Below are 133,249 nucleotides of genomic sequence, written 5' to 3'. Positions count from 1 at the left end.
CCGCCCGGGGCAGCCCGTGCCTCACCGCTCTGAGAATTAAAGTTCCCCAACGTCCGACACAAAGCTCTGGAAAAGAATTTGACAGCAAAAGGCTGACACAAGGGTTTCCCTGGCAGAGCGGCAAGCATAATCCCCAAAGTAGGATCGGTGTGCCTTGAGGAATGGGAAGGAGGGCACACAGAGCCCAGGGAAGGGGGGTTTTGTAACACGCAGGGCAGTTTCTCCCCTAACGAAACACATCTCCACAGGTTCCTTCTCTGCCCACCCCAACAGGGCCACAGCATCAGGCTGTACACACACTTCCAGAACTAAAAGCCTAGTATTGTGCATGAAGTCACATATAGCAAAGGACATCTAGACAATTAAGTGCTGAAACACCAGGAAAAGCTTGCCTCAGCCATAACTGCGCTGTCTTGCGTGTTAGTTTTTAATTGCATGAGCGGATGCCATTTGGTCCCAGAGGATCTCTGCCTCATTTAGCACACAGTTTGGGCCAAAATGCAGCTGCTCACAGATGTGGCATTGCCTAATTTTTGAGGGCTTGCTTTTACAGCTTAAGTAAAACCGTGTATTCGTTGCTTCTGAAGACCAGAATAAAGCATTACATACTTTGCAGTGAATCCCTCATGCACCACAGGCTGCTTCACTTTCACCCCTTTGTGATGATAACCAGTTCTTTAAAATCCTCTCATAATCATTTGGAACACGCAGGGTCGAACTGCCCATGGCTGGGAAGTCAGTAGTTGCAGCCTGAGTCAGAAATGCTGATTTGCTCCCTGCCCCTCTTCACTGGGCATGGTTTTAATTAAAGGCTCATTATAATTCTGCATTCTGGCTCAGATTCCATCCCAAACACCAGGAATGTGGTTGTTGTATCAGCCTGATAAGTTGTGTTTCATCAGATGAGATCAGAACATGAAACGCTGTGGAAGATGACATTCTTAACTGTTGAGATTTGAGCTGGAGTATCGCTCTAGGAATGCAACATTAAATAGGAAAGAACATAAAAATTTAAGGAGATACCTCCTTTCTGCAAAACACCAAGAGCAAATGAAAGAGGAAAGCTCAGCCCTTCCAGCTCCAAACAATTTTGCCACCAGGCCTCATCACTTAATACCACACTTTGCCATTTAATCTCTCATTGTGCTGATTTCTTCTCTAGACTCAAGAGACAGCTCAGTCACCTCATCCAGCTTCATAATTCCTGTGACTCTTCCCCCTTTTTCCCCAAAATATATCGATGTATATCGAACAAGTTTTATTTCCACTCCCCAGTTCCTGTCTTTTATTGCCATCTAGTGTTCATCTTTGGAAGTGATGTAACGGAATCCCTCCTCATCAGACCAATTTGCTGTAACTGACGGATTTTGGAAACTGACAGATGTCACAGGTAAAAAGTACCACTATGAAGAAACTATACCTATATATAAGACAGAGATATATCTACGCCTATTTCTATAGCGCTAAAATCTCTTACATTATTTAAAATCAGTAACACTTGTAACTCAGGTATAGATTATATATACTAGTTATTTAGTTCTATCCACACTGCTCTTGGTAACTAATCAAAGCACTTCAAAAAACACTGATTCAAAAGCAAACAAACAAACAACCCTTCCTGAAATAACCCTATTTTGATGTTCAGGTTCCCCTAAAAGGAGTAGCCCTGTCAAAACGTTACTTGCAAAGTAACCTTGCGAAGTTTGAATGGACAAATCATTCAATGCATCTGCAAAAGGCATTTTCTGAAAGAGACAAAAAAAGAGGGATTACCCAGAGATCATTTGTCTTCATTTTCTTATCTTTCCTTCTTTGTTCTATTCCTTTACAGTGACTTCCAGTTCTCATTCTCAGCTTCTATCCATGATCAGCACACCATTCGTAACCATTCAAAGCTGTTCTCTCTTTACTGTTAAATGCATAAACTTAAAAAGTTTGCCCATATTTCTATGAAGAGTTCACTGGCTAGTACAGATCATTACCTCTTGAAAATCAAAGATTCTAAATCGTTATAAATTCTAAGTGAAAAATACAATAAAAGGTGTATGTACAAAGAAGTTTGTACAATTTTTTATTATTTTTATTTTATTTTTATTTTTTGCATGCTCAGATTGTTACGTATGTTTAAGAAACCTACCATCCCACCTAGTCATGAAAGAGTCTGAAAGCTGCTATTATCTGAATTAGTCCAGTTAGGAAGGAGACAAAGCAAGGTGCTTAGCTACTTTCATTCCAGTGAAAATTTAATTTAATTAGAGCGATTTCAGATCACATTCCTGGCAGCTGTGTTTATCACACTTTCTTCAAAGGATAGGAATTAGCGTTGACTGACACTAACATCAAAGCTCATTTATTCACCCACCCACATCCTACCAGCCCTTCTGAGCTTGTCTGTTTATTTAGCACTTTAGTAATGCCACAGTAAATAAGATTTCATTTCAGAGCCTGCATGTTTTTTTGTCAAAGCACTTAGCATAGGCTTCTTATAATATCACATTAGAATACATTTTTGTAGGTTTGATAAAGGATCAGCTAGATGCTTTCCTAAATAGATGTTTTAAATGGTCAGCAAAAGAACAGATTTGTAGACTGGAACCCAAAGTTTGTTTTTCTTTCTGTTTGTCAGCAACTACAAAATCTGGAGGGGAAGGGGGGGATTCCATTAGTCCATCAGCAATGTGGAGGATGTCAGAAATGATTTGTCACCCTTTAAGCTGCTTAAGTCCCAAGCCAGCCAGGTCATCGTGCCTTTGGACACAAGGTCCAGGGGAAGCTGTGTGGCACCCAAGGCTCAGCTCTCTGTTGCACAGCTGTTGTGTCCTTTCCAGCTCAGCTGGAGGTGTTAGTGCCACCCCTTCACTCACAGTGCATACATAACCTGTTATCATCCCTTGTGAGCAACACGTAGCTTCCTGCTGGTGAATCATCTTTTATTTCATGTTTGTGCATCATCTGTCAAAACAGGACTTGATCGCCAATTAAAGCTGCTAGAGCACAGGAGAAAGGTAGATGCATCACAGCTCTGCTGCCTCTTTGGAGGCACATAGAGAAGTGCTGCCACATCAGACATGACACCTGACACATCAGCAACAGTGATCTGCTGCCTATGCTTCAACCTCGAGCCCCGAGGGTGACAAAAACAAGCAGTTAGACTAGGAGCCCATATTTTATTCTCCAGTCATCAGCAGTATGAGTTGCATATAGTCGTGATTGCTCACAGATGGCCAAGAAAATGATGCCACTGGAAAAGATCCTTTCAATTGCTTTCATAAAAATAAGTAATCAAACAACTCAATTTTCCAACAAGTGGAACCCAACTGGGTTGGTGTACCAGTTTCACAGCTAAGCAACCTTCCCCTAAAATTCCCTCCAGGCCTCGGCCACTTATTTCCTCTTTCTCACTCTTACACACAGCTTGCCAACAAGATACCATCAGGTACCAAACAGTAACAGCAAAAAGAGGCAATCTGCCAAAAAGCAAAGAAGGTGCAACAAAACCTCTCTTACCTAGGCAGAAAAGGCTGCCTGCAAGCATCATTATGCTTCCTTCACTCATGAAAAGCAGGACCAAGCTGGTATGAGTGACTCCCCAATCAAAGACACATTGCGATTGCGAAAATTCTGATGCCTACCTGTACTTCAGGGCTAGGTGGTGCAGACAGGAGTTACATCATATGTAGATTTCCTTGGAGATGCTGAAGAGGAAACTTGAATTCATAATCCACTTGATCCTTCCTTGGTTCTCCCCAAAAAAATACAGAGGGCACCTTTTAACCCATTCTACATTCAGTTATTCCCATATTTGTTCCCCTTGGTTTACAGAGAAGGTCTGAGCAGTACTGGAGACAAGTCACTTCAGGATGCCTGCCTGGATTTTCAATGCCAGTTGTATATCCCACCCTTCCTTCTGAAATTTCTACACTTGATACTAGAGTAATTTCAGCTGCTTTGTCACCATTGCAGGTCACAGTACAGTATATGCTGGTGTATTTTAAGAAGCCTGGGTGTCTTCATGGGTAACTTCTGCAGTGCAGCTGCTGGACCTCTGTGTAGCAAGGACAAGAGCGCCCAGAGAAAGGTATACCTACGCTGCTAGGAGCAGGAACTCTACCAGCCATAATGTTCTGCAGTCAGGCATTTCCACAAACCCAAGGATAATTCACAGGATACAGGGCTGAAGAGATACCCCCTGCTCTTGTATTGGGCTCAGTAAAGCCATGGGAATGGCTGAACTGCATTAGCACATTTGCTATCTGAAGCTTAGTATACAAGCAGAAAAAGAATTTGTTCCTCCAGCATTTTCAAGGCTCTGTATTAGAAACAAAAGCCACAACCCCTGCTAGGAGAAATAAAGAAGAAAAAAAAAAAGCAGAAAGAACAGATGAGAGAATGACTAATGGGACTGACAGGAATAAATTCCACCGGTTTGACTGACCACAGCCTTGCACTATAAAATCCTGGGACCTGATGCACAGTAAAGTTATCACAGGACCACAGGCCATGTAATGGAAATCATTTAAATTTCAATATTTCACCTGGTTGCGCAGACAAGGCCTGTGGAGTGTGTCATTTCAGCTGAAATATTTATTGAGGCTGCCCACTGGTTTATACAGCAGGAGTTTAAAGGTTAAGAATTCAACTCTCCAATTCTGAAACTGGGAAGAAACAAATGCTGGAGAAACGAGATACTCAACAGCCTATGAGAAAGTGATGGAAAATTCATTGCTTTCAGTCACTTACAGCACTTGTTATGCAGAAACAGACTGAACTCTTCAGTTTTGCTCGGAGGCTTATGTCATCTCCAATCTTCCCAGTGAGACTCAAGCATGGTTTATCACAGCAATTTGCATGCAGATGAACGACATCTCTGCTTTCAGTGATTGCATTTCTGAAATTTGGTTTTCACTAGCTCAAAGAAAACAGCTTCAAAGGGGGAAATATAACTTCCTTAAAAACCCTTGTGCTCTAAACAACTGCACTCAGTCTAACCTGTTTTAAAAAAGGAAAATTAAGGTGCCAGCAGATAAATCAGAGCACCACAAATCTGCATTTTCAACTGCCAATGAAGCAACTGGAGAATTTTGTTTACTGTGTCATCAGCTAGAAACAGCACAGGCCCATGCAGAACCAAGCTTTGAATGCAGGTTGTTTTTTTCTCAAATACCATGGGTCTGCCAGGGAGAAACTATTTAGAAATCCCTTCAAAGCGTTGTCCAGGAAACTCATCCTGCATAGCATTGTTCATAATCCACTCCTCCAGATGTTCTTCTCACTTTCCTAAACACATTGTTGAAAAAGCCCAAGGCCCAGTGGCTTAAGACAGTACTCTGCATCTCGTAAGGAGGTTACTGATGTGGTACATCAACCAAAAAAGATACATTCTTTTTTTATTCACTTGGTTCATCTAGAAAGCCAGCTCACCTTCCGATGAATACTGACTGTAGATTGCAAATAAAATACAGAAGCCAGAGAGCACGAATTCCTGAAGTAATGATCACCATTCTGCCGTTTGCTTCATTAAATATTTTAAAAGATAAGTTTTACGTGTTTTCAGCCAGCTAAAGGTTTCTTGCTTTTTTTCTTCTCTGTTCTGCTGCATTGACAAACAACAAAATATCCACAGCTGTCCAGAACCAAGCAGGACTTTGCAGGCTGATTTGATGTACCAGAATATTGAATTGCATCATGCTCTCCTGTGCAGCAAGTTTTCCATATTCAGAAGCATCAACTAATGACAGGTCCAAGATTAGTTAAATGGAACCAGATGGCAGAAACTCCAACCATAGCTTAAATAAAGCAGTCAGTGCCACAGGGGCCACCGATGCTCACTGAGCTCCTTTCTCTCTTCAGTGATTGTGTTGCTTTTTTCACCATCCAAACACTAAAACCATGCTGTGGTTATATTGTGACACTGGAGACATGCTATGCCATAGCCTGCTAATGACTCATTCATAGCCTACAGATTGCCTTACTCAGAGACATATCAGAATGGCAGCATTCAGTATTTAGTAATCAAGAGATTACATGGGTCACATTCTGAAATCCCATCAATATTTATAAAAGCACATTGAGCAAAACACACCATGTCCTTAACTGACCCATTCTCAACACCCTCTTTCCCAAAGTAGCTTTTTTCACCCAAATAGTCCACATAATTTCACTTGGAAGTTTATCCACCAACTCCGTATTCTAGAAGACAAAATAGAAGATATTAATTGTATAAAAGGTAAATAGCTGTGGTGCTGTCTGTTGAAAGCATAGGCAAACACTGTTCCAAGTGTTTCCAGTTACCATGAGAATTGAGGCTCTACTACACATAGCTGATTTATAGCTGTACTTCACATGATAAAGACAGACCAACATATTTACAATACCAGAAGCTGGAAAACACATTTAAAACAAAAGCTTGAAAAACAGCAGTGTAGAAACACCAGCTGCTGATCTGCTACTACACTCTAGAAGTGGAGCAGTTTTGCTTCAGCAACAACAAGCTACAAGAAGTTGGTGTCAGAGACAGCCTCTTCTGGAGCACTGGTTCTCCTCTGGCTCAGGGTTCTCATGGGGTTCCAGCCTCCTCTGTTACCCTGCTGCTCTCAAATTACTCCCTCCTCTATCTGAGCCTGATAAAATACAATTAAATGGGTTTGTCTGCCAAAGGCTCAGATTTAAGAAAATTACAGATAAACGAGAATAACAACATTTGATGTGTGAGAATTGAGCTCAAGTCAAGATTGCAGAAAACACGAGCAGAGCTGAGATCTAAAATTTTGTTAAAACGCACCTAAAATTTGGGAAAGCAAATTTAGGAAAACATGCTGACATTTTTAAAGATCCCTTTTTCAAAGTAGACATTCATTTTGAAGAAAAACTGGAGCGAGCTGGCATCTCAGGCCTCAGGGGAAGATGTGCCATGCTCAGATTGCAAGAGCTCACGCCTGATTCACCTCCAAAATTAAAATTCAGTTCTCAGAGGTGGAAAGTGAATGTAAAACGACAAAGTTCGTAAGCTTCTATTCCTCTATGTTAAAACAATCTTGTATTTTTATTTCTTTATTTATTTAAACAGAATTTTACTGCTACAAAATCTTGACTCCAACTCAACTTTCAGCAGCTTCCTCAAGAAACACTGGGACCTTGATCAACTAAATGCTGACCCATTATCATAGCAGTCGATTACCTCTCAGCATAACAAAGCAGAGCAGGTTATTGTGTTCCTGGCAGGACTTAGTAAAAGAGCTGTTGGAGTTGCATTACATTATTCAGCTGCGTTACCCAAGAGCCAACACCACTATTAAAAACAGGAGTGTTGCAACAGAGCTATATACTCAGAGACTTTCAGAGAGTTGGTGACAGCAAAAGAAAAGCATTCCATAATTTGGTTTTGGGGAATGGTTTTATATCAGTTGCATTCCCAAGAGTCTTTTCCACTTAGACAGTGTTTTCTAAGGTGCTTCTCTATTTCTAAAGATTTTTCTTTATTAGGTACTGCTAACATGATATCCTGACCCCTGTCCCCAGAACTGGGCCAGCATTCATCCCCAGGGCCCAGAATAATGTTGATTTCTGATTCTGCTATCAGAAAGCAGCTCTAAAACAAACAACCTGACTGCACACCTGCATCACCCCCCACCTCATCAGTCTGGGAAACAAACCCCTCAAGGCGGTATTAACTTCTTACCTGTTCAGTTTCATGAAGCATTTACAACAAAAATCCAGCTTAAACACAGTAACTGCAGAACGTGCCATACAGGACTGGAGCATGCAACAGCAAACTAATCACACTTCAGACTCTCCTGAAGCTTCCAAATAACTTTAATTGAAACTGCATTACAGAACCAAATTTACTCCAACAATAAATTGTTAAAAGCTGGTTTCAATCCTGAACATCTCTTGTGGCATAAAGCATAGGAGTAAAGTTAAATAAAGCACATCCTCTCCTGTATCCTCTATGGTACTCCTTTACTGCATATTTGTATTTAGGCTCATTCAGTCCATAAAGTACAGCACGTTTCCCTCCAGGGAGTTCAAAAGCTGAAAACCCACAAAAGAAAAATAACACCTAGAATGTCATCCTTCTACTCAGGGGCTTTTTGCAAAGGGCATTTTATCCGATAGCAGAAAATGGTACAGCTGTGTTCACACCCATGTGGACATTAAGGATCAGCAAACAAGATGACACAGGGAGCAGTCTATTATATTATTGAAAATGCACTTGGGATTCTCCTCTTTACTTACCTTCTTCATAACCCTGCCTTTAAATCTTTTTCCAGAAGGCTGGCCAGCATTTCTGGGGTAGTCAATCCCACTTACCACACTTGCTATCCACACTATGTTTCAATTGAATGAATTCATTTCGGTTTCATCCATTATAGGGCTCAACTGCATCTCATAAAAATGCAGTAGATTTAACTCCAACCCAACTTACTACCTACTAATTAATATACCTTTTAGGTCACACTGATTCTAAAACAGTAATGAAGGTCACAAACTTATCAGACAATATTTTTGTTAGTGCTGAGATATTTTGTGCCACATGGGGAAGAAAGGGACTTCCAAATGTTTGAAAACAGGGACAGGAGTAAAATAATGGATTTTCTCCAGTTCACATTAAAACAATTTAACAGTCATAAACCGTGGGGGAACTAGAGTGTCTCAGCACCTTGAGAACTGACAGAAGGGGTCACAGGTCCAGCTTTTGCTGTTCCTGGGAATGTCTGCCCATGCTCAAATACACAAGCTGTTGAGAAGATTCATGTGTGGAAGGCACATAGGGCAATCCTCAGAAATACTGTTGGGTTTTTTTGTTCCTTTTTTTTTTTTTTCCTGGAGTAGTTAAACTATTTGAAAAGACAATATTAGAGTGATTAGTTATAAGAAAGCTGAGTGGCAGAATTCAAACTTTGGACATGTTCCAGAGTGTTTCTCGCTGCATCTTTTCATTAAATCCCTTATTTATGTTGAATAATGGAAAAGAGACTGTATATCCTCTATTTCCCTATATGAGTCACACCTCATTATCAGTGGGACTGAGCGGGCACTGCCTTTGCTGTGGGTCAGGACATCAGGGTGAAGGATAATGCTGTGCATAGGAACCCCACCCAAGGCCATGGAGGGCCTGGAAGACGCAAATGAAGATAAGATGTTTGTATAGCAGAGGCAGCCTGAAGGTGATGGAGAAAGGTAGGTGCTACAGCAGCCTCTAACCTAGAACTCCCATATAATCCCCATGTGAATTTTGACTGTTTATAGGTAACTGATGTGTGCTTGCTGGGCTCTGGCTTGAAACACCCACAGCCCCTGGGCAGAAGCCTTGACCACACGTAGCTGCTACAGAAGTGCACAATAGGAACACTATCCCCAGTGTTCCATGCTGAGTGTCCCATGACCTTTATATATCTGGGCACTCTAAGTTAGCTGACTGCTGACAATTTTGACTCATCTTTGTATCATAAAAACATACACATGCAGAGCATTCAGATGCTTCCATGCCACCACTCTTTATAAACCCAAGAGGAGATGGTAAGGCCCCATTCTGTATTACATTTCAGCGTAGCACAGTAAATAGAATAAGTCTGCACAGATGTGTAAAAGACACTGAAAACAGCCCATGCTCCCTTGAATAAGCAATTATTCAATTATCTTAAGGCCGGGCAGGTGGTGCAGGATCTTGTAATTGGAGCCTATCAAGTTACATAAAGACAGAGGATGGAATTCACACTCCGTATAGCCGTAAGTACCTCTTTTACATAACTTATTTCACCATCTCGGATCCTTTTTGCTGTTTAACAATAATGATTTTAATTTACAATACATCATGCAGTAATAAACAATAACTAATCTAAGCAGCAGCCATAATGCAATGCATAGCGATGTGGTGCTCATTCAAAAATTCACTATAGGAAAAAGCGTAGTGAATGTAAGAGAAATGACAATAAGTAACATCGTGTTGCTTCAAATAAGAAGGGTCAGCCATGGGTTGGACTTTTCTTAGAAAAGTTGTTTTTTTAGTGCAAGAGCACGCAGGGATTGGCTACCAATAATTCACTGTCAGCACAAAGGGATACACAGAGCAAAGCTTTGGCTTGGACATCTATACTTGGTACTTTCACTAACAGATGGATTGATGCAATAGATGTACCTATGAATACATTTTTACAAACAGTTGCAAGGAGCATGAACAATGGGAATACAATTTAAAACATTATCTACAAAAGAAACATTCTGGGGGAAAAAAATCCTACCAGGATGTAAGAAAATTTCTGAAAATATCATTCTGTACACAGAGAAGATGGGAAACAGCTGCTTAGGTAGCAGTTATGCACTACTCTGTCTTGGTGAGCCCCAGCTGGAGGCTTCTGTTCTGTTTTGGGCATGACAACATTTGAAAAGCATGTGGACAAATGAGAGAAAGTCCAGAGGACAGCAGCAAGAATGAGTAAATATCTCAGGAAATAAGACCAAAGCAGAAAGATGCAGAGGCATGGTGTTTAGTCTACAGATAGAAAAGCTAAGGGAAGGCATGGTAACAGTCAAATACAGGAAAAGATCATGAAAGACAAGAGGATGATTTGTTGATAGGATAAGAGAGAACCTTGAAACGTAGAAGGCATGATCTACGTTAATAAAGAATTTTCAGTGGAAGCATTTCAAACCACCAGAATCAATTACTAAGTGAGCTGAGGCAGTAACAATAACCAGAAGTCTTTGAGAATAAAGTTAACAAACCTGTCAAGAATGATTTGACCTGTCCTGGGGCAGGAGTCAGACAAAATAGCCTATCCTTAATTATAATCACTCCATTCGGATTCTTCTGCAAGTGTATTCTGCCACACTGCTCTAAATGTGAAGGCAGCACACAATTAACCTAACATACCATATCCTGGTTGTTACCTGCCTGTGTCATAACCAGGTTTTTTCCTACTATTTTCTAATTGCTCTTTTGCTCACAAGTAAGGCACTAGGTACCCAGAGACAAGGAAAACATCTTTCAGGCTACTGTAAAAGACCAATAGGCTGATACCAAGCATCTTATTCTAGATTATTTGTTGATTGATTATATTATTTGGCCAGAAGAAAATGCTTACATTTTAAAATTTCTACAGCAGGTCAGAGGTCAATTAAGCAGCAAATGCATTCCAGTTAGTCCATTGGTAAAATAAGTCAAGAACAAAAAAGAACAAACCTGAACTTACAAAGCAATGAAGTGGTTGCAATTTAAACTGTCCAAAACTAGAGACGTGACCCCTGGGAGAGCAAAGACTACAGAGCAGAAAGCTTTAAAACCTAAAGAGAAGCTCATCCATGAAGTTGCACTAAACACAGTCCTGCATCACCCAGCTCATAATATGAAGTGATCTGAAACTTCACAAAGAAGCCTGTCATTGTGTAAACCCATCTCTCACAGATTGTTGCCCGTGGTTAGATTCAGTTAATATATTATTTATAGAATCCCACCACAAACAGTGTACTTTGGTAGGATAGTAAAGAAAGGCAACATCTGCACAGAAACCTGAAATTTGTGAAAAGATGTGTTTCAGAGATGCACCACCTGGAGGTGCTTGGGAGAGCAAAGCTGTTTTAATCTCTTCCAAGACTAGACCAAAATGAGATCAGCTTTAAGTATTTTTACAAAATACTTTTCCCCTCTCTATTTAGTAAGAACATGGTATTTCAGCTCAGCTCAGTAAAGTCTAGAAACTATGTTTCATTCCCCGTGGCACACAGTGCTGGCTCCTGGAGAAACTATAGGGAGCTCACCAGGTCAACAGGCTGCTGCTGCTCCTTCTCTCCCATGCTGTATGTCACAGTCTCACCATTTGCAAAACAATCCTTGGAGATTCTGCTCCATCAGAAACTTCACTGTCCTCCTCATTCTTCTGGAAAGTAGTATCCTCCTCCTGCTCAACAAACGGTATCTACTGGGAGCACGGTTGTAGTGCAGCAGATACTGAGGGTACAAGTCAAACAACAAAAAACTCTGCATCACAGAGAAAGGTCAGAATCTCAGGAAATGTAATTTCAGGACAGTGGAAGGGTGACACACAGTGGCTCGCAGATGTCACTCTCAAGACCTTACCATTTAAGAACATTACATATTAAATTCATTTATTTGTTTTCCTTTCTTGGTTGTCTAAGGGAGTTGAACAGGAGAAACCTCAGTAAGGACTGCTGAAGTTCTGCAGTTCCACCTTGGTTCATATCAAAACTGGGAGATGTTGTAAATTACTCATAAGGATTATTTTGTTCTCTTAAACACTTGGTGCACTTACTTTTGTGTCGTGTCGTTAATTCTTTATATTTCTCTTGCTGTAAGCCAGCTAGGGAGAAGTATATTTTTCAGTGTTTATACATGCAACTTGTTTACTGGATGAGAGCTGGAAGAATACAAAAAGTATAACAGCAAACAAATTAGTGAAGTTAACACTGCTGTGTTTTACAAGAGTAACGTCCCAAATCTCTTTATGGCAGAAGTTCAGTGTGGAGTTACCTTCTGAAGCTTCAAGAGCTGTAAAGGTTCCAGCAGACACATTTTGGAAAAATATTTGACACCAGTGAATCAAAAAGGAAGCTCACCTGTAGGAATTTACCGGGGACTTCTCATGACATGAAAACAGATGCAAAAGAGGAGTGTTATGCAGGATAAACAAACAACCAGCACTAGAATCTGTGTGTTTAGTGATTTTGCAGAGAATCCATTCCTTTCAGATAGACCTGCCTTGTAGCATTAGCAGCAACGCAGGGCCAGTGGGAAATCAGGAAACCCAACCCTAAAGCTACAGGATGCATGGACTGCTTGTATTTGAACTGTGGGTGGGTTCTGGCTATTTGCAAACTTTGTATTAGACTCAGAACAGCTAAAACAGAAACCAGAGCAAGAAGAGAGAAATAATAAAGCACAAAACACGTGCGTGTCAATTGCTACTGCTGAGGCAAGCATTAAAAAAGACAGTTGCAGGCTTTCTGCTTTACATAGCAGTCAGCATCTAATTCCCTTAAGCTACTTCTTTCTTATAGAAACCCAGCTAAACCCTCAGGGGCTGGAAGGCACCAGTACGTGTTTACAGAAAATTAAAACTCATTCATTTGCCACCTGCTGGCAATGTAGTGAAGTGTCCAGCAATCCGCATAGCACTGAAGTCCCTGACCAGAGGATAGAGAATGTCCTGCACTCTCACAGGACTGGGTAAGTACTAGGACTTCATACAGGCTCACAGAATCATGCTTAAATACTAAAAACAACCAAACAGCCATGAGGTGCTTCATTATAATTACAATTTCTCTATGCACTCAATTCATGTTACTCCCCTGTGGCCACACTACAGAACCAAAGTATTCTCTATATAATTATTACATTCATATCGAATTGAAGTGACATTCAAAATAGATGCTGCTTCTTGCTACTATACTTAGTATTCTGAGTGGTGAAACAGAACACATTCAGGTTGTTTAAATATTCTGAAACTTGAGGTTACATACAAATTTACAAACCATGAAGCTGAAGATGGCATGGTAATTGTCTTCATAAAATAATGCTGCTTGGTTCAGTCTCATCAGAACTGGTTCTGATGAACTGAGGTTTGATCACAGTACAGGTTTGTTTCCTATAGATTGAAATTCACAAGGGCCCAACCACCAAAGGAGGTAGGACTTCCTACATCAATAGCTGATCCAGGGGCTCCTCAGCTGCCAGGTAACATTTGTTCAACTTCAGAGCATTGCCAGAAGAAAAAGACTTGAGTAAATTAAACCACCACTGTGGAAAAACCTACATTTTACACACTCTAAATCTAGAAACAGATATCCACTATGAAGAGCATCTGACAACACCAGCTGCTACTGCTGCGATAACACAATGACCCTTAAATATGGGTTACAGTTTATTTTTTCAGGGATAAGTAATATACACAAACAGGAGTTAAGTTAATGTTGGAACCTCAAGGTAGATAGGAGTTAGATAGTAGGTGCAGGGGACAAGGTGTAATGATGTATCAGCCCTCAGCCAATATAGAGAAACTTTCAGCTACTCTGAATTCACATGGAACACAGAGGGATTACTGCCTCCTCTTGTGTTCCCTGAATACTGAAGACAGAGATAAGCTTCATGAGTTTATTTTACACATAGACAATTAAAAATACATTTTAGTAATGTTTCTCATAAAAATCGTATCAATAGCACAGTAGTGAAATCAGTGCAACCAAATCAAAAGGACAGGAAGGAATATTTACAATCATATGGTATTGTACTAAAATTGTAAGATCAGAAATGCTAAAGTGCAAAGGTGACTATATCCTACGCAGATACAGGTCTCTGTTTTCTTGCTTATACTATGAACCAGCATTATCATTACAGACACACCACTTATTCATGCTGAACCATCAGGTGATCAAATATTATCCCTAGGCTGACAGGCAAAACTTCTCTATTGAAGGGAGTTGGGCATCAGCATCCAAGGGCCAAATGCAGTCCTCTAGTTCTAGGAACCTCCACCCAGTATGTGAGACTAACTACTCTCAACCCAGAAACATGGAACATAGAAGAAGTGTATTAGAGATATTTAAATATAAATCTTACAAATAGTTCAATAGTTTGATTTATAGAATATTAAAGACAATCAATACATTTTAAAAGGATGAAGTAGAGGGCCCAGCACTCAGTATTTTATTCAGTTGCAGTTTTGTCCTATCTCAGACCGAGCACAAGTTTATAAAGACTATTTACACCAACACCATTTGAAGGTTTGATCAGCAGAGCTTCTAAACCAGAGAGAGGCCACACAAGCAGGCTCTTGCAGCAAAAGAATATCAAAAGGTCATCTTTCAAAATACCTCACTCTTAAAAATTACAAAAGGAAATCGTAATTGAAGGAACACAGCTGCTAAGTTTCTGAATTTCCTGAACTCTCAGTCAATTCACCTGTATTCTTGAGCACATTCAACAGGCAATCTATATATTATTTACAGTAATTCTTGCCACCATCCAACAAAACCAAAGGGAAAACTGCTCACCAGCTGGCCACACTCTATACTTTGCACACTAAGCAGTCTCCAGTTCCTTATTCTTGGGCAAAACTATCCAAAGTTCACCATAGGATTTTAACTACGAGTAAACAAAGTTTGTCTTGAAAAGCAACACATGTTAAGTGACTTAGTTTGTTCCATTAGTCTATTTTTAAGCTACTACATCATATTTACCGAAACAGCTATGGCATAAGAAGTTTCACAGCTAGGCTTAAGTAATGCCATCATCTGACACAACCCACTTGGTTATGCTCTGAACTATTTACAACGAGCTTGATTCAAACAAACCACTTGGTTGAAGAAAACGTCCAGGGAATTAAGAATTACAAGTCCTTAAAATAATCTTCCCTAAGCAGTTGTTTGGGAATGATTTAGTCATGATTTGTTCAAGATATTCATACACTGAAATGCACCCATGGTCAAAGCCTCACTGGAAACGAGTCCTGGCATCTACACGTGCATTAGCAGACAAAGGTAAGCCTGTGCCACAGAGCGTAGCAGATGGAGAGGGAGGGGAGAAGGAAAAAAATGGAATACAGTCTGTCTAAAAAGAAAACTGATTGGGCTGGGAGATATAAATATTGATACACAGAGACCTCTTAAGAACAATGAGCAACTACAAAAATTCACGATTTTGAAATGGAGTTTACTGCATCTTGATCCTTAAAGGGAGCAGGCTAAGCAAATGCAGATGACTACAGCTGTAATAAGCTTTGTAGAAGGATTAAAAATCCGTTCTGGCAAAATAGCTCCACACTCCATTTTGGCAAAATTTAAGCTGTTTTCTTTTTTTTAAACAATGCAGGACATCTAAAAAGTTAGCCAATCAAGTTACAAACAGATTACATTCTGTTACAAACAGATCTGAATAACTCTTCATAAAATATACCCCAACTAATTCTGCAGCATTAGAAGAAAATGGATCTATTTTGGACATAAATTCTTCTTGATGGTTACTATTCCTACCCACATAAGTCCTTAAAGATATGAAACTTCTTCCAAAGCAGCAACTCAGCTGATTTTATGATTATTTTTGTGTACGAACCTGGCCGAAAGAAAAATCCATCAACAGAAGGTGCAAGTTCTGCATTTGATTCACCACCATAGCCAGTATTAGATCCTCTTTGCCTTTACAGCAGTGAATTCTGCACTTTGGTCCATTACCATGAGAAGAGTCTTGGGGCTCATACTAACCTTATCAAAAGGTTTTAGATCCATAGGCCATCAAGGAGCTGTGCTCCAGCTCTACAAACTAAGCTACACTGGTCCAATGGAATGTTGAAAATTAAAAAAAAAAATACTGAATTACACCACAGTGGAAAGAGAACCAATCCAGACAGTGCGATGCAAAGAACATTTTTACAGCACACGTCATGTTAAGTGCACATGCCATCATGTTTTCCTGAAACGGGAACATTCTCAAGCTCAATTTCCTTCTCAGGTAGAGAGAAATGCAGTAACTAGTATCTAGAGACTGCAAGGCTCTCACTTCAATACATGCACTGTATTTTTTTTTTCCTCTTACAACAAACTGGAAAGTTTTGTTGACATGGGTGGTGTTGAGTGCTCAGTACTAAAGAATGCTATCACATTTTCCACAGTAGGCAGATACAGAAAAAGCAAGTTCTGCAAAATACTTTCTCAGTCTTGACTGAGCTTGGCTTTCAGCAAAATCTCTTCAAAAGGAGCTGATTTCAGTGCACTGCCACAAAAACTGACATACAGCACTGTCTTCACACAGCATAAAGGAAATCTAGAGCTTGGTTTCCCAGCTGTTCTTTCAGCAATTCACCTAATCTGACCTGTTATCTTAACAGCTTCTTTTAGATGGAAACACACCTTCTTAGTTACCATTCTACTACCTTATGCATTACAGCTTCATATATTCAAACTGAGCTTTTCTAGTGTCAGGAGATTTCAAATATCTGCAGCTTTCAAAGTTACCAGCACTTTAAAAATTCAAAAGTTACGAATGCATGATGTTGCAATGCATCACTTTCAAGTATTTACTTACTACTTGCTGCATTACTTTCACATACAATGTGATAATAAAGGATTTTAATTTAAGGACAGACAAGCTAAAGTGCCTCACCACAAATTCTTATACAAGAACCTTAATCTAGAAAGGAAAGAACAGAGGCTCGTAGTTTCAGAAGAATATACATTGTGCTCCAATTATGCAAAACTTAAGGTTTTCCAAGTCCTGTGAAATACCACCGGAGCGTTAAATACAAACCTGTATTTTCTTCACTCACTGCAATTAAGTAAATTATAACATGGCAAGATGCTAAGCCTGTGTGAAAAACCTGAATAAATATAACTGCTCTTGCAAACTTCTGTTTGCAGATAGTGACATTATACAGCATATACTTTAATGGAAAATCCTCAAGCATTACAATCGTGATATTTCCTTTGCTACTTGTGGATAGAAACCCACAAAAAGAAACTCTCTAGAGGCACAATAGGACCATTTAAGCCCATTCATTCTATGATACCCCACTAAAGCAAAAAAAAAAGTCAGATATAAATAAACTGCTAGAAATGCGTCACATTCTTAAGCAAGATAGATGCATACTAACAAAAGTAAACCATATTAGTCTTCTAAATTAAAAAAGAAGAACCAGAAAAAGGGAGATCAGGAATAAAAGCCCCAGAGTCCAATTAATACAGTTTTAAAGTGAATTCAAAGCACCTATGGCACTTAAGAAATCTGGCATCCACTGTCTTTTTGAGGCTTTATATCTGGTTCCTTCAGAGGCTTTACTTCTTCATCTGGTTTTGGTTTAGCCTGCAAACAAGAAAAAGAAAAACCACAAGTACAAACCGCTGGGTCTCCACAGCATTCAAGCAGCACCAACTTACACACCCTCATCTAACAGCTCTCCCCCTTTTTAAGGCTTAAGACTTTGAGCAAAGACAAGGGAAGAAAACCAAATACTGACTGTTTCAGCATCTTTCAATGAATCATTTTCTTAAAAGGATCACTCTATAGCATTCTCTAAGATATTATCTCAGCATCTTACATACATTAGAGAATTTCTTTTCATTCAGGACTTCAAAAAACATAACCCCTATTCTCCAGTAGCTGCTAGTGTGGCAGAGGGATTAACCGACTCCCCTCCTTGCACAGGGGAAACTCATAAGCTCAGATGGTAGCCATGCATCTAAGTCTTTTCCTACTGAGGTGGGAAACATTATACAAGACTAAAATAGTAATTTATTATAGACAGAATAAAGATAATGGGAAAAAATATATATATATAAGATTATCTTACAGTGTCATCCTTTGGTCTCTTGGTGAGATCAAATGCAGCAAGTGTTTCAGGAGTCCAGTGTGCATTCAAGGCAGGAAATTCAAAAGGAACAGGCTCTACTAAGCCATAGTTTGCTTTCAATTCCAGCTGGGGAGCCTCTGCAGGCACCTTCTGAAAATAGCTGTAATAGAATACAGCAACGTACTGAAAACAACACATTCTCTCTGAAAGTTTCATTTGCAATACTAAAGTAAAACAATTCAGGTTTTCACAGCACTACACTCATTCTGTTTCATGAAGGCATCATCCAGCATGCACTGTCAGCAAGATTTGCAACAAAAGCAATTCCTTCTTGGTATTGTTCATCCCCAAAGAGCCAGGTGGGTTCTTTCCTTCTTCGCACCCATCATTCCCAGCACTTCAATGAGAAGAGCATCTTTTGTCCAGAAAGATGTTAAAAAAAAAAATCTGAAAATATTTCCCAAGAAAAATGAAAGCAGCAGCTCTTTTTCTCCACTACTTCAAGACCAACCCTAATGTGCTACATTGCATATTAGCAGCAACACTGCAACACCCACAAAGACTTGACAGAATGCAAAGCCTGAATGAGGGTATAAAACTACCCATAGAAAACTAATAATAGCTGAAAACTGACCATCACTGCTACGTGCTACCTTAGTTCCTGTGCTGTGGCAGGGCTCTGTGGCTGGTATATCACAGAATCACAGAATCACAGAATTGTAGGGGTTGGAAGGGACCTCCAGAGATCATCGAGTCCAACCCCCCTGCCAAAGCACCCCCAACAGCTCCTGGGTATCTAGTTTCCTTTCCTATTTGCAGTTCAGTTTGGCACATTTGACAATCCTTTTTGGTTAGTCAATTCTCCTACCACAGTGGTGTTCAAATACTGTGAAAAGGGGAATGAGCCAACTGTAGAATACTGTATTTATAAGAGGAGAGAAAGGGAGAAAGAAGTCATCAAGATAATTCTAAAGCCAAACTAATCTTACTATTTTAAACCATTACCAAAATCTTTCTTGAAAGGAGCATGAGCTCACAGAGTTTTATTGATGGTATTAATTAGACTTCTCAAGCTCCTAATATCTGAAGTATACTCCTCATGGAAGGCAGGGCTGTTTCATCTTCCCACTAGCAAATCAGAATCAGACACCAGTCTCATCAACTTCCCCTCTGTTCTCTTCTGTCTACTAGATCCCATCACCAGGGAAAAGGGCACTAAAGCAACACAGCAACTGCACAGGACTTTCTCCTGTGCAGAAGGAAAAGGAACAAAGTGGCTGTGGAACAAAGGAAAGAAACAGCTTAACCTTGCCAGTATGTCAGTCCAACCTACACAGCCAGAGTGGTAGCACAGACCCACATAGTCTGGAAAGAGGAAAAAAAATAAATAAATCAAAGAAAACTGCAATTCTGCAAGTTACATCTTACACTCTATCACAGTGTAAGTATTGGGAAATAACATTTACTGTTGTATCCTGAAGAACATCAGCAAAAAACAGCAGATACGATATTAACAGGCCGTACAGAGTACTGCACCAATCCCAAATTACTTACATGAATCCATTCTCTCTCTGGCATTTTTCAAGTGTGTTCTTAATCAAAGTTCCTAACTTCCTGAAGAAGAGATGTCCAGAAGGTTTGGCAGTAGTCCCAGGTCCTTTGGTTTCTCCATACTCTTTGCACAGTGCCTCAGCCTTAGCAAAAACTGAGCAAGAAATATAATAAAAATCAGTTACACGAGTCTGTTAAATGACAGTTCTGATCTGCACTGCTTGAGCTTTAAGAAACATCAGACTCCATTCAGTCTTCTTGCTTCTCAGAAACAAAAATAAACTAAAAGGCAGCACTTCCAGCCAAGATTTACTGCATCCAAAAAATGACTAAGAACAGAAAAGAAAAAAAAAAAAAAAGAAGTTTTTTGAGTAAAGAGAAGCAGGGAAATATTCTTACTTTTGGGGCAAAATGCGACAGTAAGCTTGAAAACTGTGCAACATTGTAGAGAACAAGAATAGATAGGAAGGTATCCATGCAGAGCAGACATTAAAAAATAAACAATACTTAATATGGAGTTGGAAAAGAAGCACTCTTCTCTGAACAGCAGGCACAATAAAAAACTCAGTATCTGTTTTACCACAAGTAATCCAGTTTAGCTTGTTCTTACTCTACTTTTTTGACTATTTTTAAAAGTTTTTATTGGATTATTTGAGCATTTTTACACATTGTGGTAAAGTTAAGCAGTGCAGGCCACTGGGATACAAAAGAAAAAGCCACCTGCTCTACATGATACAGTACAAAAAGTATCTCTGAATTTGTATGCTGGATTTTAGCCAGGTAAAAGATACAAGCGTAAGTTTATAAGAAAGAAAATACCCCACAACATAGAAAAATAAAGGGGGCGTGCCATCAGATCCTATAATCCAGTCTCAGTCAACTTACATTTTTCTGATTCTTGAAGAGATCTAATTGCTTCCCCACACTTATCACTGGCCAGTAAAGTTTGACCATGGTAGCAGTAAGCCTAATGAGAGAGGACAAAATTATTATCAGCATCACCAGGCACCTCTCATATCAATTCACTTCTGTCCTTACTTACATCAAGTTGGCTGTCTTTGAAGCTGCCATTCCCTGCAGACAGCTGACAATTTGGGAATGTAAGGCAAAGCAGCACTCACTGATGAGTAAGTACATTTACTTTGACTAACTGTATAATCAAAGAATATTAGGATGCTATAATCACAAAATAAACAAGAGAATTAGGTAAAGTAGACTATGATAACAAAAGAGAATAAATGGAAGGCTTTTCCTATCCTGGGCTCACTCACAAAACACCAGCAGAGGCAAACTCCAAACAAGATCCTTCCCCACTGGTAGCCAGCTCTTAAATAGGACTAGGAGGGCTGGAGCCTGGCTCCACCCCTTCCTGCAGCACAGGAGAATTGCCTTCACCTGTGCTCCTCTGGCTGACTCATGGCTCGCCTCAGGTGATCAATCAGAGGTTCAGGCCGTGACTCAGCAGTTCCCATACAACTAACATAATTCAACACAAACTCTTGAGCTGGGTCTAAAGCAAGATGTCTCAAGTCTAGCCAGGAGAACCCTGGAGCTTCATAGAAGCTTTCAAACCACAAATAGTGTACAGTCTAGTTCAAATCTCCATTTCACTGTGTCAGTATGCAGCATTAAACCCCATCTACGAGGGAGAGGGAACTCCAGTAAGTTTACAAAGACTCTCAAAACTTTTGATTCCAACTCTGCAACCAGATCATGTTGCTGTGACATGCTACAGGAAATCACCAGCACATTGAGCAGCTGATGATCTCAGTGCTACTATACTAACAGATCAGGCATGTCAAAAAGGACAGTACTTGGAATGGCACTTCACATTTGATGCAGTTTCCCTCAGGACTTTCAGAAAAGATAAGCAGATCTGAAATATGCCTAGAATCAGATTTTGATACATATAATGGAAAACTAATACTACACTCAATCTGATCTGCTTCAAATGTCACAATAACTCCACAGTGAGGAAATTTCACCTGGCTCAGCAAAAATACTTTAAATGTGACCAACACTGCATAGTGTCTCTTCACAGCATGGAAATAAAGTCAAGGCAATATGCAAATCCCACTCTCAATCCAGCCCACAGACAACATTAAAAACATGAATTACATCAACAAAATACTTACGTAAGCCATATAGAAACAGGACTTCAAGTTTAAGTACTTCCTCCATTTACCTGCATAGGTTGGATCCAAACTGGATAATGTTTGATCTGAAAATACGCATGTAAAGTTGTAGTTTGAAACATTTTCAAAAAGGAAATACCCCCTAGCCCTACTCAAAGATCAGAGCTCATAAACTTAGCAACAGACCTTAACTACAAAGTGGCTGGAAATCAACGACATAAATTATTCCTGCAGAAGCACAGAGAAGCTATGAGAAAAACAGAAGCATGCAGTTTACTGAGCTATCATATAGTTATTCCTAGAATCCCTGAAAGAGCTGCCCACTGAGCTTGGAAAGTTAATTTTACCAAGAATCTTTAGGCAGCACTTCAAAGTTGGCTCCTAGGTCAATTTCACAGTGACCTACAGGTACCTACATACATGACAGTATTCTCCCTCGCATATCGACTCACAGATGTTTGCACTTTCGCAATTCGTCCTCACAAAGCCACAGATCAGCCTGCTCATCTGTGCAGATGTACACAATTAATTTTTGCCTGGTTTGCCTGCCTGCATCATGCTTCACTGCCCAAAGACTGCTCAACATAGTTTGCTTCCCCACCGCTAACTACAGAAAAAGATTATGCCAAAAACAAAAGGTCTTAACAGAACGCGTTTGTTACAGCACTACCTGAAGCCATAAAGGCACTAAATAGAAAACTAAATACACAAAGCATATCCACTGAGAAATAGCATTAATTTTGCAATTAACAAGCAGTTGAAGCACATCTGCTGGCAATAACACATACACTCAGTCACTAAAGATACAAAACAAGACACTTACCAGCTTTTTGGTAGAAGTTAGCCGTCTCATAAGCAAGGGCAGCTATTAGACCTGGATTGTGTTTCAGCTCAATAGCCCGAGCAATTGTCACTGAAAAAGAACCCCACACTATGGTATAAAGCCTAATTGAAAACATCACTCCAAGTCAGTGGAGGCATTTAGCATTTAGGAGTTTAAAACTCCTATATGAGCAGAAAACAAATATTATGTTCAAGCCATAGGATCTTGAACAGACCAACAGCAAGCTAATGGGAAAGCTGGAAAAACATAGTCTAAAGACTAAGCAATGAACTGCAAATATTTTAAAGAAAAAGGACAATTTATAAAAAAGGGAATTTATGTCAGGCAAGCACAGAGGAGACTGCATAAAAGATGAGGAAAAAAAAGAGAAGCAACGTTGCACATAAGTTCTTTCAAATTGAATTTGTAGTATCAGACTGATTTGGGACATTTCCTCTATGTTTGTAACTTATGCTTCATTAAAAGCAACCCACCTCACTAAGACAAAGAACTTCAGTAGAAGGAAAAAAAAAACAGCATTGCTGCAAAACAGACTTTGCACGACATCACAGAAACCCACAGACAAAGGTTGTCACTTCCCACCCCCAGTAAACAAGTATATTTGAAGATACCTTCTTGAGCTTCAGCTTGGCACTGGATGATGTAAGAATCTATAAGTCGAGGTTCCAAATCTCTTCCTTTTTCTACAGGTGTAATCAATTTTGGAATATGACATTCCTAAGTAGAAAGCAAGCTTCTAAGTCAGTTTAGGCTCAATAACACTGTTGTCAATGCAAAGCACACCCTCTATTCTTAAAATGATAGAACACGCAGTGAAGGCCCCAAACCACCTGGCTGCACTGTTGCAGGCACTGGTGGATAGACAGACTGACTACTCTTCCATTGGAAAAAAGGGACTGAGCGACAGCAAAATACATCAACACATTCTCTTCCCTGAATCATCCAGGCAGTCTGAGATATTTGCTTACTCTGTAGCCTCATCAGAAAAGCAAAGGTTTTTCTAAGACAAAAAGTACTCAAAGAACTGACAAAGACAGTTTTTCTACCTTCAAATGCTTAAAAATCCCAGCTGCTATCTTCAGGCTTCTGTGAACATCTTTTGCTTCATCTTCTGTTATACTAAGAAAGGACAAAACATAGAATGAATCACTGACATTTTAGTTGGAAAGGAACTAAGTGTCATTTAGTGTCACCTCCAGTTTTGGAGCAGGATTACAGCCAACAGCTGATCAGGCTTGCTATGGCTTTGTGTAGCTGAATCTTGAAACTTAAATAGAGTCCCCTGTAACTTGTAACTAAGTAACTTTCCCCAGTGCTGCACTACTCTCATACCAAAGGGCTTTGTATAGCGCTCAGACATTTAAAAAAAAAATATCAAATATAACTCACTTGAAAAAGGAACAGAAAGAAAAAGAAACATAGGATGTTTAATTAGAAGGGAGCCTTAGTGTTAAAAGACAAAGTGTTAAATAATCTGTGGGGCTGAGTCAGCAGAGCAGTGATTTTAAGAATCTGAACTTTGTAGCTAGGAATCTAGAGCAGGAAGGATGAGGGGTTTACACAAAACTGACACTTTCTCTATGCCATAGCCTAATGATATCAATGCTATTTGTCCATCAAAAGAAGGGACTGAAGAGCATTTTGATGTTAAAGGCACGCAAATGAAGATTAACAATCTCCTTGAACTCCTCCTGTCTCCACCGCACATGAACTATAGCAAAATTCTGAACCTACTGATTTTTGCTGGAATATTGCTGCAATACAACAACTAAGAAAAGAAAAACACTTACTCTTCTTTTCCAGCGAGTCTTGATGCATATTTTGTGTACCACAGAGCTACATTAAAAGCCATGGAAACCAGCTCAAATACTGCATCCTGCTGGGCACTAAAGAGAGAAAAATAAGAGAGAACAACACCCTCAAACAATTCAACGTTTCCCATTTTGTTCTGACAAACTCTCTCTGCTGATAGTTTCCAGCAGAGGAAGGCATTCCTCTCCACAAGCCAACAATTTCCCATTCAGACATTTCTACTTGCTGAACTGCCTAGAAGACATTTCAGTTTTTTACTTATTCCCTTTAAGAGTTCTTAATTTTAACTCCCCATGTTCAGATGCCTACCCGTACCACTCAGGAACTTTTATTTTAAAACAGTAACTTGAGATTTGTTTAGTTTTGGGTGTGGCTGACATTTTTTCTTTTTTTTTTTTTTCTTTCTTTTTTTCTTTTTTTAATTGCACATTTTGTGGAAAGCCTTGCTCTGGAATGTCTTCTTTAAAAGTTGTAGCTGCTAAGTCAGAATCTATTACATCTCTCTCCAGTGAATGTTATTGCAAGTATTTATATAACTGCAGTCAATTGGCATGCACAACTAGGAGGAAGTTTACAAAGCTAAAAACACAGAATGGTTTGGGACCTTTAAAACCATCTATTTCCAGACCCTGCTATAGGCAGGGATACCTCCCTCTAGATCAGGTTGCTCACAGCCCCCATCCAGCCTGGTCTTGAATGCCTCCAGGGAGGAAGCATTCAAAACCTCTCTGGGCAAGCTGTGCCAGTGTCTCACCACCCTCAACATGGCCTTTGAAAAGACTGCAACTTGCAATCCTAAATTCAATGCAGTTTAGGTACTAATCATTACAGAGAAAGGTGTGAAGGTGAGGAGAATAATGCTGGCACCAGAACAAATGTTTATATCCATGACAAAACTCTGACCAGCAGACAAGGTAATAGAAGCTTTGAGGAAGTGAAAAAAGCATGACAGATTTGTAAGCATAGTTACACAGCACAATTGCCTATGGTATCAAGAGATGATTGAGTAATCCAGAAGGTTCTCTCTAGACCTACATTCCTACTTAAAACAGCTGCTCTGTTTGCACTAGGAGTATATATACTAGGAGTTTCAGAAGAAAAGAACAAAAGTCAGGCCTTGCTCATCATCTGGACATCAATAAAAAAAATTTAGAAGACAGTGGTGCCAAATGAAAAAGTTTTAAATTGCAGTAAACCATACTTTCATACTCAGGTTCCTTTTTGCACTGCGTTAGTCAACTGCAGATTATAGTTTGTTTGCAAACTAAAAAACAGTGGGGTACTTTATCATTAACAAGCACTATCATGCCTCTACATAAAGCCAACAGATGCTTCAGAACATCTATCACAGTTTGGCAATTAGAAAAAATGCAAAACAACAAATTGTTGGAAACTACTTTGTGTCCAAAGTTCTGTTACATGTTCAAATTTTAATTCATCTGTGCTGTCATATGTACACACACGTAGTAGACCAAAAGAAAATAACTGCGTACCACGCAATCATAAAAGCATACGTACCATGGAACATGTCCCTGCAATGTGTCTGTCCACTTGAAATTCTGAATATATCGCAGTTTGCATTCTTGGGAAGAGTCATCCAGTGAAAGGATAAAACCTATACAATAAAATAAAATAATTTAAACAAAACACTGCTGACAGCCAATTTCAAAATAAAGAACGAAAAGTAGTAACGAAACAACAGGAATTGGTGAGAATATAGATAAAGGAATGTTTATTGCTGTACTGCTCAAAATGCAAACTACCTCCTGAGACTTCTATTCTTCAGTATCTGGAGAATAAGACTTGAAAAATAAAAACTGGCTACCAGAAGAAAATCTTTGCACACCAGGTTACCAGCTTACAGAATCAGGGAATGGTTTGGGTTGGAGATCTTTAAAATATCATCTATATTGTGGGCAAGGGCATCTTTCATTAGGTAAGATTGCAGGTCTTCAACCCAGCAAGTCTTCACAGCTCAAGAAAAAGCCCATACCATATGGTGACTAGCTGAAGTTTGACTGAGTTGAGTACTGGATGCTTATGGCTGCTCCCTGCTACTGTAACAATAAGTAAGGTCGAGGAAAAGCTGTCTGGTCAACAGGGAAAGAGAAAAGGACTTACAAGCATGGATTTACATAATCACCAGCTACCCTGTCTCCCGGGCTACAAGAAATTGCTTCTGTACATGCAACTGCCCAGAAAGCAGGCATCAGTGAGATTGACCTTGTAGCAATTGGACAGATCAATACAACAGGAAAGGGTTACAACAAAGATGTGATAACAAAAGGACTGGCACAACAGACAGGTGCTATAAAGGAAGGGAAGAACATTGCTCACCCGTATCACCCTACCCGCTTTACGTATTTCGTTGACTACATCTCTAACTTGCGTATTTTGTTAACTACAAAAGGTTCCAGGTTTGCAGGGGAAAGTTTAACCGAGGAGGGATCTCCAACCAGAGATCCTTCCCCAGGGGCAGTCAGCCCTTAAAGAGGGGTCTAAGAGAGGTGCAGCCAGGCTTCATCCCGTCCACTCACACAGCTGAATTGCCTTCACCTGTGCTCCCAGGGCTGACAGGATCCTTTCCCTGGTGCCCAATCAGTGGTTCAGGCCATGACTCAACAGTTACCATACAGAGCTCATCACGGATGTTCAGATGCTAGCAGGAAATCCCAGGCAGGAGAGACTAACTCAGCTCTGGTGAGGTCTTACAGATTTTAAGAACTCAAGAATTGCAACAGCAGCTATTTGGGCTACAATTAATTCTAGGTTCTGTCAGAGATTTATAGGGAAAGAAAATACTTTTTTTATATACAAGAAATTTTAGTGACAAAACATGTTTTCCTGAAGAAACTCTAAATTTTACATGCAGTAACTTTGTTATCTTGCTTTTATCTAGAATGTTTCGTTAACTTACACCACTCAAGAGACTGAGGAAACTACACCAACTTGAGCTGCTTCCCTTTCCACAGACTGAAGGATAACTGAGTTTTCATCAATCATCTGATTCCTATAAATTCAATCCTAAGTAACTTGTCTGAGAGTTTTCAAAAACCATTGCTAAGAGAGAGTTATTGAAATACTGACAGAAGGAGGGCTTCAAGGGAATGTAGCAACTCCTGAAAATAAGAACCCAGGGACATACCTAAGATAAAGAGCAGAAACATAAGTTTGGAACAAGTTCTACTACCTAGCATTAGATAAACCAGGAGTTTACACTGAAGAGTGACTTATTAACTAAACCGTAGATTCAATTTATACTTCAGAAGCAATTCACAGTGTAAGAAATGACACTTTCTCCTCCAACAGGAAGCATAATGAAGATAAAAGCAAGAGGATAAGACAACCAAAGCTTTCTACTCAGAGTGCAAAAGGACACTGAAACTTGCAGAGAGGGTCTAGCAAGTGTCTGTGACTGGCATCAAGCACAGAGCCCACGAAAATACCCTCCTTCCTGAGAAGGGCAGTTTCATATAAGACTAGTTCAACACGTGTTCAGAAAAGCATTATTAAAACTCAAACGACATACTTGATTTATTAGCAGTTCTGCACGTTCCTACCTTGCAAGAGCGAAAAGTACAAGTCAGTTGCATTCTTCATCATCTCTGGATTACAGCTCAAGTCTGTAAACAGCTCCAGCAGTCGTGTCCGAGATAACCTCAAATCACTACAGGAAAGGGAAAAAAGAAGAAAAGAAAACTAAGAAGCTCTACCAAAGAATGTGCTGTTGAACCCACCCACGTTACCACCACTCTTTTGGCTAAGGAAATTAAAATAAGCATTCGAGTCAGCTACCTTAACACAAGGAAAGGTACTCTGAAAGGAAGATGCCAATAAATTAAATTAAAAAAAATCTTCTTTTCACCTCTTGATATTTAATTTTCTTTTTAAAAGCACAATCCATTATGGACAGATAGCATCGAATAACAGCAAATAAATCAATGATTATCTGTAAGTTTTATCACAGACTAAAATGAATATTCCTTTATCTACCAACAGGCTAGGTGCAAATGGAAGAAAGAACAGTAACAAGTAGGAGCATTCATCACTATAAGAACGGGGTGAGCATATGAAGAGATAAGAATAAATCTGCAAAATAAAGTGTGATTTCTTTTCCTTATATTCCTAACTACAATAGTACATTTATGTCTTATTCACTTACAGAGTAATCTTTTGCAGAGGAATGCCCAGTCACCAGAAAGACAAAGAAACGTTTAGTCTTTTGCCTCTATATTATTACAATAGGTCTTGCTATACACTAAGAAACTTGAAAACTGGATAATTTGTTCTTTGTTCAGTGCTATCAGTATTTCATTGTCTCTCAGCCTACACACTACCTCTAGTTATCTTCAGAACAAAACTAGGAGAACAACCATTACTTTTAAAAACATCCTCCAAACAGAGGCAGGCTGAAGTTGATTATAAGCACACTTACTTGCAAATCTTAGATGAAGCTGGAGTGGTAGCTACCCCATAATAATTGAACTGAACAGGAGCTGTAGCCTTCAAAGGATTGCGATGAAACCAGTGTGTCATTTTCCTCCTGTAATGTTGTTCACACCAAATCTGAAGCATGGAAAGAAACAAGCAGCTATAAGAACACACACAGCTGAGGCATTTCTCGGTTCACAAAAATGCATTTCAAATGCAAACAATCAGAAAATAAAATAATTTGAAAACTTACATATACAATTATACTAAGTATTATTTTTTCCATTTGAAAGATTGAGCCTTTGCCACCCATACACTTAGTTTCAGAATTTCATTCTCTTGGAATACCTATTTTCTATGAGGTAACTATTTTCTATGAGAGCAAAAAAAGCTATACCTTTGTTCTATATTACTGCATACTTTCTTACTCAAAACAATTGTTACTGCCTGTGCAAGGTTAAATATCTCCCATATTTACAGGTTGTATAGAAACTGTTGAGTCATGGCCTAAGCTACTGATTGAGCACCTGGAAAAGGACAGCCCTGGAAGCACAGGTGAAGGCAATTCAGCTGGAAGGGTGGACCCCTCTTAGACCCCATTTAAGGGCTGACTGCCCCTGGGGAAGGATCTCTGGTTGGAGATCTCTCCCTTGTGGAGTTTTTTCCTGTAAGCCTGGATCTTTAGAGACCGCTGCATATCTTTCCTTTGTAACACTAGTTACCACCATTGCACTAGTCCCTTTGTCATCACATCTCATGTATCACCATTCCACTGTGTTGATCTAATTGTTATGCAGCTGTATCTCAATTCATTGACGTCATTATATTGGAGGTGTTAAAAATATGTGGATGCATGACATTAAAGGATGTGGGTTACAGGTTTTCAGGATGTAACAGGACGAAGCCCTGAGCATCCTGCTCTGACCCCACAGCCGCTGTTGGACTGCAAAGCCCCTTGGAACCTCTCTAGCCTGAACCACCCTATGATCCTTTTTGGGGCTGTAAACTCCCTATTCTAATACGCTGTGCAGCTTAGCCAAAACCCAAGAGGCCTGCTGAAAAAGAACATCCTGCCGCGTATCCTAGAGCCCAGGCCTTACGAGGGGACCAGAAAGTTCCTTGTCCGCGACCTCTTTGTGCCTGCCCAGCTGCTTGCTGCTTACCTCGCGGCTCACACAGCCGTTCCCAGCGCGGGCAGGCCGGGCTCGCTGCCCGGCCCCACACGAGATGCGTTCGGTCAGATAATGGAGTGCCCTGGGCACCGCCCCCCGGCAGCACGGCGGCCCGCCGGCAGAGCCCCGCTCATTGTTCACCGCCCCAACGACACTGGAGGCGTAGGGCCGGCCAGGCCGCACGTTCCGACAGCGGGCCCGCGCCGTAAAAGCCCCACCGCCGCTTTCGCTAGCGGCTGACGAAGGGAGGAAGACCTGCGGGAACCCCACTACTCACCCGGGACCCTTCTGCCGGGAGCGGCGGGGCCCAGAGGAGACGAGCGATTCTTGCCCGGACTACGGCCGGTTCTCGGCGGCGGCGCCCTGCGCGATCACGTGACCGCCGCCATGACACATAGCGAGGCGGAACCAGCTTCGCGCGTAGCGCCTCCGCCTCGGTAGCGATGGCGCGGGCGGGTGCGGCTGGCGCAGCCTCCCTCGCTGGGCGGCGCTGGCGGGAGGCGGCCGCCGCGTTTGGTTGTCGCGGCGGCTGGGCTGGGCCGGGCTGGGCCGGCGGCGGGCGTGGGGCTGGCGGGAGCGGCTGCCCGGCGCGGTGCCCCGGCCCGGGGTGAGCATGGTGCCCTAGTGCTGGGGCTATGTCGGAGGCGGCCCGGAGCCTCCTGCAGCGCTGGGGCGCCAGCTTCAGGAAAGGCACCGACTTCGACTCCTGGGGGCAGCTGGTGGAGGCGATCGACGAGTACCAGATGTGAGTGCGGCCCCGGGGAAGGCGCGGAGGAGCGAGAGGGCGGGCGGCTCCCCGCAGCGCTCCCCTGCAGCCCGGCACGGCCCCGCCGGGCAGTCCGGGGCGGGGCGGGGCGGGTGGCTGCAGGGCCTAGGCCGCAGCCCCCCCGGCCTCGCTGCCGGTGCCGTTATGTAACGCGGGGCCGCCCCGCGAGGCGAGGCGGGACGCGGGACCCCGGCTGAGGGGAACGGGGGCGGGCGGGACCCGCCCCGCCGGACCGAAGCCTCCCAGAGTGCGGGTGATTCAGAGCGCGGGGCAGCGTGGGGACCGTGGGGTCCGACTGGGCGGGTGGGCGCGCGCTGCGGAGTCCGCTGAGTGCCGGCGGGAACCTGAGCGAGCGGCTGGGAGCTGTGAGCTGAGCGCGATCCGTGCGAGCTGAGCGCTCCAGGCTCAGGTTCTTGCGGTGGGCGTCTGGAAGGAGTCCCGAGCGTTCTGCCCCGGTAGAATATCAGCCTAAGGGGCACCGTCCGAGAGGTCTTCTACGGCTGCTCGGGGCTGGCGCTGCGGCTGCCTTGGCTCCCAGCTGAGTGCCGTTCCCGGGTGGGTGCTGCATGGTGAGGTGCTCGTCTCCTCAGCACGGTCCCTTAGCGGGTAGGACGGTGCGCGCTCAGTTATCTGCCGCTTGCAGCTCAGGGGAAGCTGTTACTACATGCCTTGGCACGGCAATAGAAAGGCGTTTTAATAAGTGCCCTTACATACACATTCATGAGGAGTGCATTATGACCCCTAACGCTGCAACCCCCCTTGGCAGTATTAGGGGTCAGTTTCCTTCAAGGAATTTCCCTTAGAACAGAAAGTCCTCAGGCTTCTCCTTCAGAGCTTGCCTTGCTGAGAAGTAAGTTCACTTAATGATTGCAGCTGGACCACGGGAAGAGCCAAGGCGTGATTTTCATTCCTTTTCTGTTGTGTCTGATAAGGACTGAGGTGATCTTGGTGCCCGTGCTTTATTCCAACTTTGTAGCAGTATAATATAGTTGTAAGAACGCTCCTCTGGGTAGCAGCGTTGTGAGCTGCCTTTGGAAGCTTTACCACTGAGCTCCTGAGGAGCAGTCAGCAGATGAACTCTGTGGCCCCAGGAGGAAGAAGAACAAAGATTGACAGGGATTTCCTGGAGAGGAGCAGAACCTTTTCAGTCTGTGCATCCACTTCTTTTCAGTGTAGCAGGTAGACCAACAGCAGCTTCGATCCCTAGGATAAAGGCTACAGTTAAGAAGCGTAGGGTGAGATAGCAGCCTCTAGCTCTGGAGAAACATCCCGTTGTGGCTTCATGCTACTTGCTGCTTTTTTAAATGGGAATTTGATTACGCTGGTACAGCTGGCTGGATGCTTTTAGCAATTGGCCAGCTCTGTACAGATCAGTGTAGGAAGAATCATGATAAACTATGTTGAGCTTGCTTACAATGAGAAAGATTTTTCTAGGCTGATTTCAAATCAGGGCTTGAATGGCTCTTGGCACAACTGCTTGCCTCCCTTGTCCAGGGAGCCTAAGTCTGCTCAGGTCTTTGCGTTGCTCCTGGAAGTTTGGTGCCGAGATTGACCCTTGCTCATTCAGGTGCATGCTCGTGTGCAAGCCTCAGCCACCAGCAGTACCAGCCACCAGCAGTACCTCCCACCACCTGTAGGACTTGGCCTGGTCCTACCTTGCGCAAGCATCGGGTGGGACACCAGAGGCACTTATTTGAATTAGAGTGCTTTTTGTTGGTGGTTTTGTATTAGCAACAAATGCAAAGATCATTGTTGCTGATGCTCACAGAGGTGTTATTGCTAAGATGTTGTCTGTTGTGGGTGGTGTGTTGCTGCTATGATTACTTGTTTTCTGAAATTGTTTTTTAAATGCCCAAGTGATGTATGTACATAGCTTTCTGTATCACTTGTGCTGTACCACTGAGGAAGGGGTGACCGTATGTTCAGGTTCAAGTGCCTGTGCTTTCTGACTTTTCTCTGCCACCATTTTCTTCCATTCCAAGGGAGGATGTTGTAACTAATCTGTGTCATTATCCCATTCTGCTGGTTCTTTGCTGCTTATAGCAGATAGCTACAGTGGCTGCAATCCTTGTGTCTTTTTAATAGCGCTTATTTCAGGAGGAGCAAAGGAACATTTGAGCTCTGCAGTTTATTCCTTTCACAGGCTTTGACTGTGATTGTGTCTATTTTCACTCCCTCAGAAAAAAGCAGGTTAGTGCCTGTACACCCGTGGCAAGAAGCCGAATTTCTTTAAGAGCACAACATTACAAAGAGATTCCCAGTGGGAGTGTGTTGAGATGTCCACAGTGCTGTTGTTGTCTTAGGTTTTTCCCTCAACCCCTCTCTCCAGTGCCACTAAATGTATGTATATATTCACAGAGAATGGCAACAATTGCAGTTTCCAATTGCACGGTCTGGCTTGTTTAATTTTCTCCTTCCTCCCTAGAAGGAAACTGTAACTCTTCCCATAGATTCCCTCTAGCTTCCTTTCGCTTTCGTGAGCTGTTTGCTTGCTGTTACTTCCCAAACCCCTTGACACTGGTCTCTGTGGTGGTAATGAGTGGAGCTGCAGCTCTGCGTATGATGCTGACAGGCCCAAATAGGAACTGCAGCACCCTGAGAGGCTCAGCCACAATGTCCCCATCTCCCTCATTGGGAGAGCGTGTGGCCATTGCCCACGCTACCTACTGCTGCTCTGCCTGCACCCACTCCTCCTGGCAATCAGATTCTCCATGAGAAACATAGCACTTGTATCTCAGTGGGTCCTTTTCACAGGCAGTATAATTTATGATAGTTTGATTTAAAAAAATGGATGGGGAAAGAAAAAAGGTCAGTGCTCATAGAAGGGGCTGTTGGCTAGAAGGACCTTCATACCTATTTTGACACACTGTAAGTAGTTTTTCCTGCATAATACTTTGTCTTCTGTTTGTTTTTATTTGGTGTAGCCTACTGTGGCTATCGAAATCTTTGTGAAAAAGAAACTGCTTGGAGCAGTAGCCTGTGGCACATTTTCTGTAGGTTGTGACAATGATGATGGGCTTCTGTGTTGTCCTCTCACTGTACAGTTTTCTCCCCTTCTCCTCTAGATTAGCAAGACATCTTCAAAAAGAAGCACAGTCTCAGCACAACAGCTCAGAATTTACAGAAGATCAAAAGGTAAGCGTTGCTGTTGGTGTAGTCAAGGAACTTGCCTCACAGATGTTGTTTTTGTGTCTGGCAGACCTGAGCTTTATGATACCTGTTTTCCACTCTTAATATGCAATAACAGAAGCAGAGCCCAGTGTGGCTGAAACTGCTACTGTCATTAGATGTGACAGATGCTCCGCTGTGTAATGTTGAATGTCTAATGTCTCACATGCTGGTCAGTGTCTCTCATAATCTGGGTGTTGTGTTTTCTTTTTTTCTGGTGACCTTTTGATAACTTGCTTATACAAAATTAACAGGATTTATGTTATGAAGACTGAATACAAAATGTCTTGAGCTGTAGATGTCGAGGGTGTGTGTGGAGGATCTTAGCCTAACGTGTAATGCCTGACTGGGAAGGATCCTAGCTGCATACTCCTGACTAGTCTCAATGTTATTTATTTGTAATCTTTCAAAATATTGAGCTGTCTACTCTTTCTCCCCTTCTCTCAGCTGAAAAGGCTGGTTTTTGTCTCAGTATCACATAGTTGTCATTCTATGACAGGTTTTAGGAGGAATGTGCTAGTTGAGGTCCAACATGCAAGTAACTTCAGCAGAATACAAGGAAATCTGGGATATGAGGCCTTGCCAATCTTTAGTACCTTGCATAAAGCCACATTTTTCGTAGGAATACTATATTAGAGAAAATATGTATTTCCAGGTTGTAAATCATGAGATCCCTTGTTTGAGCAGCAGCATTGCCTGAGCAGTGACATTTCCTAGCCTAGAATCCCATGTATGCTAAAAGGGTGCTAGAGTGATGGGGTCTGTGTTTGTTAATGTCACTCCTGAAAACAAGCTCTGGCTACAGAAATTGGAGATGAACTTGATCATTTATCACTAGGAAATACACCTTTATGTGCAGTCTGACAGTGGTCTGTAAATGTTTTCTTGACGTATACCATCAAAAAGAGCCAAGAAGTGGCCTTCCCTTTTCTATTGCCCTTCTGTGAAGAACAGGGTAAGGCTCGTAATAGTCTTAAGCTGAGTCAGAATCTTGGAGGAGGGTTGGGGCCACCTTTCCTGAACTGGAGGATCCTCGTGAACATTGGGCAGATGTTCACTCATTCATTGCTTTTGCTCTCTATCCCTTTCTAAAATCTTTGTCCATATTTCTCAGCTATTATCATCTTTACTGCATGTTTCTCCTCTGTGGAGACTTTTGGAAAATATGGTTTGTATGGGAACTGCTGAGTCACAGCCTGAACCTCTGATTGATCACCTGAGGCGAGCCATGAGTCAGCCAGAGGAGCACAGCTGAAGGCAATTCTCCTGTGCTGCAGGAAGGGGTGGAGCCAGGCCCCAGCCCTCCTAGACCTATTTAAGAGCTGGCTGGCAGCAGGGAAGGATCTCATCTGGAGATTGCCTCCACTGGTGTTTTGTGAGTGAGCCCAGGATAGGGGTGAGCCTTCCATTTATTCTCTTTTGTTATCATAGTCTACTTTGCCTAAACTCTCTTGTTTATTTTGTGATTATAACATCCTAATATTCTTTCATTATACAGTGGTTATTTTAGCAAAGAGAAGCTGTTAGTGCCACTTTAGAGGCACCATCTCCTGAGAGCATAAGAACCATAATGACATAGGGTTTTGCTTACAGATGTTTCCTGAGTTTTGGGGAAAGTACTTCTGTCCTGATGGGGGAAGTAAGTGAGGTCAGACATGAGGAAAGGCCTGGGAGGTTCAGCAAGTCATGATAACTGACCTCAGTTGCAACTGCATTCATATACTAAGGGAACATCCTCTTAGCCCCATTTCTCACAAATCATGCTAGTCACAGCAAAAATGATAGTCCTGTCACTTTCTACAGAATTTAAGCTTCGGTGCTGCTAAGATCTTTTAGTCTGACAGCTGTTTACTCCTCTGGTGTTCCCTATTTCTGCAGAAGCTTGGCAATTATAATTCAGTGATCATGACAAATTACTATCATCTCTACTATTGTTCATCAGCATATAGGAATAGAGTTAAGCACAATTCTGGGTTTTCAGTCAATTTAGTTAACTAGGAGTATGTCTTCTCTCTTTCTACCTCTCAAAAATGTCCACAGTTGACCAGCTGGTCTTACTGAAATAAGTTCCTGTCAAGGCACTGGCCCTGCTCTTTGATCTCAGGTCTGGAAAGTTACTCATTCCCTAATTTCTTGTCTTTTCTAGTTACTATTTGCTATGTACTATTTGTTTATCTGAATTGATATTTGTTTTCTTCAGTTTACATATGTGATGTCATGGGCCAGGCTGTGCATAGAATTTCGCTGTCTGGAGAAGGCAAGCTTGTGAAACTAATGATGATTTCCAGTTGCTCAGTCTGCCCTTGTTCCAGTCTTTGCCTGGATTTCCACCTAGCTGTTTTCTAAAGGACCATAAGTAGTACTAAGAATTACAGTGAGATTGTCACTGTTTTTTACTTGACATACCATGTAGAGTAGATGGATTTCAGCAGTGATTCCTCTGTACCACGGAAGAACTACTGGAACTCCTGGCTTTGCAACTACAAGGAAGAGACACTGCTAAGTTAAAATTCTTGGCCCTGTCTGTATGTATAAACTTAACATTTTTGGGTTTATTTCATGCATCACAGGTACTGTTACTCTCCAGACGTGGCCACATCATATAATTGATGGTGTGTCACTTGCTATTATAACTGTGCAATCCTGTAATCTAGCAGCACTTCATAGATACTACCAATTTGTTTCACATAGATGTAGTGTGAGCAGTTATCATTTACCTTCTAATAAAGATATACATTTAGATAAGAACTCAGATATTTCAGTATTCACACATCTTCCTTTTTGCTAGAGATCTGGAGCGTGTTTTGAAGGATTTCATGCATCTTCATTTGATAGGAAAAACCAGTCTCCATAATTTGCAGTTCCCTGGGTTTTCTGTCTTCCATCTACTTCTACATGCCATTCTGGAGTTTCAGTACTTAGAAAAGGCTCTGTCTTGTCTTGCAAAACTGATGGTGCTGGAATCCTCATTCATGATTATGAGTTTTGTTGCAAACTCAAAAGTTTAAATCTAATTGCTCTGTAACAGCCTTAAGGAGGCTGTGCAGCAGTTTTGTCACTTAGAAGCTGTGAATGTTGGATATTATCAGCTATTGTCTGGTGGGCTGACCTCACTCTTAACATCTGCTTTCTGCTGTAATCTTTTACCTTCGTTCTCTAAAATTCTGTCTTCATTTATGATCAACCGCTACGTTTTGCTGAGTTGATCCAGTTGGGTTTGGCTGTAACTGTCAGTTTTTCTCCAGCTATGGCTCAGTTCTCTACGCAGTAAATTTGACCTTTAAAACCCTCTGCTGACCTCAGTTGTTGTTTCTCATGTGCCTTTTTTACTGCAGTTTTGGAAAATCATGCTTTTTGCACAGTGCTAATTTGCTGCAGTAAGAGCACTGTTGCACAGTCATAGCATGATTCATTAAACTAGTGGTCTCCTAACAGCCTAGGCTTCTCTTTAAAGCCAAACTCTGCTCTGGCTCTGTATTTATGCAAACATCTTTGACTGCTTTACAGTTAGCACAGTCATTACTCACACAACTGCACCAAAGAAACCTTGACTACGAGATCAACTGACTTTATTCCCTTTCTAATCGCTAGTTTACATAAAACTGAATCTTCAAGACTTTAAACAAGCAAAATTAATAATGATTTCAGTCTTTTTAATGAGATGCAGAATGTTTTCCCTGCTGCAAAAATGAGTCTTTGCATGGGATAGCTGCAGCTGAAAATGATAGCAGTGTTTAGCTGCATTTTTAACTTTTGGGTTGGGTGTGGTCCCTTAAAAAAATAGTTATGAATAATGCCTGCTGGGAGCTTGCCATATTTCAATAGATTCCATATAAAACCTATTCTTTACTATTTTAAGAATCCCAAACTCTCTTCAATTAATCTGTTCCTAGGGGCTCTATTGCCCTTCAGCCCCCAGGTGCCAGAGGGCATGCATTTTATAGCTGTTTGTCCTGTCACGAGATCTCCAATTCAGGCAATGTTAGGAATACAGAGTGAAGTATCTGCAGGATTGGGAGCGGTGGTGTTGCTGAGCTTCTCAGTGAGTTAACGTAGGAGACGGGAGATGAGCCGTGTTTCTTGAGACCTGATTTATGGTGTGAGCTTCATGCTCTGTGCACGAGACAGTGAGAAGAGCCACGTGAAAACCCATTTACAAGTTTTGATTCCATAGTGGAGACCATGAGCTGGCACCCTGCAAACACACTTGTAGCTGTTTTTCTGGTGCAGTTGAAGGATGTTTGATCTAACGTGGAACTGGCATGCTCTTTGCTCAGAGATTTCCTTTCCTTGGGGAATCTGTGCATTCCTCTCTTTTATCCTTTATTTCACACCTTTCTCTTCTTTGAGATTCTGCCCATGCAAACATATCTTTCCAGATGTTCTCTTATAAAAAGGAATTCCGTATGTTATGCAGTAGCTGTAGTGTGTTCTTTCCCCAGGGAGCAGAATCTGCTTCAGTAGCACTACCTGATCTCCTCCCACCCAGTCTGACTGTATGTACATCTGTAGAACCTGAATGTGGGACTGAATGTGTTAAAATTTACCTGGGATTGCGTGTGTTCCTTTACAATTCAGAAATGTCTCTCCCCAGTCTATGCTGGAGAAGCAGCTGTGAATCTCTGTTAAGTAACATAATTTAATAATATAGAAGTTTGTTGATTGAACCAAGATTGTGACACGGATCTTCATAGAAATGATAATATTTTGATTCTGCCATGTTGTGTGCAAATGTACTGTTGAGTTTGGGAATTATAATACAGGACAGCAAGGTACTGCTGCGTGTGCTGCATGTCCAAGAGAGCTGAGAACTGAGCGGGTAAAATTTGAGTTTTTTTGCACTGAAACGTTTTGGTTAATTAACCAACACATGATGGTCAAAAGCAATAAGAATAAACCACACAGATACATCCACTTGACATCCTACACAATTCTGAATCCCTCTTGATGTTTTTCAGCTGGTTGTAATAGAAACAGCTGCAACTGCTTCCCCAGCTTCTTATTTTGAGAGGTATAAAAGCTTTAGTAGCACTATCCTAAAAAGTACCACTGTTAGCAGTGGGCTGTTTTGAAGCCCTTCCCTTCTATGTTTTAAAATCAGAATGGCAAATTACTTAGCAGTTTTGCTTGGGGATATTTTAGGCATCTGGCAGGTTTGAATCAAATAAAATCTGTTTCACACTTCTCTCAGACTTTAATTGAGTTAGCGAGTTGCAGAGGTTATAGTAAAAAAAAAAAAAAAAAGTAATCCACCTTTGTACCTCATCTCCCTTCAAAACCCTCAGAAGAGGATGGACCACAGTTCTTCTGTGCTGATGTTCTAGGCATTGATGTCTGAGGAGGGCTGACTCGGTCTGTTGAGACTTGTAAGCTAAAGCAACTGTAAGCATGGCTCCTTAAAGGGGCAAATTGCAGCAAACTGCTCGTTCTCAGAAGGTGCAAATGTTGGTTTGTTTGGATTTCTTTTTTTTTTTTTGGCTCTCTCCTATCACTTCAGAATAGTTGAGTTTATAAACAGTTTATGATGCGGTAGGCATTATGACAGTTTCTGCTAAGTGAATGACCCCCATCTGTGCTGATAAGCTGTGGAAGAAAAGCTAAATGGCAGATGTTTCATTTTCATCTATTACACTTTGAGAAAATCTTGCTTGTGTATTGAAGAGCTTTTGATGCTGGATGATCTGATACTGAGGAATAGATCTGAAGTCTTTGTAACTATTATTCACATGTTTTTTAATATAAATAAAAACATGGATTGATGCAGTTTCAATACTTATTTACGCTTTTATTTTCAGAAAACCATAGCTAAAATTGCAACATGCTTGGAACTGAGAAGTGCAGCTTTACAGGTACAGTTCTCTTTCCCATGTGATTTCATACTTGGTGGTAGGCAACCCTAATGCTGTCTTCAGACAAAGCCAAAACTTCTGGAAGCAGAATGAACAGCTCCTTGAATGCTTGGACTTTCCAGGTTGTCAATGTGATGCCCCAGGCAGCTCCCTAAGAGCTTATATATGAGTATGTATACGTTGCTTGTATGTGAATATATTATGATTTTTACTGGAATTTGGCTTCAGGTTTTGTATCTCTGGTTGCTCGCCTCAATTGCAACCCACAGAGCTTGTCTGCCTAATCTGTGCGTGAGAGTAAAGGGACCCTTAGAGTCACCCTTGCACTGAGCTGCCTACTTCATAGATCATAATGGAGTGCAAGGAGGATTGTGTCTTGAGTAAAAAGAGTGCAGGTAGGGAGGGATGAAGAGGTAAGTTAGGTAATTTGAGTTATTTGATTAACTCTTTCCCAATCAAGAGTGGTGACAGGGAATTTTTGCATCAAGTTACTAATAACAGCACTTCTGAATGCTTCATGATGGTGTAAATAGTGCAACAGTGCCGTTGTGCTGCCTTCAGCTCTCTGAGAGCTTTCAATTTTCAATTGAAAATTCAGTCATTGTGGCATTCTGGAGCTGAGAATGAGAGTGAGGTTTGAGCAGGTTTGAGTCTAGATGCTAGGCAGCAGTCAGAATTATTTGATTAGCTCTCCTGTCTTTCTGTTTTGATCCTACCTGGACTGTTTGAACAGCATTGCATTTGTTATGAGTCACAGTGATTTTTGTGATAAGGGCAGGTTTGTTCCTTTGTAGGATGGTTTCATAGATCAAATCACTTTCCAGAACAGAAGATACAGAAATGTGATAGGCTGCTGAACTGAAGGGAGGATGTCTTGCAAGAATAGTCTTCCTTGCTGTTGGTTCTTCAGCAGTAATTCCAGAATTTCAGAACTCAGTGAGAGGGTACTACAACTTCTCACCTACACACAGAGAGTGTTTCACATGTGCAGTTTTGTCATGATTTCTTAGCAGAGAATAGAGCAGTTAATGAGTACGGTCCTCACCTCTTCTCCAGACCGTGTGGTTATAGCAGCTTTACTGTCCTGCGGTCTTCTCAGGTCCCTACTGACACTTGAGCGAGAAAACCAAGACAGTAATTAGGCCTTAAGGAAATGTTGAAATGATGGGCAATCTTAGCAGATACCATGAGTGCAGTGGCACAGTAGTTAAGACCTGATCCTCTACCTAAAAGGGGATGTCCAATGTCAATCCCCTTACTTGCACTTTTCTTACACTAACTTTGCCAGTTATCTCAGAAGTCGCTGGTTCAGCTTGCCAAACTGTGAACTAACTTGGAATAAAGAATAAAAAAGCTCTCTGAGTTAGTAAGTCAGTAGGCTTAGTGAGAGAAGCAGATGTGCTACAGGCTAGATGAGGAAGCTGTATCATCAGAGTTGGAGAAGGAGATGAGAATCCCTGTGGCGAGCTCTTAGATCAGCTGAGTTGTTTAGTCAAGCCCATTCTGTTTCTGCCAGTGTTATAATGCTCCAAGTATGTCTTGAGCTGTGTGGGCTCCTTTGGGAGCGTTGCTTTGTAGTTTTAGAGGTGATCTCGCTTCGGTATGACTTGGCTGGGGGAGAATGGAAACAAGTCTCTCTGTCCTAATGTACCTGTTTGTGATGGGAATGAAAGCTCAATGAGGTACTTGAAATGTCTTTATCTTATGGTGGGTACATTTTCTGTCAATAAATGATAAGAGACATACTTTCTGCCTCATCTATGAACCTAGCCTCCCGTCAAGGAGATTTGTGGAGTTTCTTGTTTGTTTTAAGGCATAGCTTTGAAGTAGCAGTGTGCTTGAACAGAGGGAACAGCTTGCATGCTTACTTTGAAATGTATTAGCTTTGAGGGGGAAGATGCATCCAAGATTAATTCTTTCTTTATTTCCTAGTCCACTCAATCACAGGATGAATTTAAGCTTGAGGATCTGAAGAAGTTGGAACCAAGTAAGTAATATCTTTGTATTTTAAGTGACATTCATAATTGCAGTGAAAAATATAACAGCAACACGAATACTTACTGATCACAGTGTGGTTTGCCAGTACTATTAACTACTAGTTCTTCCAAATATCTGTTACCACGTAGACAAAAGTTGATATGTACTGAGGAATGTAATGTGGGTAATTTCAAAGTGTACTGTGGGAATACAAGAAAAGCTGTTCAGAGCAGCAGCTGTGGAGCAAGATAAGCATGAGAACCAAGGACACCTCTAGAAGGAGAAAGAACGTCTCACAGCTCTGATGGGATAAGAGCCTGCATGAATGGTTGAAGAGTGTTTTGTAGAATGCTCTGTTGACGTGTAAAGGTGGATGGGAAAGTTGTAGGGGTGGGTGGATGGCAAAGCTAGAAAAAGAAAGCTTGTGAAAATATCTAAGTGATGTGAGAACTTGTAATAAATGATTTGGATCATTCACATCTGAGTCCATGCATCAGACTGCAGTGTAGTAGCCCTATAACATTTCAGATGATGCATTAAGCTTTTTATTCTCAAATAATGCTTTGGATACTGCTGACTTTGCACAGAATAGTGACTTAAGCTATCAGCAGTGCAGTATATATTCAGTTGGAAAATTTACCTGCATATAACTTATTTGAACACAATTCCAGTGCTTCCTGCCTGTAGTATTGAATGTGTTTTTCTTCTGAAAATGTTTAACTTGTGCTGATGGTAGCCAATCACTCACCACTTAGCCACAGTGATGTTGTGAGGCTAACAAAGTTACGAGTAGAAGTGAAGGACGTGAGTCAGTTTTTGAATGGTTCTGTGTGCTGTTGTTTTTTCCCAGCTGATCCTGGGTCAGTTTTTGATAGGTCTATCCAGAAAAAAAACCCTCTGTTTTTCATGTAGGAATTACCTGCTTATCTGCTGCATATTCCTTTTGGTTACACTGGCTGACTTATTCTCAAAGCATCTTTCTGATCAGAGCTTCCATATCTAAGCAATATCATCATCAGTGCTAACATTTCTGTTACTCTTAGGGAACAGGAGGTGTGGAAGATCTGTTTTCATGATGAGGGAGGGGGGAAGGATTTATTTTGCTCTTTCCACGCATGTATCTTTAGGGAGATATTGGGGATAACTGATGGGCAGGCAGTGTTGTTACCACTTTATGAGTAGTTGAATTTCTCTGCATTATGGCTCTCTAAGTAACTAGCACAGCATCCTACAGAAAAGGTTGTGGGGAAGCAGGATGTGGAACTGGGGTTCCTAATGTCAGTACCAAAATAGAGCATCCAAGTGCTTTTAATGGAGCTGCGTTACAGGACTGCTAGGTCTGTGAAGTCCATACACTCAGGAAAGGCTTTAACTCTGTGTTAAAACTATTAGGTCTGTCTTGCTCTGGGTGCTGCATGTGTGGCCTCTGCATCCTCTGGCTTGGATTTATTTCATACAAATACTCCTGCTGTCTATTTACAAAGTATATAAAGTGCTGTGGTAGTTTAGTGATTGCAGACCTTAGGCTCCATTAGGTAACGACCAGAGAGGAGCTGTGTTTTAATTGATCACTCTGTTCTATAAATCAAAGGAAGTGAACACTGAAGGTTCCTTTTAGATGCCTGCTTTTCTGAAAAGCCCAAATTTCAATTGCACTGTTGTTGCTTATTTTGCCCTTCCTCTGAGAATTGATTTCTAGCTGTCAAAACACTGTTCAGCAGCATGAAGCCCATTCAACCCACACTTCATACAAATTACTGTATTGAAGCTGAGGGGTGAGTGTGTGACCATCAGTCTTCAAAGACACTGAGTTATTTTCCTTGGAGGAGAATGAGTGCTTCTGCAGCAACAATTGAACATTGATGTTCTCGATGTTGCTGCCTGATTCAGATTGTTCTGGTCTCTTTCTATCTGAATTGTGTCTTTGTTGTGGTTTTTGAGTGTATCTTGAATAGGGTAAATATTAATCAGGCCAACACTGGCAATTTCATAAAATACACAATGATGTGGTATAATTTGTCTGTTGTCAATTTTCTCTTATTTCCCACTAGGAAAGGCTAAAAAAAAAAAAATAATAAAAAATAAAAATGGACAGGCGATGCAAATAAGCATTTCCTTTGTTAGGCCAAGTGATGCTAGGGTGAAATGAAAATAGCTGTTAAGAAAATTTAACAGCTATTTAATTCTTTTTGCACCTGAAGCTGTGGAAATGGATGGGAAATTTTGAATGTTGTTGTAAATAACCAGAGCCCTAAGATTCAGGCTTTTTTTTCCCTCCCCTGTGCTGTCAATTTCCCACTCCTTTTACTTGTTATGCTTGCATTTCACACTGAGGAACTTCACTGGTTTTGTTTGTTTATAGGATTTGTCACTGAATCTCTTGTGCTGGGATAATGCTGCAGGAGGGTCCGTGCATACAGATGGTGGTTTTGAGTCTATACTGTGTGAAATCATTGCTCACTGAAATGTGGAAATACTTTCCCTGTGAGAGTTTATACCAGTGTTATAATGCATTGTAGAAGTGGGTGGGCTGTGTGCGTGTGCTGGCATTTGTGCATAGATGAGATGAAGTGGATCAGGAAATGTTCTAGCTGAAAACCAGTGAGTTTTGGTGGGTGGGTTTGGTGACCTCCTGAGGTGTGAGAGTTACCTGATGGAGTGGGGTCAATCAATCTGATATTATAACTGTGAAATTATTTACTGTTGATGATTAGACAGAATTGAATGCATTTTAAAAACTTGGTTTAAAAACTGCTCTGCTGTGGAAGATTTTGGGTGATGTTTCTAGAAACAGTTCTGATTTTAGCATTCTGCGTTTCATTTTTGTTGCTAACACTGCCAGGAATAAACTGTCATAAGCAGGGCTGATACCAACCTGTACTTGTGGAGATGCAGCTGATGTGGCAGAAATGTGTATCCTTAACTCTGCATTCAGGCTGTGTCAAGGTTTCAGATGCTGTAAAGCTGTTCACGTCTTTCTCACAGTGCTGGTATCACTGTAGTACTTCATGCCCTCTAGTGATAACTGAGATTATTTGCAAGAAGGCTTTTTTCTTAGGGGATCTTCATTCACGCGGAGGAGAAACCGATATTACTGGGAAGAGGGAGGAATCTCATGCATACCAAACTTTGGAAGAAGGGAGGAGAACAACTGCAGTTTTTTTGCTTCTGTTTAATGTGCACGTGATCACTGTGAGATTCTACTTCATTGAGGTTTTTCTGTTAGGGGCAGTTTTGCTTTCTATGATGCATCTCTCCGAGGGTAAGAGGATTCTATTCCTCAACCTCAGCTGTGCTGGAAGGCTGCCCAGCCTGGGTTCTTCATTCCCCACTTCTGAAAGCTTTCTTCTCTTTTTAGGTCTTTTAGCCATCATGAAATGCTTGTTTATATGTTTCTGGAAATATCTACCCTTAGTAGTTAAGGTACCATTACCCCGGGGGCTTGTCACTATTCCTTATGATGCTTTTAATTGTTGCTGTGTTTATCACCCCCACCTATATAAATATGTGGTGATGAAGTTCTGCAGTCACAGTTTCAGATCTGAAAGTTGTAGTGATATGCATTTCATCATGTTTATGCCTTTATTCATGTTTAAGGTGTGAGTGTGGCAGGTTTTTTTCCTTATTTTTTTCACTATAATCACTATAAAACATGTTAGATGCTTCATTACAGGTATGGATTCTTACTGTGCTTTTTATTTTTATTTTTCCTTCTTTGCAGTCTTAAAGAATATCCTCACTTACAATAAGGAGTTCCCCTTTGATGTTCAACCTGTCCCACTCAGGTAAGAAGAGAACTGCATCACTGTATGGTGTGCATCTGAGACATGAGAATTTCTTAGAACAGCCCACTTGCTGCCTTGCATTGGGTAAGCAGGTGAGAAAAAGTTTTGAAATCTAGCTTTCCAGTTACCACTAAAATTAAAGTACAATGTTAGTAAAATCAGTAGTTGGTAGATCCTACATCTCTGTAGATCTCCTAGTTTTTGACTCTGCTATATGTAATAGGAGGCTTTCTACAGTAGTAGTTGATCAGAAAAGTGAAATGGCACTGAAAAATGTTGCTCCTGCTTTTATACTCAGATGCTGCTGTGCGAGTTGAAAATCAGAGGATGAATGATCTTTGGTCACAGTCATCTTTTTTTGTACTTACAGGAAGATATTAGCACCAGGAGAAGAGGAGCACTTGGAGTTTGAGGAGGATGATGAGGAAGGAGGAGCTGGAGCAGGGTCTCCAGACTCTTTTCCTGCTAGAGTTCCAGGTAGGAATACCACCTTTCCATCACCTGTGTGTAAATTCTGTCTCAGAGAAGCCCTTTTCTCCATCTTGATTTTAAAAGTTTGGATGAAGAGCAGCAAGCTGTATTGGAAACTCTAGTGTTGTACTGGAAAACCATGAGGGTGTTCAGTGGACTTTTTTTCTCAGCAAACTGTTTCCTGTTGCAAAACAGTTGTACCCGTAATCTGCAAGATGGTGCTGTCTACCTCAGTTAATTTGCTCTTTCTTCAAACTCAATAATGTCATTCCATGTATTTTCTTAATGATATTATGTGAAGCATTCTGAACACGTTCAGATGTGACCTGCGGCAGCATTTGCTCCTTCAAGGAGTATCACATCTTGCTAGAGATGTGAGAAGCTATTGCTGGTTAGTCCTCCATTGTATTGTCTAGTAAGACAATAGCTTGAACTAAAGCCAAGCTCAAGGAGAAGAGGGGTAGCTTTGGCTGGAATGGATATACCTGCAGATTTTAGAGGTGTTCCTCCAACCTCAATTTTGGGAGGTTAGCAATAAAGGAATAAAATGTTCCAACAGAGGGCTTTGAGGTTTTTTTTTCTTTCCTTCTTGATGTAGTTTCTTTGAAGAAGAAACAAGTTTCTAGTTTTGGAGCAGACTGGAAAACTTCCTATTTCAAGAAGGTGATAACAAATAGGGGAACTAGAACTGGAATTATGTCTGAAAGACCTGAGTAATTTCAGTATTTCGGCAACAGTAGTTGTATGAGTAATAATTAGCTGCTGTTGATCTTTGCTATCCACTAGGATAAATCTGTTTATTAAGGTACATTCTATCTGTTCTAAGTACAACATCTATCAGAAGATTCATTTAAGCTTCCTCTGGGTATGTGTGTATGGTGCACATCGATCTCAAATTTCTTTTGGATTGTGTAAGTCTACTCAGTTCTAGATTTTCCTGAGTGTTCTTTGACGTCTCCATGTAACTAGATAAATGTCAAGTTTAAGGAAGAGGGATACTTCTGGGTTTATTTTGTTTATACCTTTCAGCACACTGTTTATTCAAGGTTTAAGCTGGGGAAAGAAGTGAGAGACATTTGGAGTGAGTAACTCTTGGTGTGCTGGCAAACCAATGAGGCCATAACTGTTGTTGTAGTTCTCTGTGCAAGCCGTTGGAGCTGTCTGCTGACGATGGACAGAGAGACTGTTCATGTATTTAAGAAAGAATCTAAGATGAGGGTAAGAAGGTTGTGTTTACAGCTAGATTATTCTCTAAGAATAATTCAGAAACAAGAGAGCTGTGGGGTCTGTACTTTCTTACAGAATTACTTCTTTGTAAAACGGTGCTTTTAGAGAAGTTGCTCACACCTCCTCCTCTTATTTACATTTTCTACTGTCATCTACTTCATGGTCTATCTGACTTTCTGGAAACTTCTGCGTGAAGTTAAACCTATTTTGATCTGAACCTCTAAGATGGTTCAGTATGATTGGAACACAGATCTTGTTTTCCCGTTGAATTTGTGTGGTGTTTCTTACCTTTGGATGTGAATTGGTAGCTCTCTCTGTGGGCAGAGAGGCTTAAGCAAATGCAGTTTGCAGCCTTTTGAGGTGAGCTTCTTCAGTGTACTTTCCATGTTGAATTAAGAGTATTTCATGTCCATTTCTGGGCTTCTCAGTTCAAGAAAGACAGGGACTTCTAGAGAGAGTCCAGCAGAGAGCCACAAACTTGATGAGGGCCTGGAGCATCTCCTGCATGAGGAAAGGCTGAAAGACCTGGGGCTGTTCAACCTGGAGGAGAAGAGACTGAGTGGGCATTGTAGAAGAGCTTCTAAATATCTAATGGGTAGGAGTCAAATGGATAGGGCCAGGCTCTGTTTGGTGCTGGTGCCCAATGACAGATCAAGGGGCAATGGGCATAAACTGGAACACCAGAAGTTCCATACAAACACGACAAAAAACTTCTCTAGTTTGAGAGTGACAGAGCCCTGGATCAGGCTTCTCAGAGGGGCTGTCTCCTCCAAAGATACTTGCAACCTGCCATAAGGAACCTGCTTTAGCTGCAGGGTAGGACCAGATGATCTCCAAGGTCCCTTCCAACCACTATGATTCTTTGATTCTGTGACTGTGTTGCACTCTGCTTCAGTATGCCTTTAATCCATCGTGCATAATTGTATTGTCTAACTGTCTTGTCTTCTACATGCATGGCTTCATCGTTACCACATTGCACCATTCATCTAACCCAGGAGTCAATGAAGGTACATTACTGTTATTTCTCTGATCATGGTCCTGTAACTGTGATGTTTGTCATTTGGCTCTTAATTTCAAAGCTCAAAGTACAATCTGAAGGGTAAAGATCACATTACTAGGTGTCAGTGTGTTAATCTTCATTTCCCTTCAGGGCCAGAAAAAGAGAAAGTCCTATTTGGTGTTGCATATAGCTCTCTAGAAGTCTTAATGTGCTGCTAAAGATATGCTGACTTGCAGTGTAGCCATATGTAGGAGTAGGTAGATTTTCTTTTGCAGAATGCACATTTGAAGGGGAAATCTTGCATTAACAGTATATACATAGTTACAATTGTGTGAAGATGATCTGACCAGTGACTTGCAGCCACTTAACAGCAAAGGTTTCCTATCTGCCTTTCTCCTGGTTATACTGCCTTTACTAGACTGCTGTGTTGGCAGTAGATCCTTCTGTGACCTGTTTCTGTTGTGAACCCTGCAGGAGACCTGTTGTCTTCTCTCTGAATTGGGAACTGGGGCTGGAGAGACTGGGCACCCCTGTCCTGGTGTCAGCGAGCCTTCAGGTTGCTTCACTTCTGTATATCTGACACATAGCTGTGGGAGAACACTAAGAACACATTTGTGGGTGCTCTCCTTCAGTTCTGAGAATGACTGCTTTCAGTTGTGTTGGAAGCAGTTGATGTTTTCCCATGAAAAGCCATGAAAAGTATGAGGCTGAGAAAGGATCATGGGCCCAAACTATAGCACTGCAATGGCCAGCCCTAGTAATGTTATCCCTTAAGCTACTGTCAGGTAATGGCCCCGATGTGAAGTGACTGCAGCAAAAGAGCTGCCTGGATGATTGTGGCTTGTATGGGACAGGATGGCCAGCTGCTTTAGCCAATGCCTGGTGTGACTAGTCCTTCTGCTGAGGCAGTAGTGAAACCCTGCTCCTTAGGGACCATCTGTCTACTATCTTCCTACCCACTGGAAGTGAGCCCAACTTTCCTGTTCGTTGTAACTCCATGACTTTGTACATTCTGGAAAGCATTTTTCAAGAGCAGAAAAGCATTTCTAAAGCCAGAATGTTTATACTAAGTACTGGAGTCTGATAGATCTCATAGGTGATTTTTGTGTGCTGGTTATACTGTCATTTAGAGAGGGATGGGGAAAACCAAGCTACAGTTGTTCTTAGCTCTTGGCAAGGCGTACTGCTTTTAGGAGGCAACTGAAAGATGGCAGACCAGAGTTTTGTGTCCAAGAGAGGAAAGGTTTTGATCTACATTCCTCTATATTGAAATAAAAAGTGGTTTCAAACATCTCTCCAGGAGGTAGCAGCAAGATGAACTAGAGTGTGTGTGCTTCTTGATGGATGCTCTCTAATAAATTCAATTTAAGCATTCTTCATGTTACGATCAGAAGCCCATCCCCTTACTTCAGAAGTGTGAGTCGGATACTGCCACGATCCCTTGTCAGGTGTACTGTATGTCTGGGACATGGCTCTGCCAAGACAGGAAGGTACAGATGTGCTGTCACAGAGATGTGAATTCAGGCCTTGCTGTTCCTTGCCTTGAAAGAAGGACTGGGTGTGGGAATGCCTGTGAAATCTCGCTGTAGCTCTGCAGCAGAACACACTGCCCCTCTTTTAAAGCTAGTCCCTCCAATATAACAACAACGCCTCAGTTTTCCAACTCTTCAAGTGGATCAAAGGAAAAAAGGGATGAAGGAAAACCCAGCTGGAACTTGCCAAAGGAAATTATTACTTTATTTAGATCTCAAGCCTTGGAATAACATTTCTTTTTAATTAGAAAACCAGAACTTTAATTTAAACTTGCTCATGACTCTAAGCATTTTCTGTCTTCGTGCTTATTCATCTAATACTAGAGACAGACTTGAAGCCTGTCAATTCTCTTTAAAATCAGCATGAAGAAACCTACCCTGTTATTGGTTATGGAATCTCACAGATGCTACCAAGTTCGGACAGTTTGGGTTTCCTGTCAGATGTGTTGTCTTCCTTCACTCTACAGGGATTTACCTACATTGTGGCCACACACTGTGGACAAGAATTACCTGGTTCTGAACTTTCTTGATGCAGTGCTAGGAACTCCTTCTTTAATGCTTTGATATATAGGTACAGACCCATAGAACTCAGAAAGTTAAGAATCTCTCTTCTGGTTCCCTTGCATCCAGCAGGATTTGCAACAATGCCATTTTCTTCCTTGTTTTCCCAGCTTAAGTGTTCAGCATGAAGCCAAGTCATGTTCAGTGGGGTGGGTGCTCCTGATTAAGTGTCTGAACTTCCTGCAGCTGCAGATTGAATCCAGCTTCCCAAATTTAATCCTTACAAACTATATAAATGGAATTCCATGCATGAGTTACTCTGCATGAGAGCAAGAAAGAATGCTTTAAACAAAGCTCTTCTCTGTTCTTAGGACATCCGTGTTTTTTTTATGAATTCATTTGACTTGAAGCAACCCTGGATCTCTTGGTGTGGACTTAGAAATCTGTCAAATTGTGCGTGGCTGTGCGTGCATTCCTGTAGTGCTGTGTGCTCTTGGGTTAAGATCTGTGGGTTTGGAGCTCCCATTGGAGAGCATTCTCTTCCATGAGAGGTGGTGGGATGCGCGTGGCCTCTGTTATAAGGTGACTCAAAGGGTTAACAGTGTGCTTTACTCTTTTCAGGTACTTTATTACCCAGATTGCCATCTGAACCCGGGATGACATTACTCACCATCAACATAGAGAAAATTGGTCTGAAAGATGCTGGGCAGTGCATTGATCCTTACATCACAGTCAGTGTAAAGGGTAATGATTTCTGTTCCTGGCTCCTTGTTCCCAGTTTGGAGGAAGTGTGCATTTCCTGAAAGCAGTGTGGATTTTTATTTTTATTTTCTGTCTGCAGGGAGCAGCGTTTGTTCTTACGTGTATTTGTTGTGGTGTTAAGGCTGAGTCAGGGGTGGGGAAAATCTGTATGTAGGAGATAGTGGGAGGCAGATCGCTGCACTGAGGGGCGCTGCCCCGAGAAACAGCGACTTGGCAGGCTGCTCTTATCTGTTTCAGCTTTTGTGGCTGACTTTTAAGTGCAAGTGCTTGGATTCCTTGTTTTCCCCAACACTTACTGGTCTCTGGGCTTCCTGGAGACAGCAAACCACAGTTCAGTGGCTGTCGTGCCCTGTCATTAAACCAATTAATTCTGTAAAACAAAGATCTTCTTACCAAGGTTTGAGATTTTAGATGAATGGATACGAAGTTGGGAAGGAGTGGTTGAAAGTGAAACAAAATATAAAATACATTTAGTCTTGGCACTAAAATATTTCAGCTGGTCTGGTGGGCTTACTGCCCCTTCATGGAGAGTTTTTGTGAATCTGAAGGAATCAATGCCTCTGTCAGCTGCAGATAAGCAGTTTCATATGACAACATGGTTGATGGCTTGTGCTTGAGAGTGAGATTTTTGGTATTCAGAGTCTCATGATGCTCACAGTGGGAGCATCTGCCCCTTCCCCATCTGTTAGCAGGAATCCACTATAGTCAGAATTGCTTATCTTTAACTCACCCTGTTTGACTTCTGCTTGTCTTTACAATCACTGGAAGCAAATGATTTCCCTTTATCAGACAAAAGCCTCTGCTCAGCTGTGGTGGTGACTTTGTGCTTGTCCTTTAGATGCACTATTAGATTCCAAAGGCAGTGCTGAAGTACTTATTAGATGTATGATCAGGCTGCTTCATCTCCTGGCTGAGTTCTTTGGCAGGCACAAGGGGCACAGTACTGAACGTCAGTCGAGTCCCAGGATGTTCTCAAATGTTACTTATCAGAACATACAGGCAGAAAGCTTCATCTGACCCTGCTTTGTCTGATGGTTTTTCAGTAGTGAAGTTAAAACATGACCGACAAGGAAGGCAAGTCTTGAAAACATGCAGTACTTGTGTTTACAGCATTGCAGCATTATTTTTAGCTTATGTAACTATTCCCAAACATGCATTTCTCTAGTCATTTTGGATCTTTCTTTGCCTCCAGAATGCCAGAAAGCGGAGGGATGGGCACCTTCATTGGTGTGGCTAGTGGATGGATGTGGTTTAATCAGACTTCATTCTTTCCTGCTGAGTTTCTGCTGGCCAACAGGAAAACACCAGCACTAACAGGGTTCTCACATCAAATCCTGGAAAAGAATTTGTAAAGCAAAGATTTGTTGTTCCTTTCCCTCAGTGTTTGTCTTTCTTAAATTATTGCATATTGTTAAAACTTGCTTGCCTTCAGAGCTAGCTTTCACTTCCTTTCTGGAACTGAGAAAGACTGCATATTTCTAGGCTCACATTTCCAGCAAGGCTTTGTGTTAACATGGTGCTCTGCTTGCAAGCTGAGAGGTTGTGATGTAGAATAAAGTCAGAAAGTGTGTGTGGGAGGAGCCTATCACCTGCTCTGCTGATTGCGAATTCATTCTTTGTTTCTCAAATGTTTTGGGAGCAGAAGCTTTGTGAGAAATGTTGTCTGTGGTGGCTGGTGCTGGCAGCTGGAGTCCAGCCCACGGCCGTCTGAAGATCCAGCAGAGATGAACATGCTGCATGTGGGCAGCAAAGCAGGGACTGCAGGCAGTGCCTCTCCCATTCTCATTCTGTTTCTTTGTCACAGATTTGAATGGAATAGACCTGACTCCTGTACAAGATACTCCTGTGGCTTTGAGGAAAGAGGACACGTATGTCCATTTTAATGTGGACATCGAGATTCAGAAACATGTTGAAAAGCTAACAAAAGGTATGTAGTAGCAGAAAGCAGAAGTGGGGTTGGGGAGCTTGGAAAACATAGACACTGAGTTGCTCCTGATCTAATAAACAGGCTGAGCCCGAGCTGTGGCAGGGCTGAAGTTCCAGATGAAGATTAAAAAAAACAAACAAACAACACCTTTGCATTGTGTTGTTTTCCAATGGGTCATTGTGATGATTTGAAGGCAGGGGAGGAATGAATGAAACCAAACAAAATGCAGCAGCCTGCTCTGCTACGAGGGGTATTGTGTTTGGACAGATCCCTGGGTATGAATCATGGAGTGTGGAATGCAAACTCCTGTGAGTGTGATGAGCACTGTAAGAACACGGTGTCTCTTTGAAATGCTGGAGATGACTCCATCCAATGTGCACAGAGCATCTTAATGGCAGATAAGTTTTCTGATAAGTATTGGCCATAATTGCTAACATTTCTACGATTTTCCACTCTAGGTGCAGCTATTTTCTTTGAATTCAAACACTACAAGCCTAAGAAAAGGTTTACTAGCACCAAGTGCTTTGCTTTCATGGAGATGGATGAAATTAAACCTGGGGCAATTGTTATAGAACTGTAAGTTATTGATGATTACAGAGGAAATGAGCTATGCTTCAGTTCCAATGTGTAGATTGTTGTATCATGGAAGGTTTTATTAACTCATTGCACTGAGTTACATAAGGAATATTCTAATTTTAATAAAGAAGGGAAGATAACAGCCTTTAGACAAATAAAATGGCTAGAGACCTTTCTCAAAAACGAGACTATTTCTAGTGGAAATGCTGGTGTTTGTAACTGAATTTTATGTGAAGTTAGCAAGATCTGCAGGGAAGGCTTTTGTTTTGCCATCAGCTTGAATGTGAGATCAGCTGTATTTAAAAAATGAGTGTGAACTCCCATGATCTCCTGGTGCAGGACTTCTGTAAAAATATATATATATATATATATATTAATAATCTGAGACTGATTTGAAATATTTTTATGAGCATTTCAAAGCTTTGTTAGGTGATTAGTAGTGCTCCTTGTTTGTTTGTCTACTTTGGATAGATCAGGCTGTTACTCTGCAGTGCTTATGGTGTGAGTTTTAATGCTGTTGTGTAGGTGAAAGTCCACTGAGCGAGGGATTTTGAGGTTTTCTTTCAGGAAGAAAGTGAGCCTTGCAGTTCTCTGCTCTTCTGTAGGAAGAGTGCTGAAGTGAATCTGTGCTAGCTGGGGTGCTTTCTTGAGTTTCTTTCTGTAAATCCATTTTTTTTTTTTTTTGTTGTTGTTCCAGTCAATCTTATCTGTTATATTTAAAAGATTATGGTAATGGATCTGGACAGGACAAGCTTTCTGGCATGCTTTCACCTTCCTCATGGCTGTTAGCACTTGCATTAACTCACTTTCTTGTGGTTACAGGTACAAAAAGCCCACTGACTTTAAAAGGAAGAAATTGCAACTGTTGACCAAGAAACCACTTTACCTTCACCTCCATCAAACATTGCACAAGGAATGACCCTATTTGTGAGACTTCTGTGAACTGAACCACAAGTCATGGTAGCTGTGTGTAGTAGCCTTAGGCTTCGAAGGGCAGGAAAATGACTGTACTCATGCCAGTAGGTCAAACGGGACCATCACATACTGCACAGCACTACTTCAGGGTCAGAGGCAAACCTACCACCCAAGTGCAAAGTTTTTCAGTACCTTCCAGATGCAGGTTTTTCTGAGAGCCCTGAAATATTTTTGACTGCTTTTCCCAGTTTTGCTGTTCGTCACCTTTATCTTAACCATTATTATCCTTTTGCCTCAAACTCCACCATAGGTCGGAGACTGCCCTTTTGCCAGACCTGTAGCAATAAAGATGTGGCAGGCCTACTAACCTGTTTACACTTGCTGTGCTATTGTAGTTCCTCTCATCTGCATTTCAGAGTCCTGGGTAGCAGGCTGGGTGGCAGGAGAGCAGGAGAGAGAGAAGGTGGGGAGGGAAGAGCTTGAGCTGCTGGAAGTGACGGTGAGGTGAGTGGGAGGAGGATGGGTCAAGTGAGGTGGCCGCAGAAGAGCTCCTCGGCCGGCTGGTGTGCTTTGCTTGGGCCAGGAAGAGGACGACTGCAGATGAGAAAACTGAGCTATGATTTGAACAGCTGAATCCTAGTTCTTAGCCTTGCCTGATCCACTCTTCCCAAGTTTTGGACGCACTACGTATCGCAGTCCTTTAAATCGCAGTTATTCCCTAGAGCCGATTTTTCTATATCTTGTCACAGAATGATTTGTGAAGATGGGTGGGGAAGGAGAAAGGCTTTCTTCGAGGCTTCATCCTCACAGCAGTGGGTATTTCTCCGTTCCAGAGGTAGCAGGATGGGCCCCTCAGTGTTCAACAGTCAATTTTCCAGAGCTTTTGTTGAAGTAGATCTGGCTAGCGGGTTGGAACCCCACTCCCCCCCTTTTACAAGAAACTGCTGTTCTTATGGAAACTGATTGTATGCAGTTTTCTGCATATGCTGTGCGAGTCTGGAAACTTACTCCAAAAATCACCTTTTTATGTAAGTAGATAGGATTATCATTTATTTTCTATATTTTTTGATGCAGTGTGTGATTAAGCTGCAGGACATTGGCTTATTATGACACACTTGCATTCACCTTTTGACCTAATAAATGGACAGAAGTAGGCCCCAGTCAAATCTTTCATATATTTAATACAATACTTTAATGTTTGATATACTTCTTACGTACCTAACTAGTGCCTAACTACTCTGCTATGCTAACAGAAGACCCAGCTCCCCAGCTGGTGCCAAACACGAGGTTTATTTCAGGCAGTCTGGATGCAGGTGTCTCACCAGTTCTTTTTCTCTGTCCTGTAGCCCCGAGATGTTGTGGTATGCTTTACAGGGACAGGATGTTACTTTTCCTTGTCTGTGTAGACAGCTCTTCAACATATTATGAGGATAAGAAGCTATTTTTGAATGTGCTGATTTCTTTTTTCCTCACCTTCCTTCCATTCTGGCTTAGGTAGGGATAAATTTTCCTAACTTCTCACTGAGTAACTGATCGGCTATTATTACAAAAGCCAGCAGCGCTTCTTCAAGTACTACCAGTAGTTGGAGGTGGTTGTTTTTCTCTTAAAGGAAGAAAAAGTGCAATTGAATTTTCCTGTTTACGGGTCTTCACAATGCCCCAGTGGTGTTACGCCGTGATAACATCTGGATATCAAGCCCTGGAAAAGATCTCCCTGTGAGTTGCAGAATACCTCTGAATGAAGCATTCTAAATACCACACAAAAGGAGGATGCCTAAGTTTTCTTTTCTTTTTTAAATCCTTCAAATTCTGCTAAAGGATAGAGCAGAGGCATTAGTTAGCTTCTATGGCTGCAAATAAATCTGGGTTAGGGCAATAGCTGGGTTAATTGCCAACTCTCCTTGGCTGGCTCAGGTCTCTTTCTGATTAGGAAATGAGAGTGCCAAGCCTTCGAGTCTCACGCTGCAGGCCCCAGCTCTGGCTCTGTCCCTGCCATCCTCTTGCTTCTTCTGGCGCCATTCAATGCCCAGTGAAAGCACTGAAGTAAGTTATATGTGATTGCCTGTGACTGACAGCACGGCCTCCTGGTGCTCCCAGAGGATGATTCCTTCCGGCTTTGTCTTAACTCACTGGGTGAGGAAGGGAAGAGACATTAAGCATCACAAAGCTTGGTGTTGGGAAGATCCTGACTCTTACATATTGCTCACATGTATGTAATTACCCGCTATTCAAATTGAATGTTCTCACTTAACGTTTCAAACCCATTGTTTCAGCTGCTTACCTTGACTCCTCTCCAGCTTGTACGTGTCTGTATTAACTCCAGTTATAGGAAATGTCAACTTTGAAGTGTTTTTGTTAAATACACAAGTAGAGCTTTGTATTTAACTAATTGTGAATTAATGGCTGTAGAGTGTGAGATGCCATTTTTGAAGTTGCTTTTTTTCCTCCTGTGAACTGTCTTTCATGGAAAGGACTACTACCCCTCACACCACGAGCTCCTACTTGTATTATTTTATGCGTTAGTGATGTTCTACCTATCTTGTCCTTCATCTTAAACCTGAAGCTTATTACTTGTACTGTAAGACTGTGTAACACCTACATGGCAAGTTTAATGGCTGCTTGTACTCTGGCAGTAAAGCTGTAATGGCCTTCATTAGATTTTTATTATTCCTAGTTTTTTCTTCCCTTTTTTTTTTCCTACCTTGCTAAGAGGTACTTCTGCACAGAGCGCTGTTGAAATCCCAGAACGTGGGCCCACTGTGCCACCTACTGCACCATCCTTGTGTTGTTCAAGTTTTACATTCATGGACTTCTTTGAACGTCTGTAAATGTAAGGTGTGTTTTTATACACACAGAACACTGGACAGCTTTAAACTGATTGAAAACAAAACAGCTTAATACGGTTTACATAAAACCACTTTGCTTTAGTGAAAGGTAGATTTTATTATTATATAAATATGAAATACAGACTTAGTGCCAAGGAAGCTAAATTACTCTTTTATATTGAGGTGCAAACTGACTTCCCAGCCCTTGCTTAGAGTGCTGCAAGTCAGTATTGGAGGTGGTTGTTACATCTTAAGTTCTGGAGCCCTATCCTTTAATTTCTGTACTGGCTGTGTGACCACAGAGCCCAAGAGCTCAGGGCCTCCATATAGCTTCCAGCTCCCTCCTGCCCTCAGCATCCCTTGGTGCAGGAAGCAGGTCAGCCTTATGCTGGATAGTCTGGCACGTTACTCGTTCAATCCTAAACCTTGTGACATCTGCAGTTACTCAGCTTTGACTCGGTTCTTCAACTTGGTCGTAGCTGCAGCATTCTCTGGTTAAATTACTAAACCAACGTTCTTTCTGAACAAAAAAATGGCACTGAACCAAAGCCTTCAGGGTTTAGCAAAAGGAATTTTGCTTTTTATTATAACTTTCCTTTGAATACAGTGTCATTTGTGCTTCTGATCTCTGACCAGACAGTTTGGTTTTTTTTAAAAAGAAAAATAAAACCACACCTCACAGTCCTCATGTAAACTCCTGGCCTACAACAACTGCAGCTTAATGATGTGATGGAGAAGGCAGGTAAGATGGCATTTTACTTAAAAATTATTTCCACAGGAAATGATTTGATTTACATTTTTCAAGAAATTAATTCATTCACCAACTGGTAACAAAGGCTACATTTAATTAAAACTAGCCACACAGGTATTTCCGTTCTATTGCACGTTTCGAGTAGATTCAAGTCCATCACAAAAAGGTTCTTGCAGCCCAAGAGGATGGATGAGCTTAAGGTGATCGTAAATGTTTGCAGCGACCGGATAAAAATTACTCCTGAAAAAACTGAGATATACTGAAATGAAACAAATGGCTTCACCTAGAGAACCAGCCACCGTTTCTGCAGCGCGCAGGAAGCGCACGGGAGGCCGTTCCACTGAGCTGCTGACCAACCGGAGGCTGCAGTTAGGGCTTCTGCACAGGAGGCTGTGTGTAGTCCTTCGAGGCCGCCGGCGGCGGTGCAGGGCAGTCCCTGGGCCCTGCTGCAGGCAAGTCTCTGCTCCGAGAAGGTGCGTAGTCCCTGGAGGCAGGCGGGGGTAGCGGCGGGCCTGGTGGAAAATCGCGTGGGCCAGGAGGAGCCGGCGGTCGGAAATGAGGGGGCCCACGCCTGTAGCTTCTGGGATCCGGAAAGGGCGGCAGGGGGCCGGGAGGCAGATCTCTTATTCCTAAGGGTGGGCCAGGTAAGAAATCTCTTGCAGCTGGCGGTGGTAAGGGAGCACCACAAACTGGAAGGAAAGGAGAAGGCGGAGTTAAATTTTACTTGAACCTGACTCTCTTCATCTCTGCATTCGTTGGAGCGGCTCTGGGGTAGGTCACTGCCACATGCAAGACTGCAGCAGTCATTAGTTCTATCCTAGTGCCTGTTGGCTGCTGGTTTCTGTTACAGCCTAATCAAGGAAGAGCACCTTGGTGGGACGGAGACTTGGGGAGAAACTCACTCATCCAAACATTTGGAGCAAGACAGCTAAACCTCACGAAGCATGAGGAAACTGGTGCTACCTGATGGCATTCCCAGTTCTACAGTACGCTTCTGAGGAGCTCAGTGGGAAAAGTTCCGTTTGAGCACAAGGCAAAGCAACTGTACCTAGGGGCACAGGGAGAGGCCGAGGCCCAGGCCCGTAGTGTCCAGGAAAAGGAGCTGGTGGTGGACCATAGTTAACAGGTGGTGGAGGCAGAGGTCCCATCACTGGAGAGGTCATGACGGGCGTCCCAGGGAAAGAAGGTGGGCCTTTGGGACCAACGTTAACCTGTGTGAGATGAGGTTAATATTCCAGCATGTTAGTCACTGCCTGAGGAATACCGACACCGCTGAGCGCCGCAACCACTCACCACAGGCCAAGAGACGGAGCGGGGGTGGGGGGGGAAAGACATCCCAAAACTCATTAACTGAGTAGAACATAAGGAGGTGTGTTGCATCATCATCCCCTCAACCAGAACACTGTGTGCACTACCTAGGAGTGAACAGTTTGTGCATCTTCTCAGATGACAAATTTTCCAAGTACAGCTTTAGCTGGAGAGTGATCACTCTTGTGAAGCATCCTCAGGTGGATACCCCTGTGGTGTAGGGCCTGGCACCCAACGTTAAATATGGAATGCAGTTAAACACACAAGTAAGAGTGCTTAAGGTTATCATTGTCACGCTGACATGAAGTGTTTCCCTGCAGCCCTTAGAAGAAAGGTCTAATTTCATTAACTCCATTTAAAACAAACCACAGACAGGAGGTGCTCATCATTAGAGAAACCTTTGAGACAGAAGTGTCAGCCTTTAGTTAGTTTTGCAGTGTTTTGTTATTGAGCAGTTCAGAACACCAAGCCTGTTATTCTCCATGAAAGCAGTGCACCACCATGTTCAGCCTCTGAATACTCACTGTAGCTGGTTCAATAGATGAAGGTGAATCAGTAGTTACACAGGGGGCTTCAGGCTCTTTGGGAGAGGGCTGCTTTTTTTGGGGAAAGGGGCAGACATCAAATAAAGTAGTGACAGGACATAGACAAGACAGAACATGACACAGTTAAAGCAGCAGCAGAAGTACAGTGAATCGTGTATTAGAAATGTTTCCTGAAGGTTGTTTCTTTTGCAGCTTACCGCCCTGTCCTTTGCTGTGGCAGGAGAGGAGGTTCTCGGCCCACTGCTGATCAGGGATGCTACAGCAGGCCCAAGATCTGCAGAGAGAGCCACAAAGGCAAGTCTCAGTCACGCTTTTGGAAAAGCAATGTGGTTCTTCAGGTTCCATTTCTGAACTGAAAGATTGAGTACACTGTGCACCTGGGGGCAGGCCACATAACTTACCAGGAACGGACATCCTTCCAGGGAGCTCTGGTGGCCTCCGTGGAGCAGGGGGGCCGTCTACCACTGTACCTTAAGAGAAACAACACCAGAGATTCTAATCAACACGTGCCCGAGCTACTTTAAATTAAAATAAATCCATTTGTGTGTTAACAAAGCAGGTATCAATACTTACATGACCCCTAGAATCAAAATCAGACCTTAGCATTCTTTGCAGCACGTAAGGTAGGCGTGACAGAAAGGAACCCTCTCTCCTTACCAAATTCAGCTCTTGATCCTTCCCTCTGAGGAGCAGAAAGGGGCCTACTGGGAACTTCCATCATCTGTGTGGGTGATGGATTTCCTCCACTCACAGGAGATGGACCAAAAGAACCATCTCTACTTAAGGGCACTACATCAAGTAAGAAAAATCAACAAAGAAAAGTAAATCACACCAATTTTATTACTATATCATGGCTGTTTTTTGTGTTGTTTTTTTTTTTAAAGAATAAGGTGATTCTAAGCCCAGAGTTTTGGGAGAAACAGGAGCACTTACTTCGTCGTGGTGGGACCTGGCGATCAGGTCTGCCTGGGGTTGGCTTTACAATTAGAGGTCTTTGAAGCATGATGGTTTTTTGGTTCACTTCCATTAATCTAAATTTAACAAACAGTTTTTTAACTTATAATGTATAATGACTCTCAAATATTTTATATATATATATATATATATATATATATATATATATATAGTAAAATGTTCGAGCTTTTACCAAGTAATCCTATTTCTAACCATCAAAACAAGTTAAAACCTTGAAGTTCTTATTCATATGTGCACCATACAGTATTCAAGGAGGTCAAACCGACCTCTCCTTCTCGCACGTTGCACAGAAACCAGCTGGCCATGCACCTTGCAGAATGTTAGCTCCTCCTTGCCTAAGAAACGATCCCAGAGCAATAAAACCAGCCTGTACTGTACTCACTTCTGTCTCAGGTTGGCCGCTTCTCTTTTCTCTTCAGCCAGAGCTCTCTCAGCAGAGCGGGCAATAAGCTGCCAGGGAAAATTTTGCCAGCTGCATTAACTGCACCAGCCCAAAGCCAAATACCAAATGTTCATATCAAAAAGGGAAGAACACTCTTACCCAGTTGTCGTGTGCTTTCTTCTCATGAGCAGCAATCTTGAGAAGAAAATAAGTATATTAATTTTTTTCTTCCACCAACTTGGTTTCCAAGAACTCATTACAGAGCATTAGAAATGATGCAGTAATTGGCAGCTAATGTACCTGGTTTTTATAAGATCTCTCTGTTTTTAGCAATTCCTCTTCCATATCTTGAATCCTCTGCCTTTATAAAAAGAAAAGGAGGGGAAAGAGGAAAATTAAATGAGTTTTCTTCAGTAGCTGAAATAAAGAAAAACAACACCTTTCAGAAACCAAAGTTACTTGTAAACTTTCACTTCCTCGATAGCCAGCACGGCCTTTTCATCTGCAGCAGACAACTTCTGCTCCTTCTCCTGGCGCTCATACTCTTCTTGAGTTAGTTTTCTACACAGGGAAAAACAAAACCAAACAGATTAAAAAACAGAGTATTTCACCATCCTACATCTACTATGCAATAATTTTTCACACCCTTTTTAACCTTATACTTCACTAACTGTATGGTTTTTGACATTTCTCTACAAGTACTGAGGAAGTTCCTAATGTCTTCCTCTCTTACAAGAGCTATCCCACAGCACAGAACTACTCACAAGTGAACTATTCCTAATGCACAGTTCAACTCACATGTGCAAACAGCTTCCCAGAAAAAAAATCAATCAACACAGTAACAGACAGTCTCACTTCCTACAAGTTTTGGAAGGAGTATAAATCCCTCAGTTAGAGAGGACGTCTTCTCTTCTCAAAAGCTGGGCTCTCCTTTTCCTCTCCAGTATGTGTTCATTACATCTGGATCCTGAGGTTATAAGATCAGAAGCTTTGGCGCTGAGGTACTGCAGAACCTCAACTATTGAGATTCTCCCAGTGCTGTTTCCTCCAACCCCACACACCTGAGCCTTACATCTTTCGATTGCTTTGCCATCAGAACCTCAGTCTTACAGCATCTAGCTGAAAACATCCCTGAACGTTTTCCCCACTGAACTGAGGTTGTATTACAGATATCTCAGTAAGAAAACAAAGCAATACATGAATGACAAATGAATACGGATACACAAGTAGTTCTTCAGTGCTAGTGATTCATTCACCTCAGCTATCAACATGAACTCAAACAGTTTAGTTATCTCCTGGAAGAGTGATTGAAGGCTTACTTCTGAAGGGCCATTTCTTTCTGCTGGTAAAGTTCACCAAGAATCTCCACTTTCTGCTGTAGTGTTTTACATTCATTTTCCAGTCGAGCTTTGGCTGACTGCAGTGAGGAGGAGTCGTGTTCTAATTTTTTTATTTGCTCTGTTGGAGAAGCAAAGGTAAGTGAGGAATTTGCAACTGGAACTGTTATGCACCTTAAGCGATCTGTTCCTTTTAAAATCACAAACAGAATTTCATTCTAAACAATTTTTTACTAAGTCTACCCACCCTCCAGCTCATGTCTTGCTGCCACTTCATCACTCAGCTTGGACTGCAGAGAATTTCTGTCTTCTTCAACTAGGGATAACATAGTTTTTACCTGAAAAAAAAAAAAAAAAATCAGAAAGTTTACAATCTCAGGCACAGCAGTAATGTAACTGTATTTATTCATCCTCTCGTGTAGCATACCCTGGAGGCATCCATCATCTGCTTAATCTGAGTCTTCATCTTCTCATTATCTAGAAGAGAAAAATACATTTGTTTTTGGTGCTTCTTAATCCCAATTCCCTGGACTCTACAGCTGTTAAAAGTAACATTCCCCAGCTTTCAATGGCAGATAGGTCCAAAGAAAAAAGGCAGGGAGTTGTGTAGGAAACAAGACACAATAGTAATTCACCCCCCAGCATAAGGGAACTTGTAGAATTACTCCAAAAAGCATTCCAGAAGATTGCTCCGTGCAGCTTTTCTTTCTAGCCACCAGTATAACATCAGTGTGAACAGTGTCCGTTACTGGACACAGTTTGTGAAATTCAAACCATGAGAATTTTCATCCTAATTAGGTTGTAGGACTAGAAGAACTCAGGAGGCTGGAAGGAGGGAATCAGAGACACAACAGAGTGCCCCAGAATCACAGACATTGTGCACATGTCCAACATCACGGAAGATATACTTCCTAAATAGTTTTGCCAACTTCTGTTTCAGTCTTTCAGATTAAAAGACACCATTACCTAAGTGGATCCTGAGATAACCAGGATTCTTGACTAAAAACTTGTATTAACATAAATGTAGCACAACAAGGCAGAGATTTTAGCTTTCAGAATGGTCTTAATTGCTAGCTTCTATACAGTTATCTTTAGAACCGTCATTACATCTACAACACACCTGAACAGCAAACTAAAAACAATTATGGACCTTTTAAGCATTTGGCCATTCAGTACTTTGTGCTGTCTGAAGATCAACTCTTGCAGCACAAGCAGCTACACGCACTGTTCTCCTCGTTCCCCCCATGAGATGTATAAATCACCTGATGTGCTTTAGCTGCTGTGTGCCCCAGCCAGCAGGTCGGACTACTGTACCTGGCAACTCTCCGTTGGCCAGATCGTCTCTTGTGCTCCATTCAAGCCCTTCACTGTCCTTCTTGGCTTCAGATGCTGAATCTGTGTCAAGTTGCTTCAGCTGCATAATGCAGTTAGTTAAAACCTAGTACAGAAATCAAAGGATCACTGAAGGAGGGTTGCTCTGCGTTTTGTAAAGTATACTGAAGTATTTTACAACGCGCAATGTTTACAGCTTGTTACAAAGAACCTACTTCAATTTCGTTTTCTTTGTAGGCAAGTGCTTCTTCTATGTCCTTCTGAGACTTCCGATACAGTTTGATCTGCTCAGTGAGCTCAGTGTGCCTCTCACTCCAACCTTCAGCTTCTTTTAGCAGCTGTATGAAACACAGAAGCAAGACAGTTTTTTGGTTTATTTTTAGAGTGTGTAACAGAAGTCTGTTTCACTACCACCTCCTCAGAGATCTGATCATCACAGGCCACAGATGAAGTGCAAACTTAATGCTTATGACACACGCTGCCTGTCTGCTGGCAGAGCTGGATGCTTAAAATCTTTCTGCAAGTTACACGATGAGGTGATTTTACAAACTCGACGCCTTCTCTAGTATTTCAACATGAGAAACACTCCTACACGTCAGAATATCAGGAGTTAACTGCAGCTCAGAGATAACTGTATCACCACATTTCTTAGATCAGCATTTGTGTCACATACGGAGAATGAAAACAGAGATACTGTCAACTGCCCACAGAAGCACTGTCATGGCATTTCAGGGCTAAAGGGGATCTGCATTAACTTTGCTTCAGAATTGATTTTTGGCAACTCTTTGCTATAACATCCTTCAGGCCTGATCCCAAGTAGCAATTTCTTGATCACACAGCGACCATCAGATTAGTACAAACCTTCTGATCAATTACTGACAAAAATTGAATGAATGGAACTGGCATAACGGAGATGTGTGGCTTGTCTGCACAAACAGCTTGTGGGGCCAAAGGGGTTTAAATTTAATCTTAACACAAAATGTGAGATTCTACTGTTAAAAAAACAAAGACACTGTGAAGATACACTCAAGAAAACTAGGAGTAAAGTGCTAGTGTTTAACTCAAAGGAGAAACAATGTTGCCTCCCCTGGGCAGAACCTACTTGCTCTTTGCTCTTTTTCAGCCTAGCGTTCTCTTCTTGCACATGCTGGAGCTCTGCTTTCACCTTTTCTTCACTTAGTTTAGATTCATTAAGGGCTATCTGCACCTGAAACAAAAAGGAACAAAAAGAGGCATAAAAGAACCACTGTAAGGGAGTAAGAGCTACGTATTACCTGCTAACAGAAAAGAAGGCATGCACGCACAGACAGCTGAAATCTGTCAAGCTAGCATTTTCTATCAGGTTCTAGGTAAGAGTTTTCCTGGTACAGAACTGACACCTGTGACTGTCAGAAGGACTCAGATAATGCTTTACCTCTGACAGCTCTGCAGAATGCATACTGAAAGCCTCTTCAAACTTCTCCAAGGACTTCTGGGTTTCAGAAAGCTAAGTAAGAAAAAGAAGAACGGTGAGCTCTATTGATCTGGTAGGGAGCTGAGCCTGAGTTTATTATTACTGTAATCTGCGCATTTTGGAAGCAGAAATGGAAATTCAGAGCACCAACGCATTTCCATTCAGAGCAACCATCAGACTAGAAGCAACACAGTGCTGCCTTCTCAGTGAAGCAAGGAACAGAAACACAGTGCACATCAGAACCAACTTTCCCCTCTGACTCAGGCTGTGCATGGCAGGGAAAGCTCCCTTTAGACTTACACAGCCCAGAATGGAAGTACCACGTGTTGCTGCCATTAGCAACAACCTTTGATCAAAACACCAAAGAACACGTTGGAACTTACTATTATTACAGCAAATCAAACTTTAAAAAAGGGAAGAAAAAAAATAGTGTGTGGTTTTGTTTTGTTTTTTTTTAAGTACCACCTCTGGATGCAAATTAGGGGCAGCTTAGAGATTCTCACATTTGTTACAGAGTTACATGTTTCCTCTGAGCACAAGGAAACCTCTCTTACCAACCTAAAAACTTCAGCCCATACCGTTACGGAACTTCCTGGCTTTGGCTCAAAATCCATTTATGTGTGAAAGCACAACCACAGAAGTTGATAAAAATCTTGTAAGAAAAAAGACGAGCGAATCTCCCCACTGAACTTGGAATGAACCCAAAGTTTAATTCCAGGTCTTTCTGAGGTGGTTCATCTCATTTTCTCTACCTCTATCTGTTAACCAACAGACTGTGAGCAGTTTGTAGGGCACACTAAAGGTAAGGACAGTGCAAGACAGGTGTGACTGCTCTTACTTTTTTCTGCTTCTTCGCATTTTGTTTTCTCTCTGTGTCAAGCATTGTGCACAGACTTTTTATTTTGTCATCTAGCTGATGATTTGTTTCTTCTAGTCCTTTGACAGTGTCCTACAAAAAAAGAGTATAAGATCAACTAAAGCAAGTCACGTCATGAACATTTCTGGTGGCAGTACAAATGTAGACTATTGACTGCTCCTTACCTTAAGCCCCGCAATTTCATCTGAGAGAATGCTTTTTTGTTCTTGGGCCACTTTCATCGATTCCTTCGCTTGCTTTATCTAAGCACGAAAACAACCACCCGAATTGAGGGCATTTCAACACAATATTCAGTAAGAATGGAAAACAAAAATTTACTAGCCATTGCACTGACTGTGCCATTAAACCAATAACAAAGTCAGCAAGCAAGGGGACAAGAACCTAGAATGATACCTTTTCATCGCATTCTGAAAACTTGTCTAACATTTCTGTTTTTTCTTGTAGGAGGTTTTGAATCTTCTCAGCCAGTTGCTTTTCAGTCACTAGAAAGAAAAAGGAAGCTTACAATAATTGTACTTCACATACTGGGGGAAAAAAAATAAACAACAAAATCAGAGCTATCAGTTCAGGGAGCATCTGTAAGAAAGGACTGCAGCACAGACCAGGAGAGTTGTCCACTTCCTCCTAATCAGCTCATTCTGCAGGAGTCTGAGCACTTCCAGCTTTCATTTAAAGTTAGGACTGAAAACAAGACAGTAAAGCTTGTTAAACACTGATGCAAATCATTTAGCTCTTGCATCTGCTTGGTGGGAGCTGCTCACAAACAGCACAGCTAAGCAGAGTGAGGTGCTGGCGACACACAGAGGAGCTACTTCAAGTGCCAGTCAGAATGCTGAAGATGTCTCAGACTGCTGCTCTGATAGTCAAGGAGATGCAGCTGCCTTCCCTGAACAACAACCTGTTTCTGTAATATTGAAAACTGCGTGGTCAGCAAAAGTAATGGGATGAAAGCTCTGAAGGAACTTCAGTATGCTCAAGGAGCTGCATGGCTTCCTAACAGACACTGTGTCTGGACACCTGAAATGGCTGTGATCAAGCAGCAGTTGTTTAGACACATACTTTGTTTCTCTCCAACCAACCTTTAGGATACATTCTACATCACTGCAAAAAAATAACTGAAGTGCAATAAATTAAAGAATTGTCCAATTAGCATTACTTTATTTGAGCACCACAAGCCCCACGTGCTGCACAGCAAATTCTGCAGCACAAACAAGAAGCACTGGTTGCTCCAACCACATCCTACACACTGTGATGGCAATTGCTGCTCCTCCCTCCTCTCCTCTCCCACACAGGTGCTCCTGGCAGAGAGGATCCTCAGCCCTTCTGCTTGCAGGAGAGGAGGGCAACAAGGGACTGCTGAGGTACAAAATGCTTTCCAACACTTTAAGGGCAGGAATGCCCAATTAAACTGATCTTCAAGTTAACTGCAGTCACAAACAACAAGTAAAAGGTTACAACTGGAATCCAGAAAATAAGATCTTTCAATGCATTTTTATCACCGCTAGTGTTCTTCTATTTGTATAAAGATTTTTAGTGACATTCATTTCATCGTGCTTGAAAAGCATGTATTTGCTCTTAGCTTTAGCAGTTACTACGTAGTATCATACAAGAAAATATTTTGAGGGAAAAAAAGTTTGACCTATGTTCTTCATTCTTTTGGAGAAGGCTGCTAAGTAATTTCTGTACCAGCAGTACAATTTTTCCCCTCTCCAAAAACATCTTTTTTTCAGCCCAGAAATCTCCTTACAGATCTAAGACAGACTTTTTCATCTCACCAACCCGCATACAATGAACTGTATGAAAGAAAACTGCAGTACAACTGAAATGAAACTACAGAGTACTGACAGACAAGCAGTATGGTTTGTGGTGAGGAAACACGGCAGAGTTAGTGTGAAGACAGTTCTTTCATATTTTCATTTTGTATTCAAATACAAATTGCTCCACTTTAAATTCTTTTTCTACTGAATACAAGTCAATTGCACACACTTCAAACTACATGCATATTTAGATTGCATGTAGGAAGCCCTTCCTAACTGCACAGCAGCAGGTTTTGGACTCCCTGCAACCCTCTAAATGACAAGAGAAGCACCAAGGAAAGGAAAATTCACTGCAAGTCTGAAAACCAAACATTCTCCCATCGTACCAGTTAACCAAGGGATCACATTTATGTTGAACCACACAGAGCTTTCCCTTGCCTGTTCTTTAATCCACAGGTGTGGGTCACATTGTTTCTCTCAACTCAAAGCATATTCAAAATCCTCACTCAGGTAAGCAACATCTCCCAGCCCAGCTGACTCCATAACCCTGAACTCAGAGCTCTCCTTGAAAGGAACTGAAGATTAACACTTGGTTCTCTGAAACAACTTTCCAAACTTTTAAGTGCCTCAGTAGGAAGCACACCAAAAAGCACAGAGAAACTCACCTTGATACATTCTACTCTTCACCTATAGAAGAAAAAAGAAAGTAGTCATAAGTAATAGAGACGTTAATATTTCCTATGGAAGCAAGTTGCCATGTATACACAGATTAAAGCAGCACATGGAAAGTACTTCCCTTCCTGCCAACTGGAGTTGAATAACACTACGAACAGGCTTAAGCTGTTTTCTAATAAAAGCTTCTAGGCTAATGACCTGTCCTAGAGCCTAAGCAAGTATCTGTTTACTCAGACACTAAAAGGATAACAGTAAGTGGCTGCATTCCATGAGGAATAAAGAAAATTAAACCGCTTCGCAAAGAACAACCATGAATTCGCTAACATAAAAAAGCATGCACCTCACTTCGATCCTCTGTTCTCACAGCAATTGCTCATTTCAAAGCACCAATACAGGAACTCAGAAGATTTCTTTTTTGTGCTGTTAAAGCACAGCAGTACTGGGGAGTTGAGACTGATCTAGTGTATTAGATATCAGAACTCAAGTGAGGAAAAAAAAATTAGCAATTTTGTTTCAGATAATATTTGGTTGTTAAGCAAAGATGAAGTATTTCACAGACTTCCAATGCACATCACTGAAAAGGATATCTATAAAATAAACAGTCCTAAGCAATTTTCACCCTCAGAGATGCAGTGGTACACCTGAGAGCTACTGATGGCATTTATCTTTCACAGAAGGTTATCTGTGTATGAAAGAGCAGCAGAACACAGAGTGAGGAGCAGAGCATGGAAGGGGCTCTGTGGTGAAAATTACTATCAGGTTTTTCGGTTTCTAAGCATGGTGCAGCTGGGCAATATGAAGGAGTATTAACTGCTTGTTTTGGAGACCGCCAGCAATGGGCTCAAGTACACGGAAGGCTTCTCACACCAGAGCTATGGTGATCTTTTCTTTCCTCAACCTTTTAGGTTTATACTGCATTCTGCTATTTTGATTTGGAAGCCATCACTTACAAGGCAATCTTCAATACATAGCATGAAAGGAACACCATCTTAGTTGATAAAAAAATTACAAATTTTAATAACGAAGCTCAGCATTTAACTGATACTAACACTCTACATGGAAAAACCTACTGCTTTGACATCCCCAATGCCAAAACAGTTTGGTGCCACAAACAACAGTCCCTGAAGTGTCAGCAGGCTTACGAGCACGAGATACACTCACCGAAAGGCAGGTTCTCCAGAAAACGATAGCAAGTGTGGCCATCCCCACTAAGGCAGTGACAATGACAGGCTCCCATGGAAGCCCGTGGAAATCAGGCCCAGGACGGATATCCTCAGGCAGGGTGGCAGCCAGCTGAAAGCCAACAACACAGACAGCAGTGAATACGTTTCTGTTAAGCGCTCAGGTAAAGCGAGCAGTAAAGTAAGGGCTGACAAGTAAAGCGAGCAGTCTGACAAACGTTTCTGTGCCTCTCGCAGAGCCTGAGAAGCATCTAGAGCTTTCCCGCAATTCTGTATGAAACCGAAAACCAAAGAGGAAGAAAACCACACGGCAGCTCGGCACTTGTGTTTCTGCTCAGAAGTGAGAGCGTTTGAAAGACAGCCGGCAACCCCACCTGCTAGCGAAGAACACACAGCCACACACACATCTCGTTACAAAGCACCGGCAGCCACCCGATCCCTTTCCACACACAGCCGCGAGGCCAGAAAAACAGGGGAAAAAATACAACTTTGCAGCCGGGCGTTATTAAGAACGCGGCGCCAACAGCTCTGTAATTGCCGCTCACCCTTGTCACAGGGTCATATGCCATCTATCTCGTGATACGCCTTTCCCCAGAGGCCCCGAGCGAGGGCTGCCACCGGCCAGCACGGCTCTCCGCGTCGTGCGCGCACCGCAGCCGACAGCAGTTCGGCGCGGCCCCGAGACCCACGACCGGCGCCCTGCCGCAGCTGTCAGGCGCCACGAGCGGCCCCCCGCCGCGCTGCGGGATCCCCCCTCGGAGCCGCCCGTCCCGAGGAGGAGGGCTGAGGCTCCGCGCGCCGCCCGACGCAGCCACCCACCCGCTAACGGCCCACCGGCCAGCCGCCCGGCGCGGCGCGCCCCCACCTGCAGCAGCCGTTGTGCCGGAGGCTCGGCGCCGCCCGCCGGCTCCATGGCGGCGCCGGCCGACTCGCAGGCACACGTCAGCCCGGCGCTGCCCCCCGCCCCGCGCTACGTCATCGCCGCGCGCCGCCGCCGCCGGCCCGCCACTCACCTGGCGCAGCAAACGGCGCGTCGCCCCGCTCGGCGCTTCCCCTGAGGCGCCGCCTCCTGGCGGCACGGCGCTGGAGTCTGGAGGGACGGAGGGCGAGACGTCCGGAGCGCGGTCTGAAACACAGCAGAACGGCTGAGCGCTCAACCCCACCAGCCGTTTAAACATCGCTGGGGATCTTTATAGGCAGGTTTCGCTCATAAGCTGCTCGGTCGCGGGGAGGCACGGTACCTCACGAGGTACGAAGGCTAAGCGAGGTGTGCCTGCGTTTTATCTTAGTGCTCGGCAAAGCCTCAAAGTGGAATCAAAGCTGAATGCAGAGCAGCAAAGCTGAGCTGAGCACAGCGAGCGGCCCACAGCAAAACAGAGCGAGAGAAGGCGGCAGCAGCAGGATCCCTGCTTGGCACACACTCCAGAAGGGCCGATTTCTCCCCCACAGCAGACCCAAGTCAAATCTTTCCAAGTCATGGATTTAAAAGAACAAGACAAGATCGTGGTTCTACAGCCCAATGGCCGAATCACCAATCCCTTCCGCAAGTGGAGAAAACCTGGGCTGCCAGTCATTGCTGCTCTCATATCTGCTGCCACCCTGACACAGCCCACCAGCCCCAGCACTGAGCTCCGATTACGGTGCTCACAAGAGAACATTACTCTTCTTGTTTCTAAAGGGCAAAAATACAGCAGAAAAATCTTTGCCAAGGCAAGCGGCAGTTACACAACAGTACCACTAGAGGGGATGTCAGCGATTAGTAAAAACTACCAGGCTTACAGCAACATTCAATGAAAACATCAGTGAAAACCCCTGCAATATCCCTCAAAGAACTATTCAGCCAATTCACTCCTCTTTAGGAGCAAAATAACAAAACAACCGAATTCAGAAGGTTACCTGGAGCAGTATCTCCCTCGGCACTCCCTCCTGCACCAGTTGCCCCAAAGGAATCAGCCAGCAGCAATTCTCTTTCACTGTTGTACCCATCTGCGGCTTCTCTGTCATCTGAGAAGGTGGCTTCCTCATCCTCAGGTGGAATATTAACAGCTGCTTCCTCCTCCTCTTCCATAGGAAGAAATGGCCTCTTGTCTTCAAGCTGCTGAAACTTCTGACTGCTCTCATCAATGCCATGTAGGTTTCTGACAGGAGCTGTGTCATATTCAGCTTCTTTTGCAGCACCTGTGACAGAAAGACAAGAATTTAAGCACTGAAGTGATGTGTAGTTCTTGCTGGCAGCTGTCTCCAGAGAAATACTGCATTGACAAAGCTTTCTTGATACTTTTTGAACTTATACAAGAACTTATGCTATACTTGAACTTATACGAGTTTCAGTGGTGTCTAATTAAATGTCTCTCTGGAATTTATGCAGAGTATCAACCACTGACCACACAGTGAGATATTTTTACTGGTTTTGATGGGATTTTATAAGAAACCACATATTGAATATTTATTGCTGTGAAAGGAATCTTGCTAAGAGCACATCTTACCACCTTACGTATTAATTAGATAATAGCAAGACTATACCAGACTCAAGGACTGGTTCTAATCCCACCAAAAGACCAGTTTGTTCAGTATTTATATTTACACACACACTTTTATGAACGTGGACAAAAACAAGATGGTAGGAACACCTGAGATTTAGGCACACAGATTTAGTGCCTGACATTTGCATTAGTCACTGCACGTCCCATAATAGGGTAGCTAGTTCAGAAAAGACCGCTCCAAGCATTCTAGCAAATTCAGCGCCTTAGTGTATGTGAATCCACAACTTCTTGAAAGAGGAGTTCAACATCTCCTCCTAGCCATGTTCATCCTCCGATCCCCCTTTCTTACACAGAAGCTGGCCCACAAGAACACGCACACTGAATGCACTGTTTCCTCACAGGATTTCCTATCCAGAAGAGCAGCAAAAATATGTATTAAAAATAAAGGAAAACACCAGCACATTCTGTAGGGCCTCTTCCAATTCTGCTCCCTCACCCTCTTAAAGCTTTTTTAGAGTACACAGTGTTGTTTGGGATACAGTTTTACTTCCACTTTATCAATTTAAATGCCAAGCCAGTTAACAATGATTTGTTTTTCTTTTTGGTCTTCTTATGCAGAACAGAAAGCTCTCTCAAACTCTCCATATACATGCATTCTGATATCCTACCTTGAGCATGCAGCTCATCTTCTTCCTGTTGTAGAAAAGAAGCAAGTGGGACACTCTCACTAGCAGATGAGTATTTACTTCTTAAAGAGTATATTAATTCTTGAATATCGTCCATCAGTGCACTTTCTTCATCATACAAATCCATTTCTTTTACCACCTCCTCTTGATTTTCTGCCACTCTGGAATCCAGGACCTTTCCTACAACATCCATAATGCTTGAGTCTGAAGACTTAAGTATCTGGTCCAAAGCTTTTTCTATTTCTTCATTGTCCTGGCTTGCCTTTCGAGCAAGCTCCATCTCTATCTTCATGTCCTGAAACATGGCTTCAATCCTAATCACATTTTGGAGCCCAAGGTACTTCTGTAGGCGTATCACACGCTTTTCATCAAGGAAATCTCTTGTTATTGTGAGTCGCTTCACAGACTCACTGTAGTCTGTTAGAGTGTCATTTGTGGCTGCTGACATGTCAACAGGGCTGGGGAAATGTGCAGAATGCTGGTGGGTGTTTCTTGTATCCTCTGAATTTTGAATCTCTTTTGAGTCTCCCAGTGAAATGCCCTCTGGGAGATGGCCTTTCCTTTGGTTAAAGTCATTGCTGTCCTTTCTGTCAGGAGATTTGAAAATATATTCTTCCACAGCTGATGGGTCCTCAGCTTCCGAAGACTCTTTGTTGTCTCCCATGGCATGTTCAATCTCATCTAATTTGGTATCTTCACTCACCAGTTCATCAACCTCTTTGTTTCCAGCCTCACGTGCATCCTGCAGCTTGCTTATTTTTTTAGTCTCCTCAGAAAATGAGTTTGTTTCCTCTGCTGTTTCGTAAGTAGGATTTGCAGTTCCTGAAAGAGCTTCGCTCAGTACTCCTAAGTCAGGATTTGTACTTCTAGTTGTCTGGGCGTTACCCTGAACATTTGCAAGCCTTGCTTGCAACAGCTTTGCACTTGCAGCGTTCTCATCTTCCAGTAGTTCTTCCTCTTGCTTCAAGTCAGGGTCTTCTTCAGCATCTGGCTCTTCAGACTGCAATTCTAGCCTTGGGGCTTTTTCTCTAGCTGAACTTGTGCCAAGATTTCTGTCTGAGTCTTCATTATCAGTATGAACAGCTCCTTGCTGGGCAGAATTCTCTGCATTAGTATTCTGTGTAGCACTTTCTGATTTTTCTTCAGGGGAACTTTTCTCAATACTTTCTTCAAATACTGTCATCTTGCCAAGACTTCTTGAAAGCTCTTCTTTCACATCTGCCTCTGAATACTCAGTCTCATTTTCCCATGGCCTGGGTCGTTCAGCAGTTCCTCCGTGGCTTGGGTCTCCCTCATTTGCAGAGGTTTCTTTCATGTTTCCCCTCTCTATTTCTGGTTCTTTCTTAACAGAGATGGGCTTTTGATCTTCACGATCAGCCTCCTCTGTTTGTTTCAAATCTTCTTCCTGTCTCAGGACTTCTTTTTCCACCGCAGGCATTCCTTGCTCCAGTTTGTCTTTTAGAAGGTCAGTATCTCCTGCATCACTCCGAGATGCATTTTGCACATCTTCCACTGGTTTTGCTGGAACATCACCAGAAGGCTCATGCTTTGCTTTTTCTTTCTCCTTCATTTTCTCCCATAACTTTCTGTGCTTAAAATTACTTTCAGAGCTCTCCTTCAAGGTGTCACCCTCAAACTTTTCCTCTTCCTTCTCTATTTCAGCAAGTGGCACTCCTTCTGGACTTTGGTTCACATCACCAGCAGGTGGACTTAAAGCATCTTGCTTACTTTCAACAAACGATTTGAACTTCAGACCATCTCCTGGACCAGGCAAAACACGAGGATCAGGCACAACTGTACTCTTGAGCTCTTCAGGATGCAACACCATTTCATCAGTCACGAGCTGCTCTTCAAACTGTTCAGTTTTGTTTGTTTTTTCTTTTGAATCTGCGTCACTTGCACCTACAGGTTCTCTTCTAATGAGCTGTTTGGAGAGACCATCAAGTTGAGTTGCTGTTGGTGCTTCTCTCTTGCTGACTGGCATCGCTTCATCCCGCTTCTCCTTTGTTTGTTCGGATTCAGACTTGTCCATATTTACACTACTGCCCAACTTCTCATTCTCACTGAAGGCATCCTCAGTAATTAATGCACCTGAATCACGTTCTTCCTCATTGTCTCTTTGGTTGTGTAGCTCTGTAGCACCATTTGCATATTCATCAAGTTTATGATGTTTTGACTCAAAGCCATTGCTTTCATCAGCTTCTGAATCCACTAGGGATATGCTTTCTTCTTCTGTCATAAATGACAGCAAGGGAATTTCTTCAAACTGATCTACAAAGTCTGACTCTTCCTCTGCATCATAAGCATTAATGCTTAAATCTTCATTAAAATCATTTTCCACTGATGTAACGAGGCGAGTCACTTCATCATCTGATACAACAGCATCAGCAGTTGAGCCAAATTTTGTTTTCAAGTTCACAGAGAGCTCTCTGTTTAAAAGCGTATAGGCATTGATTTCTTCACTCTCTTTGTCAAGTTGACTAGTTTCACCCTGAGGAATACTAGAGTTTTTGGTATTTTCACTTTCTAGCCCTTTTAGATTCTCACTCAACATTCCTTGTAAGTGCTCATGTGCAATTTGTTCTCCCTGAGAGATTTCTTCATGACTATTAACAGTGGGGTTTATCTCAGCATTTTCAGTTCCTTCTTTAAGAGAACTGTCTGCCTCTTCCGTCATGGCAAGGGCTTCCTTGTCTTCAAGTCCTGTTAGTTCGAGATTGTCTGTCTCCAAAGCATCATGGAACACTACTGTATCAACCTTTCCCTCCTCTTTATCTCTTTCAGTTCTTTCAGCTGGTTTTGTCCCTGGATCACTTGATTCAGCATCCCTTTCATTTGCTATCGTCTCTTCCGATGACTTCAAAAGTTCATCCACATTATAGTTATCAAAATCATCTCTTCCGTCTTGAAAGCAAACAAAGTCTGTTTCCTGAAACGAAGAACAGTATGTAGTCATAATTACTTATTTATTTTGCATTTTACAGTGATGAGACCCAACCCTCTTGTTCAGCTACAGAAATACAGAGATACAGCAGTAACGTTATTAATCATGCAGAATTCCTAAACTCTTTCAAATCAGTTGAACTTTTGCCAAAGGACTCATAAAAACTTACATAAAAAGAAAACGGTTTAATCTCTTCCAAGACCTTCTATTAAAGAACAAAAGGGAAGCCAGCAATGGACTCAACAGTGTTTTGATTTAATCATCGCATTAATTAAAAAGAATTCAGAACAATTCTATTGCTGACTGCTACTAAGGAGAAGGAAGCAAATGTCACTGTCCCAAGCTTTATTAGCTGGTTTCTCCTCAACCGACTGAGCCCTCCAAGCAGGAGCTGCCTGCCACACAGTTTCTGAAATAATAAACTGCAGCACCAGCCACTGAATACAATTCATCAAGTTCTGAAGCTGCATCTGCAGCAGTAGTTCTGGAGTTACCAGCTATTACTACTATGACTGAGTGTCATTTGCGTAAGCTTTGAAGGATCAATTCTAAAATCCAAAGACCAACAGCACAATGGGTTTTGCTTGTTTGTGATAGCACTTTCAAACTTCTGCAGTTGGGAAAATAAACAGTTCTGAATACACAGCAAACACCTCATGCGTGCCAGCCAGCAGCATTTCTAGAACTCAACCAAAACAAATTTTATTTTAACAAAGCATCATTATTCAAGAAGTGAAACATCAAAGCCCAGAATTTGAGCTGCTGATTGCAGATGCATATCTATACAAACATTTCACCTCCCAACACATACTTGAACATACTTAGTTAGCTGCTCACTGAAAAAAAAAGAGTAACTGAGGATTGCTGGCACTCCCCATTCTCCTTCTCAGTGATTTTATTGAATGCTGACGTAGGAAACAGTAAAAAGCCCAACTAAAAAAGCAATAACAACATATAAGACTTACTTCTGTTGGTAACTCTAGCTCCTCATTGGTATAATTATGATTTATTTCAAGTAAATCCTTTGGAAAATATCCAAAATCACTTCCAATCTGCAGGAAAACAAAAGCAAGCAAACAAAAAGTGGTTTAAAAAAAAAAAAAAAAAAGCTTCTGAAATCATATGACTGTTAAAATCCTAATTACAGACATTGTAACAAAAGCATCAATCTCATTCTCAAGTATTTCTAGATGAAAATTAACACCATTACTAGAAGAAAAAGGTTAGCAATACCTTGTTTATACAATAGTTGCCATTGATTTTATGCTTACATTTCACCATAGTTTTGTGAAGTCACTAAGTTTTATGGCTTGTGTTTTAAAGACCAATATATAGAATTAGCAGAGTTGGGAGTGAAACCCAAGCACTGCGGCTCACACGTGCTTTAACTGCTATCCTATGCTCTCCCATCAGCACCATATTTGCACCAGGAATGTTTTCAGTTAGTAAGCAGAAGAGTCCCTCTGTGCATGAATGTAGACCTTAGTAGTCAATATTTCAGTAAATATACTCACTTTGAAGTTCAAGGCAAAAAGTGGATGTTAGGAAAGCTCAAAACTGCCCCTGAGGTAATACTGTAGTCTATTTTAAAACCTGTATGGAAAACATGCCCCCTTCTGCAACGTCACTGTCGATCTGCACTGAGCAACAACTGGTTACAGATGGCTGTTTTAAAGACAGGCAACATGCTACACCAATGCAAACAGCAGAAGACATGAAACTCCCTTATCACTAACAGGATAAGATCAATACCGTACTGCTTGCTCGAGAGCCCTGACAACAGCTGTCAAGAAGCCAATATTAAAAGCATATTATCGCTGCACAGATTAGATAGTTTGGGCAATTAGTGCCCAGTGGACACACCCAGAAAGGTACAGGGCTCCTGGAGGCCAAAAATCTGGAAGAGAGAAAAGTGTTGGTCATTTCTTGGTTTTTTGTTTTGTCAGTTTTTGTTGTTGCAGGAGGAAGAAGACAATTAGCAATTTGCATGACATTGCTTTGGGAAGTGCAGACAGTTAAAAATCAAATCAAAAAGGAAAAAAAAAGGAAAGCAACTACGTTAAAATAGGTAGGAATATGCAGGCAAGTATTGCTACACTGATATTACTGAAACAGGCTCAACTGGACTGAAATCTTCTGAATCTATCAAGGCAGAGAGAAAAATCGTACCCGGAAGATAATACTTATCAACATTTTTTTAACTATGCAAGCAAGGTAAGTACTGCTACATAGCAGGATTTCCTTCGTTAGCTATTTCCCACTCAAAACCTCTCATCCATAGTTTTGACTGCTAAGTTAGAGACAGGGAAAAAGATAAATCTATTACATCCCCATAGGCACAACTTATTTTGTGAACACGCCACAGAGACAACCAGTTATGCTCTTACAGAAAAGATGCAGGCTTTTGTCCTTGTGCTGCATAGTACAGTTTTATTCTAACCTGACTTATTTCTCTCCATGAACTTGTATTTCAGTTTTAAATGACCTTTCTTGAAAGCAAAAGCTTCAAAGTAGCCCTCTTACAGACTAATCTCAGTGACTACCATTATAATTAGACATCACAATTTGAAACTCATTTGGTGTAATCCTAGCTGCTGACCATACAACTCCTCTGCAGTGACCCAGTTTGCCATTTATGTGGTTTATGAACCATACGGGATCTGCAGGCCCCAAATTTTACCTGTTCCTCTCTCTGCAGGTCCAGTTTTGTACAGGAAAATAATGCTCCATTGTGCAAGTGAAGGAAACACTCCTCATTCTATACAGACATGATAGAGAAAAGGCATTGGGAACACCAAGTAAAGAAGGGAGATGCACCCTTCAGACCACTTTAAAAGACAATTTCACTGCCTTCCCAGATAAAATGCTCTGGGGGGACAAAACCATGCAGCAATGCATACAGCATCTGTCCCCTCCAACGCCCACATGTGACACCAGCAGCTTCAGCAAACACTGCTGACCAAAAAGCCAGCCCCACACACTGATTACCTCCACAAGACAACAGTCAGTTGGAAAAACAGGAGTTCAAAGGTTTTTCAATCTTAAAACTCTACAGCACTGACATCACAAGTACTCCAAACTGCCAAAAGAAGGAAGCAGATATGGTCGGCACATTCCGAACGCTGGCAACATCAAGGAATACAGATGATGGGAATAAATTCCCTCATCCTCTAGGACCTGAGAGACACGTTTTCCTGGCTTATCTGAAATCTAAATTCATCCCACCTTCCCATTCTGCTACCCTATGCATGAGATTGGGAGGAGCATGATCCACAGCAAAGTCTATGTCTTGTAACATAAGGCCAGAAATAGTTTTCTCAACATTGAATCAGAGCAAAAAAAAAAAAACCTTTGCCATAAGATGAAATAGCCTTTTTCAGCAAGAACTTGAAGTGTCTTTGCTGTAATGTCTTGCTAAAAAGGATCAGTTTTGAATTACCTACATAGCTTTGGTGCTCTGGACCCTGTTAAAACTGAGGGCAGAGTGCAGGTGAGCTGCACAGGAGAAAAATCTACATTGCAAAACACAACACTGTAAACAGTGAGATGTGAATACTAAAGAGGAGGATAGCTGTGGAGCAGGATGTGTGCGTGGGGCAGTGACAGCACCAGATATGCTCCACCTTCTGGTTATGGGAAGACCTCACGGATTTCCTTAGAACTGAGTTATTCATGAAATTCATAATATAAAATCACAAATAAATAATGTTTGTGGAATACTGCCCTACCATTTGGCTTTGCTGTACTAGTGCCAAAAGCTGCCTGCCATGTCACGTGCAGAATACATACTACAGCTGAGTTCCAGAAATTTTTCACATGAAGAATATTGAACTCAATGGAAATTCTGCAAAAAATAAAGTATACAAGGCTCTATTTTGTTACATTACAACATGTTTGCCAGCACAGGGCAAAAGATCAACAACAGCTTGAAAAGGGTGGAGTGAATTTTGCAAAGGCAAATAAAGCCCAAACCCAACTGATACAGACTGTTCACCCTTAGTGAATCCTTCCTTAAGGGATCATCTCCCTTCAGGTCAGAAATGGTGCTGTAATTCTCATGGCTCCTCAAAAACAGCTCCAGGACTATAGTCCATATTTCTAACTCATTTGAAACAAACCCCAGCATGCAGTAATCCAAACTTCCCACGCACACATTCTCCTAACCTCTGCCTCCATCTGAAGGTCACAAAGTGAAAGCTGTCTCTTGAATTCATAGTTTCTATTCGATTCTAATAAATTATTTCCTCTAAAATTCCAGCAAAGGGAAGAAGTCAGTAGGGTAAACACGTGATCAAATGACACGAGCTCACGCAGCAAGACACTAAACAGGCTGTGGCAGAAGGAATTTGTTTGAACGCAGAGCCCACTAGGTAGCCTGATTTCAATTAGCCAACAAGAGCCTCCCCTTAGCTCCAAAACTGCACACAAGAGACATGGTTGGTCACCAAAATCAAGCTGCAAAAGCTGGCATAAGAAGTCACTGTGCATGAGAGAAACCACAGCACAACCCACAAGTGCACGACTGCAGGGTCAGCAGCAGGGTTAGATGTGTCAGTCCCCTGCTGAATGTGCATGGGCAGGCACCTCTGGTCCCTTCACAGCATTTGCAAGCTAGTTGCTCTATTACCAGCTGAGCATCAGCCAGCAGGACAACCAGAGAAATGAGAAAAAGAGACTGAATTAGCCTGTGATCATTATAAGAAACGCAGAAAAGCATGTAACAATTAAAAATGACAGTAAACGATTGGAGTTTCACCATTCCTCTAGACCTGCCAACTTCAGCTTTTTCTTGTTAAACATGGGGAGGAGAAATCCCTTCTAACTCGGAGACACACCTGGCATGAGCTGCCTTTCGTTGAACAGGGTTGAACTGCACATTAACACAGCAATTACCTTAAAGCTGCTGTTTGATCTTACAGTCTGGACTACACCTTGTCAGTAGGAGATGCACAGTTGGCCCCACGTTACTACTCCTCATCTTAGGAACTGGCAGCTCTGCAAACCCACACCATCTAATTAGCCAGATTATTTATGGCCCAGTACATGTCAGAAGGGAATTACCAGCACGATACAATTATGAATTTTTCTTTAACTGCGTGCTGCAGCTTTCTTTTCTCTTCTATATTGTTCTAATTGGATTCAGCTCCTGCTGAGAGCTTGCCTGTCCACACCCAGCCTGAGCAGGTCAGAGAAAGCCACGCATCCTGCTCATCACCAAACCACCAGGCCCTCAGCACACAGCCAGGTGTGGCTTCCACCAGCGTGCACCATAGTGACAGGCAGCTGCCTTCCCTTGACAGCAGAGCAAGGAGCGAGGTGGAAATAAACAGTTCAGACACAAGAAAAAGCTGTGGGAGAAGCAAGGGCAGGGGGTAACAGGGACATGGACTAAACAACCTTCCAGATTTTCAGTGGAAGCCCACAAAAACAACTCCTCCTCTCGGGTATCACAGCTCTGCTTCTACCAGACAAATAACACGCACAGCATTAAATCCCAGAGGAGTTTCTTGGTGGTTGTGCTTTATTCATTTTTTAAAATAACTCTAAGCTCACACCTAGAGAAGGGCTTGCTCCATGAATACTCCTTTCCCTTTACTGCTGCCTGCTCAGATTGCCCAAAGAAAATGACAACTCACATATGGTCACTATTCTGCAAGCTGCTACAATGAGCCACTAAAGCTGAATGACAGACACAGACCTCTTAAAGTCCAATTTACCATAATTCCTCTTAATTTTATTACTTTTTTTCCCCTTTAATTCCACATGTAGCTTTAAAAAAAACAAAAGACAAGCTGGCTGGCAGCAGAATACTAAGAAGAGGAACAACATTAAGACATTTAAGGGACAATCTTTAGCAAGATCACACTAAGGGCAGAATGACACCTCCTCAAGGGTAAACACAAGTGCAGGCTTAAGTCTCGCTAGATGAGATGGGAAGTTCAGCTTCTAGGTAGCTCATGAGCCACCAGTTCCAGTGCTGCAATGCAAGTCCTTCAATACAAATCTTTCTAAAAGAAACAGTTTTTAATTCCATGTTAGCATGCCTTGAGTTTGATGCAAATGCAGCCCATTTCACATCAGCCTCGAGATCAAATGGCATTCATCACACTGTGTTTCCAGGTGAAAAACTTGAGTTTTCTTGTACAAAGAAAAACAAACAAAACGTTACGGCAGGAAAATATCAAGAAAAGCAAGAGAACAAATGCTTTGCAGCACTTACACTTCCAGCCCAAAGTTCAGTTGACATTCCTATTAGTTTGTAATACACGTATATTGTTTCTCCTTTCTTAAAATTTACAAAACGACAGTCTGGACCTTGAAAATCCTTCATTGCTTTCCCTCGGCACATTAGCTCTGCATGGAGAAAATAAAAAGAGTATCACTTAAAATAATAACAATTAAAAAAAAAACACCAGCCTTATGACAGGAGCCTTGCCTAATTGGCAGAAAATAAGATCTTGCCATGCTCACAGGGGTGAATCTCAGGTCGACAGATGAAGATGTAACAGAAAATATCAGATCGGAGATAAAACGTAAGCTCACCGATGGAGTGCTTGATAAAACACTTCAGAATTACATCTGAGAAGCGCTCTACGAGGCTAATTATTAATATTAAATAAGACGGGCTGAAACTCGTCTCGTAGCGAATAAGGCTCACGCAATCCAAAGCGTATAAAATACCCGGAGAGCACAGAAGAAAAGGAGCCGATGTGCTCTGAAACTTGCAGCGGAGGACGAGTTCGGCCAGCGCCGGCGCCCGCGGCGCGGTAGGGAACGCGTCCCACTCGGAGCGGCTCTGCCCCGTCCCCACGCCAACCCTCGACCCCACGCGGGCTGACAGAACGGAGAGCCCTCCGCCGGAACTCGACATCGACACGCATCCCGTGGGCGACCGGACCCGCACCGCCCGGCACTCCCAGAAGCGCCGACCGCCCCGCGGGTACGTTTTTCTGCCCAGCGCGAAGGAAAAGAAGGGCCCCCCGCCGCCCGCACCGCCCCGCACGGCACTCACTGCTGCACTCGGGGTCGGCGCAGCGCTTGCGCTCGGTGAAGCGGCGGCTCAGCTCGGGCCCGGCGGCGCAGAGCGGGCCCGGCGGCGGCAGGAGCAGCAGCACGGCCAGGAGCAGCCGGGGGTCCGGCGGCGCCGCTGCGGCCATGTTGGCGGGCGCCGGCGGCAGGGAGGGAGCAGACACGTCAGCGGCGCTGGCGGGAGGCGAGGCGGCGGGGGAGGGCGCTGTGCGGGCGGAGGCGGCGGGCAGATCCTCCTCCCTCCGTCGGAAAAGGAGTAGGAAGCACGCGGGGCGGGAGGGGCCGGCGCTGGAATTGAGCGTTATTGATGAGCTATTGGATGTCAGGGGAAAGCTAAAAAGCTCTCTCCCATGGACGAATGCTGAGGCCGCTCCAAAAACAAAGAGGTGCTTGGCGGAACTGGCGGTCGAGTTGAAGGATTCTGCCCGCACGTGCGAAGGACAGCTCCTGGCAGCTGGCTTCAGCCTGTCTCCCTGGTACTTAAGAGCACCCTCAACATTTGTCCTTTGGGGTTTGCCCTGTGATGGAAGCAGCTGATCGTACTGCTGCACTTACTGCCAGCTTCCATCGCAGCACTCACCAAATCGCTGCTAATTGCACTAGAGCTGCTGCTCGTGTTCTTATTGTATCCTCACCATTATTGGGTTTTGCTTTCCACACATTCATTTTCACAGCCTCATCATACGGGTCTGAGATCCGAGCTTAGTTAATGCAGCCGCACCTCTGAGAAAGCTTAAGCGCTTCATCTTCACCCTCCACAGGCACCAGCTTAGGATTTTGATCACATTGTGAAAAACCATCAAGCAGAAGCAGATCACCTTCCATAGCACCGCAGTATCTCCACCAAACTTAGCTGGGACAGCCTGCCCTTCCTTACAGCCTGGCCCAGCCTGAGAATAAAGGCGACACGCAAACACTACAGAAATACAGCAGCTCAAGAGACAGAATGTCCACAGATATTCTCTCAGGCCTAGCACGGTATCGTGGATGTAGCATCCAGTACTGCTGATGGCCTCCCCGGGATTTTGCTGACTTTCTTTGCATTTCATAGCCTGTAAAAAGAGATGGTACCTATCAGCCATTGCTAATACTTCTGCTGAAAACTCTAAGAAAGACTGATTTATAAAATTCTGATGTCAGTTGTATCGGTTCGCAACCAGTTTGAGTTGTTTGCTGCACTTCTCCTGAGAAATATCGCAAAAGAACATGTACCTCCTAATGTAACCTTAAAAACACACAGAAATTGTATCAAGGAATAAGAGCATACAAACATAGCAAACTTAAAAGACTGTAAAACACTACTGTATATGGAAGTAAGTATATTCCAGTTATATTTTATGATGATTGAAGAATGAAAGACAAACCAGTTTTCCTTTAACATTAATTTCATTGTGCCTTAATTCCTAGCCTGGTCTCCAGCTCCACTTGCTTGTGAAGACAGAGCTGTTCAACACTGTCAGTACAAGGTTATCAAGCTTATCCACATTAAAAGACCAAGATAAAAGGTAACGGTGTCTGTAGTCATAAAGACAAGGGCCAGAAAGGGAGATGTGAAAAGAAACAACGTTACATACTTGTTGCATAAGTCATTATTTTTATTGTGCAATGAGTACCTTGCAGTCAATAGGTGTACATGACTTTCATCACTACAACCATGAAGCGTTCCCTACATCTTCAATTACTTGATTGCAACAATGTACCCATAGCTTCTTCTAATGCAGAACATAAGAGAAATATTTCAAGTCGTTTTAGATATTTCAGGCAAAAGTTATTTCAGCCTTCAACACAAATCATAGAAATGCATGTATTCCAATAAGAGAGTTCACTTATGTGCAGAGAATGTAAAGTTTTGTATGTGCTTACACTTAGAAAGTAGTTTTTCTGCTTTAAAGTATGACCACATTAATAATTAGTAGTTATTAACAAGATCAACTGGCATTGTTCACATAAGAACCAACAAAAATTCATTCATGTATGACACAAGATAAAAGTACATAAAAAGTAACAAGCCAAATGCAAGTACTCTTGTAGGCAAATTTAGGACTTCAAGAAATAAATTGGGGCAAGATAGTAAAACTAGGATACTGATGTAATGGGAACAGAAATGTTGTGGGATGTGACACCACAGTTTGTTATCAACACTGATCAGTAAGAAACTCATAGGAGGGACAAATTGTAAAGAACAGACAAGGATATCATCAGTAAAGAACCTGTACCACAGACCAGAGACAGTTTTTGGTCATGTTAACTATCAGCAAATAATACCAAATACTTAAGAACTGAAATTCTTGTCAAAAACTAGAACACAAGAATAATTTAAAAAAAAAAAAAAAAAGCAAAAAAAGCTGTACAGGGACACTTCATTGAACAGCCCCCAGATCTATTAAATGTCATAAAGAAGTGATACTAAGAGTGTTGAGACACTACAAGCAGCTGCTCTGCAACATACTTTTCCTCTTGACAACTGTCACTGATCATGGATGAACCACAACACCAGATGAGATGAACCCATAAACTGAGTCAGGTCATTACTTACTCATCCCAGATAGGTGAGTTTTTATGGAAAAACAAAAAAACACAATCAAGCAACCAACAATGAAAACAAGTTGCATTCTTACTTGGAAAACATCCCAAAGAACTCCACCGTGGTCAGTAGCTGAACGAGTGAACAAAACAAGTTCTACCACAAAGGTGCAAGCAACATTGTGGGGCTGATGCAAACAGATCCCTAAGATCCAGGCACTGCGTGAAGGCATGGGCACTGCTATTACTCTACAATACAGAACGTATTACCAGAGTTGTGGGCAGACTGTGGTAACACAAGAGGGAACGGCTACAAATGAAAAGAGAGGAAGTTTATATTAGATGTTAGGAGGAAATTCTTCATTCAAAGGGCGGTGAGGCCCTGGCACAGCTGCCCATAGAGCTGTGGTGCCCCATCGCTGGAGGTGCTCCAGGCCAGGTAGGATGGGGCCCTGGGCAGCTGAGTTGAGGGCAGCCCTGCCCATGGCGGAGGATTAGGGCTGGGTGGGCTTTGAGGTCCCCTCCAGCTCAACCTATCGCAAACTAACAAAAAATCAACATAGAAAACGGAAAAAGTGACTAAAGGATCTAATGGAGCGCCACGATGCCCTCAGCGCGCAGGCGCAAGAGACGATCCGCTCCCAACATGACCGCCGCTCTGCGCCACGCCTTACAGAGCGCATGCGCTTTCTCCCGGCCTTCTCCACATAACTGGCAGCTGAGGCCCGCCCCCTTCCCGCCAGACTCAAAAATGGCCGCCGCCCTCAGGCGCCGTTTGGTGTAGTTACAAAAGTGGTTTGTTGTCTTGCCGCTCCGGTTGCTCGCTGTGGGGCCATGGATGGTCCCCAGGTGGGGAGCGCCCTGCAGCCGGCCCTGCACCTGCCCTTTTTGCCGCGACACCTCTACCGAGCGGGTAAGGGTGGCGGGAGCCCCTCACGGCCGGCCTGCCGCCCTCGCTGAGGCGAGCGGGGGCCCTGGCGCGGCCGTTGTGCTGTTCCCGCTCCGTGTTTCCAGTCTCTTTCTCCCCTGCGGAAAATGGGTGTGCTTAGCTTCTAAACCACGTAGCTTACCGTTATCGTCTGTAGTGGTTGAGAGAGCTCCTGAAAGAGGGGTAGTTGAAGTAGCAGGCAGGTTGTTACCTGGTAAAAGCTCTGATTCCTGGGTTTAGCTGACTTTTTCGTGTTTTGCTTCGTTTAGCGTCTTCCAATGAGCGCAGGTTAAACTTCTGGAGGAGCAAGGAGTTGTGTTTGAATTACATCCAGGATGCGCTGCTGCAGAAGCAGTGGAAGAGAGCTGCGGAGTTCCTGACCTCCTACATCGAGTCACTGGAGAAAGACTTCTCTACAGAATACATGGGGCCGTCAGAGGTAAGCCTGTGTCCCTTAGCACAGTTCTGCAGTTGATAAGATACTTGCAAGAAGTGCCTATAGTATTTCAGGGCCCTTGTTTTCTTTAACTGTTCATTGAGCTTAATTAAAAAATATATATGTAACTTGAAAAGTTAAGAAACATTCATAAGTTAATATTAGCTCATTTAAAAAAAAAAATTAATGATAGAGGCATTGGAGCTTCTAAAAACAGTTAAGAAACCATTGGATGGTATGTGGCAGGAGGAACACTGATCTTCATCACTGATAGCGCTGAAGGCAGCCTGCTGTCCATTAAATGTCTCTCAGGCTACCTTTACACAAGTATGCCTTTGTGCTGGGAGGTTAGCTGATCTTGCTGGAGCCTGGATTTTGCTGAGATCTCCCTGTCAGGGCTGCTGTGGATCTATAGTGCTCTCTGATGTATCGTTTCTGGCTGTACTTCTGAAAAGTTCTCTAAGCTTACAGACTGGTGTGTTGTGGGTTCTTTGGTCATTCTTGCTTTTTGTTTGTTTGCTTTTTCAATTTATTTACGGAGGTCAATAGCACGACAGATGAAAACTTGGCTTAAGATAAGTTAATTCCATCAGTAGCATATCTACAGAAATTGTTCTTCATGTAGTCTTCTGAAATGGAGAAGCAGTGAATATGTTTGCAACTGGCATGCCATCAATCAGAATCTGAAAGCCAGTGGCTCACTGAATTCTGTGCTAGCTCTTACAGTACTTTGAAAACTCCTAAGCAGGTACTGAGCTAGAAGCAGCAGGAAGGGAATCAAATGATGTTGGTAAATGAACTGATTTGATTGCCTTCTGCATGCAGGCCTTGAAAACAAATTATGTTGATGGAGGAGCTACATCTGATTGGGAACAATTTTTATTGCTAAATTTAAGAATTGTGTGTGTTACATCACAGTGGGAACAAGTAAAAGGGAAGCAGAAATTTTCAATAACTTTGAAGCATATTGTTTTTAGTAGGAAGAGAGGTAGCAAATATGGTTTTCATAAGCTTTGCTGATGTGCTGTATTTATAATGAGCAGTTGTGAAGCACGCATAGAATGTCAGTTTAAAAAAGAAACAACAAAACTCTAGATTAATGTGTGTAACTGTAACAGTAGACAGCACAATACTCACTTTTTATTTGCAATGCAGATGTACATTTTATTCATATGTTACAGTAATTACAGTCTTGATAAATCTGTGTAATATGGTGACTGCTCCCACTTTTGTACTAAAGTTTTTTTGCATCTTTTTTTTCCCCCATATCAATAGGTGATTTGGAGAATAGGAACAGAAATTCTGTGTAATCATTCCCCCAGGAACATAAGAGAATTCAACTCTTTCATAGAACAGATGAAAACTTTAGGAGTAAAAAGGTATTTGAAGGTGAGTGTACTTAATGCAGTCTTGATGGTTTTTCCACACATTTACCTGAACATCTATCTGAGTGTTACTGCTTCTGAAAGCTCTCTTGAAATATCACTGGCAATAGTGTCAAAAAAGATAGTGTAACTGAGTGACCAGTTGTGTGATGTTTCAAGGGCTGTTCCATAGCTGACCACATCTCATTTGGATGATACATTTTTGCCTGCTTTCAGTAATGCTTAGATTCTTTAATTACTCTTCAAACTGTAGATTCATTTTCATACATGCCCCATTAATGGCTGATTATACCTGTGAAGTCTTGTTTCCAGTCCTTAATTTGACCCCTGTGCTCCTGGTCAAACAGCTGTAATTAAACTTTGCTCGCTTTTCAAGTAGCTAATTTGTGTATAAAATAGAAAAGCTTATTCTGGGGACACCTGTGTCACTTAGAACCCAGTTCTTTTCCGATGATGACTTATTCAAACTTATATTGTTTTGGTTTCCTTGGCTGTTTCTGATTTCTGATGTTTCTGTCTTTCAGTCTGTTGTATTTGTTCAAAGTCCTCCAACACTAGTTCCATACACGAGTTTGCTAACTGAAAGCTTAGACTCTCATCCAGTACCTAATCAATATGATAGTGTGGTTGGGTATTCTTTTTTTTAGGTGTTTGGCAGTTGCATAACAAACTGAAACTGAGCGTAACCTACTAGGTTTCTTCAGGTCATTTTTAGCTCTTCTGAAATAGATTCAGCACTTAATAATGACAAGTGAGGTTTTGGGCCATGTGCTTTCAGCTGCCTTGATAATAATAAGTACAGCTGAAGTTTACTATCTGACTGATGACTTTCACCCACGCAGATTTCAAGAACCTTATAATAATCTTTCTACACCATCTTCAAACAGCAAAAAATTACTTAAGTTCTTGGTGCCTACTTCAGTCCCCTAGTGACAACTTGCCTTCTCCCATTCTTGCTTTTTGCCAAAGTTCCCTATGAATATACAGTTTGAATAAAACAATGTGTAAAACTTGCTTCTAATAAAAATATTTTGCCATGTTTGTGTTTTTTATTTTGATGTCAGTAATGAGTGTCTCTTCCCTTTCGCTTCCTTGCAGATGTTTGCTATATTATTGAGATTCTTTCGAGTTATGATGTGAAATACTGTGGTATGGACTGCTTGAATTGCAGGTTTGTTTAGAGCACGCCTTTCACCTCCTTTGTAATGGACGGATAGACGAAGCCTACCAAAACCTGTTGCTGGCAGAGAGTTGGAGGTTTGGAGAACGAACAGTTGCTCAGGATAAAGAAATGAAGCTGATTCAGGCTTACAGAGGACTGCTGGACTACTATACCTGGTCCAATCAGAAGAACATACTGTTAGAATATGGTAAGTCCAAATTCTGCTTTTGTATTGAGCTGTAGATTTACTCTTGCAGGCATCACTGTTTGTTGCAGTCATATTTCCACATAGGCTGCTCTTCTGTCTGAATTTACATATGAAGGCACTAAAAGGAAGTACTAGTCTTCAGAAGCTTTGGGTTTTGATGGTATACAGATAATCCTGCAACAATGGTGGTGCCAAAATAGAATACTAACATGCACTTTTCTAGTGTCCTGGAATACTGTTCTGAAACAAAGCAGTGTTTTCACCCCGAATCATAATTCTTGTATTCAGCATCACTCAATTCTTGTACAATTCTTGTACTCAGCATCACCTAAAACAATCATCAAAGGCATGTTTTCATCTATATCAGTGACTTCTTTGTACTGCTGCTAGAACTTTGAGAGCTAACAGAAGCCACCCAAAATTGAGTTTTCCAATTTTTTTTTTTTTTTTGAAAGGTGAACATGCAGAAGTTGCCACTTGGATGTGGCATCTAATTCAGCATACACCTGCTGGCTGCGTGGCTGAATCTCTACTTGTTTATTTGACAAGATAAACAGACTTTATACTGGTATCTTAGAACACTGCCCATCATGAGTTTGGTTGTAGGCTGGGATACAGAGCAATGCAAATCTCTTGTTCCAGTACTGGTGGATCTGAAGCCTTTTTTCTTAAAAAGCTTTGACTGGAGCCCTGGCTTTGCAAGATGTGATCACCCTGTAGATATACCACTTCAAGATATTTCTGAGCTGATAAAGCTAACTATGGCGTTCCTTCGTGTTTTCACAGAGAAGGATGGAGTTGAAGACTTGTCTGTTGAACAGGAAATGCACGGCTCCTTTCGGAAGGCAGCAGTGAACTTAAAGGAGATCATTAAAGTACCTGGAGTCTGGGATCTCTTTGTGAAACCCTATGTGGATGTAAGAGCGTATTTTTATACGTCTCTTCCTTTTGTCTCTTTTGGTTCTTTGTCTCATTTTCATTTAGATGCAAGTCTGCAGTTCAGCTGTGTGTGGATGACAAGTAGTTTTAAAAACAACATATGTAATGATATCCCACTAGCTTTGATTTAGGTATGTTTGTGGGACTGTAGGGCCTGCATAGTGTACAAAAAGAGCTTTATCTGTGGGCTGCCAAGAAAAAGAGACATCCAACTTGCACATTCTGTTTTCCTGGTGCTAGCAGAGAAATTGGAGCACAGCTGCTTTGTTTAAATTCCTGAAAGCAAGTTGTCTTTTTGGCAGGGCAATGTTTTTCCTGGTGGCACTAAATCTTGAACACCAAACATGCAGTCTTTTTTTTTTTTTAAGTATCTACTTACAAATTTTAACTAATAAATAAAGTTAATCTTAAAATTGAGAAGATTTACTCTCAGTGCAGACGAGCTCTGACTTCTTTGAGTGTTTCTTATGGAATTTTACTAGGTGCTGCTGGCTGCCAAGTTCTCTGAGTTCTCTTCAAAGACATGGCAGTCTGCTTCAATTTTTTTTTCCAGTGAGGAATGATGATAATTCTTTCACGAGCAGGGAAGTGCAAATGTGATTTTCTTCTGTAGCTGTTTCTATGTGTCAGTTTTTAGCTACCTATGTTAAAGGTAACCAGTAAAATTAAAATACTCCAGTGTAACTCGCATCCAGTTTTCTATGGTGCTGTTGGATAGTTCTGTAGCAGCCTAGAATGAACTGTAAGAAGTTTAATTGCTAACATGAAGCAAACTAATGACAAGCTTAACTTCTTAGCTGTTGGAATTCTATGGAGACCACCAAGAAGCTCGTGAAGTATTAACGGATTATGCTTACAACTCAAAGTTTCCTGCAAATCCCAATGCTCATGTTTACCTCTATCAGTTCTTAAAGAGACATGGTGCACCAAAGAAATCACTGATATCTGCACTCAAGGTATATATAACACTGTAAATGCAGTCTGTGGTTGTTCACTTTGCATGGTGCTTTGATGGTTCAGTTGTCTCCTGTTGTAGTATTTGCCTTACTGTATTTTTTTTGTGGGAAGCAAAGGGTTGGGAAGGGTGTTCTAACAGGTGGAGCAAATAGTGTATCTTACTGTCTTTGCTGTCACTGTGAAACTGATGCATCAAAAGCTCAGTAAACAAGCTCTGATCAATTTTTCATGGCTCAGGAAGTGCATGTATATAAACATGCATTGATTTCCATTGTAGTTTGATCTTTATTGAATGAACGATTAGGTACTTGCTTTTCTCACATGCCAATTCTGTCCAGCAGTTAGTTTTGTTGTTCTCAGTAAGCAGTGAACTTAAGGTTCAGTAGAAGTTTACTTCTGGCTGTCAGGAAAAGCCCTGCTGCGTCGTGGCCCTTTGTGTATCTGCTTTTAGATTCCCTCTTTTGTTGCCCTTGCACGCTGATAACTTTTCCAGCAATGTTTTTGAATCTCTTTTGCCACTTGATGGCACTAAAATGCTTTTGTTTGGGCAAATGGTTTCAAAACAGCTTCATAAGTTTAGACTTAGATGACAGCCTGTATATATAAAGTTTCATCTTCACAGTATTTTTTTTTTTTTTAGCATTAATTTTATAGACTTAATTTTATCTTATAAGATAGTGGCAGATCTGAGAACTGGTCTGATACATCCTGCAAATGCACAGAGCAGTAGATGGGAGCTAGAAGAGGTGTAGGAATGAAGGAATGTAGTTTTCTAAAAAAGACAGTGGTATGGGCTGCTCCTGGGAAGGTTGCATTTGTTGCAGGATTTTTAGTAGTCATGAGGGCATTTTTTGTGCTGTGTCACCAAGCAGTGTTACAGATGTGCAAATTAGCTCTTGATAGTCATTCTTTGTATCAAGGCAATTGGGTTACCTGATTGCACAGCTTTCCTAAGGCACCAAAGAGCTCTGAAGACATTGCTGCTTTGGATGCAGTAGAAACATTTGGAAGCTTTCACATTATTTCAATGTATGTTTTGGGTGTTGTTTTTTTCCAGATCTTGCATGATATTGTTCCCTGTCATGAACTAATGATACATTTTAATACTATGCTTCAAAAATCAAGTAAGTCTTTAAATTTATTTGCTCTTTTATGTTTAATCTAGAATATAATTGTTCTACAGCCTTCTTTTACTGAAGTAGTTGTACTTATTATAAGAAAAATCCCAGCCTGACTTTCTGATCACAGAAAAACATTCAATGCAGACAAGTAGGTATTTACAGGCTCGTGTGAACAAATACCTTTCAGAGCTCAAAGGCTGACCAAGCAGTAGGTCGTAATGCACGGTCAGGACCTCAAAAATGAGTTGTTTGGAGGTGCACTAGTCTGAATGCTAGTTTCACTACTTCCAAGGTACGCTGTTCTAAATGCTAAACAGTATTTGCATTTGGAGGGGCCTTTTTTGTGGAGGATTTGAAATGGATTTATGCATTGGTTTGTTATGTATTGAAAGAATAGCATCTACTGGTGAGTTTTATCTTCAAGCTGGTGGAAAAAAGTCTTCTCATTTGGAGACTGCTTTTCCATGCCGATCCATTGCTTTCCAAAATGGGCATCTTCTTGCAACCTGGTATGTAAGTCAGATAGATAGATATGTATGCAGATAGATAGAATGTCTGGGAATCAAAATTATTCTCTTCTGTTGTTCCTCTGTGTGAAAAATAAAAATCCCTTTTGGCTGAAACCTCCCTTTTTCTGTTCACACATGACTCATTTGTTAAATTCTTGTAGCTCTTGAGAGCAATCTGATTTTTGGAGTAATAATTTACACTGGTAAATATTTCCAGCTTTTACCTGCTGTGGTAGGTCGTTTTTAAGAACACCTTTGGTATAGTAGCTGCTGTTGTGAAATGCCTGTTCTATTCATGTCAGTCCAATTTCTTTGTTTTGATATCTCAGGACTTGAAACGTTCCAGGGCACTGTGTTCTCTTCCCATAGGAAGAACGTGTTGAACAACAGCACTGGCTGGAAGCAGTGATTATAACAGCAGCATCTGTTGTAAGCAAGGCAGTGTGGGATAAGTGAGTGGTCTTGTGTGCCTCTTTGAGTCAGCAGCATTTAAGGAGGGTCTCTGCTGTGAATTGTGCTCTAGACCCATGAACACTTCCTTAACTTTCTCTTTTGGAAGAGGCAGAAAGCAGTGGGGGGAGCCCTCAGTGATAGACAAAGCAGCGGTATGTGGGAAGGAAGTTTGGAGAATATTTTAATTGTTACTTACTAGTGAGTTCAGATTAATCCAGCTAATTCATTAATCAGCCTAATCTCTTTCCAGAGAAACGAAAAAGACGTCGACTGGGGCTAGAAGTTATCTTTGCAGTCTTGGATTATGCTGGCTGGAAGAAAAATGTAAAAGCATGGAGTTGCTTGGCAAGACAGGTGAAACAAATTGTAATGTAAGTGTAACTGATGTAAAGTGCTAAGAAAGGAACTTGTGTGTCAAATCTCCACCTCTGGACAATTGACAAAGTGATTCTTTTGTAACCTTTGTCTTTCATGCTGGTAGGTGGAATACTGGGCTGGCCTGTACTGAGTTCTGTGGCTGTGCTTGGCTGCAGGGTGCTTTCAGTGGCAGGCTAGAAGAAATTATTATAAGGGCAATTCTTAAATTTTCACTGTAATCATTAGCTGAAAAAGGTTTTTACCAGGTCGTGTTTATGCAGAAAATGCTGTTCAAATGTCTGGATAACATTTACTGCTTGTCACTGTTCTCCTTCTTCCAGGAGAAAAACAATAGTTTGGTCTTTGCTGTTAAACATACATTGACTGTAACAGGTTTGGGCATCAGTGGACTGCGAAGGGGTCATGGTGTGATGTGTTCTCCTTTGTTGGTAACTTACAGAATACAATGTATTCTTAACAGCTAAGTCAGATGCCTGGGGATTGATACATACTTGCTTATGTGTTCAGAGGAGGACTCTGATTTCAGAAGGAGTCCCATCTCCAGGCAATCCATGCCCAGAAGATCTCTAATGTCTGGGTTTTTTTTCCAAAAAAAAAGATTTTAGTTTTTTTTAAGCCTTGCATATTTATGGTGAATCAATTCAGTACTGTTTGACCATTTTGCTATTTTATTGCTGCAACTACCTATGCACAAGGTCCAGAAGTTAATGGGTTAAAACTGGGGATGTTGTTGCATACGGTTAGGTAAAATGGTACAATGCTTGAACTTCGCAGTTTTGTTTTTGAGGACACAGCTTCAGAGTACCTTGAAATACAGGGCATTGTGGTCACTTCCCTGGTGTATAGATTGTTTTCATTTCTGATGTACTGTAAGGTCTTCAGTGCTGAAGATAATGGGATAAGGTAAGTATTTGCAATACAGTAGTGTTTGATTATGCATAGATTAACCCAAAGTTTTCTTTAAATACTGCTGCTTAAACAGTCTGCAGTGGAGTGTCAAAGTCTGCTAACATACCAAGCTGATTGTAAAGCTCAGTGCCTCCTCTTCACTATTTCATCTCAATTTTTCTTGTTTTACCTTTTTGCAGTTCTGAGAAGCATCTTGACTGGATTAAGCAGGAGTGGAGCTCCAGGAAGGACTGGTGGCCAGCCTTCCATTTTAGCCGCTACTTAGCAAAGAGCAATTGGCAGGAAAATGAAAGCCTTTCGTATGAAAAAGCTCTGGTGGCTGGAGTTCTTCTAGGAAAGGGTAATACTAAATGTTCTTTCTCACTACATACACTAGAAATAACATCTAGTTCTAGCCCTAATGAGATAAAATGCATCTGTTCTGCTCCCTGGAAGAAATGCTGTTTCTTTCTTCTAGGGAAGATTGTGGTCTTTGAAGTTAAATGGGAGAAAAATGTTTAAAACAGTTTGATGTTCCTCTCTAAGAGACCTAGCTTGCATAACTTGCCTTCTCCTGGGTTTGAGTTCAATTTTACTTGGCCTTGTTGAGCAGTCACAATACCACAGACTCTGTTTATAACCTTGAAACCACAATTTCAAAAATATACAGCAGGATCCTGAGTGAATGTTGTGAGGGATACAGAAAGTTTGCTCTCCGGGCTACAGTCTAAGCAGTGTCTTAGCAAATACTGAGGATTAGGTGGTCCTTAAGGATCTTGTGAGTGAGATAACATTGAAAAGAGGAGGAAGGAGGTCTTGAGTGAAGTTAGTGACAGTTCAATAAAAAAGTGAATGTCAGGACTTTTGAGGTAGTATTCATTGAAATGTTGCTGAAACCAGTTAGAACGTCTGACCAGGAAGTGGTGACAAAATTAAGAATGAGAATATGGTGTGAGAGCATAATCTATCTGTAAGTTTGGGCCTTCAGTTAGTTAGAAGATTTATTATTTCCATTCTTTTAACTTCCAGACTTTGTAGAACAGTTTCTTGTGTTGAAAGCCTGTTCAGCTCTCAGTAATTTGGTGCTGCAGTTATGTTGGTAATGTGCATGTCTTGGATTGTTTTATTGCCTTCTGAAATAGAGTACTTGCATACTTGCATGTTACTTAAAAAGTAGAAGTATTTTGTTTGCTTGCATTGTGGTAAAGCTGACATTACTTTTTCTTCTCTTGCTTAGATTGCAAGTACTTTAAATACGTGTCGCACCATGGCTGCAAAGCTCAGGTGAAAAGGTTTCGGACACTCAAGAAGTTTGTGAATAAGCACAGCAGTGCCTACCTGAGCATATCTGGTCTTTGAGATTCCTCTGTACAGCTGTGATTAAAAGGTGTCCTCAAGGGTCTTGCTGCATTTTTTTCCCCTTGTGAAACTGGCTTTTGTATTGGCATTAGTCTAAAATCTACTCTAAAGAGAAACTGTCAACTCTAGTAGATTTTTTTGTTCTGTTAAAAGCACTAGGTTTGTATTTATTTCATAATAAAATTATGTAAATCAATGGATGATGCTGAAGAATTTCTCTAAGTTAGTTTTTGATTTCTGTGAAATGCAAACATCAGTAATTTCATGCATACTTTGAGAACTACTTGGTAATTATGGTATAGAGTTTCTCTGATATTGTAGGGTGGCTCTTATGTTCACTTGTATGGATGCTGATTTAAATGGCTGCTGGAATGTGGCTCAAAACCCACTCAGGGCTAGTTGTGGCAATCATAAGTGGGATGCTTTAACCTACAAACAGTGTGTGATGCAGCATGAAGCAAGTTTCTCACTACAAGTGTTGCATAACTTACTGTTTATGGCTGATTTCCTGAAATACGTGGAAATTTGAGAGGCCTGTACTTCACTCTTTCCATTGTATATTGATATATAGGCCATGAAGCAACCTGTTCACATAGCTGAGGCATTTTGACATACCCTAGTCAGTTTCCATGCGTTGTATTCATGGCTTGTGTCCTGTTCAAGGGCAGTCCTCATATTGTTGGGGGGGGGAGCTGAAGGTAGGGTTGCTGCTGTATTGTGGTAATGGGAAAGCTGGTGTTGCAGAGCTTCAGAAACAGCACTGAACTACTGAAAACGTTACGAGCTGCAAAGAGGATTGCTAGAGCCTCTTCTGCAGTCCTGCCCGTGAGTTGAAATGCACACTGTTGCTGTGTTTGGAAAGGAAATGTTAATGTGTTGTCACAAACTAGCGTTCCAATTCATTTAAAAACAACAACAAAAATCTTTCCAAGTACTACTTCTGTTTTAATGACAGCTCTGTAGAATTCAGTTGGGTGGCTGGCTTGAGCCACCACTGGGAATGAATAAAGATGTCTTTAACAGTGTAGTACTATATGGATAAGTTCAGCTGTGCTTTTAATAGATGAGTGTTTATCTGGGAGTTTAGTCTAGGTTAGTGTTGGGTCTTGTGATGTGCTCTGAGTATTTGAACAGGGCAAACTACTTTCCATAACCGCTTCTTTATTTCTGTCTTCGTAAGAAGGCTGCTGCCTTGTTTTGTGATGATCTACTGCTTTATTATGGGTCTTAAGTTGAATTTTGATTGTTTCAAAATGCTCTGCCTCTATTGAAGTATCCCACACCATCAGGAAGCAGCTCCCTTTAGTCCAAAGGGTGATCCTATCAGCTGTGTGCAGTGATTCATCTTGATGGGATTTGTGCATGGACAGTGGGGCTTTCCTGGGACAGCCCTGGGAGGCGACCAGACAGGATGCCCCTTCCTTGGAGTCCTTAATTTGGATTTCTGCCTGACACTGTGCTCCTCTGGGCTTCGGAATTGGGCCTTTGATAGAGCAGATGACTTCCTGGAGGTGGGCCTGGGTGTGTTTTGATAGTATTTGTCTTCTGTGCCACTTTCCCTCATCTCTGTGCTGGTGTGCAGATGAGTTGATATCGTATGACTTAACACAGAGTTACAAAACTAGATGCTCATTCCTCTTATGTCCCCTTAGCTGCCTGTGGGAACCATGTACACCCTTTTGATAAAGAGGGGGAAAAAAATGTGAGACAGCAGCAGAGTTTCGCGTGGCAGTAAGAATGTGAGAACAAGAAGGAGTTGATGTCTTTGAAAAAATCTGTTAATCCACTGTGCTCAGAGCTTTCTCCTGTCACCTTCTCTGGGAACAAGATTGCTGCCAGGGATCATGTTCTAGTGACAGAAGGGAACTGCAGAGCTGCAGTCAGCACTGGAAGATGAGCATGGTACTAGTTTTTGCACGACAGTCTTGAGTATTACTTTCATGCCTTATGGGAAATCACAAGTTTCTTTACGTGTAGGACTTGCACCTGAAAGAAAAAACCAAACTTGTTAATCTCAAGTCCTGAGTGGAATTTCCTATTCACGCTATTGAATGCCATACTGTGTCCTCAAGCCTGTGCATTGTACTTTGAATATGTTGACTCCTAGTGCATTGGAATCTTCTGCCTTGGCTCTGAATTCTGTGGTCAAGGTTTGGTTTTCTTCTGAATTGATTCCTCATCCTGCATACAAAACTTGTGAGGTGTTTCCATGAAGCAAATAGCAAATCTTTCCTTGCCTCGTTTATGTTGAAGCAAGGAACTTGCTAAGGGAATCCAAATCTCTTGGTCCACGCGCCCAGTGTGTTGTCCTTCAGATATTCCATCTCCTGTTCTGGAATTTCATTTCCAAACACTTGCACAAGACTTGGATTTGCATTTGGAGCACTGTAGGCGCGTTGTCAGCACTACACAGGTGTCAGCACTAAGCAGATCTGTACTCTACCCTTGGACTAGTCCCTGCAGAACCAGTGTTGGTGTGCTTTATACTGCTTTGAATTTGGAGTCCTTTAGGGCTTTCCATAGTTGTTCTTATCTGTGATGGTAAATGGGAAGTTCCACTCAGTCTTGTCTGGTTGCATTTAGAGTGATGTGAGATGGTATGTTTGCAGTGGGGCTTTTCTTCAGCTAAGAGTGTTTGGGTAAAGCGAGCAGTAGATGTCCTCTGTGGGACATCGTGTTCTGTCCTTATCTAAATGCAAGTAAAACTGTTGTGGCTTTCTCACCTCATTGTGAAAGCAGTGATGTGTGTTGCCTCTGCTGTTGTGCATTAACTTGGAAGTGAAGTTCTCTGCATATGTAAATATTCTGGGTTGTTTTGTCTGCAGATGGCATATCTCTAGGGAAGGAGGAGGGAGGTTTAAGTTCTAACAGGAAAAGTTCAAACTGGTGGACGAGGTTAGTTAACACGAAGAGCTCAATGCTGAAGGAATGAGGAGTGAGACAAGTGTTGTCCTCGGAATGCCAGACTGAGGGCAGTGTGTGCAAGCACAGTGCGCGTGCAGCTGATGCTGTACCAGGCAACTGGGAGAAGCACTGCATGTTCTTCACAAGAGAGAAAAGTGGACAAAAATCTAATGTGATGTTAAACCGTCTTCAAGATGCATCACTAAAGTCAATCAGCTTAAGTACAGGGTTGCCACATAATGCAGTCAATTTCAGGTTCTGGTACCTTAGAACTGTTTTCTCCTTCACTCTTTTGAGTACCTCTTCATGTTAATTCCCACCTAGGCTTGTGGGTAACAGCAGTACCTCTGTAAAATGGTCCTGTCCTGGAATGACTTGTACACATGGTTAGCTACTGCCTCCTCTGTTTGATTCTAAATTATTACTTACTCTTATTCAGTCTCAAACCAGATTCAAAGTGATAGCAATTGGAAACTGTTCATCTTCTGTTTTGCTAATGGAGAGGTTATCCTGTTCTGTATGTAACAATCATAACTTACGCTTCCATCTTTGTATTTCTTGGGGAATGATTGCTCAGTTAATTTAACTAAGCTGTGGGGATTAGATTTGTGAGTGCTCCTAGGGACGTGAGAAATATCCAGGGGGGAGTGTTCAGCCATGTGACGTGTGAAATACCAAAGGGGCAGGCTGGAAGGTTTCTCTCCAGCCAAATAGTAAACTTCAGAGAAAAAGGGAGCGGGAATGTAAGCAAACCTGAGCGAGTGAATGTTGAGCTCTGTGGCTGGCAATTAATAAAGCGGAGAGAATGAATGAACCAGAGGTCCAGGATTTTCATACATCTGACCTCAGGAAGCCTACACTGAAGAAAGTGAATGTTTGGCCAGGCACTGGAAGGAGAAGCAGTAGCTCTAGAGCTTCCTTTTCTTGCCCATGTGTCTGTCTTTGTCTCTCCTTGTTCTGCTGCATAGGCAATGTCCTAGGGCACCCTCAATGTCTGGATTATGGGCCACCTTTCCAGCCTCCTTTCCACCTGGAGTTCTGCTCTGCCTATGAAAACTTTGGCTGCTGTGACCGGGAGAGAGACAATAGCATTGCAGCAAAATACCATGAGATCCTGGATTATATTGATCCTCGGGGGCATAAGCTGTGTGGAACATATATCAAAGATATTCTCTGTCAGGTAGGGTGGAAAATCTGTAGCTTTGTCCTATGTTTTGGGCTTACTTGGGGTCAGTTGTAGTTCTGATAGTCTGTTATGGATGTCCTGCTGGGAGAAGAGGTGAGGGAGCATGGGAGAAGTAGGTGGACAGAGTAATGGCATCACATCTTCAGCATGCATTTAGCAAAGTGCTTTGGCAAGATATAGTGACATTTGATAGCAGTAATGGTTTACGAAAGCTTTGCCCGATTCAGGTGATGATGGGAATCTTGCTGCTCTGCTAGATTTCCTGTAGCAAAGGGGAGAGTTATAGGTCAGTACTTTATTTTCTGCTGGCAGTTAGTAGGTTCTGGACTACAAATTCTACAGGATGAAATGATGCAAGAATTATCAGGCAAAGCACTTAGATCCCTGGATCACAAGAAGGAGATATCCTGATTATGATCCTGCTGAGGATGCTTCAAATGGTGGTTAGAAGTACAGCAGTTTATTAGGAAGTAGGTTCATGCAGCAGCAGCAAAATCCTGAGTCTTCAGCTGCTCTTTCTATTGGTGCTGTCTGCATGATGTCCATCTGCCTCACAGAAGCAGGCATTGTGTGGTGACAAAAGACCACAGGCACTGCTCTGTTCTCCCTGAGCTCTCCTTCTCTGTCCCCCTAATTAAAGAACAGATCTGAGCTCCTTTTTAACAGTTGTTAGTCATGCAGAGCAGCACTTACTGCATGCCAAAAGACCAAGCAGCCAAAAGCCACACTTCTTACTAGGAACATATAAAACTATCCTAGTTAAAATTTCCTTTGCCCTAAAACTTCATCTGTGTACCAAAATGTTACCATCCTTTTGGATGCTGTCAAGGTGCTGGCATCTGCATGGGGGATGAGAACTCAGCATTCGGGCTGAGTAGAGTAACAGCAGGGTTCTGTTTGTCACTTTACAGTCAGTAAACCAGCAAGCAGTGCATTGCAGGTACTGGCAGGATGGCCGGCGTTGGTGTTACAAATGTTTTCTGCATGATCCAAGTAGAAAAGAAACGCTGTAAAAACGTGGCTATTTCCTCTTCAGATTTAGGTTTTTCACTCAGGGTGTGATTTCAGTTTGGATTTCTTATAAACATATTTTGTAGCAAGAGTCCTTCTCCTCAATTGAGACATACACTTTTCAAAGTAGTAAGTTATGGCTTTCTTTATTTTTCTGGAATTCACTTGCTCATTATTTGATGGGGAGGAACTTGGGTTTGTTACATCTTGCTGCTCCTGTAAAGTTTTTTCCTGTTTGTGCTGTCACAACCATGTTGAGTTTTTTGACAATTGTTATTTGGCTGTTGAAATAGTGGAGAAGCAAATATCTACAGAGTGATTTCACTTAAGCAATGTCATTTTGCTGGATCAAATTGTTACTGATCTCACCTGAAAGGGATGGAAAGTAGTCTTTATTGTACTACCTCCACAGCATCACAATAATTAGTAGTTGCTGCAGCAATCTCAGCGGTCCTGCAGAGCCCAGGCACAATGCCACAGAGTGCATTTTACCTCTGCAATGAGCTGTGTTCCTTTGAAGACAGAAGAGGATTCAATGAGGATGTGCTCAGGACCACGGATTTCCTGCTGTAACTCTAAACCTACTTTGTTTCTCTTGATAACTGACTTGGGGAGGTTTCCAAGCAGACTCTAAAGCCATCTGTCTTTGCTGATAGAGTTGCTTCATTTTGCGGTATTTCTGCTAGCTAAGCGTGCTGTAAGCATTGGTAGCTTTTTGAGTCTGACACTCAGCTGTGAAGTTTGAGGATTTAGCCCAAAAATGGAAAATGAAACTCTGAAAACTGCCTGTAATGTTCTTAAGATGGTGCTGTTCAAGTTGAAGGCTGTGAAATCTCCCTGGATGCAAACCGTGCTCCATGTGCTAGGACAGCTGTTTGGCTGCTGGCTGAGGGGATGTTTCTGTGCTCAGGAAGCTGCTGAAGGAGAGGCTGGAAAAAGCAAAACCAAAAAATAAACCGAAGGCAAAATAAGCCTTTTTAAAGCTGATTGAAAGCCGTGAGTATGGAATAGGAAAACATAGCATGGGATAGGAAGTACAGACAATCACACTTCTAAGGGAGTTTTAAATCTCAGGCCTCGCTTTATTGCTGAATGCACACTCTTTTTGCAGGCAAGCTATTAGAAAATAGCAAAGAGTTATTAATATTATCTCAGCAGCTTCTGCTGATTCTGCTCTGTAGTGTAGCTGGATTAACTCTATTGTTCCATACACACTTGAGCAAAATGAAGGCAGACTCACAGTAACTACTGTAAGGCCATCTAATCCTTGAAGTTTCTGCGGAGCGTAAGGGATGTTCAATTTTGTTTAAGCAGATTTATTTAATGTAGCAGTAAAGATACTAGTGTAATAATTCTCCTTTCTTGAGCTTGTCTGTGTAGCTACTTTCAGGTGTAGGATTTGGAGTACAAGCTTTACGTGGGGCAGCTGAGGGAACTGGAATTGTTCAGTCTGGAGAAGAGGAGGATCAGGGAGACCTTACTGCTCTCTACAGCTCCTGCAGGGAGGTTGTGGTGAGGTGGTGGTCAGCCTCTCCTCCTGGTTAACACTGATGGGGTGAGAAGTAGTGGCTGTAAGTTGTGCTGGGGAGGAACAGGTTGAATATAACAACAACAACAAAAATCTCGGTACGAGTGGTGAGGCACTGGCACAGGCTGCTCAGGGAGGTGGTAACCATCCCTGGCAGTGTTCAAGAACCCCTAACCGAGGGATGTGGTTAGTGGGCATGGTGCAGATGGCTGATGGTTGATGTGATGGACTTGGTGGTCTTTCCTACTTGAATGATTCTATAACGTATCTGACCAATAAAAACTCTGGACAGATTATTTTAGGCTGCTGGCATGAAAACCAGTAAAATAATCTGTCTGCAGCTCCTTTGCTTTTAAATTAAATTAAAAATAAATTTTAAATTAATAAAAGTTTTTTACTGACTAATATAAATTGGTGAGATTTCAATAAATGTTTTATGGAAGTTCTGGCCACATTTTTTTTTTCGCAAGATGGTGAATTTGGATATAGTAACGAATTCAAGCCTACTGCTTGATTTTTTTATTACTGCACATGCTAATGACAGATGAGAGGAGTTTCAGATGCACAGTATTTGAAAGCATTTCTTGCAGTTATTTTTTTGCAGAAGATTGCATATGGAGTTAATGGTAGCTACATGAATTGCATAGGATGAGATTCATTTTCTCAGAATAGTTCTAAATCTCAACCACAATTGAGATTTATGTACTTTCATGCATGTGAGAATGTAGTTGAAGTTGTACAGCATCAGACCAATTCAGCCCAGTGTCCTGTCTGAAAGTAGCCAAAAGCTGCTGGAGGAGCATGTAACAGGAGGGTGAATGCACAGAATGTGCTCCTAGCTTCCAGTTGTTTTCAGCTCAGGCACTTCTGAAATCACATGTGACTTTCTTGGCACTCAATCATCAGTGGTTTTCTCTTCCATTCGGTCATCTAGTCTTGCTGTGAGCCAGTGTACATCTCTAGTAACTGCAATTTTCTCTGGCAAAGAAAGTATTTTGCTTCCTTTTCTAACTTGTCTCCTGCTAATCTTATCTGACGCTTCTCATTTTTCTTCTGGGGTAGAGGTTGAACAAGCAATGCTCATTCATCATTACAACGTCTCAAGACTTTCACAGACCTCTGTCATGCTGTCATCCTGCTCCTGTGCATCTCTTCAGAACTGCTCACTGACAGCCTACTGAGCTGATCAGTGCCTCTTTCCTTGTCACTTTTTTCTTGTGGGAGAGCAGAGCAAACGATCCCTACAGCAAGTTAGCAAACATAACCTGCTTTTAACAGACAGAGAATAAAAAGCCTAGCTTAAAATCTAGCAGATGAAACAAAGGGAGACTTCTAATAGCTTAAAATCTAGCAGATGAAACAAAGGGAAACTTCTAATAGCAGAGGTCAGAGTAGATTGACAGAAAAATCTCTTAAATCCATAGGAGCCTCTAGTGATGGAGGATTCCACAGCATAAATAGATGTCTTTCTTTTGGGAGTAACTTAGGTGCAGCTGATAGTGCTTTGCTGAAGGAAACTGCTAGTGAGCTCTGAGTTCCTTTTAGCTTTATATTGAGTGGCTTTCTACTACTCCAAAGATGACTCACTGTGCTCTCTACCGTATTAATTTTTCATTTAACTGCTTTGCTTCTACAAGGAGGAGCCTTGGCTTTTCCTAGATGTGTGCACAACTGCATTCTTTAACTTTCTAGGAATGTTCTCCGTATGCTGCACATCTCTATGATGCTGAAAACCCCAGGACGCCTCTCAGAAAGCTTCCAGGACTTTGTTTCGACTACTGCTCTGAGTTTCATTTCAGTTGCCGCTCTGCCATCAGCTTGCTCACCAGTGATAAGCACATTCAAGAATGCTGTGAGACCAATAAGACTCGCTTCTGCAACCTCCTTCGCCTGCATGACGAGGACTATTGCTTCCCCAACGTGCTGAGGAACACGGCCCTCAACCGCAACCTGGGCTCAGTGGTGGAGGACCGCAGGGGCTGCCTCCAGCTCTGCCTTACCGAGGTTGCCAATGGCCTGAGGAACCCGGTCCTCATGCTGCATGCCAACGACCAGACCCACCGTATGTTTGTAGCTGAGCAGGTGGGCATCATCTGGGTCTACCTACCTGATGGCAGCCGGCTGGAGGAGCCATTTTTGGATATTAAAAGTATCGTGCTGGCAACGCCGTGGATAGGGGATGAAAGAGGCTTTTTGGGGATGGCTTTCCACCCCAACTACAAGAACAATGGGAAATTTTACATCTATTATTCATATATGGATAAGAAGCAAGTGGAAAAGATCAGAATCAGTGAATTGAAGGTTTTGGCCTCTGATGCCAACAGAGCAGATCCACACTCAGAAAGGTAACGTTTATGTTGAATGCTACTGTGTGCCATGGTAAGAAATGTTTTTCTCTGTTCTTGTCTTTCCCCCTTGCAGAACTGGCACTGTTCCCATGTTGAATGGGTCTGTTAAAAAGCTAATGGGGCAAGTTGGCTGAAGTCTGCACAGCAAACTAAAAAGACATGAAAACAACCCAGGATCCAGACTTTTGAATTGTCCTGTCTTTCTGTACTCTTGCCTTTTTAAAGAGCAGTAATAACTTCAAGCCTTGAAGCTTGTAAAGCACAACTTTCCTTGGAAGTTTTTTGTGCTCTGGGGGAACAGGGATGTTTCAGTACAGTACTGTACATTCATTTGATCTGATGTTTCCCCACCCCCTGCCAAAACTAGTCTCTGTGATAGAGAAGAACTTGTTAATAGCAGACTTATTTTCTTTCAAGTTTTGCAGTCACCATATGATACTCCAAAGATGGTGCTGAAGCCTTTAGAACCACCAGCTACTTTTCATATAAGAAAGCAGAACCCAGCTTCCACAATTGGAGTTCACAGGGCAACAACTCTTTGCTCTAGTGAACGCATTGTGTATTTCTGCTTGTGTTAGCAAGTGAGCTGTGACACTGCTCTGCCTATAGTGCTGGGTGAGCACTGCAGCTAGTGCTAGAGGTATTGAGGCAGTGCAGGTTAAAGCTGTGGTACATGGAGCAGGAGTGTGCTACATGGCTTGTGGTTATTGTTCATCAAGGGGTGCTGTAAAGTGCACTGCTACAAGGCATGCAGCCAGCTCTAAACTGCAGGCTCACAAGAATTGGGGTGTAGCTGAGCCCTTGCATTGCATCTGAGGAATCTGCACAGCTAGGTGATTTTGCTTTCTTCTACAGTAGGAATGCACTACTTCTGTGGCCTGCCTTGAATGGTCAGTTCCTTCCAGTAACTACATCTGGATTTCATTTATTTTGTTTTCTTTCAGGAATCTTTTGGAACTTGAAGAACCAGCTGCAAATCATAATGGTGGGCAACTGCTCTTTGGTGTGGATGGCTATCTGTATCTATTCATAGGGGATGGAGGGAAAGCTGGAGACCCTTTTGGGAAATTTGGGAATGCTCAGAACAAGTAAGTAGGAGTGCAGGCGAAAACGTTGAGCTCATCTACGAAGTCGCAGGGCTTAGAAATGAGACAGTATGGAAGAGTAAAGTAACAGTGCTTCTGGGAAGTGCTTGTTCATAATTACAAAACTTAGTTAAAATTTTGTGTTTTGAAAGTAGAGGGGACCCAATTCACTGAGAAGAGTGGAAGAGTTTTCTGTGATTTAGTTGCAAAACATACCAGCTGTTGTTTTACTCTTTTGAACAGATAATTTTTCCTTGGGGAAGGAGGGAGGGAACTGTCCGTGTCTTCACTTGTTTCTCACACTCATGCTTGTAAATCTGTCTTTATCTGTTGCTCTCTTTAGGAGTGTTTTGCTGGGGAAAGTCTTGAGGATTGATGTGGATGGAAGAGGTCCTGATGGCAAGCCATATCGCATCCCTCCTGATAACCCTTTTGTGTCTGATCTCAAGGCTCGCCCTGAGGTTTATGCTTATGGGGTCAGGAATATGTGGCGCTGTGCGGTTGACCGGGGGGATCCTGTCACAAAAAAGGGAAGAGGGAGGATATTCTGTGGAGACGTTGGACAGAACAGGTTTGAAGAAGTGGACATAATTGTTAAAGGAGGAAACTATGGCTGGAGAGCAAAAGAGGGATTTGAATGCTATGACACAAAGCTTTGCCATAATTCCTCCTTGGGTAAGGAAGAAGCTTCTCGTAGAAGCTTACTTTATTTTTATACTACTTGTATTTAGTTGGCTATAGTATTACTTTTCCATGTAGCTGAACAATCCAGTTCCTTGTTGAATGGAGATGGTTTACTTAAAAGCAGAAATCTCTTCTCCCCAGCCCTTGTGTTGATATGAAATGCTGACCACCTTCAGGGAGGGAATTCCTTGTCCTACACTGAAAGTGGAATTTAAGGTCAAAGCCTGTGGCTTTTCCAGACTGCTTTCCTGGGGAACCCAACAGATTGGGTCTACATACAAAACTGATGCTCTGTTTCCTTCAGAGATTTCTTCAGAAGCTCTGAGCGTGGCTATGGAAAAGGCAGGGCAACCAGGCTGGTGCTGGGACCATGAAACACATCTTACAAAAGAGCCAGTGTATCCCAGTGAGTAGAGTGCTCCAGCAGAACACATACTCTGTGCTCTGGATCTGGATGTGGGTGTGAGCAGACAAACTTGACTCACTTGGCTTCCTTCAACAAAGAGTGGATACTGATGGTCTTTGTAGAGCATGGTAGTAGGACTGGGTATTATGTTATATAATGTTCCTTCAGTTCTTGGAGGAAAACATCTGATCTCAAGCTGGTATGGATGTTTCTGGAACATCTGCATGAGCAAACTTGCATTTACAAGTATGAGTATTTGTCATCAGCAGCTCTCCTATGCTTGTACTCATGGCTCTTTTTAAAAATAAACCACTTTAGATTTTGCCTTTAATTTTTAGTGAGCTACATTTGTGATCTGTATCCTCATTAAGATCAAAGATGAAATATAGTCCTGTCTTCACTTTTTCCCCCAGGCTGCATAATTTTGTAGGATCTGATTCTGGGCTTCAAGAAGTGTTGAATTCAGCATTAATGTTGCCTGAAACAAAGCATTTATCTTCAGAAATGACAAATTGTTTGTAGGTTACATATTCATGCATGTTCTGTTCTGAGAATGGCAGCAAACCCATGAAGATGCTGAGCTGCCTTGCAATTGTTTGTTTCTATCCTCTTCTGTAGAAGTACAGGAACTCGTAAAGGCAATCTGCTGGGTGGTGCAGTGACAGATCTGTAAGATATTTCTGCCTACAGGTAGCTACTTTTCTGCAGAGAGCTCTCTAAAGCCCCTGGGTTGGTTCTATCCTGGAATAAATGACTGAATCCCCATTGAAGTTTAAACTGTGCCATTTATTCAACTCTTCCACTCCTTCGTGTCACTTTGTGCCCGTTAGTATTACTGAACAACTGCTTTTTGATTCTCTCTGGATATAAATTTCTCTGTTCTCGTGTTTCTGTGTTTAACAGATGATATTCTTCCAATATTTGCTTATGGCCGCAATGTGGGCAAGTCTGTCACTGGAGGTTATGTGTACAGAGGATGTGAATCGCCCAACCTGAATGGCCTCTATATCTTCGGTGATTTCATGAATGGGTGAGATGAGTCATTTTCTCTGCATCTCCTGTTCTGCATACGTATGCACCTTAACGATGTAGCAGAGACCTTTAGAACTGGAGTAAATGAGAACCCAATATACTTGCATATTAGATTAAGGGCTGTAACCATTGTGACAACATTTTGGTGAGATTCTAAACTTCTTCCAAGTTAGGTCCTTAAGATGAGTTTGCTTTTGCTCAGGCTTTTTTTTTTTTTTCTGAAAGAGATGATCAAAGCTACTCAACAGTTGGGATCTTAACTGACACTTCAATGGCAGTAATGCATGATTTTGGCAGGAACAAATCTTGATAAAATATATAAGTTTTATTTTTCATCTAGTCGACTTATGGCTTTACGGGAAGATGAGAAGACAAACAGGTGGAAGAAGCAAGATATCTGCATTGGCAGCACAAAAGCTTGTGCTTTCCCTGGGATGATCAGATCTTACAGTAAATTCATCATCTCATTTGCTGAGGATGAAGCAGGTAGAGTATCTTGCCAGTCCTACCTTCATTGGAAATAATACTGTCAGTTTTGTGCTCTGGGGCAAACACTGAACTTATGCTGCTTCTCACAAATGTTGCTAAAGAGTAAGTGCTAAACAACGGGTTTGTAGCCATTTCAGTGTGGCAGGAAAGGGGTTCAGAGGTGTCCTGTATCCTGTGAAGCTGTTGCAGGCTGGCTTTGTGAAGCTCAGGAATCAGATCCTCAAGTGAACTTCACTTGGAATACTCCAGGTTCCTTACAGAGTTTGAACTGGTGTTGATTTTATGGTACACCTTTTTTTATTAGTTATTTTATTAATGAAAAGGCTACATCAAGACAATTTGTTCCTCCATTGTGACAGTTCATTTAGAATGTAATGTCCAGTTCTGTGCTCCCCAGTTTAAAAAGGGATCTCCTCGAAGGAGTCCAGTGGAGGGCCACAAAGATGATAAAGGGCCTGGAGTTTCTCCCCTATGAGGAAAGGCTGAGTGAACAGGGTTAGTTTAGGCTGGTGAAAGAAGACTGAGAGGGGATCTGATAAATGTTTTTCATGTCTAGTGGGAGGTGGGAGGCAAACAGATGATATCACTCCATGATATGTAGTGATAGGACAAAGAGTCATGGCCTAAAACTTAAGTTCTGTACTAACATGTGGGAGAACATCTTTGTGGTAAGGGTTATGGAGCATTGGAATGGGCTGCTCAGATAGGTTTGTGGAGTCTCCCTCTATGGCAATATTCAAGACCCTTCTGGGCCTGGTTGTGCAACCTATTGTAGGGTACCTGCTTTGGCAGAGAATTGGACTCTATCTCTTGAAGTCCTTTCCAACCCTTGTGATTCCATGATTCATTCTTGCTTGAGTTCTTGTAGTTAATCTGAATCTCTTCCTCTTATTAGTTTAAATTCCTCCATCTATTCAAAGCAACAATACTTCACACTAGGATTACAGACCAGAAGATTTTACTGGCAATGAAAACAGAGGCTGGTTTTCAGAGTTCTGTGGAAATGTCTCAGTGCATAGAGATATTTTGTGGTCATGGTGACAAGACTTTCACAGAGATTAAATGCATACTTCATTTACTTCTACACAGTCTCCTGACAAAGGTCTATGCAACATAAAAAAGCAAAGCAAATTTATGGGATGCTCAGATGTGCTCTGGGGAGAGATTTCATGATTTAGCAGAAAAGAGCTTTACTTGTCAGAAAAAGATCCTAGGCCATTTGTCTGGCACATTTTGTCAGATTTAGCCTTTAGCATGAACTATGTACAATTTCTAATTGTTCTAAGTGTGGGATGAGTGGATGTTAAATGTCTCTTCTACTTGTTGCTGTTCAGAAACTATTATGGTGCTGTAATTTGAAATGCTACAATAATTTTTTCTCTTTTACAAGTTGCCGTAATTTGCCTGGATATTATTTTAATGGGTGCTGAAGGAAAGACATCAAGAGTAGTTGCTCTCCTTGGCAGCCATACAGTAATAAGCAGCTTTTGCCTTGCATGGATAGCCAGTTTAGATCCTTTGCATGCTTTTTTTTATTTTTTTTTTTTTGTACCTCTGAGAGATGGCTAAATAATTTTGTAGTTTTCCTTTCTAATTTCTAGCTTCTGGATGTTTCTTTGGTAAAAACAATTTTAAAAAGCATGTCTTTATACATAGGAAAGTAACCATGTAGAAGGTCGTCTTCATGAAGGCCCTGCTCATGCTCTGTGTTTGGTTGAGGGCTGCTCTTCTTGTGTGAAACTGCTGCAACATCGCTTGTTGTCCCCAGAAGTCAGCCTACAATAGGGCAGGGTGAAGTAAGACACGACTGAGAGCAACCAAAAGGGTTCTCTTTCTGACCATGTTCACTAGTGAAGAGACAGAAAACAGGGAAAAGTGGAACCGGGTTTCAGTTTGGACTCTTGAACCTGAAACTGCTTTTCTTCACTTCCATTTAGGTGAGCTGTATTTTATGTCCACTTCTTATCCCAGTGCCTATGCGCCACATGGATCTCTTTACAAGTTTGTTGATCCTGCAAGGTTAGTAACTAAAGATGTTTTTAATGTCAAATTCTTCTGTACTCACCACACATTCTTTAACTGCCATGGGAGACAGAATTCAAAGTACTTCTGAAACATAATCTCACTACCTTCTACCTCCAGACCTTGATTTCTGTTGACCCACTGTACATCTGGTGCAACTTCTCAGTTTCAATGAACTTGTTCCTCACTTATCATGTGTGTACCCAAAAGTGGACCAAGTTCTGATAACTTTAAGATCTGGGACAGTGAGGATCAAAATTGGATCTCCTTGTTTGCCTTTAAAGTATAACACAGTGATATCTAAATGCATGTTCTTCAGGGTTATGAGAGGGGAACATTTTGTTTACACTTCAACCAGAGATCTTGTAAATCAAAGAAAATTGATTTGATAACAGCAAGGATACTTTTCTTTTTTGATTTTACTTTGTGCTGGCATCGTGTTCCTTTCCATAATGAAAGGGAAGTCAGAAAATGAATTGATAAGCCATAAAGTAGTGAAGCACAGTAAAAGGCTGATATGTAGCAACACGAAAGCAAATAGTTATGGTCAAGGCTCTTGGCCCATCTGATAAATTCAAACCTAGCCTAAGCTGTGAAGGGTTGAATGTATTTCCATTTGCTAGCAAATTGAAGGTGCAAATCAGTTGTCTTACCAAGCATCTTACCAGGGCTTGTTTTTTCCAACTCAAATCTGCCTGGCATGGTTCATCTGTGAGAGGAAAAAAGATACTGCCAACCCTCATAGCACCCCATTTCTGTGTATGAAGGACTTAGTTATCTTGCATGGTCACTGCAGCGTTGACTGTTCCCTACTGCTAAAGAAATCTAAATGAAAACAGAACACTCTGCTGAGGCCAAGGCTCTTGTGAACTGTGCTGTTACATGTTGAGGCTGATGCAGTTTAATAAGATCAGCCATGAACATTCCCTAGGACATTTAACAGTGACCTTTTGCTAATTGAAAAGTACTGGTAATCTCATTCTTCGACGTCTTACTGCACTTTTTGACACAAGGACTGCAAGGATGTCTGTCCCTAATTTTATGCAAGGAAATCGGCTTACAGGAGTCAACCTTATGTGCTCTTAAGAACTACAACATGGAAGGCAGGCAATTTTGAATCTTGTTTAATTTTCCATGTGAAAATTCTCCTCTCCACATGAGCTGGAGAAATATTAAAGCTAATGAGGCAAAGGGAAAAACAGGTTGCGAGATCATCCCTTGCAGGTTGAGCACCCAGTTCTCCCTGAGATCAGCAGGAATTAGTCCATCGTCTAAAGGAAGACGATTAGTCTAGTCGTCTAATGGGAGAATCCCAAAAATGTGTACTAGCATTTACAGAGTCTGGAAGTGATGGCAGGTATTTGTGATGTACTTTGAGTTTTAGTATTAAATAAAAATAAAAATGCAGTCCAAGGTTTAGCTACAATTCCTCTTAACAAAGAGAAGTGATGCACTGCATTAGGGTGGCTCCATGGGAGCAGCAAGCCCCCTGGCAGGAGCGTGATGCTTTCACTGCTCTGAAAGGCTTGCTGGAAACAAGCCAGCTCTGTCCAGTGCTTCTGGAGCTTCATATCCATTGTTTTTAGGTGGATCTCTGGAATGTATTCTTGTATTTTCTGGCTTCCATTAGCCTGGATGCAGAACTGCTCAGGTTTGTCCTTGTCTGTCAGGTTAAGTGCTTGGCAAGTTTGTCTGGGGTGTGCAAAGCTTGGCCCTGGAGTAGAATGCTGCTACCTCCAGCTCCCGGGCTGCACTCTGGCCTTCTGACCATACTCTCAGTGGAGATTGTCTTCCCATTCTTCTTTGCAATTTCATGCTTTTTATGGGATTATTCTATTTCTACCCCACATGGCTGGCATGCTTCTACCTGGAGTGGCATCGAACTCCTCAGTCAAGAGTGGAGGGAGGTGTTAGAAGGTGCTTTAAAAGTTGAGGAAGAGGGAGGAACAACAAAAGCCACCACCAAGCCTGCCCTAGTAGCTTGTCGTCTTTTTTTTTTTTCTTTTTAATTGACGTGGTGTGGGGAAAGCACTCACATGGCTGTTGCCCTCGTCTGAAGGAAAATGCTGATCACAAGAAAATGCTGTGCCTGAGGTCATGCTCTGCTGTGCTCTGTGCTTAAAAGCACGCCAAATTGGAAGAGCGTGTTCTTTTGTCACTTTTCTCTCCAGCCCTTCTCTTGGTGAAGATCAGAAAACATAGGTAAATGTAGGTCTACTGCTCTATGCAGTCCCTTCGCTTATGTCCAAAGCAGCACCCTTTGGATGTCACACCAAATTCTGTGGGGCTGGCTGGAGCTCCTTATGCTGTACTGTCAGTGGGCAAAAAGAGCTCTGTCAGTAGCGATCAGCAGCCCTGCTCATGGCAGGGGGCTGGGACGAGATGATCTTATAAACTTCTGGACAGTTTCTCAGGTATCTGCGCATCTTTCTGTTGTTTTTTCTTCAAGGCGAGCTCCACCAGGGAAATGTAAATACAAGCCCGTAACAGTGAAAACAAAGAGCAAACGGATCGCATTTGTTCCACGTGCAAGTAAGTTGGGCTTTAATTTTACCAAGAAACAAAGCTGTCAATGGTCTTACATATATATGATTGATGTAGCTAGTGAAGTTAAAAGCCAAAGTGCTGAGCAGGACCTATCTTGAAGTCAGGTAATCACATGTACTGTGTGCTTCTGTTGACTGATAGATCTTGGTATTTGAATTTTCCTAAATGTTGTGAAGCAACAGTGCTCACAGCCATCACAGGGGAATTGATGGCTCTGCCTAGGCATTGGGTTTGGTGCCTGTCCTTGCTTTGTGAAAAGCTCCTCAGGTCAAATCACATCATTCTTCCTCTGTGAATCTAGGGGAGCCGTCTTTCCTTTCTTCTATTTTTTTTTTCCTGTCCAAAGTCTTATTAGACCAGAGCAGAGGTTACATTGTGTTATTAAGTAGAAAAAACATTTAGCAAGCTGAAACTGCCTTATCTGGGATTTCTAGATACTGGTGTAATGTGAAAAATTCATAGTCTTCAGTTGGCCAGAGAGAAGCATGCAAGGCTTTCTTACATTCCTTCAGGACTTATTTTCCTAAATAGACATTCATAATTTCTAAGATTAAACAGACTTTATTTCCAAGAAACCCAAGAATCTTTTGATAGATGTTTATGCAACCTGTTTATTCTTTTTAGAATGCTAGATATTTTTCTAAGCTGCGCTTCTATTAAGAGTTTGTATCAGTATTTTTCTAAATTAGCCTTCTGCCTGAAAGTAGGGATAATGAAACATCTCAATTACTCTTCTCAGAGACTGTCCTTGAGTTCCTTAATGAACCTTCACCAACCAAGCCCCCCAAAAGGTCTTCCAGCCCCCCTGGAGCTACCCCAACAGCTTCTTCTAAGAAATCTAAAAAGATGGCATCCTCCAAGACAAAAGCATCGACAGTGAAACCAGCTCTGTCCAATAAAAAGACACTGAAAACCAAGGCTGATGGTGAACACAAGGCAAAGCAGAAACAGCAGAAGGTTGCAAGGGTCCCCAGAACAACACCAGCACCATCTCTGCCGAAAAGGAAGAGCTCCCAGCTAACTGAAGCCAAGAAGCTTCTGCCAAAGAAAGCTGCACAAGCTAAGGGAGAAGTGGGAAGGAGAAGGAAGGAGAGTAGATGAAGCAGCAGCTTTTGAACCTCACGGCAATCCCTCAAACAAGCAAGTTACATGTAAGGTGGTGGAACAAATGCTCTGAATCCACTCTTTCCTTTGGTTCCTCACTGTTGCTCTCCTTCCTTTCTGTCAGTGTTAGCGGTCTGTATGTGTTCTATTAAACCTTAATGGCATTAAACCTTAACTGCATTTAACAATATTTTACTGAAGTTACGAACAACGTGTGGGTTCCTGAGGGCCGGGACGTGGGCTGGCACTGTTAGGAGGACCGTGAGATGGGCGCACCTGGGGCTGCTGCGTTCTCGGCGGCTGTGTGCTGTAACGAACAGCCATTTTTTTTTTCTCCAGCGCGGTGCATTTACTGGAGCAACGGGGCCGCGGCGTTACCGAGGCTGTGCCCGCGTACCGCCTTCCCCTCGGGCGAGGTTGGAGAGGCAGCGCGCGGCACCATTTTGCAGTTCGGGCTTCAGCCGACGCTGCTTCCCGCGTTGGGCTTCCTGCTGCTGCCACCTGCTGGCTGCAGCCATGCCGCGAGGCCGGCTGCGAGCTGGGTCTGCAGCGCAGGGTGCTAGAGCGACCAGCCCTCGGGCCGAGCTGCGTGGGAGCGGGGCAGGGACGGCGACGCGTTCTCCCTGCGGCCGTGCATGTTTTTTTTCCCAGGGGAGGGGGGAGGCGGGTTCGGAACGGAACTATTCGATAGGAAAGAGAAAGTTAAAGAAAAAAAGAAAGCCAAAATCTTGGTAGGCCCCAGCGAGGATCGAACTCGCGACCCCTGGTTTACAAGACCAGTGCTCTAACCACTGAGCTATGGAGCCACCTATCAGTTCCAGCCCTGCCGATGCCTCCTGTGCCTGGGGACGTTGGGCGCCGCGTGCTCCCGCACGCGCCGCACCTTGCAGCCCAGCTCCGCGTTCTGCTGCCTCCTCGCCGGCACCCGAGGCTCCGAGCAGCTGGAGCTGCGTTAGGCCACAGGCAGAGAACGGCAGGCCCCGCCTTGCCTCTTGCTTCTAGGATCTCCGAGGGCGATTTGGCTTGCGCGGCTCCGCTCAGTCCCGCCCTGTAGTTTCTCCGTAGTCGTTTCTTCTGGCGGGAAATGCTGACGGAAGGCGAGTGCCGAAGTTCACTTGTCGTCTGTGAGCAGCCGGTCGGCCTGGCCTGCTTATCAACAGGACAGCGAGTGCAGATGTATAAGCGTGGAATAAAGCAGCATTTGCACGTGATCAAATATGCTGTTCCAGCAAGAAGGATTCAGTGATGAAGTGAAGCTTTACGGAATGGTTTCTAAAGTGTTCTCTTGAGCCCACCACAGTGACCTGCTATGGAGGGGGAGGCGATTCCAGCTTCGTGAGGCAGGGCATGATGTAAGCTTCCCCACCAAAGACACCCCTAAGCCCAACCACCACAAACAAAACCAGTGTAACTTGAGTGATTGCAACCAGCTTGGTGTTGTAAGTGTCCTCAGGTTTGGTGAAATAACTGCTGCAGAACGATTTTTCTTGCAGATAAACCATAAGCATAGGCTGGACCCAACAACAAGAAAGACATGTTGTGGCCTCAGTTTCTCTCTTCATTTTTTGCAGAGCAAGAAAACAAAACTGTGGAAGTTGCCTCCTTTTCTTTGCGTAGAGGAGCCAGTTGTCTTCATGTGACCAAAAGTAAAGCTCCTTGAAATAAAAATGAACAGAAAAAGCTGCCCTAAGGCAAATATAGACTGTTCATCCATTCCACAAATCATGAAATTGAGTTGTTTTAAATGTTATTACAGTTTTCCTATGCTACGAAGAACCAACTTTAGCCAGTTTAATAGAACTGAACAGTAAGGTGAGATGTATTCTGACGGAATAGTATTGAAAGCTAGTTTTCTGTGGTGGTGTATCTACTTGTCACTGTTGTTTTTTAAGTGCAAAGTGCTGTAATACTCCTGCTTCCAGGCTCCCTTTCCCATCTTCCTAGAGCTCACTGGGAGATGGGGAACAAACGGACCCGTAAGCACATCGCAGGGGGGTTGGAACTTGCTGCTCATTGTGGTCCTTTTCAACGCAGGCCATTCTATGAATCCTGTTTGACCAACCTGATGGCCTTTTATGATGGTGTCACTGCATCAGTGGCCAAGGGAAGAGCCACTGATGACATTTATCTTCAGTAAGGCCTTTGACACCACAACAAATTAGAAAGATATGGATGGGTGGACTGTTCAGTGTACAAAGAATTGGCTGCAAGATTGAGTCCAGAGAGTGGTGGTTAATGGCTCAGTGTCTGGATGCAGATGAGTGACAAGTGGCATCCTCCAGGAGCCAGTGCTGGGACCAATACTCTTTGATATCTTCATAAATGACATTGATACTGGGGTTGGGTGCACCCTCAGCAATTTGCTGATGACACCAATCTGTGGGGCTCAGTCAACATGCACAAGGGATGGGATGCCCTCCAAAGGGTCCAAAGACTGGCTTGAGCAGTGGGCCCAGGTGAATCTCTTGAGGTTCAAAGAATCAAAATGTAAGGTCTTGCACCTGGGTCTAGGCAATCCCCACTAGAAATACAAGCTAAGAGATGAAAGGATTGAGCACAACCTTGCTGAAAAAGAGTTGGGGGGTACTGGTGGATAGGAAGCCGAACGTGAGCCAGCATTGTGCCCTCACAGTCCAGAAAGTCGACTGTATCCTGGGCTGCATCAAAAGAAGCAAGGTCAGCAGGGTGAGGGAGGTGATCCTGCCCCTCTATTCCATACTGGTGAGGCCTCACCTGGAGCACTGCAGCCACATGTGGAATCCTCAGTACAGGAGAGACATGGACCTGTTGGAGTGCATCCAGAGAGCCCTAAAAAATGATCCAAGGGATGGGACACCTCCCCTACGAGGACAGGCTGAGAGAGCTGGGGCTGTTCTGCCTGGTGAAGAGAAGGCTCCGAGACGACCTGATAGCGGCCTTTCAGCATCCAAAGGTGAGTTACAGGAAAGAAAGGGACAGACTCTTTAGCAGGGTCTGTGGTGATAGAACAAGGGGAAATGGTTTCAAGCTTGATGGGGGTAGATTTAGGTTAGATATAAGGAAAAAGTATTTTATAGTGAGGAAAAGGTTGCCCAGAGATGTGATGGATGCCCTGTCCCTAGAGACTGAAAATCTAGGTGAGGCTAGGTTGGGCCCTGGGCAACCTGATCTAGCAGTAGGTGTCCTTGTTCATTGCAGGTGAGTTGGACTAGATGACCTTTAAATGTCCTTTCAACTCTTAACGATTCTATGATTTTATGAAAATAGGCATGTTTTGTTTCTGCTCTTACTTGTGGATGCCTGTGGAGCTTTCAACACACTCTGAGCTGTGGCTGATGCAAACATATTTGTTACTCTACAACACTGAGCACTCAGGCGCCAACCCCACCTATTTCCATGGCCCACGCACCTCCTGACAGGCACAGCAGTGGTGTCTCAGGTGGGAGGCTGGTCTGGGGATGTTTAGGTTTGATATCAGGGGGAAGTTCTTTACCAAGAGAGCGGTGAGGGGCTGGCACAGGCTGCTTGGAGAGGTTGTGGTTGCCCTGTCCTTGGAGGTGTTCAAGGACAGTTGGATGGGGCCCTGGGCAGCCTGGTCTAGCATTAAATGTGGAGGTTGGTGGCCCTATATGCAGCAGGGAGGTTGGAGCTTGATGATCCTTGAAGTCCCTTCCAACCTAAGCTGTTCTATGGTTCTACATACTGTGCAGCACAGTTTTTGTTAGGTGCCATGGGTGGGATTTAAGATGTGATGCAGATGCCATCGTATCAATGAGCTCCTTGGAGCGTCCTTATAACAGAAATGAGGAAGTGTGACACTTCCAAGACAAAATTCATCTCACCCAAAGGCGAACATCTCAAATAGGTATCTGAATCACAGTCTAGTAAGCACTTGTTTCTTGCTTGACTCTGAAGGGATTCTGAGCTGAAAATGTCAACTGTTTTCAGGCTGAATATTACAAAAAAGCTTCTTCTCAGAAAGAAGTGAGGCAGTGGCACAGGCTGCCCCGGGGGGTGGTGGAGTCACTGTCCCTGCAGGTGTTGCAGAACCGTGTAGATGTGGTACTGAGGAACGTAGTCAGTGGGCGTGGTGGGGATTGGTTGGACTAGAGGATCTTAGAAGTCTTTTCATCCTTAATGATATAATTCTATGAAATGAGACAGATTTTACCAGTTGTGACAAATTTGTTACCAGCTGACTTCTGCTAGTAACCAGACGCTACCCTGCGATACATGGCTGGAGTTAGATACAGGAACTGCTTTATTTAATAGACAACAGTGCTGTCCAGCTCCTGTATGCAAGGTGCTAGTGCTCTTAGCTAGCCCATCTTCACACTCATATTTGCACAGCTATGTGCTTTAGTTTGATATAAAACCTTTTTAGGGCTGAAGAAAATCTCCAAAGAAAGGCTGAGGGAGCTATGGCTGTTCAGTCTGGAGAAGGCTCTGAGGAGATCTCGTTGTGGCCTTCCAGTATTTAAAAGGAGCTTATAATCAGGAGGGAGAGTGACTTTTTAAGGGAGAATGGCTTTTAAACTAAAAGAGATTTATATTAGATGTTAGGAGGAAATCCTTTACTCAGAGGGCAGTGAGGCCCTGGCACAGCTGCCCATAGAGCTGTGGTGCCCCATCACTGGAGGTGCTCCAGGCCAGGTAGGATGGGGCTCTGGGCAGCTGAGCTGGGGTGCAGCCCTGCCCATGGCTGGGGGTTGGACTGGGAAGGCTTTAGGGTCCTTTCCATTCCAACCTAAGCCCTTCTTTGATTATTTAAGTTTAAAACAGATTAAGGGTAGCTGAAGAATTCCTGTCAGAGGGCCAAGAGAACCTTTAGGGAGATGGAAAGATAAATTATATGTCTAAAGAAGAGTAAGATTGGTTCTGCAAGTAAACACACATTTTGAAAATTAAGCATTTAGGCAATAAAATGTGTTGTCTTCTGTCTGGCGTTATTGCTGTTGAAAGCCACTAGGTGGAACTTAAGTACTGCATGAAAAGATGAGGGAAATTCCCCTGATTTAACAGACTCAAAATGTAGAAAAGTGTGATTTCTCTAACATGCATTTAAAAAAAAAAACTGAAAAAAAAACCTAAAAAAACCACAACAACAACAACAAAAAAACCCAAACCCAAATCTGTGGGACCTCTCCTTCTTTACAAGGAGAGTGGTTAGGCTCTGGAGCAGGCTGCCCAGGGAGGTTGTGGATGCTCCATCCTTGGACGTGTTCAAGGCCAGGTTGAATGGGGTCCTGGGCAACCTGATCTGAATGTGTATGTTAGGTGGCCCTGCTAGGCAGGGGAGTTGGAACTACATGATCCTTGAGGTCCCTTCCAACCCGGGTGATTCTGTGATTCTGTGACAATTTACCTTTAAGGATGTGCCAAATGTGAAACATCTTTGTCTATATATGATCTGTAAAATTTCTGCGACTTTGCAGTAAGGTAAACTTTTTGTGTGTCTTCCTTACTATGTACGACCTTTACCAGACATTCATTCTATTCATTTGTTTCAGTGTGTTACTGCTAATAGAAATAGAGGGCAAATAGCAGTTGTTCAGTAAAAGCAGTGTGAAAGCAAGCAGGCAGGCCCTCTCAAACTGCCTACTCAGTGTAACCCATTTAGTTTTTTTCTGTTGTATGGGGCAGTTTTGCAAGAGTCACTCCTAAGGTAAGGAGGAGTGCTGAAGGTCATTGAGGGCAGCACACAGAAAAGTTTCCCTTCCCTGATGAAAGCTGTTAACAAGGAGCAGGATTTGAAAGAGAGCACTTAGACCTTTCCCACTCCAAGGGTAGGAGTTGAGCTTGAAAATAAGGTGGCCAGTGCAAGGACAGATGTAGTCTGACCATCAGTTTGGACCAAGGCCATCATTAATAAAATGAATTACTTGTTCCTGATCAGCTGCTTGAATATCCTTAACAGCCCCACTGAACAAATATGTGTCGAACTGTGTGTAATGCTGGTGTCAGTCTGCAGATGCCAACCATGTTGCTGTGAATTTACATCCATCTCATTGTGAAGAACAGTGAGCCAAGCTCATGCATATTCCATATCTTGTCGCCGTATCTTGCATTCAACTGCTTACAGCAGAAGTAAAGCAAAGGAATGACTTTTCAGACAGCTGGTTCATGAACTATTCCTAGGAATTCTCTTACGCATGGTATTTTCTAAAGTCCTTCCTGAACTCAGTTTTACTGGTATTTTGCAGGATTCCTTCCCTTATTGCACAGATAGCTTTGGGCTGCTTTGATCTGCAGTAAATAGCAGTGACAGTTTTCTCTGCAGATGTGTGTCTCCTAACAGGTTGCCCCGGCTTGCCTACCTTTGTCCTCTTCACATCTGATGCTCTGTGTCCCAGGGGCAGCTGGGTGCACCAGGGATTATCTCAGCAGAGGTATAGATCAGCAAAACTGGAGTGCTTGCCTTTCCTCATCAACTTCTGTGAGAAGGGATTTGCAGCACCGCCTCAGTCTTCTTGTGAAACGTGATGTTCTGGGCATTTTGTTTTGACAGATTCAGTGCAGTCAGTTTTTGTTTCTTAAAGAAACTCTGTAGTAATCTAAAGTTGCTTAATGAGTTCCTTTTAATTGGCAAGTAGTGATGGATTACTTTGTTTTTTAATAAAATGTAATTTAAATCAGGGGATGCTTCCAGCTGAGTTTGGGTGGCCTTTGGGTTATTTTAAGCACTGGAGGATCTCAGCCTGTTGCTGAATCCTGCCTTCTCTTCTGCATGTGAAGCATGAAGTGCTGTCTGGTTGAGAAATGCCTGAAATGTCCTGTCGTTCTGCAATTCTAACCTGATCAATTCTTTTACAAAATATTTTCCTTAAATTACAGCAGAATCATCTACTTGTAAATGAAACAAGAAGTACAGAAAAAAGAAAAAACCTCTTCCCCCTTCCCCCCCCCCCCAAAAAAAAAAAAAAAAAAAAAAACCACCACCAAAATACCCTTCAACAAAACACAATGAGCTAAAACCAGGTAAGAATCAGCAAAACTGATCTGCTATGGTTTTTCCACTGGCTGTTACCATTTGCAGCAGAGGCTTCAAAGGCAATGTCCAGGTTTGAGCTTGTGCACTGCTTCCATCTGTACTGCATCCCACGTGAGATACAGGTGAGCATCCCTTCCTTCCCTGATACTCTGCTTTCTGTAGGAAGGTAGTTCAAACATGCAGCAGATATGGTGACCTTTCAGAATTGCTTTTGTTGTCTCAGTAGTCTTCTGGACAAGCATCCATTACCACGTGCAAGGAAATTCTTGCCTTTTAAACAGCTGTTTGAGCAGCTCTGGAGGAAAGTTAGGGACTGAATGTTGATGAAAATTCATTTATCTTTTGTTTTCTTTGGAAAGGTAGCATAGCACATAAGGGAAATGTGAAGACAGTTGTATTCCATGTATCCCTATTTGCTCATAGGCTGGCACATCCAGTGGGTGTTTTGGTGCTCATCGCTCACATTTGAGCACCATCACTTTTCTATGTAGAAGCTATCACTATTCTCAAGTTGTGCTGCAGGGTAACAGCTCTGACTCATTGTGCACTCTTGCTGTGCGTGCAGTACTTTTTTTTCTTGAGGCTAATACACATCTTATGGACTTACCTTAACGTGAGGGATTGAGGCAGAAGAGATGCTGTCCAATCTAATTCTTTGTGCTACAGAATTATTTCTCCAGATCAGATTTGAAGCTACTAGTTAAAATAAAGTGTTTCTGATGGTGACATATCTGGTGATGATTAAGATCTTTGAAGAATCGAGGTATCACCTGCTCAAAGCTGAACTGGCTGCAAGAGAAAGATGGTTTCATAACAGTTGTGTACCTTCATAACGAGCTAGACTATTTTTTCTCCCCAGCTCTGGATCAAAACCAAGTTGTGTTTATTTACGTTGTTATTAAAAATACTTCTTTTCGAAAGCAGTCAGGAAAACATCTTAGCTGCATTTTGAATACTTCAGCTTTTGCTATGTCTGCCTTTTCCTTGGAAACAGACATTCCTGGAAACCCAATGGGAGGGCAGATAGAGATCTTTATCTATTGGGGAGAGCAAGATGGCTTCCCTGGAGGCAGCAGAAAGATTGCCTGTGTTTGAGCAGGTGGCTGAAGGAAGTGCAGTAACATCTATATCTGTGCTTTTTTAATCCCTGAATCTTGCTGAAACTAGCCAGAGCTCCCTACAGACTATGCATGGCTGCACAGTGCCTCTCAGCCCTGGCATGCATGTCAGCTATGCCAGCTGCCCCCAAAACACAGCACAGTGAAAGCTGTGTGCTGCTATTACCTTGCTTCTTGTTCTCACATGTCATTTTATGGAAGCCCTCAAAGTAGGAAGTAGCTTGCTCACAGCTCTGCATATGCTGGTCAGTCTGTCACTAAAAGTGTACCTTTATGCCTGCCTGTGTGCTTATATGCATATGAACGTTAGTACTGCCTGGCTGTGTGCAAGAGTATACAGCAGCTGAGTTCTCCTTGTCTGGAGGCAATAACCTGGAGGTCTCTGCTGTAGAACTGCCAAAAGGTGAAGAATGCAGGACGATCTTAGAGGGTGTTAATCCTCTCAAGTTTGGCTGAAACCGGTTTACAGGTTTGAAGTTTCCTTGGAGTGGGGTTGGCACACAGTGTGATTTCATGAAGCTTTTTCCAGGGAAAGCCATGCTACTGATCCCATTTTCCAAGTGAGCTTTTGAGTTCTTTGGAAAACTGAGAGTTCAGGAATGAATGTGAGGCAGAGGAACCAGGAGGTCGTCTCTCCCCACGCTCTGGTATGGATTCTGACTCTTATCCTTGTGCCCTGTTTCCATAGCTGTCCAGCATTTCCCTCTGACTTCCCAAAGGGATGGCAGATGTGTTTGCAGCATGCTCTAAAAATATGAGATATTGTTACTACCACTGTAAAAAATAGATTTGGACAGTGTCATGTGGGCTGTAATGGAATCAAAGTGTAGCAACAGGATGGCCCAGAACTGCCTATCTCTGGAAGAAAAAAAAAAAATGAAAAAGGGTCATTTTTCTATTGCTGTGTTTAGATGCAAGGAACAGCACTTTAATAGGCATCAGAATTCTTGTTTAAAACATTTTATGGCAGTTTCTTCTAGTCTGTGATCCAGACTAAGATCCTTTGGATCTTCGCTGGGAAGTAGGGAATGGGAATGTGTCTCAACACTGCTGGGGACTGGAGCCTGTTGTCTTAGTCATGGCCTTTTTGTAAGGGTTTGAATATGTGACTTAATGGAAGATGCCAAGCAAGAAACAAATGTGGGTCTGCTCTGAGTTTCAATTACTGGAAAAGGTGAAAAAAATTAACAAATGCAGTCACAGTTATCAGTCACCTTTCTCAAGTGCTCACATTCCCTTTTCTATGAAACACACTGCAGTCTCACAGGCAGTGTCTATGCTAATCAAGAAAAAAATGTTCTGGAGTTCTTTTCTGGTAGATGGAGGAAAAATGTGTGTATAGTAAATAATCTATCAGCTGTGAAAAATCACTGTTGCTTAAGTCTGGACACAATAAGGAGAGCTAAATGATTTGCTTTTTTCTTCAGGGAAAAGCAAATGAACTGAAAATAACGTTTTGTTCCCAGCTCTATTTCTGATTTTGCCATATGTTTGCTGCTAGGGACAACAGTTTGAAAGTCAGAGTCACAAAAGTAGCTGTGTTTTATTCTTTTATGCAGTTAGTTCAGAATATTCTGACCCTGTTTTTTTGTGTGCCTGGAGGTGTTCCTGCTCAGAGCTCCTGGTGTTCTGAGACCTGCCATCACCTCCTGGGCAGCCTGGGCATTTGTGCTGAAGCAGAAACATGCTCTGGGGTGTGACTGGAACAAGGTCTTTTAGCCCCCAGGGGCTAAAAGGAGCCTGGGCCACCAGTTGACCTTAATTATTATTCATGCCTTTATTTGGGGTGGCCAGCAGGCTGAGGGAGGTGATTGTCTCCCTGTCCTCTGCTCTTGTGGTGGCCATGAAGGTCATCAGAGGGCTGGGCCACCTCCCCTACAGAGACAGGCTGAAGGAGCTTGGGTTGCTCAGCCTGGTGGAGAGGAGGCTCTGAGGAGACTTTATAGAAGCTTTCTAGTATACCTTCAAGTGTCCTGGGGAGGGACTCTATCTGGTAGTATAGTGACAAGACAAGGAGTAACAGTATTAAACTAAAAAAGGGTAGATTTAGATTACATGTAAAGAAGAAACTCTTCATTACAAGGGTGGTAAGGCTCAGGAAGAGGCTGCCATGAGAAGCTGTAGCTGCCCCATCCCTGGAAGTGTTCAAGGCTGAGCTGGATGTGGCCCTGGGCAGCCAGAGCTATTGGGAGGATGTTGGAACTGGGTGATCTTTAAAGTTCCTTCCCTAACACAAATCATTCTATGATTCTATGATTTTGATCTTGAAGAGAGTGAGACATACCACAGGTTCTGCTTTGAAAGCTGAATAAGGTTGAGAGCAAATTTGAAGCTGTGTCTCTCAGCTGGCTAATGAGGGCATCAGACTGGCAAGTTCTACCACAAGTGCCAAGGAGAAGTCGTGTTTCTCTGAGCTACTGCAAGTTCATTCATTTTTTTGTTTCTAGGGTTAAGGTGGATGGATGTACTTGCATGGTCCTGCCTACACACAGGCCTATCAGCTGTTTTGTAACAAAACAGTTCAGCAGCTCTTCTCTCCTAGAAGAATAAATTCATCCCCAGATACTGAACTAGTTTAATATACGTCCAAGAACAAACTGAAATGAATGGTGGGCAGGAGGGCTCAGTTTATTTTCCCCCCTCTTGAATTTTCTTGTCTCATTGAAACCTCTCTCTGCAATCCAGTCCCCGGGTTCCCATTGCTGGTCACCATTTGGAATAAGGATTATGCAGGCAGCTGCAGTTCTGTTTTCTCTCTTTTTGTTTTCAGCTGCAAACTGCCGAGGGTCCTACATACACTCTGACTGAATTATGAATATCTGTATTTTATGAGGTGAACAAGAATAGCAGTAGTACTTAGGTACCCTGCAGCCTCACAATGCAATGCCCTTTCGTAGGATAGAGAATTGGAAGAGTAGCTGTTCCTCAGATCTGGTTTCTGTTAGAAATGAGCTGAAAAGAACCAGAGAAGTGAACAGTCCTGAATGCTGGGAAGCTGTGATTCTCCTTCAAACCTTACACTACTAATTGGTATAACCCCTTTCTCTCAAATTTGCTTCTGGAAAGCTTTCCTGAGCCATGTGCTTGAAAGATCTGAAGGTCAACTTTTGAGCGATCCACTCCTCTTCTGACATTATTTCCATAAGCCTGCTAACTGAGCGCAGAAAATCTGACCTCCTTGTGTGCTTAGGTAGATGCTACTGCTTCAGAGTTTGCTTTTGCTGACAAATCACAGGTTCTCTAGGTGGTAGCTGGCTGTTTCCAGATGCCTTCTTTGTTTCTGAAGGACCAAACTGTGGTCCAAACTTTGAACTTCACTTCTTTTGAGTAAGCTTGGAATCCCAGTTCAGCTTCGTACTCGATTTTGTCTCCTTTGCCATGTATTTCTCCTGCTTTTGCTTGGAAATACTGATAGTACAATCTTCTTCAGGGTATGGGCAGTTTTCTTTGGCTTTGGAGATGTAACAGATCATGCAGAGCTGAAAATCAATGGAGAAAAGAATGAATGGAATGTTTAGAATTCTGAAGATTTAGTTTAAGCTTTGTGTTAAGCTTTTGGTTTGAGGCTTTTGTCTTTTAGATTAGCTGTGTAATAGCGCAGATATATCTATCACTGAGGTCCCAGCTAGCTAATGAAGGCTAAGGCAGGTGATACAACATCCTTCAGACGCTTGCTACAATCTCAGCTTTAATGGCTTTGACAAATCCCCTCAAGCAGGATTGTCAAGCTGACTCTGTGATCAAATGTGCTCAGAAGCTTTAAAAACACCGCTATGAATGTCAAATGAGACTGATGAAGTTCGATCCCATTTGCATGAGGGGATAAATTGTTCTTGAGTGTAATTTACAGTCTGAACATTAAACAGTTGTAATCAAAGTCCAAGTGAACCTCTGTGGGGCATAAATATCAGCAGCTGCTCTTCATACACAGTAGATCCTTTTCAAAGCCTATACATGCATATTAATCATTTTCCTAACTGAAATTTCTTTAAAGGATGCCTCAACCTGCCACGGATTGGAGATTATATCTAAGTATTTTAACTTACTTAAGTAACTGATGTTTTGAAGCTTTTATTTTGTCTGGAAATGCTCTTTCCAATTTACTTAACTGTTATGTGAGTAAATTTAGAAGTGACTCACTTGTAACCTCCAATCAGGATTGGTTAAAGGGCAGTAGATTTATCAAGCTTGTGATTTCCACCACATTAAGTAGAACTGAATCAACGCCTGTGGAAAGGCTAGTTCAATATTTATGTGTGGTTGGAGATGGGAAGTGATTGGGGTCAGGATACAGAGGCACTTTTGCCCGGTAAATGAGAAGCAGATCAGTCTACAAGTTACACTGGTAAATACAGTATAACTTAATTTCCGGTGGGTTAGAATGGAGCTGATGAGAAGTTTGTATATGTATGAATCTGAACCTGTCTAGGTCAGCAAAATTTTGAAGTTGTGTCACTGTCTGTGGTATTCAGAAGCACGCTGAAATGCCTGGATGGTAACGGTCCATCGGCCTTTTCTCTGCCTTCCAGTATGCCTTAATTTGACACGTCTAATCATAGAATTGTAGAATGGCTGGGGTTGGTAGGGTCCTTCATGACCACCCAGTTCCGACCCTCCTGCCAAGAGCTGGGTTGTCACCCACCAGATCAGGCTGCCAAGGCTCCATCCAGCCTGGCCTTAAACACCTCCAGAAGTAACATTCCAACCATGCAATTAAAAAAAAAAAAAGAAATATATGTGTTTGTAACGCCAGCATGTGTCCTCAGTAGTTTAATGATATCATGTCATATGGCAGTATTCCTGCAGTGTTTTATTTTCAATGAAAAATAGCTTCAAAACACAGTCAGGTAGCAGAAGTCAAATGACATAGAGATTGCTTTATAAAATACAGTGCAGTCTCTCGTGCACTGTGTAGATTTCACTTTGCTGAGACCTGAAGTTCCACTGGAGGCCGGCGTTGAACATGGCCTGGCCTCTGGCCTCAGGGGCACCCACTCACTGCCAACACAGGGCCAGACCCAGTGCCAGAGCGCAGAGAGGACCCAGCCCCAAAGGAAACCTCAGGCCACTGTACAACCCCATGCATTGCGTGCAGGAGGATGTAGGTTATGTTGGACATCCTTTGCTTGTGTTTCCTAGGTCTCACAGTGCTTTATACTTTCAAGGCTATCAAATGCATCTTACATGACAAGGTAGGGAATAATTTAGCCATCTATCTATGAAATATTCTTAGTCTTCCAATTAAGACATCAGATTTTCTGGGTGTGCTTTCTTGTTTTCCTGCTAGTGTTTCCCCTGCATGGTGGAAAAACTCAGCATCAGTGTTCCAGAAAAATCACCAAGAGAAAGGACAAGATATCCCTTATGTACAGAGGACCAAGTTCTGGTGACCTTTCCACCAGTGCAACCGTAGGCAGAAACTTACTGTGCATTACACTTAGCTGTTGTTTAATTGGCTGTTCTTCTGATGGAAGCAATTCTGGCAGTGCGATAAATCTCCTGGCCAGTGGTGGATTGCTGTTTTCTTGTCAGTTTTATAACTAACTTTTCATTTAGTTCTACAGTTGAAGCAGGATTGCTTCAAGGTTGAAGGCACTAATGCCCTTAATAACAAGAGATTACCACTCAGGAAATTTTCTGGGGAAAAAATGGTCATATCTTCAAGTAAATGGAAATTGGCCCATTCCTATTTTCGATAAATAAATATTATGTGGAGGAAACAGTACTAAAAAGAGAAATGCCTTTCAAGATTGATTCAGTTATTGTGATTTTATATGATGAGTGACTGAAACTTGTTTGGATTCTTCCCAGAGCAAATATACAAGCTTTTGAAGTCCTCTGAAGAACATAAAAAGCAGCAGCAGTCATATAGAAGTACCAATTTAATCTTCAGTCCACCAGATGCTTCTGTGTTAGTGTGGAGAGTATATGGGCACTCCTAAACCATTCTTATGCCTATAATTAGCCATGTACGTGTTGAACTTTTGAACATGCCTGTGAAGGCAGTGTAGGCAGATCCAAGCTGCTCTTTTAGTGCACTTGGCTAAGAAAAAAAGGCAAAGAAGGAAGCTTGGATTCCTTTGTACCTATCCCATTAGACATGTCCTTGGACTGAGAGCTCTATGGAAGGAGAATTCTTGGTATATATTGTGGGAAATCTGGAAAACACATAGTAATAACTACATCATTTTATGTGGATGGTGTGTAATTCAATGTTTAAGAATGTGAACTGCAGGATAAATCAATCCAAAGAGGCACTCTGTTCTTTGGTGTTAATTTCTTCATTTTCCGTCTCAATTGAATTTTCCTCAACAGTCCCAGCAAGGGGTATTTTTACAAGTGCTTTGCTGAAAATCTCTGATCTTACTGGCTCATGAGAATTCAGAACTGCAGGCTTGGAAGCTGGTTCATTGCAGCTTATGTTTGAAGCAGTAAGTAGGAAGTCCAGGTGATTTCAAGACTCAGCTGTTGTTTTAAATTGAGCTAATGGTAACTTGTTCTAAATCACTCTGGCTTGCTTAATGAGAAGGCATGTCACATTACTGTCCCCTCTGAATTCCTGAATTTGCAGCAATAACTGTACTACATCAATCTGGGTTTAATGTAGTCTCCAATTACCTCTTCCATGTTCATTTTAGGATCGTTTGCTCCCAGTGATCCCCTTCCGATTGCTAGTTGTATAAATCCTTGTTGCAGAGGGTTGTTGGGTTTGAGGAAAAAGGGGAAAAGCTGTGAATAAAAAGAAGCCTAGCATCTTTTCTCCATTAGATAACCTACAGAAGGTGGATATGATTGCTGTGGTCTGATTTAGTGCAGATTCCATTGCTAAATGAATAAATTTAATACAGTCTAGTAGGCGTTTGTTAATAGTTTGTTTACAGAGGCACTTATAGAAACAATATATTTCAGCAAGAGCAGATTAATCATGCTTTATCTGAAGAAGCCCCAGAGAGACCCTTTCCACCTGACCTACTAGGAGGTAGGTTAGAAAATATCAGTAACACCAGCTATTGGCTGCTGCAGTGTGCTTTTAGTGTCCTCTGTGTGCATTTGGGGGAAGCAGGGAGAGGTTGGTTTTTCCACCTCAGTTAAAGTACTCATCCTTTTACAAGTACAGCTTTGCCAAGAGAAAAATACTGAAAGCTTGCCAATGTAATAAATGTGAAGATTATGTAGATGAAAATCCCAAAGCCCTTAGGCTCTGACCACAGTGTTGGTTAGATGAATTGGCAGAGCCTGAAAACCTTTATCTCATCTCTCTGACCTGTGGTTATTCCCTTAAATGCCTTCTCCAGGCTCATTCTCCCAGCTTCCATTTTAGCATTTCTCTCTTGTGAAGCAAGGAAGCTCTAAGCTCATGTTCTCTTTCAATGTTACTTGGAAAAGGATCATCACTGAGATGTGATCTCAGTGTTCTTTCTGTGGATCAATGTGCTTGTTGGTATTGACGTTTACATGTTCCTCTGGTACGTGGCAGACAAAAGCAGCCTCAGAGATTGGAAGTGCATTGGTGAGAATGAGCATCCATCTCCTATTGGTTTTGGATGCTTATCACCATCTTAACTCACACTGGTGGTCACTGTCTGGTGCAAGGAATCCCGCATTCATGATGTCCATCCTTACCAGTGGATGTGACAAAGTTTGTCCTTGAGGAAGCAACTTTATCAAGTGCTCCTTATGCTTGGGTGGAGCTGCCAAACTTTAGATGATCACCTTTTCTGACAGCAGCTGCTTTATAGGTCCCTGTGGATGTATGCTAGATTCTGGGATCCTGCCAAGCACTTCTCCTTTGTTGGGCCCAGGTGAAGGCACTCTGTGCTTAGCAGCATGAATTATGCTGCATTTTAGATGTGGAATCTCATACTCAGAGTTAACATGTCAGGATGAGCTCCTCAAAGCTCCTTGAGCTGATCACAAGTTCAAGCTTGGAACTACTGCCAGCATTAGAGGCAGAGTACATCCAAGTGATGTACTTTCAGAGATGCAATTTACACAAGTCAGATGATAAGTCAAAGGTAGAAGTGAAGGACATAGAGTTTCTTTCTTCTAGAAGAGGATCTGAGCCTCTCAGGTACCATCTCCACGCTGTGCAGAACAGGTCCTGCCTTATACTGTGCTGTTCTCTATGTTAGATGACAGTCTGAGCTTATGACAGTCTAAGCCTGCAATTTTAAACTAGAGTTTTACCTTTGTAATTCAGGATCTGGACATTGTTTTGAGGTGCGTACATTTTAAGCTACATTGCTTATGTTTAACATGCTTTCTGATCCTCATGACTGCTGCAGGATGGAAAAATCATTTGACTTGTGGGATGCAATTTAATAAAAATAATTCTTTATGTCTGAATTTATAAACTGTGATCTGTACCAATAGAGAAAACTGTAGGTGATCCCATCAGCAAAATCTCCATCAAGTGCTCCCCTCTGGTTTTCATTTTCATCTCAGATGCAGGGAGAAGAAACTGAGACCTTTTCAGAGCTGTAATCTGCAGTTGTCCTATGAAACTATGAGATCTGAATTACACACCTCACTATGCAGGGAAGGACATCATCTGGAACCGTCAGAGTTGGAATATATAAAACTGCACTTATGATAATTTGTCCAAAGTTGATATCAAAAAGAAAATAAGGGAGATATCAGCCAAAATGTTCTACCTTACAGTGATTTGCTGACTTCCATACTTCTCATAGTGCCAAATAAGTCTTCTCCCTATGCAATCTCATCTGTCTTTCTCTGACACTCCAGTCGGGGCTATACAGCTGATAATGTAGGGTGTTGCTAAGGGAACCTTATCTCAGGATCGCCTCATGGATACATCCTTGTGCTAAAACAGGCTGTTTTATCAAAGCATCTGTAGACAAGAATTTCTACAGAAGATGTTTTTTTCCATGAGCTTGGGGAGAGAGGGAGTACCACCGGTTGAGAGTAGACTAGGAGCTGTGTAGATTTTTTGGTAGAGGTTATAGGTAGGATGAGATCATCGGAGCTGAGAATGTGAAGCACAGGGATCTTGTTAGCAATATATGAGACAGGCTGTGTCAGAAGATCCTAAATATATGTTAAGAGAAATTGGAAAATTTGTTTCAATCCCTGTCAAGCTTTGTGCAACTGCATGTGTAACGCTACAGTAAGTTCTGGTATCTATTGAACTCACATGCAAATTATCTGCATGGAAACAAATTAAACATTCTTGGACAGCTCAAATGTATGGAGTCACTCAGGCATGTGCAAGGCCATACCAGGTCACTTCTCACCCCTGTAAACCTGCCAGCCTCGTACAGCAAAGCTGCAAGGAGAAAAAAGGGGCCAGGTTATGGAAGGTACAGGGACATTTCTGCTGATACGACTCCTGCAATTCTTGTCTGTTGCTGCATCGGACAGCTGGAACAAAGTGTGATGGTGAATTTGTGATACAGAAACCGGTAAGGAGCTAACACTTTATCCAGTCTTTCTATGACACAACTTGTAAGACATCTTGAGTTAGTGAGGTTTCCAGCTAGTGACTGATTCACGAGTGCTCGTGTGGGACATAACCCAAGGAGGCATGCAGCCTCCCAGTAAGTGCTCCTGTTGCATCCATATGCACTTGGCTTGCGTTCAGTGGCAAGTCTGATGACATCCCAAATGCAGGCAGTTGTGTCATATCCTCTTAGCACTCAGAGAGATTTAAATCTTGCATTAAAGGTTGCAATGCATGCATATTAATTTTTTAAGTTTTGATCAGCTACAACTTCCTGGACTTAGAAGTTGCAAAGTTCTCTTGGTTTGCATTTTCAAGCTTGGTGGTATCTTTCCACTAAAGGCGAAACAATACTTACTGACGTAAGGTCTGTTGTGGGATGCTAGGTAGACAGGATTTTTCAACCTGAAATCCTGCTACAGACTGTCTGCTCTTGTACTCTGATGTCAGATGTCTCACGCTGTTCTTACAAGCACTCTTTATGTTCATTACGCATAATAAAATGCGTAGCATGAGGTTTTCACTTGCTCTTAGGCATGCTGTGTTGTGCAGTACCCAGCCATTAAACTAGTAACGCCGGGCGTCTTGCACAATGGGAGAAGATACTTTGTATGTGCCTCGTTATAGCACAGAAGAAAACTTGAAGAAAAGAAGCAAACACCCAGCAGTTTGGTGTTGCAGGGACTGAAGCTAATGTGTCAGGCTGTATTTGTCCAGCTGAGCACGGGCAACAAATACAGTTCTCACCTGCACAGCTGTGTATTTTTCCCATCTGTTTGGCTGTTTAGCAGTGCTAAGTATGATATTAGTATTGCCACACAACTGGCTCCTCCTTGACCTGCTGGATCAAAAGAGAACGTTGCTGCTGTGAAGCT

At 42.3% G+C, this 133,249-nt stretch overlaps 4 protein-coding genes and 1 non-coding gene across 9 annotated transcripts; 2 read left to right on the top strand and 3 right to left on the bottom strand.

Moving 5' to 3' along the window:
* Nucleotides 1-13,843: 13,843 nt before the first annotated feature.
* On the bottom strand, nt 13,844-30,650 carry BROX (BRO1 domain and CAAX motif containing). 2 transcript variants are annotated; one of them, XM_052701066.1, is made up of 13 exons: nt 30,516-30,650; nt 29,071-29,201; nt 28,196-28,302; nt 26,154-26,250; nt 24,614-24,709; nt 23,870-23,942; nt 23,435-23,540; nt 22,803-22,892; nt 21,980-22,065; nt 20,730-20,811; nt 19,848-19,998; nt 18,294-18,453; nt 13,844-17,806 (listed from the first exon to the last, which is right to left on the bottom strand). In XM_052701066.1, the coding sequence occupies exons 2-13, from the start codon at nt 29,169-29,171 to the stop codon at nt 17,720-17,722; spliced, it is 1,236 nt and encodes a 411-aa protein (XP_052557026.1). In that variant the 5' UTR covers nt 29,172-29,201; nt 30,516-30,650; the 3' UTR covers nt 13,844-17,719. The 2 variants fall into 2 exon arrangements, with proteins under 2 accessions (XP_052557026.1, XP_052557034.1); XM_052701074.1 differs by lacking the exon at nt 30,516-30,650 and adding an exon at nt 30,230-30,358.
* A 115-nt stretch (nt 30,651-30,765) lies between these two features.
* On the top strand, nt 30,766-57,352 carry AIDA (axin interactor, dorsalization associated). 2 transcript variants are annotated; one of them, XM_052701087.1, is made up of 11 exons: nt 30,766-30,983; nt 34,070-34,139; nt 39,968-40,021; nt 41,954-42,008; nt 45,720-45,783; nt 46,154-46,260; nt 48,477-48,488; nt 51,136-51,258; nt 53,081-53,203; nt 53,662-53,779; nt 54,602-57,352. In XM_052701087.1, the coding sequence occupies exons 1-11, from the start codon at nt 30,874-30,876 to the stop codon at nt 54,696-54,698; spliced, it is 933 nt and encodes a 310-aa protein (XP_052557047.1). In that variant the 5' UTR covers nt 30,766-30,873; the 3' UTR covers nt 54,699-57,352. The 2 variants fall into 2 exon arrangements, with proteins under 2 accessions (XP_052557047.1, XP_052557056.1); XM_052701096.1 differs by lacking the exon at nt 48,477-48,488 and having other exon boundaries at nt 30,767-30,983.
* A 718-nt stretch (nt 57,353-58,070) lies between these two features.
* On the bottom strand, nt 58,071-83,384 carry MIA3 (MIA SH3 domain ER export factor 3). 3 transcript variants are annotated; one of them, XM_052701047.1, is made up of 29 exons: nt 83,218-83,384; nt 82,426-82,559; nt 77,171-77,257; nt 73,244-76,190; nt 71,989-72,270; nt 71,106-71,218; nt 70,073-70,204; nt 68,902-68,923; nt 66,873-66,961; nt 66,644-66,721; nt 66,441-66,551; nt 65,564-65,635; nt 65,252-65,356; nt 64,365-64,487; nt 64,132-64,255; nt 63,245-63,294; nt 63,065-63,155; nt 62,800-62,938; nt 61,940-62,041; nt 61,781-61,841; nt 61,640-61,675; nt 61,481-61,548; nt 61,057-61,154; nt 60,781-60,912; nt 60,525-60,593; nt 60,321-60,397; nt 60,103-60,174; nt 59,319-59,481; nt 58,071-58,959 (listed from the first exon to the last, which is right to left on the bottom strand). In XM_052701047.1, exons 1-29 carry the CDS (start codon nt 83,360-83,362, stop codon nt 58,640-58,642), a joined length of 6,042 nt encoding a protein of 2,013 aa, XP_052557007.1. In that variant the 5' UTR covers nt 83,363-83,384; the 3' UTR covers nt 58,071-58,639. The 3 variants fall into 3 exon arrangements, with proteins under 3 accessions (XP_052557007.1, XP_052557015.1, XP_052557021.1); XM_052701055.1 differs by having other exon boundaries at nt 60,103-60,171; XM_052701061.1 differs by lacking the exon at nt 60,103-60,174.
* A 3,095-nt stretch (nt 83,385-86,479) lies between these two features.
* On the top strand, nt 86,480-115,001 carry HHIPL2 (HHIP like 2). The gene is made up of 18 exons (XM_052671660.1): nt 86,480-86,670; nt 86,955-87,124; nt 88,397-88,510; nt 89,678-89,876; nt 90,663-90,793; nt 91,613-91,771; nt 92,830-92,896; nt 94,106-94,226; nt 95,322-95,482; nt 100,353-100,564; nt 104,802-105,454; nt 106,402-106,545; nt 106,886-107,217; nt 108,536-108,662; nt 109,005-109,150; nt 111,091-111,172; nt 113,625-113,707; nt 114,462-115,001. Exons 1-18 carry the CDS (start codon nt 86,592-86,594, stop codon nt 114,821-114,823), a joined length of 3,342 nt encoding a protein of 1,113 aa, XP_052527620.1. The 5' UTR covers nt 86,480-86,591; the 3' UTR covers nt 114,824-115,001.
* Nucleotides 115,002-115,559: 558 nt separating this feature from the next.
* Nucleotides 115,560-115,632, bottom strand: TRNAT-UGU (transfer RNA threonine (anticodon UGU)). The gene has a single exon. It is a non-coding gene; the product is annotated as a tRNA-Thr (tRNA).
* Nucleotides 115,633-133,249: the final 17,617 nt, after the last annotated feature.

The sequence above is a fragment of the Tympanuchus pallidicinctus genome, unplaced genomic scaffold, assembly GCF_026119805.1.
Source record: "Tympanuchus pallidicinctus isolate F22 unplaced genomic scaffold, pur_lepc_1.0 scaffold1, whole genome shotgun sequence".
Classification (NCBI taxonomy): Eukaryota; Metazoa; Chordata; class Aves; order Galliformes; family Phasianidae; genus Tympanuchus; species Tympanuchus pallidicinctus.
The sequence above is the reverse complement of the archived record's forward strand: the minus strand, read 5'-3'. Positions and strand labels throughout refer to the sequence as shown.

Bases quoted from the DNA above. Each gene is read 5' to 3' on its own strand.
- BROX (XM_052701066.1), bottom strand. From the start codon at position 29,171: ATGACACACTGGTTTCATCGCAATCCTTTGAAGGCTACAGCTCCTGTT. The intron at 22,893-23,434 runs GTATCTTCAAAT...GTTCTTTTTCAG, and splicing joins CCAAGCTGAAGCTCAAGAAG to TGACAATTGCTCGGGCTATT. The intron at 17,807-18,293 runs GTAAGATAATCT...TCTTGTTTGCAG, and splicing joins AGAGACCAAAGGATGACACT to GCTAAACCAAAACCAGATGA.
- AIDA (XM_052701087.1), top strand. From the start codon at position 30,874: ATGTCGGAGGCGGCCCGGAGCCTCCTGCAGCGCTGGGGCGCCAGCTTC. The intron at 30,984-34,069 runs GTGAGTGCGGCC...CTTCTCCTCTAG, and splicing joins GCGATCGACGAGTACCAGAT to ATTAGCAAGACATCTTCAAA. The intron at 53,204-53,661 runs GTATGTAGTAGC...TTTCCACTCTAG, and splicing joins TGTTGAAAAGCTAACAAAAG to GTGCAGCTATTTTCTTTGAA.
- MIA3 (XM_052701047.1), bottom strand. From the start codon at position 83,362: ATGGCCGCAGCGGCGCCGCCGGACCCCCGGCTGCTCCTGGCCGTGCTG. The intron at 77,258-82,425 runs GTAAGTGCTGCA...GTTTTCCTGCAG, and splicing joins CTGAACTTTGGGCTGGAAGT to ATTGGAAGTGATTTTGGATA. The intron at 61,155-61,480 runs GTGAGTACAGTA...TGTTAAATTTAG, and splicing joins GCGGCCAACCTGAGACAGAA to ATTAATGGAAGTGAACCAAA.
- HHIPL2 (XM_052671660.1), top strand. From the start codon at position 86,592: ATGGATGGTCCCCAGGTGGGGAGCGCCCTGCAGCCGGCCCTGCACCTG. The intron at 86,671-86,954 runs GTAAGGGTGGCG...TGCTTCGTTTAG, and splicing joins GCGACACCTCTACCGAGCGG to CGTCTTCCAATGAGCGCAGG. The intron at 88,511-89,677 runs GTGAGTGTACTT...CTTGAATTGCAG, and splicing joins GAGTAAAAAGGTATTTGAAG to GTTTGTTTAGAGCACGCCTT.